A 125,278-nucleotide genomic window follows, 5' to 3' on the forward strand; every position below is an offset into this window, starting at 1 on the left:
TTATTAAAATTATTCATTAAAAAAAACCCCATAAACCACTAAACTGAAGTTCTGAGAATACCAGGGAGCGAGTAAGAAATGATAAAGCTATTCCCAGATGGTAATTTTTATTATTGGTGAAATCCACAATTATTACATTTTAAAGGATGTCTTCTCTCGCTGGTATCTCTTGAGGACATTCAGTCTTCCCTAGGAGACCCCTGGGGTGAAATACTAGTAGCTTATGATCACTGACTGCTTCTTTATTTGCCAGCATTGCTTTACATACTTTTATCCTCATAAAAAGTTTATGTGGTTGGTGCTAGTTTTATTCCCATTTTATAGGAAACTGAGGCACAAGGAAGTTAAGTGATTTGTTCAAAGCCACACAGTTACCATGCAAAACATTGCAATAGGAACCTAGGACATTTGGCTTCGGAGCCTATTCCTTTACCACAATAGGTTCAGTTAACATCCACCTTCTCATATAGATAAAATAAAAAGAAAAGGAAAAAAGAAAAACATCATTTTTGTGATGAGAACTCAGGATTTACGCTCTTAATAACTTTCCTACATATCATACATCAGTGTTAGTTACGTCATCATGTTGTACATCACATCCTAGTATGTATTTTTTGTATAACTGGAAGTCTATGCCTTTTGAGCACCTTCTTCCTTCAAGTCTGATCTCTTGTTCTATGAGCTTGGCTTTTTTCTTCCTTTTAGATTCCATATATAAGTAAGATCAGTATTTGTCTTTCTCTGACTCATTTCACTTAGCATCATGCTTCAAAGTCATCCCTCCATATTGTCACAAATGGTGGAATTTCCTCTTACCACCACACCATGCTCCCTTTCACCATGCTTTTCTGCACAGCGAGTGAACAGAGAGAGCTGTTCTCCACTTCTAGAGAATAAATATTAAATAAATAAAATAAATAAATCACCACCTCTGGAGACAGAGCATTTGCATTGTTTTCTTTTCATCACTGATGGTGAGGTTTCAAATCTCCAGAACATTTGCAAGATAAGAACAATGAGCAACTATATATATTTTTATCTAGACTAGCTCATTTTTTATCTTTTACTTCTCCATTTCTCTCTTCCTGAACCATCTGCAAATATCATTATCTATCAACCCTTAGGAGGTACAAATAGCTTGTACATTAAACTATTCTCTTATATATGACCCATTATCAAATTTCTGTAATTATCTTAATAGTATCCTTTATAGCTTTATTTTTTTAAATCCAAAAAAGAATGACTCACTGCATTTAGCTGTTGTACTTCTTCAGTCCACAACTAGAACAGTTTCCTATTTCTTTTTTAAGACTGAATAATATTCCATTGTATCTATATCTTTATTTATTTGTCCATCAATAGACCCTTAGATTGTTCCCATATCTTGGCTATTGGTAAATAATACTGCTATGAACATGGGGTGCAGGTATCTTTTTGAGTTGATATTTTTGCCTACTTTGGATATATTCTCAGATTTGGAATTGCAGATCACATGGTAGTTCTATTCTTAATTTTTTGAGGTACCTCCATATTGTTTTCCATAGTGGCCGTAACTATGTGTTCCCACCAACAGAGCATAAGGGATCCCTTTTCTCTATTCATGCCAGCATTTGTTGTTTCTTGTCTTTTTGATGATGGCCAGTGTCAAAGGCATGAAGTTTCTCATTATGTTTTAACTTGCACTTCCTTAAAGACTAGTGATGTTGAGCATCTTCTCATGTACCCATTTGCCTTTCATATATCTTCTTTGGAGAAATGTCTATGTGGGCCCTTTGCCCATTTTTAAATTGGGTTATTTATTTATTTTTTGCTATTGAGTTGTATAAATTCTTCATATATGTTGGATTTAAACCCCTTACCAGGTTTATGGTTTGCAAATATTTTTTCCCCATATTATAGGTTGTTTTTTTACATTTTTGATGGGAGAAAAAGAAGGGGAAGGAGAAGAAGAGGGAGAAAAAGAAGAAGGAGAAAGAGAAGGAGAAGGAAAGAAAAAACAATCCCCCAACTCTAAAGGAACCACAGATCTCTTAGTTGTAAAATAACATATATATAATAGTTCATCAATAATTATTAGTTAAATGAATAATTCATAATTTCCATTTTAATTTTCTTAGTCTTATCTGAATGCTGTTTTTCTCAAGTTTTGATAATCATTTACTCGTAATTCAAATGAATGTGTGTTGAAGCTAGGTTGTATGCTCTGTGTGTTTCCACAGTTTCCTGTACTTTCCTTCATGTAAGGGATATCTACCAGCCCAGTTCATTGAACTCCTCCTGAAAGATGAAGCTTGCACACGTGTTAGCACAAACACTGGACTTTAGGAATATGTAGAAAGACATTCATTGAAAGGAACAATCCACAAAGCTAGGGCATTGGGAGTTAGAGTTCCCTCCTCCCCATCCTAAAGCCTCAGGATGCCTGCTGGGAACTTTTCATTTTAGTGCATATTCAGTCTGGGTGTGGGGCTCACATGGTTCTTGTCAGACTCAAAGACTAGGAGCTGACATCTGAACTCACTCAGCTTTCCATGAATTTATATTCAATCTCTTATGGAATGCGACTGAACAAACCACACTTCAGGTATTCACACCCTTGAGGTATTCATAATGCAGGCATGCCATGGAAATGAACTCTCCCTGAACACCTCGACTCCTATTCCAGGATGCATGGCATTTTGTTGTTACTGCTTGTTCAATCATATCTCTTATCCATTCTGGATTTTAAGCAGTAGCCAAAGAGTACTGTGCTAATTTTGTTGTTCATTTTCTGTCTGGTAGCTTACACAATGCCTGACACAGCGTATGAGTTATTATTAACTATTCCAGACACTGTGGGGGCAAGGAGGAGTCAAAAGTGTGAAAGAACTGGTTGTTTCCCCCCAAGAACTTGTAACTTTGGTGAGGAAGATTGATGGGGAAATAACTAACAGCAGTGTAAGTCATTAACGTAAATGCTAGGAAGGGATTAAAATTATCAGCCGTGTAGTCTCCAACACAGGGAAGTTAATTGCTAATTTATGGGATCAAGGAAGGTTTTACAAAGGAGTGATTTTCAACTGCATCTGCAAATAATGTAGTCTAATATATGGTAGATTCCTTCTGTAGAGTGAATTCCCCTTTTCCTGACTTCCAGTCTTTTTCCTGAAAGGAGAAATTTTTAGAAAGTCTTCCTGTTGCTAAGGGTCTGCTTCCTGCGGAAAGTCCTGAATAGCATTCAGTGATTTAAAAACAAGAACCTCTGTGTGATAATAATGAATCCAGCTCTGGATGCTTCAGTCTGGAAGGACTATATTAACCAAATTTTCAACCCAAATGCAATTCCAGAGCCTTTGGCTGTCTGTCTCTCTGCTTTGGTTTAAGCAATTGGTTTTGTCTCACAAATGGTTTCAGATAATAGCAGCATTTCTAATTATATCTTAGTCCCACTTACTATCATTCATTCAAGGGTGTGAGAATTTATTTTTCTTAACTGGATTCATAGTGTTTCTGAATGCTTTGATGACCAAGAGAAAATATATAGACTTTGGTAATTGGATTTTCCAACTGAAGGGCTATTACTTCTTCAAAAAAGAGAGAATATATAACAAAGCCATTTGAACTGTGGTATTTTCTTAAAAGAACTACATATTTTCATAAAATATTTTGCTAAAATACTACAAGTTTTGGCAGGCTATTTTCCTGATTTTCATCAGAAACCTGGTTGAAAAGGTGAAAAAGATACAAATCCTAGTATTTTTCTTTAAATGATTTCTTCAGCACAGAAAATTTAAGAGACTTGCTCTTTATTACACAGCAAACCAAGAGCAAAATCATTAACTGTATCAAAAATTATGTGTTTGCTTTGTGGCTATAAAAGAGATTAAAGAAATTTTTTTTCCTAATAATAAAGTTTTCAGTAACCACTTAGAAAATGACAGTGACAGGTGGAAGATGAAGGAATTAATATGAATGTCCTGAAAAAGACAAGAGGAGGTGGGGAAGATGAAGGCTGGCTGAAGGAAGCAGGATTTCTTGAGGCAATCTCTAAAGCTACACCATTGGCCCATGCCATCCAAATGGTGGGCTCTATAACATCAGAAGAGGCTGATACCCTGGGTGACGGGTGACCAAAACAGAGCTGTGGCACAGCTGACTACATGAGGGTCAGTTAAATGAACTGAACATTTCCAGCCCTTTTCTCCTTTCACCTGAAATAGTTTATGGGCCTTTCTCTTCAACACAGTTTGTTGGGCTCAAAGCATTTGGTGTCTGTATCTCAAAATTAGCTCTCATCTCTTCCTTGCAGTGCTATTCCCACTGGTTTCTCCTCAAATGGATTGTAGTCACTTTAGGGACAAGATCATGGGGATATACTTTGCATCCCCACAGGATCTGGTACAATTTCTTCTACAAGTTAGGAAGTTAATAAATATCTTTTGATGATATTTTGTTTAATTTAGATGTAAGGGATGTTCATTGTGCTTATTGCTGGTTTAAGACAATCCCCCACTATTTTTAGGGTGGATGCTCTCCCCTTTCCTACCTGTGAACCACCAGATAAGGCACCAGAAGGTGCTCCCTGAAAGGCAAGTGAACCAATAAGATTCTTAGACATCTGTAGTTTGATCTAAGGAAAAAAAAAACATTTGAGTTTCTTGCCAATGAAAACCCATTTATAGAAAAAAAGGAAGGTCCACAAACCCCCTGGTTTCCATATGTGTTACACACTCTGGCTGGCTACCTAGAGGCATAGCTTCTAATCTTATCCATTATCAAACACTACGATTTCCCTCCAGTGTTAGTTGAAGATTCCTTGATCTCATAGAAAGTGGGCCCAACTTCCAATCTAGGGATGGTCATAAACCTATAACCAAGTTCAGTCTAATAATAACATAATAGGAAGTCTGCTAAGTGTCTTCTGAGAAATGCTTATTGTTCCTTGGGAAAAAGAGAAAGAATAGTAAGTTCCTTTCTGTTTTAGCCCCCATCCTTACCCACTGCTTCCTGTCTTTGAATGGAGTGCCTGGTGTCAAGGTAGACATCTTGTGACCATGAGACAACCAAGCCCCCAAATGGCTAGTGTACTGAGGCTGGTGAAATAAAAGGACGGAAAGAGTCTAGCTCTTTGATAACAGTGTCAAGTGGCAGAACTAGCCCTGGAATGTGTGGAATATTATTTTGCCAGATAATTAAATCTCTTTATTTCTAAAGCCACTCTTAAATTTTTAGTTGCTAGCAATAAAATGTGTCCTAAAGGATAAGACCTTCCTTATATTTTATTAGATTCATTAGTATACTGCCTACAAATTCTTTTTCCCATTTGGGTAACTAAAGTAAATTTATATTTGGTGCAGCCAAAGAAATATTAACTTATTATATAGGCTTATTAACTATATAAGCTTTTCACAAAATATTTGAGGGGTTTTTTTTTTACATTATAGGAGAAAGTCAGTAAAAGATTTATCAAAACACAAAGAACAAATGATACTTCCTCATCTCCTTTGAATGTTTTCCTCTGCAATTTGATTTTAATCTGAATGAAAGCAACACAAGGTCATAAACAGTTGTTGCTGCACTTTAAGAATCACAAATGAGGGCCCCTGGGTGGTTCAGTCCATTGAACCTCTGACTTCGGCTTAGGATGAGATCTCATGGTTTGTGGGGTTGAGCCCCATGTTGGGCTCTGTGCTGACAGCTCAGAGCCTGGAGCCTGCTTCAGATTCTGTGTCTCCTTCTCTCTTTGCCCCTTTCCTTCTTGCACTCTGCCTCTCTCTCAAAAATAAATAATAAAAACATTTAACAAAAGAATCGCAAATGAGTAAGGAGGTAATTTGAGCATAGCTTAATCAAAGGTAGGTGTTCTTGCTAGTAACCAAAGAAATGCAATTGAGAGTTATCATTTTATGTCACCTGGTTGAAAGTAAAGTAGAGCTACAAATATGTAGCAATGAGCATTGCAAATGGATATATCTCCTTCTGACAGGTATAAGGTAACCCTGAGTAAAACCTACAAAGACATTTATGTCCTTTGACCAAGTAATCCTACACTAGGAAATTTTTCCTAAGGAAATATTTTGACAGATGCAGGACAGATGTTTTTATCTGTAATAGAAAAAAGAAAAAGAAAAACATTGAATATTCAACAATAAGAAAATAATGTAGTTAATTTCAGATTATAAACAAGAGGGACCCCAGTACCACCATTAAATATAATAATGATGATGTAAGCAAGTAAGAATAGACTATGATGTATTTTTTTAAAGTACAACATATAATGACATGTAAACTATGATTGCAATTATAGATAGGATCTGGAAATCACATGAAAAAATAAAAAAGTTTTGGAGTGAGGTGGAATTGAGGATGTCTTTTTCATTTGTTCAGTCTTATTTCAAAGTGCTTTATTTAAAGTTCATTGTCATATCAAGATCACCACATATGCATAGAAATAAATGTTTTCCCTCTCTCCAAATGTCATTGGACTTAAGAATTTACTTTTTCTATGTTCTCATGCTGAATAATCTGAAAAATGGAAAATTTTTGATGAGGACAGACTGAGAACTGATAGGACCACCATCACAAGGGACAGAAATGTTCAACACAGAGCTCTTCAAGGCCTCAGCATGATTGACGAGACAGTGTCTGGGTTGTGTCAGAGTAGTCTACTTTCTTCCCAATCCATTACTTCTTGTTTTCCACCAGGCAGCTGTTTGTCTCTTATTCTTTGAAAGGTTCCTGAGCCTAAAAAGTCCTCTCCTAGGCCTGCTGAAGTTCACTCATGTGGCTGAGGTTGTGTTCAACGACACACCAAATATGCCATTGAGAATGTATCTCCGTGAAAAAAAGTAGTTCCTCCTACTAGAACTGAGAGGACTTTTCTTGAAAAGAATGTAATTGGTGCAACAGCAATATCTAGGAAACACTTTCATTTGTCTTTTTGGATGAGGAAGTGGTAAAAAAGTGATGAATATGCACAGAGCTGGGCTGAGACAACTTGAGAAGGAACTCCTAGGTGAAGAAAATACATTCGCTTCTACTTCCACACTGGTTTGTCTTTATATAAGATAGGAAAACACTAAACAACCTGATCGTGTGTAATGGTCAACATGGGCCCATGTTCTGCAGGAACCATGCCTTTAGCAGAAATACAGCATTGAAGAGAATTCACTGCATTTTGAGTAAGAAATCTTGTGTCCCAGCCACAAGAAGTATAAATTGCCTTTTGGGGTTGTGAGAGATCGTAGTTGTCTGTACATAAGCATGCATTAGAGGTATAGTGGTTCGCAACCACATGAGTACGACCTCCTGGTAGGCATTTGGAAATATGGGGGAGAATGTGTGATGTCAGAATGACTAGGAGGTGTTACTCAGTGTAGTAAGCAAGGACTGGAAATAGTAATGTTGTCCTACAATGTCATAGACTGTCCTGAATAGCGAGGAATCATCCCCCATAGAATTCCAGTAATGACCCTATAAGAAAACACAAGAAGATCAAAACTGGGAATGATCATGAAATTATCATAAAAAATGGAAGGAGGAGGGAAACTACAGAAGAAAAACATACTTCTCTGAATATTGAGTTTTGTTTTGATGGTAATGATTCAACAGGGCAGGAATGTACCTTGTATGTTAGGAAGGTATTAAATACCCTTATGCAACATTGTCCAAGGAGAAACGAGCTTCCGTGGAATTCTCCAATTAGATTCTGAAAGTGGTGACACTGAGAGATTTATTTTAGAGAGAAGCTTCCAAAAACTCAGATTTCAAAAATATACCTGTTGGAATTTTTACGAGCCTTTATAATTTTTCTAGGCTTTATAACTTTATCTAGACTTCTGGGATGGCAAGTTTGAATACAGAGAATACCAATCAAACAGATAAAGAGTACTTTTCATTTACATTTTCCATTTTGAGCCTGATTCTTACTCAAAACAATCCAGTAGATAAAGAATACCCAATGCATAAAAATGTGGTATATATACAATGGAAGATTACACAACCATAAAAAAGAATAAAATCTTGCCATTTTTGATAACATGGATGGACCCAGAAGGTATTATGCTAAGTAAAATAAGTCATACAGAGAAAGACAAATATTCTAAGATTTTACTTACATGTGGAACATTTAAAAAAATCAAATAAATAAATAAATATACCAACAAAACAACCCCAAACAGAAACAGACTAATACAGAGACCAATCTGGTGTTTCATTGAGGGGCAGACCATCTTGGGATGGATGAAATAAGGGAAGAGAATTAAAAGGTACATATTTGCAGTTATAGAATAAATAAGTCACAGGGATGTAATGAAAAAGCACAGGGAATATAGTTAATAATATTTTTACAACTTTGGTAACAGATGGAAGCTAAATTTATCTTGGTGATCATTTCCTAATGTATATAAATGTTTAATCACTATGTTGTACATCTGAAATTAGCATAATATTGTATGTTGATTATATTTCAAAAAAAGTCCAATAGTCTTTTGGCTATATATATGTATGTGTATATATATATAAATTGGACCCAAAAATATATATAATATATATATACACAAATTGGACTGAAAAAAAATATAATATGTAATAAATATTTTATATATAATGTATTTTTATCGATTAGTATTTATTATATGTTTTGATATATAATAAATATATAAAATATTATATATAATATATATTTAATAGTTATTAATATATATTATATATGTAATATATATACACATACACATATATAACATATTTTTTGGGTCCAATTTGAGGAAAGTTGTTTGTACTAATGTGTTTAGCCATGCAGCATCATAGGCTTTTATTTATTTATTTATTTATTTATTTAAAAATTTTTTTAATTTTTAAAAATGTTTTTTATTTTATTTTTGAGAAACAGAGACAGCATGAGCAGGGAGGGTCAGAGAGAGAGAGAGAGATGCAGAACTTGAAGCAGGCTCAAGGCTCTGAGCTAACTGTCAGCACAGAGCCCGACACAGGGCTTGAACTCACAAACCTTGAGATCATGACCTGAGCCGAAGCTGGACTCTTAACTGACTGAGCCACCCAGGCATCCCCATAGACTTTTTTAACTTTTTTTTTTAATATTTTATTTATTTTTAATACAGAGAGAGACAGAGCATGAGAGGGGGAGGGGCAGAGAGAGAAGGAGACACAGAACTGGAAGCAGGCTTCAGGCTCTGAGCCAGCTGTCAGCATAGAGCCTGACGCGGGGCTCGAACCCACGAACGTGAGATCTGACCTGAGCCGAAGCCAGAGGCTTAACCGACTGAGCCACCCAGGCGCCCCTAGCCTTTTAATTAAAACTATTGCATAGGGGCTCCTGGGTGACTCAGTCGGTTAAGCATCTGACTTCAGCTCAGATCATGATCTCACAGCTTGTGGGTTCAACCCCTTGCGTCAGGCTCTGTGCTGACAGCTCAGAGCCTGGAGCCTGCTTTGGATTCTGTGTGTCTCTCTCTCTGCCCCTCCCCTGCTCATGCTCTGTCTCTCTCTCTCAAAAATGAATAAACGTTAAAAAAAAAACTATTGCATAATGAACTGACTGAACATAAGGACATCTCTGTAATGCATATTCTTCATCTATTAGCTTCATGCAAAGGTATTTGGGCAATCACACAACTGCAGCTATGTGCTAAACCTGTAGTTTTAGGATTTGACTAAGCCTTTTAGTTTTAATCTCCTTTTCCCTATGACTGATTATTCATTATTACAGAAGATTATTATAAGGGCAGGATTAGTCTTGTGATGACCCTTTCTTAATTGCATTGTATACTATATAATGAGGAAAATCACAAATTGAAGCACACGACCCACTGAGCTAAGAACAAGTAAACAACTGAAAAGAGATATTTATTTACTTATTTTCAGTCTTTTCTATATGCTACTCATGTATTTGAAAGTGTTTGCTGCCCTAAATCTAGACTTCCTCACATAAGAGACTTTAGTTTCCCCTAAAGAAAAAATTAAAATCTTTACTCTCTCCTTCATTCACTCATCAATCTCTCTCCCTCCCTTCCTTTTTTCTCCTCTTTTTATGAAGAGGATTCTAGTGCTTTGGCTTCTTCTCAATGTGCTTTTACTCTCCAAGTGCTTCATTTTTATCCATCTCGAGTAATGGAACTCAGTGAAAAAGAAATAACTTTAAAATCTTGACACACCTTCTCCCCCCTTCACTTCTCCTGGCACAGCTCCTGCCATGTTGCTTTTGGCTGAGTCCTCCGGTACGTTACTGCTGGGTCTTGAGGGGTGTGGGTCTTGAGCTGGCCCTGGGTCAGCTTCCTAGGTGGCTTTTTGGAGCCTGAACTCACACTGCACTTATGGGAGAAAAATTCTCTAGGATCTGGAGAGAAAAAGATAAAAGAGTGTTTTTCATAGTTTATAGATCAGAATGAGAACCTGATACTTGAGCTTTGTTTTCAGGGCTCCCTAACCCCAGGAAACTGGTCAGAAGAGGGAGGGCAGGGAGTTTCTCACCACTTAGGAGGCCATACTCCAGTTCCCAGAGGCCTTCCCTCCGGAGCAGAACATTGCTCACAGCCTGGGTGGCCCTGAAGTTCCCTCCTAGAGAGATGAACTGGGAGTAAGGGAGTGGTCAGAGCAAGGGTTAGGTGAGTGGTTTGAGCTTACTCTTCCCTGCACTGCCCAGAGGGCCTCTGCTGGGAGCTCGTGTTGGGAGGGCTGATGGAAACAATTTCTTTTCTATGTTGTTTTAAATGAGAGAAATATGATTGTTTTATTCCATTCTTTATCTTCTCTTCAGCCCTACCCCCTTGCCTTCCCCTTCCCCCCAACAGATATCACTAACTTAAAAAGAGTTTGTAATGAAGTTTTCTTGAGCAGATATGAGACAGTATTCAGGAGACACATTTTCCTCCTTCAGTTAAATTCTAGAAGAGGCTTATCGTGTGCTGTTTCTGTTGCTTTCAGTGTCCACTGCTTTCTAGTTCATTCACAGGACTGCTACTAAATTTTCAGGACTCCTCTGCAAAACCTTCTCTGAGAGCATTGCCTTTCTATCTTGTTATGACCTCCCAGTGACTTATCCTGGTGGAAATAAAGCTTTATTGAAACAGCATTCTCTGACAACCTCTAGGCAAGCTGCTTAACAGATTTGTCCCTTCTGGGACAAGGGGGAACAAGCTGGACCCACCTAGCCCAATAGCTTTCTGTGATGGTATCTAGAGGGGTTCTTAAATTGAGATTAAAAAAAAAATTTTTTTAATGTTTTATTTATTTTTGAGAGAGAGAGACAGAGACAGAGACATTGTGAGCAGGGAGGGTCAGAGAGAGAGGGAGACACAGAATCTGAAGACAGGCTCCAGGCTCTGAGCTAGTTGTCAGTACAGAGTCCGACAGGGGCCTTGAACCCATGAACTGTGAGCTCATGACCTGAGCTGAAGCCAGATGGTCAACTGACTGAGCCAACCAGGCGCCTAAACTTGAGATTTTTAGAAAAACAATAAAAGCAACAAAACTACGAAAGGAAGATAACTGTATCCACATGATGAATGAAAACCATTTATATTTAGTTATATTCTTCTTTTTTTGTTGTTTCGGTTTTGATTTTGGTTTTGGCTTTTTGGTTTTGGGTGTTTTTTTTTTTTCCTGTTTCTGTTTCGTTTCATTTTGTTTTGGCTATAGTCTTTAGTCTTTGTGTTGGATTTTCTGTTGGGATCTAAGCAACATCAACTCCTCTCCATTTCCCCCTGCATTGTAGGGTTTGGAACACTGGAAACTATCTTTTTTTAACTGCTTTGTCATCAGGCTTCTAGTATAAAATCCAGAAATGAGAAGGCACTCCTTAAGATTTAGAATACAACAGAAGGAAAAAAGAGAAGTGGAAGCCATCATTGACTCAGCTGCTGTGGACAAGCATGTAAGCTCCAGTAACAGGCAGACCTGAGGCTTTGCCAGAAGTTTCTAAGTATTCTTCTGGAAATCAGCCACTTTGGTGCTGTGGAAAGCTGAGATCATTGGCAGAGATTTCTTCTGATCCTGTATTTCCTGATGTCTGAATGCTGTGAGGAGCTTCCCTGACCTCTATTCTCCTCACCCTTTAAGTGGTTTTGTGTAAGAGCTCTGACTGTATTAAATCCCTTACTGCTTGAAACACCTAGAGTGATTTCTGTTTTCTTGACCAAATTCTGACTGGTACAATCTATATAACCAAGCAGAAGAAACATTAAAGGTAAAAGGGTGGACTTTTGATATGTGATTTTAGTTACTACTCATCAAGGCTCAGATGATGAAAACAGAAGTCATTCTTTTTCTAATGCTGTCTACTCTGCTCATCCTCCTGTGTGTTCCATTCCTGTTTTGTCTTATACCTGTATTGTGATTTGCTCTTCATATAAGAGCTCTTACTTTTATATATTACAATGGTCTGCATATAGTAGGTCCACAATGACTTTTTACTTGTTGAAATAAAAAGATAAACTATGCTAATGCTCTTGCTTTAAATTCATTTCAGATGAATGCTTGCTAGCTGAAGAGAAGTGAAGGAGGTTACTATACTTGTAAGACATTTTGCAAAATGTCTGACGGTTGCACACACCCAGAAACAGTTTATCTGTCAGTGCAAATAATGTTGAATCATTGCTTATTCATTTTTTGCATATATCATTCAGTCAGTAAATATTTACTGATCACACACTAGGTGTCAGGAATCATTATAGGTACTTGAAACGTATCAGGGACCAAACCAGGCAGAGATCCCTACCCTCTTCATCTCACTGCTCTGAGGTGATTTTTGAAACCTGAGACAGGATGCTGTTTCCTTTGCTTCTCTGTGTTCAGTGCCTCATTGTGACTTAAGGCAATTATTGCTGGTAGGATAACAAGGGTCCTGATTGCAGATCCAAATGGAAAACAGATACTCTATATTAAGAAGTGTGGAGTCCAAAGCCCTGTCAGTGGAACTCATCTTCCTGGGATGCTTAATAAAGGGATGGCACTTTCTGTCTTCCTTGCTACTCAATGTCACATACATATCTGGACAATTTTTTTTTCCTGTGTGAAGATCCAAACCTCTTCTTCTTAATTAGTAGAGTAAGGCATAGTTTCTCCCTAAGTCTTGGCAAGCTGCTCTCCTGAGATGGATAATACACAGTAGCACTTACTCGAGTTCTTACTTGTCTATGGTTTATAATATTGTTCTTATTGTTTATATTTAGACATAAAGTAGTCTGGAGTGGTTTCTTATTCTGTATCTTATTTCTGGCATGTCTCCATGAAAAAGTCCTCATTATCTTTGCTCATATGCCACTTCTGAGTGATTTCTTGGGTGAGATTGACTCACTGCTTATGACTGTGTTTGGTAGATTTTCTTTGGAAAGGATTACAGTTAATCCTAATACACAACAATTCTGAAATATTAAGTCATTTATTATGGGGAAATGATGGAAATGTATTGACTTCATGCATGTATGTTGTCCTTCTCAGTAAATTGAATACATGAGGAGGAAAATTCACCCAAACATCATTTAGGTTAATTTTACTTCTTTTCATGAATAAAGGAGGCTGATGTGGTCACTGTACTTCTGGTGGTCTCAAAGAGTGGCCAGAAGGAAACCAGGAACCGTTAGTGTTTCTGGATGTTAAAGAGTCCTGGGTCCTTAAGATAACGCCTTTACCTTTATTTCCTTATTGAGTCTCTAGTTCCCACCTGCACCGAAGGCGTGATACTCTAACCAGGGCTGAGAAGGGCAGGGCTGGGAGGGGGCAAGGTCCTATGTGCGGATCTGAGCCCGAAGGACCATGGGGATCCAGGCAATAGTATTGCCTATTACCACGCTAAAAGATGTTTGGTTTGGGCAGCTGGGATTTGGCTCTATTCAAAAGAACCTGTGATTAAAGTCATAACATAGGCCAACTGAACTTGGATTTTTGAAATTTAAACCAATTGGTCCAACATGGATTTTCAAAAGGTGGGAAACCTATGCTTCCCAATTTTATTCTGTGTACAAACATAAAGGTAGAAAACAGCAAGTCAGGACAACTCTCTTTTATAGTGTGCATATCATATTGTCTGCATATATAAACAGACTGAACTAGATAGCAGAAAGACCAAAATATTGAGAAAGGAGTAGGCAGAAGGAAAAAAAAAAGAGCAAGGTATTGGGAAGACTTATAAATCAGTTATAAAAAAAATGCAAGGAAAGGAAATTCTAAAGGCTTACTTTCAACAATGCCTCTGAATGGTCTTTAATCAACAAAAGAATCCAAGCAAAAAAACCCTAAAAAACAAAACAAAACCTGAAAAAACTTTGTAGGATGGTTTACTGGAAAAGAAATTAATTTTACTCTATGTCATATAAATAAAATCACAATAAACAATTTTTTAAAACTCAGAAAAAAAAAAGTGTTCCAAGCCTGAGTCAGAGTTGGAAGAAGCAGAAGGATGAGGCTTAATGATTGCTCTCTCTTTTGTAGTATGTTTCCACTTTAATCCAATGTATTAACATTCTGCATGTTATTTATTCAAATACAGGAAGGTGTGTAAATACACTAAATATAGGAGGCATAGGTGAAGATATTCCAGCTTTGAAACGTGGTAGGTAAAATGGCAGTAGATCCCTCCTGGCGGGCACATTCCAGTGCCCTTGGCTAACCAAAGGGCGGTACCACAAAGAAATCCTAAGCAAATATTTTTTCAGTTAATGGGAACAATTACTGAAATTTCACACAACACTTCCATCTTGCTCTGCAGTTCAATTTCCCTTCCATACTTGATGTCCAACCTTTAAAAATAAACATTTACAAAGCTAAGTTTACTTTAGCAAGTTTTGAAAAGTCATACAAAATGGGTGGAAACATGCTTAGGCTTGTTTTAGGCTGTGAATTTCTTCTCTTTCCCATCTCTTCTTTTTCCAAATTTTTCTGTCCTGGTTTAGGGAATGTGTTGAGGCAGTGAAGCAGGTGGGGTCTAGAGGCAAGATTAGGAAAGGTATGTTCCTAGGGTGCCTGGCTGGCTCAGTTGGTTGAGTTTTGACTTTGGCTCAGGTCATGATCTAGAAGCTTCTGAGTTTGAGCCCTGATATTGGGCTCAGAGCCTGGAGCCTGCTTCAGATTCTATGTCTCCCTCTCTTGCTGCCCCTCCTTTGCTCATACTCTGTCTCTCTCTCCTTCAAAAATAAACATTAAAAAATGTTTTTTAAAGATCAGGAAAGGGAGATTCCTATATACTATCTGGGGTATCTTTTCTTAGGATGAAAACTTCTCAGGCAGCATCTACAACTTTTTAGATACCAAGCCACATATCTTTAATATCTTTTTTATTTCTACCAAGGTTATTTCTACTAAGAAAGATATGAGGGGCGCCTGGGTGGCTCAGTCGGTTAAGCCTCCGGCTTCGGCTCAGGTCAGATCTCACGTTTGTGGGTTCGAGCCCCGCGTCAGGCTCTGTGCTGACAGCTAGCTCAGAGCCTGGAGTCTGTGTTTCCTTCTGTGTCTCCTTCTCTCTCTGCCCCTCCCCCTCACATGCTCTGTCTCTCTGTATCAAAAATAAATAAAACAATAAAAAAAAAGATATGAGAGAATTAAAATTAAAACCATCTACAATTTATGGAATAATAAGACTAGAAAGTAAATTTAAAGGCCATCTGGTACAGGAAATGAAAATATAATGGACTATTGCTTATATTTAGATCTTTAACCAAAACAAGAAAAGAAATATATGCATGTATTTAGGGAGTGAGATTTTGCAATGTGCCCAGGTCTGTATATGAACACAGAAAAGCACACATAATGACGCATAAAATGTCCAATTATATCATCTTCACTCTGGAGAAGATTTGGTGATAATCAGTTTTATTTTGATGATAGTTAACTGTGATCATCAAAATATACATTAAGCAATAGTCATGCTGAGAGAGTTAGAGACCATTTGTAAACATGTCTAGGGACATGAAAAGGTGCTGTTAGCATATGTAATTGAAGAGTCTGGCTCCAGACCCAAATTCTATGTGTGATCTTTCAAGCCCAGTCATAGGCAATTAGAAAGGCATTATCTGGTAGGCTTCTTGGGAGAAAGCTCTCTTTGCCATATTTGGTGCACAGTTTGGAGGGGGTTTCAGGCACTTGGTTTCCTGCCCCAGGCCAGTGGTCCAAAGGCCTCCATTCAGAGGCCTCCTTTTCAAGGGGACCTTAAAATGCTTTCCTACACCCTGACTTAGTGTTTAGAGCTTCCCCAGCAGTAAGACAATCCCCTAATCTGTGCTGATACATTTGACCCTCACCTGGAGCTGACCATAGAACACTGTGGGGGCCAGTGATTTTTATTATTTTGCCTCTTTGTTATGCTATTGTGACAAGTAAATATAGGCTTAATTGTTACTCTCGATTTGGCTTGTTGTCTTCTTAGTTGACCATCTCAGCATCTGTCAGCTCAGTTTTTTCCAGTTTAGGTCTTGACAGTAATTAGACCTCAAACTTTGGAATAGAGATACAATTTATAGTTCTAACTCTGGGTTAAATGTATGTTTATCCATAACAATTGGGCATCTTCCCTGAATTCCAGAGTCCTTCGGCTAATTGAGAGCAATTGAAAAGCATCATGGTTCCATGGACAAGAAACAGAACAAAATGTCAGAAGTCTTGGGTTTATATACCTTGCTCTGTAACTTGGGCATAAAACATCATCCAAATTTTCTGGGTTTTGTTTTTCTCAATTATAAAATGAAGACTTTGGACAAGTGGATATCTAAGTGCCTGTTATTCTTGATTTTTTTGAAGAGAGTGATTGGCTAGGTCATCACCTCTTCATTCCTGGATGTAGGTCATAGTATCTATCACCAAACTTTATTAGGATGTGGGACCCGAGAAAGGATGTTGGGGCAGAGGGAATAGTCCTCAGTGTCTGGTCCTAGATCATTCAATGGGGAACTCTAGAATTTAGGTAAGAATTTGGGTTTATCTGAGGATTAGGCTAATTTGGCCTGGGAATTTTACAGCTTTATACATATTTTCCAGAGCAGACAAACCCATGATTTAGTTTTAGGGTATCGTCAAGTTAGTTTCTAAACATTTGGTAAATAATACTTTATTTATGGGCATAGGGGATTCATATTCTAGTATTTGTGAACTATGTAGAATTTGAATACACATGGCTGTTATGGACTGCATTGTATCCTTCCAAAATTCATACCTTGAAACTCTAATGAGCAATGTAACTGTTTAGAAATGGAGACTTTAGGAAGGTAATGAAGGTTAAATGAGGTCATAAAGGTGGGGCTCTAGTTCTACAGGGTTGGTATCCTTATAAAAGAGAAAGATCTCCAGTGATAAGGTCATGTGAGTACACAGCAAGAAAGTGGTCATCTCCAAGCCAGAAAGAGAGATCTCATCAGAAACAAACCCTGTTAACACCTTAATCTTGGACTTCCACCTTCCAGAACCATGAGAAAATAAATACCTGTTGCTTAAGCCACCCGGCCTGTGGTGTTTTATTATGGAAGCCTGAGCTGACTAACACAATAGGAGAAAACAGTCATCTGTATAAAATTCAACGTCTAAGTATGAAGCAAACAAAAAATGTGGCATGATAGTTAGTGATTGATGGAATATAAGAATATTCATTTGATCTCAACATTGGAAGAGGTTTCTTCATGTAGCATAGGTTTTTTGACATAAGCTTAGGTTTCACTTTTTCATTTGTTCTGCTGAGAATAGCATTTCCTATCACATTTTAAATATTTACCATTGTTTTCTCGTTGTCATAATTTGGCCTTCAGACAAAGTTTAGAACATTGAATTTTAATAATTGCATGTGCATGTATGTAAATCTATATAAAATAAAAATACTCTAAACTTCAATAATGTAAAATTAAACATAGAGCTGATAAGCTGGAAGATAGTGTAGAAGGAGAGTTAGAGCAAAACTGTAGAGGAACTAATTCTTTATTTTATATATTGGAGAGTTGAGAAATACTATCTGAGCGGGTAGGTTGAGAAAGAGAAGATACTGTTTTTTTTTTTTTAACATTATGAAGATTACAAGCAGTAGCATTATAAATAAGTGGTTTTGGAGCTTTCTGAAGAGAACTAATCAATCAGGCTCTTACTCATCCAGTTTCTGAACAAATTGGGGAATAAGGCAAGGAATAAGGTTGATGGGAGATTCCAGTGTTCCTTTATTATTCTTAAAGGCTAAACTAGAGTACATGGTGGCTGGCAGAACTAAAAGGCTTGTTTAATGCAAGTCAGGAGGAGGAACTTGACCCATGTGGTCATAAAAGTGCTGGACCAGGGCAGAGCCCACATCTGGACAAGCAGCAGAGCATGCCTTCACCCTGAAGCTCCAGTCTCTAGTTCCTCTTTCTCAAATTTGCCACTCAGATTAAGCCATTTTTAAAATAAATTCCAGGGTGAACTGGTGGACTGACACATCCCCATGTGGAAGGAAAAATCTGGAATGGGGAATTTTTCCCTTAGCAGTTGTTTCTGGGGAGTTGAACGTGTGTAGGGTGTAGGGTGTGGGTTGGAGGCAGGAGAAGAATTTTACTTTTCACTATACACCCCCTTTTCTCTCTTTCTCTCCCTCCAACTATCTATTTATCTACCTGTCTAGATACAGATATTAGGGAGCAATTGTTAATTATATATATGTATATTTTTGGAGTGGTTTATGTGTGTCTGTGTATACGTATATATATATACATATATATTCATATGAAAAGTGACTCATAATAAAAATAACTTGGGAAGACTAGCAATAGAGAATAAAAAGTGAGTGAGGGCTTGCCTGTGCCTTACCTTGACTGTGGCCTATTTTTGTTCTTATTTTGCCCATCTTAATCCCCCTGGATTTAGGCTGAACCAACTGAGAGGAGGAGATGATGAAAGATTAAAGAAGAGGGGAACAAACGCCAGCTCAGTACTATAAGTCATCCTCCTGAGTATTTATCTCCAGTCCACATCACCTCTAATGTAGAAGCCACACCTCAGTCTCCTTCGGTAGACTTACCTTTATTTTGTTCATTAAGACACGGGCATTACGTGACATCTCAGCCACCCTGTTCTGAGGAGGACCCTCAGGCCCTTTGAATCAGGGTTGATTTTAAAACTGGCCCCCAAATTTGCTTCCTTCATTCATCTTTCTTTTTTTTTTCTGCTGCCACCAGACTAATTCTGTCCTTTTGCCAATTTGTGCCTAGGCTATTATAGTCACTACCTTATTATTTTTTCTATAGCATAAGGCTAACAGAATAGAATCTCCTCTATAGCAAACATACTGAAGACCTCCCTAAACATAAATGATTAAAAAAGGTCTTAGCAAAAAAGTCATAGAATGGAGAGACACTACTGATTAAAAACATTTTACACCAATGATCAGAATTTACTTAGGCTTTTTGTCTGGTTAGGTAAATGGTGATTTTTAAAGAACACATTGAAAAAATGGAATTACATACACATGACATAAAATTCAAAAAGTATAAAAAAATGTACTGTAATAAACAAGTCTCCCTTTTATCTCTAGTCTCCCAGTTCTCTCTCTGGAAGCATTAATACTAACAGATTAGGGGCACGTGGGTGGCTCTGTTAGGTAATCATCCTACTCTTAATCTTGGCTCAGGTCATAATCTCACGGTTTCTGGGTTTGAGTCCTGTGTTGGGATCTGCGCTGGCAGATCCTATCTCTCAAAATAAAATAATGAACATTTTAAAAAAAAAGAATATTTATAAAAATACTTAGTTTATTGTGTATTTCTTGAGATATTATAAATATATTTGCAGACAATATAATTATATATTACAAATGGTAGAAAATGAAATATAATTAATGTATAGTCTTTAACTTTTCCCAATCTGTGATTTTCTTAGGGCTTATTATTATTTCTGGATTATCATTTACACAGCCAGCTCAGAAAAACAATTCTGAAAAAATGTTTGCCTCACATTTGTATTTTTCTTTGGTTTTGAAAAACCCACTAAATGTCAGGTTCTGTTGTAGATACTGGGATGCAAAGATGAAGGGATTCCTTCAGAGGGAATTCAATCTAGTTCAGTCATATTTTCAAATAAACATAGTTAACGGCTGACTGTCTTCATGTACTCAATACTTTAATGGGGATGGTGTTAAATATATAGTGGCAAAAAATCACATTAATCAATTTACTTGAAATATGAAAATTGAAAACAAATTCCCACCTAAAAATGAAGTACCAGAGAATGTTTATGAATAGCGCAATACATTAATGATTAATGTTTAAAGTTATTGGACAACCATAAAAACACCCTCACTTGTTAACAAATTTTCCTAGTGATGAAGAAAACCAACTCACTCTTCTAAGTGCTTGGTTATTGGATCTATAGATGATTCAGACCCTTAATTTTTCCATTTTTCTGTTGCCTATTTTTAGAGTACTTTATTTCTTAATTACAATCACTCTTTAAGACGCCTAGAAGGAAACAAGAAATGAAGGTTAGAGCAAAGCTCCAGTTAGGTTAGTCATGTAACTCCTTGCTAGCATCCCTCTCCAAATTCCTATGGAGAAAGTCTGGTAAGTCACCAACTACTGTAAGCCTTTGGGGTTATCACTGAAGTCTTGTCAATTGTGATCATGTGTTTTTTATGGAGATCCTCTTTATAAAAAACACTATTAACTCTCTCATTGTTCTTCCTCAAAACCAAGCCTCCCATATACTAGGTGTTGTTAACTGAGGATAGGTTGCCTAGAAAATGGAGATATTAATGGTTTAAGGCACTTATTCTGAGTCAACAATAGACCTGAGAAAATAATTTATTTGCCAAATGGCAGCCAATCTATTATTTTGTGTCTAGTATTTAATACAAACTTAGCCTATACATACTTTATATACTTAAAAGTGTCTAACCATGATGTTCCAACAAGGGATAGTGAGTATTCTGTAAGTGTTTCAATCGCTGACTTGTTTATATTGGCAGCCAGCATCCTTGCTGAAGATGAAATAGACAAAATGGTAATCATTTCCCAAAGCAAGATTCTTAGTTTAGCTAGGAATGTTTTCTTTATTACTATTTTGGCAGGATTTAGGGGAGGCCAGTAGAGACTGAGAGGCAAGTTTTGTATTATCATTATTATTATTTCACATTTAGTTTTGTACTCAGCTATGGGTGAGGAAAGTAATAAACTTGTCTCTGATCATTGGCTAATTTGATTATGCTGTTGCTTCTGTTATTACTGAAAACCAAGAGGGCGGACATTATCCAAGGCAAAAGATAATTCAACAGAGATGTACAAAGGTGTACCATCAATTACCATAGCAAATTACTTTTCCATGTTTTGAACCTTGATTTCAATATTTTCCTCATTAACTCTGGACACTGAAAGCAAACTGCTCCAGCCAGAACCAAATGAAGGTCAAGCCTGTCTTTCACACCTGAAAATGAAGGTCTCTGGAAATATAAGTCATCAAAAATATAGCATGAGTAGTATTTATAATCAATCATGTGCTATGGGCTTGATCAAGTATAGATCACCCTAGAGAAGTTGAATGGCGGCAGTGTTCTCTAGTGTCATGCTATGATTTTGATATCACAAAGCAGACATCCTGAAAATATTCACTTCTGTTATTGTCTGCTTAAAGAAACTAGGATCAGTGCTAGCAAGTGGAGGAGAGAATGTAATCCCAAACCCAAAGGAAAAAAAAATAAACTTAAAAAGAGGACAAGATGTTCTAATAGGGCAAGCAAGCATTATGAGCTATTTCCTTTCTTATAGCCAAGGGCAGAATGGTTGGTTAATAAGTTGTCAACAGAAGCAACATTAAAATAAGTTTATTGCTTTGTAGCATTACTACTTGAGATGTGATTACTATTGTTAGAAGTTTTTCTTTTAGAAGTCATATATGGCCCATTCGCTAAGTAGGATTGAGCCTGAAATTTCCAGGAAGATGGGTGCCCAGAGTTATTTTCTTCAGTATTTTGATTTATTTCATAATTAGAAAATAGTTATGTATCTCATTTTTTAAAAGGGTACCTAGATAATGAGTATCCAGGTTGGGAATGAGGCATAAAATTACAAACTGTGGTTTACCACCCTAAGTCACGTCCATTATGGTAGTTATGGCCACCATTGATCACTTAAAACATGGCTAATGCACCTGAGACACTGACATTTTAATTTAAATTTTAAAATACTCAATTTAAATATCTGTAAGCAATTCATTTTCATCCTTTCCAATTTTCTGCAACTCTCCTCTTAGTTTGAGCCCATCATTCATCACTGGGGCTCTTGCAATAGTTTCTTAACTGCTTTCTGGCCTCTAGTCTTTTTTTTTTAATGTGTATTTATTTTTGAGAGAGAGAGATAGAATGTGTGAGAGTGAGGGGAAGAGGGAGAGAGGCAGAGAAAGAGGAAGACAGAGAATCCAAAGAAGGTTCTGTGCCAACAGCAGCGAGCCCCATGTGGGGCTCAACCTCATGAACCCCTGAGATCATGACCTGGGCAGAAGTCAGCATTTAACCAACTGAGCCACCCAGGGTCCCTTAGCCTCTAGTCTTACACTCTACTCTGCTAGGCCAGTCTCAAAAGAGCTTACAATTATAATTAAATTTTCAAACTTTTCTTGAGGTATAAAAAGGCATACAGAAAAGTACAAAATTATAAGTATACAGTTTGATATATTGTATCATAAAATGAACATGACTGATAAATGAACAACTAGATAAAAACATACTGCCGAAGTTCCCTTTTATGATCCTTTCTATCACTTCCCTCTTCCTTTTCTCCAAAGTAACATTTTTACTTACATCCACAAATGACCTGTTGTATATAAATGGAATTGTAAGATTATGCATTCCATTGTGTCTGGTTTGTTTTCCTCAATATTATACTTGTGGAATTCACCCACATTATGATGTGTTTCTGGACTCATTTTTAATGCTGTGCAGGAATTTAATATATGAATACACCCTGAGTTACCTATTCTACTCATCACACAGCCTTTGGATAGTTCAAGTTTTAGGCATTATTACTTAGAACTATTATTACACTATTACTTAGAACATTTAAATTTTTGTTTTGTGCACATTTAAAACAATTTAATGTTTTTAATGTTTATTTTTTGAGAGAGAGAGAGAGAAAGAGAGAGAGAGAGAGAGGCAGGCTGAGCAGGGAAGTGGCAGAGAGAGAGGGAGACACAGAATCGAAGCAGGCTCCAGGCTCTGAGCTGTCAGCACAGAACCCTACTTAGGGCTCGAACTCGTGAACCAGAAGGTCATGACCTGAGCTGAAGTTGGACACTCAACTAGCCACCCAGGCACCCCTTGTGCACACATTTCTGTACAATCTATTCCTAGAAGTGAGTTACTGGCTAGTTGAGTATGCATATGACCATTATCTAATGCCAAACAGTTTTCCAAAGTAGTTTTTATCAGTTCACATTCCTATAAGTAGTATATGAGAGCTTACATTCTACATTATCAATGTTTGATTTGCCAGTCTTTTTTTTTTTTATATGATTATTTTTTAGAGAGACCAAGAGCAGAGAAGGGGCAGAGAGGGAGGGGGACAGAGGATCTGAAGCAGGCTCTGTGCCAACAGCAGAGAGTCTGGTGCAGGGCTCCAACCCATGAATAGTGAGATCATGACCTTCGCTGAAGTTAGATGCTTAACCGACTGGGTTGGTTTAAAAATTTTTTAATTTAATTTTTAATTTAAATTTTACTTAGTTAACATAAAATGTGATATTGGTTTCAGGAGCAGAATTCAGTGATTCATCAGTTACATGTAACACCCAGTGCTCACCCCAGCAAGTGCCCTCCTGATTATCACCCATCACCATCTCCCACACATCTCCCTCCACCAGCCCAGAGTTTCTTCTCTATCGTTAAGAATCTCTTGTGGTTTGTTTCCTTCTCTTCTCTTCCCTCACCACCTGTAGTTCCCATATGTTTATCTGTTTCGTTTTTTAATGTTTATTTTTTTTGAGAGAGAGAGAGAGAGCGAGAGATACAGAGTGAGAGTGGAGGAGGGGCAGAGACAGGGGGAGACACAGAATCTGAGGCAGGCTCCAGGCTCTGAGCTGTCAGCACAGAGCCCGATGTGGGGCTTGAACTCACAAACTATGAGATCATGACCTGAGCTGAAGTCAGACACTTAACCAACTGAGCCACCGAGGCGCCCCTCTCAGTTTTGTTTTTTAAATTCCACATATAATAGTGAAATCATATGGTATTTGTTTTTCTCTGATTTATTTCTCTTAGTGTAAAATATTCAGCTCTATCCATGTCATAGCAAATGGCAAGACTTCACTTTTTTTCTGGCTGAGTAATATTCCGTTATATGTACACACACACACACACACACACACACACACACATCTTTATCTATTCATCAGTTGATGGGAATTTGGGCTCTCTCCATAGTTTGGCTATTGTTGCTAATTCTGCCATAAGCATTGGGGTGCATGTATCCCTTCAAATCTGTATTTTTGTATCCTTTGAGTATATAATAATGCAATTGCTAGTTCATAGGTTAGCTCTACTTTCAGTTTCTTGAGGACTCTCCATTGTGTTCTCCAGAGTAGCTGCACCAGTTTGCATCCCCACCAACAGTGCAAGAGGGTCCCCTTTCTCTGCATCCTTGCCAGCACCTGCTGCTTCTTGTGCTGTTAATTATAATCATTCTGGATTTGTCAACCTTTTAAAGTATATTCGTTCTGTGAACATTTAAGGATTACCATTGTGCTTTTACTTACATTTCTTGATGATTAACAAAGTTCAGCAATTTTTATACTAGAAATTTGCCTTTTGAACTACTTAAGTCTTTTTCTCATTTTTCTATGAATTGCCTATTTTTTTATTGCTTTTCAGCAATTATTTATATATTTTTTATGAGTTTCAAATATCTTCCATTTCATGGCTTTCTTTTCCACTTTTTTTTTTATTAAAGTTTATTTATTTTGAGAGAGAGAAAGTGTGAGCACGGGGAGAGAGAGAATCCCAAGCAGGATCTACACTGTCAGGGCAGGGCCTGACTCAGGGTTCAATCTCATGAACTGTGAGATCATGATCTGAGCCAAAATCAAGAGATGGAGGATGAACTGAGCCACCCAGGCTTGTCTTTTTCATTCTTAATGGTGTCTTTGATGAACCTATGTTTTTATTTTGTTATCCAATTAATCGTTTTCCTTTACAACACAGGTTTTTTGGGTCCTATTTAAGAAATCTTTCTGTATTCCTAGGTTTTGGAGATATTCTAAGTAATCTTTTAGAAGTGTTATCTTTCTGCCTTTTAGTTTAGATTTACTATCCACCTGAAGTATGTTTTTGTATATAGTGTGCGGTGAGGGCTAAGTTTCTTTCATTTTATCTGAGTATGCAATAGCCCCACTATTATTTATTGAAAAGATCATCTTTTCCCTAGCACTCTAAAGCACCACTGTTGTCTAGGGTGACCAAGTCAATGCAATTGTTCTAATTTTCCTAATTTTAGCTCTGTAAGTTCTGTGACCTGGGGACAGCTTCAGTCTCAGGTAAACTGGGATGTATAGTCATCTTACTTTTGTCATAAATCATATGTGCATAGAAATGTGGGTCTATTTCTCAATTCTTTCTTCTGCACAGGATAGTAAGTCCACTCTGTCTTTATTTTAGCTTTATAATGAGCCTGTAAAGAAAGTCATCCTAACTTGTTCTTCATTTTCAAGAATCTTGGCTAATTTTTTATAAATTTTCCATTTCTATTTCATTTCTATTTTAGAATCAGCTTCTCAATTAATACAAAAGAAAAAAGAAAAATAAAAAAGAATCCTAAGATTGGAAATCTATTGATTCTATAGGTCAGTTTGAGAAAAATTAGATTTTTATGATATTGAGCTTCTTATGCCATAATTTATTTGGGTATTCTTTAATTTCCTAAATGTTTTATACTATTTTGTATGGAGGTCTTATACATCTATTGTTAGGTTTAAAAATTTTTTTGGTATTATTGTATATATCATTATTAAATTGTATATACTAATCCTTGTTCCTGTTGTATAGATATACACTTGAATTTAATATATTGGTTTTATATTCAGGGAACTTGTTACATTAATTTTAAAAGTTTCTATGAAAGCTATATGTAACATTCTTATATTATTTTGGATTTTCAAATAAGTGGCTGGCTCTCACAGGGTATAGTTTGCCAAACCCTTAGTCCATGTGATCCTTCCCCCCCCACCCCCCACCCCCGAAGGGGGCTCTCTTGTCTCTGTGGTGTGTGCTAGATGCATGGTGAATGCAGGAGACCTGAAGTGCTGCTCCTGGGCAGCGTGAGTCTTGAGCTTTTCCAAAGCTGTTCCTCCTTTCCTTGATAGTCTGTAAACTGAGTCAAAGGTGCCAAATCTATTCCCAGTACTCTTCACTCATTTATGTAGAACCAAGTTTCCAACTGGTATTCTTAATCCTGAAGACTTTTTTAAACATATCATGGGGTGCAAATATTCAAGGAAAAAGTCTTGGTGTTGTCTATAAATATCGATTTCACCCTCATTTTGAATGACATTTTCATTGATACAGTGACTATTCACAGGTTCACAATTTTTTTTCCTTCTGCACTTTTTAGATTTAAGTCATTCCATTGCCTTATAGCTTGTGTATTTTCTTATAAGATTTTTCTTCTGTTTTTGTCAGAGTCACTATTTTGTTTAATATAATGTGTTCTAGTAAATATTTTTCACCGGCTGGCCATAATAGTCTTTGTCACAGCTACTCAACTCTGCCTTTTGTAGTGTGAAAACAGCCAATAGGTAAATAAGTAGGTGTAGCAGTGTTCCAATAAAACTTTATTTATGCAAAAAATGGAGGCAGGACAGATTTGGCCTGAGGGTTGTATACAGTTTGCTGACCTCTGTTTTATATGTAATGTGTTCTTTTTCTTTGGCTGCTTTTAAGAATTTATCACTGTTTTTAAGTAATTTGGTTATGATGTCATTGTGTGATTTCATTTATATTATTCTGCTAGGGTCAAGCTTCTTGAATTTTCCACTTTCTTCATTCTGTTCACATTTTTCTTTACACTTTTTTTTTTTTTAAGTTCATTTACTTATTTTGAGAGAGAGAGTGCATATAGAGCATCAGTGTGGAGACTGATGTGGGGCTCAATCCCACGTACTGTGAGATCATGATCTGAGCCGAAACCAAGAGTTGGACGTTTAACCGGGGTGCCCCTATATTCTTTTAAGCTCCTAGTTTGTCAATTCCCTTTCATAATCGCTGACACTGTTTTTTTTTTCTCCTTTGGGTATATTTTCCTCCTTTGAATGCTTGGTAAGTTTTTATCAGATGCTAGAATTGTACTTCCTTATTAAAAAATTATTTTTAGAGAGAGAGAGCAAGCATGAGCAAGCAGGGGAGAAGGGCAGAGAGAGAGAGAGAGAGAGAGAGAGAGAGAGAGAGAGAAACGCCAAGATTTCTGCATGGAGAGGCTCCATGCTGATGCAGGGCTCGATCCCATTATCCTGGGATCATGGCCTGAGCTGAAATTAAGAGTCAGACCCTCAACCAACTGAGCCACCCAGGCGCCCTTGGAATTTTACTTTCTTAAATGTGAGATTTATTGTAAAGTGCTGGAGTTTGTTTTTGTACTGCAATTAAATTACTCACAGATGAGCTTGATCCTTTCAAGTCCTGCTTTTAATCTTTGTTGGGTGTCCATGATCAGCTTTTTCTCTAGGACTAACTTCATTCCACAACTAAGCCGTGGCCTTTTCAAGCAGAAGCATAAGACAACCCAGGATAAAATGGGAGACTAATCAGTTTGGCAGCTTAGAATGAGAAGACTTGAGCATAGTCAAAGGTGAGCAGAAATGAGTCAACGGAAAGCAGGGAGGGGAAAGTAGAGCAAGGGGAAAGGTATGCTCTACAGACATCTGCATATACAAAAGCCTAGAGATGGCAAGTACAAGACGTTTGAATAGAGCTATGCAAGATCCAATAGGATTGAGGAAGGACGGAAGGGGAAAAATGGAAGAGGTGAAGCTAGTAAAGGAAGCAGAATTTAACTGGTCTAGGAAATCAACCACTTAGATCATTACCTGTAAGTTTTAACAAAACAGATCTCATTTTTTCTTTCTTCTGAATCATATTTGAAGGGTACATGGAGAAGTGAAACAAAGTTTGTTTCATAAAACCTCTAGGAAGCCCACTTGTTACTCCCTCTCCATTAGAGTCCTGACTTTGGAGTTCTTAAGCCTTGGGTTAAGATCTCAATTCTGATTTTTTAAAATCTCAATTAAAATTTTTTTAGCTGCATGGTTTTGAGCAAATTCCTTAATAAGACTTTATTTATTCAACTGTAAAGAGGTTAGAGAGAGTGAAGTTATGAGCAAAAACACACAGAAATGTCAACCGGTCCCCAGCACATGGTAGACACTCAACACATTAGTCCTTTTGGATAAAACCCCAGGAAAAAAACTCCTTTTCTAGCCCAGAAATTCTCAACCAAGGATGCACATCAAAATCACATGAATAACTTCAAAAAATATTGATGCTCAATCCCTATATAATTTAATTGGCGTGAGGTGAGGACTGAAACGCTATTATTTTTTATAAACTCTCCAAGTGATTTTAACATGAATGCAAAGTTGAAAACTGATCTAGCTATGGACAGCTTTTTTATCTCTCTCAAATCAAGGGGAGACAGTTTTTTCATCTCTCTGAAATCAAGGGGTGTGTGTGTGTGTGTGTGTGTGTGTGTGTGTCTAGCACACAAAGCAAAATGTGAAAACATGAGATCCATTACGAGAAAAACAACTGCAGGCCATAACTGACACTGAGGAGTGCTGGCAACACACTTGGCTGACTTCTTAGATTCTGTTTTCAATGTCAAATCCACACTAGTTACATAACATTGGGGCTAAAGGTTTTGCGTAACAAATCCCTTTGAATTTGTAAAACCCAGATTGTTGATTTTATAGAAATCTTTATTTCTTTAAAAGTTACTATGGTAATTTCTTTATAATTTTTTTTATAAAGCACTGTTTACTTTATAACCCATTTACTTTAAATTCCCCCATCAATTTTGAGATTCATTCACTTCTAAAAAGAACTCTATAAAAAAATTAACTAAGTAAAATGACATAAGGCTAACACTATAATGGAAAGTGACAGTTTGGTAAATGCTTAAGAATGTATATATGGAGCAACTTCTATTTTTGATTTACTTCTTAAGCTTCATTGAGAAAATTTAAACTAGCTGTTTTACTTTAACCTCTTAGATTACATTACCCCGGTTTAACCTCACTTCTGATGATGTTACTGAGTTAACAGAAGTCAGCTAAGACTTCCTAATAAGGTTTTTAAAAATGTGAATAACTTACGCTTCTTTACTTTGGTAATAGTTTTAGAAAGTTAAACTCATTAGAAAAAAGCAGAGGATGAAAGGGTATAGAAAGTATAGCATTCATATGAGAAGAGATACCATACATAAATGTGCAGTATTATTTCTTCTGAACCAGTTGTCACCTCTCTTTGAATACAGTATATTACGTGCAGTGCACAATCACAGGAAAAAGCACACTGAGACTTAAGAACTATAACAAAGTACATGACATCAAAATGGCAATCTCCACTAAGATCCGTATACTAGAGACAGGGCCAATTTTGTTTTTCTTCAACTGTCCCGCATATTCAAGAAGCATTCAGCCCCCTCTTATGAAAGGGTAGTAAAAAGCTTTTAAAGAAGTAGTTTATAAGACAACTATTTTTGTAAGAAATATTATCATAAAAAGAACAAAACTAATTGAGAAAGATTAGATAAGCTTACAACTTTGTTTTTACATATTTTTTTCTTTTTAGATAGGAGTTATTAATAGGCTTTTTGAGCCTGTTACAAGGACCCCCAATACTTCTAGACATCATGAGGGATCTTTATTTCTACATCCAATAGATTATTCTGGAATCTTAAGGTATGCAGACAAGTCAGAGGTCTCTAGCCCAATGTTGCTTTGTTTCTGATAAATTCAGCTGGAAGAGAGGTAGTGGGCAAAAGCTTGAATGAAGAATGAATTAGATTCCTTTCTCCAATTTAAGTTATGTAATTGTCATGACTCGGAGTTGCATAGGCACCTACCTGTTTATGGTGAATGGAATACAAGGGCTTGCATGACTGACCACATTGTTTATTTTCTTCTTTGCGTATCGCTCTGAAAAAATTTTAATTTTTCTCAATGTGTCAAGGATGTTTGAAAGAAACAGACCTAGATTTCCAGCTTTTCATTTTTGTTGGTGGTGAGGCCTAATGTGCCCTTTTTAGCAGCACTGAACAGCTTTATTTGAATTGATGACCTTGGAATGAACTAAGAGAAGTAGCAATAGTACTCTAGCAGAGTCAGACCTCATAGAATTTGCAAGAGGAAGAGGAAAGCACAGCGGTTAGGATTATGGGAAATGGAGGTTCTGGTTATTCTGGTTTCAATTTCAGCAAATGATTAATGTTATTATGGTTTTTAATCTTAAAAGTCTTTAATTTCAAGCCCTTAATATTGGTATAAAATTACCATCTGAATAGTCTCAGTATTATTATATAACTAAAATTTTATCTTTTTATCATTTTGAAAATTCAATATATATTTCCTTGACACATAAAATCCTTGAATTATTTGGTATTCATAGATGAAATCATGTGTAGGTCTGTTTTGAAGAAAGTTCCTAGACGCAGCTGAGCCCAATATTAATACAGCAAGTATTAAATGACCTCACCAATTTTAATAAATGCTAACACTGGTATAATCTGATAATAAATCATGAAGCCAGTGGATAACTGAACACATAGGGTAGCTTAGGAATTCACTATTAAGATAAGAAGAAGCCCACAGGAAAGACAGTGTGATAGACATTTGTCTGTTTCATTCATTTATAGAAAAGACAAATTTCAACAAATTCTGCAAAGAATTTCCAGGTTTAATCCAATCAGTTTTCCTAATCTTCCTGGTGACTGGAAACAAGTTAGGACTGGGACATAGTGGAAAGAAGATGAGGAGTTCTGCTTTTAACTACACCATTAAAAGCTCGGAGGAAAAAGATAAACTCCAAATCACCAAAGAACACTCTTTCCTTAAAATGTTTTCAAAATAAATATGAGACCAATTTCAGAACAATGACTGTACAATTGTGGATAAGATAGAACCTTTAGGAAAGGGGACAACTGGGATAACTCTTGGATACGGACAGTCAACACCAGGAGAACTGACTTGTGTCCTACCCCCGGAAAAAGAAACGGTGGGATGGCAGGGGCTGACGTCTCACCATTCTCTCTGAGACTATGAAACAGACAACTGTGCCAAGCACAAGATGCAAGTGGAAAACACCCCCCAAATGTACAACTCTAGAAATATGCAACTGATGCTTAATAATCTGAAGGTTAAGAAAATCAAAGATTTTTTACTTGACAAGGTTCCTTTCCTCTGAATTCTTTTAAGATTTAAAAATAATCTATCACACTCATTGATTTAGAACCATCAGATTTTACTTCAGGAAAATCTAATACCTTTCAAAAAGTTATAATTTTAAAGTTAACAGAAAAAATTACTTCCTAACATTTCATTTTTAAAAAACTTTTCCGCAGCCAAAGATTCCTATTTTTGAATTACAGTACTGCAAGGCACATACAGAACTCACCTCCTTCAAAACACACAGAAGATATATTCCCTGAAATAGAATTTTAAAATCCTTGAAACAATTAGAAATCCTACAAAGTTAGCAATTTTTAGGTAAAAATGTTCCTACAGGATCATGCACCTTTCTTAAAATCAATTCAGCATATATGTATAAATAATCCTTTTTTAAAACATTTGTACTTGAAATGCAGATACAGTGATGCTAAAGACAGCACTAAACAAAAACCTGAAAAGTACGATAGTCAATAAAATTTTATGTTATTGCCTTCATTAGAGACTGTATTATCTTTAGCATTTTAAAAGATTTGAATTTAATAATGGGGTATTATACAGGAAACAAAGAATTTTTTCTTTCCTTTTAAACAATATTTCCATCATTTCTAGCATCGATTCTTTTATAAAAGAGGCTAAATGAATTATATTTTTTGTTTAGTAAAACGAAGAACGAGACCATTTATATGCCTCTGCTAAATTTAATGCAGCTTAATTAGGGACCAGGTACATATTTTCCTATGAAAATTTTTGGTCAAGCATATCTAACCATAAAAGTAAATGGAATTTTAAGAGGTAGATTTTTTCCCATGATGCATCTGTTAATTAATGTATTGTCATGAAAATAAAAACAAGCACTGTTTTCTTAAAGTATAAGGGTCTAATAAAAAGAAAAATAAAAGATAGATATGATATTTGTTACAGTCTGACATTTTAACAGTCATAGTAATAGATGTTTTGTGACCAGTGCATTTTGGATTCTCTCAGGATTAAAATACGAGTCTGCCAACTGTGTTAAATCCTCCTCCACCTCCTCCACCAGTTGGTCCACAGCTTCCTGGCGGGTCATTGTCATCAAATCCATTGGGCCGAAATGAACATGAGGCAGACGCAGCTTGTAGGGCCCGGGCACGAGCGTTCAACTCTTGTTCCTAAATTTAAAAAGAATTTTTATAAAATTAAAACCCTAAACACAGTGGATGAGTATATCATCTACATTAATTTAACAACTGATTTAGTCCTTAATAAGCATCCCTTAAGTTTCAGTGGTTTAAAAAATATTGACTATACTAATCCCTATCAAATCTTACGTAAGTACATAATCACAGATGGAACAAAGAAGAGAGCAAAATCCTGGTGTAACTCTACAGAATGACAGACCCTAAAGGCCTCTCTGTTCAATATCTCAGTTTGCAGAAGAGAAAACTGAAGCCTCACATCTTAAAATTCCTCTATGGAAATATTAGTGTTCTTGCAAATACTCACCAACACATGTGGGCATAGATTTCCTTTCATATACAGAATGTAGAATTTAAAGGTTATGACAATGGATTATCTACTCTTTAGGCCATTTTGTAAGTGGGTGATAATAGGTATAAATAATGAAAAAAGGCTGAATGCCTTTAGAATGCTTCTCAGTAAGTAAAAGTAAGACTGCAATAACACTGCTCAAGAAAATGAAGCCTATCTCCTTATAGTATTACACTTTTCCCGACCAGTACCAGAACTTTTATCAGGAACCACTCATATTCATTGATGTGCCAGACACATATGAGATGCTCAGTAAATACTAATGATCACAGATTAGAACACTATTAGCTACTTAGCATCAAAAGAAGCAAATGTAAATAAATAATGACAAATTCATTTGGCAAGGTGTCAAACCGCATTATAAACTGGTACAAACTCCTTGGAAGAAAATGCAAAATATTCTGGCATATGCCCATTTTCCTGAAAACAGTCAATAACTTTCAAATGAAGTCAGTGTCGATAAGGTCTAAAAGCCACTCTTGGCATGTCAGGCATAATCATCCTGAGGAATATAAAAATACATTTAACAGTAATCATGAAAACTATACTATTTCCAATTTTCAACTAAGCCCAGTTACTTTGCTCCAACTGGCAAGGTAGTGTTATAATTTTTAGCTAATTTTTTTAGTTAACTGTTCTCTCCTCTTCACAACATGTCCAATTATTTTTATTATGGAGTAAAACCTAGGCTTACTTGGACATCTATTTCTCACGTTATGAACACCTAATGTCTCAGTAGCATATAGCAACCGCTGTGCAATTCTCAATACAAAACATGATCAAGAATCACATACTTTTATAGTTGAATGTGACCTTAGACAAAAAATCCTTCTAACAGAATGGTCTAATTAACCAGTCCTGGCAGGGCTTAGAGGGGTTTTTAAAATTTAATTTGCCAAGATACTTCTCAAAAACTTTTTTTTCCCTCATTTACTGTGCTGGTTTCTCTGTATGTTTTTCAAAAGAGAGTTTATTTTTTAATCTGTAAAAATAAGAAATTCAAATAAAAAACAAAATTTTTAGTTTAACAGATAGAAAATAAAAGCTGTAGATATGTATGTAAGAAACAGACACAAAATAAGAAACAAAATCCTCACTGCTCTGTCTCTATGACCTACTAAACTATCCAAACAAGCAATGAAAACACGACTGGGTCTAAGATATGGCTCCAGATATGGATCCTGTTCCTTAATTAAATGAATACAACTGAATATACAAGGTAGAGTTCAAGAAGTTCTGTTCCCAAAAGATAAAGCAAATTTTGTTAAAAAGGAATCCCAGTCCCCCCAAAGCAGTGTTAAAGGACACACATAATACAAAATTAACTCCACTGCTTCTGAGATACATGAAAACTGTATTAGATTTCAAAACAGAGCTTCCCAAGGAAGGAGTATTCCTTTTTCGCTTTCTTATCTCCTTATATAAATACATGGCTGACAGAGAAAAATGTAAGATATTCTGTTTTCAGAAGATAAGCTTAATGGATAGATGCAGGGAAAACTGCTTTTCATTTTCTTTTAATACAGATGAGAGCATTGTGTATAATGTCACATATCATGATTCTCACAGCACCTGTAATTTATATCCCAATTTTACATCAGGCATTAAAAGCAGTTCTTATTTCAGTAGTGGATTATAGGCTTGGAGTCACTGGTGCTTTGGAACAAATAACTCAGAATATTTAGATTTCTCATTCAAGTAAGTATGTTAACATTAGAATAATCCATCTTTTATTTTTCTTTAAGCTATACATATATGTTACATATATTCTTCTGTATGTACAACAAAGAAAAATGCTAAGATATTAAGCTACCATGACCTCCAAGGAAACAAAGGAAAGAAAGCAAGCAGCAAAGGACAGAAGCTCTGTCTGCAGTTGACGCGGGACCTGTGGGGGTAGCTGAGGATCTTCACGGTGCCAGGCTGGCCCTGCTTCCACAATCCTTCTCTCACTGGATCCTAGACAAAAGCATAAATAGCTTTTGTAGCCTAGATACCAAAATAATAGAGATGCTTCTTATGGAAGTTGGACTGAGGGAAAGACATAAATGAAGGAAAAACCCCTTCCCAAAATTTACTTTGAGATCTACAGTCTCCACTGCTATCCTAGGTGTCAGGCTATGACACACACAGAAAATGGTTTGGTCATACTGGATTTTTTGCCAAGGCTTTTCAGAACCGCTAATGTCACCACGTTTCTTTCTAACACATGTCAATCTAGATGTGATTTTAGTAAAATTAAAAAATGGAATACCAAAAAGAGCTTGTTATAATTATACAAGATGAATTTCTAATGTGATGTGAAGAACCAGAAAAGTAGCTACCCTGATATGTACTACAATGGTAAATTAACTTGCAGTTCTACTTAAGAGCAAAGGAACTCAAAATATTCACTCTACATCCTTACTTTTACTTAGACTGCATTAAGTTTTTATACTTGTTTTACAAATGGGTATACAGCTGTATCTTTCACATATTCATGACACAGTAATCTACTTTAAAGCATTATTGCTATGAAATGAGCACAGACGTCGAACTTTACCTTAAAAATGTAAAAACAAAAATGAAAACAAAAACATATATATACACTCTCCATGTGTTCAAAACAACATAGTTGCTTAACACACACTTAAAATACTAGAATGACTCAGTTATATAGTATGAGAAACATCACAGTTCAAACCAGCACAAATTAATTACATTACTGTATTTAAAAGCAAATAAGACAAAGTATAAATGTTTACATTTCTAAATAAGAGTTGAGTATTTATTATTATAACTTGCTTTAAAAAGGTACTCTGGTAATAAGCATTGACTTAATAGCCTGTCTTAATACAAGAACATAAAAATCTTAATGTAAAACTTGGCAATACCATTTTTACACTAAACAACTTGCCAATCTGAGACTTAAGATGGAATTTAGAACAAATGCAAACACTGGAAAACTGAATTAACAAAGTATATAATGTTTTACATTAGAGTGACATAAAGGCCTTAAAATAATGAAAAGAATGCCTCATAACACTCAGACTGTAAATATAATGGGGTAAATAGTAAGAATAAGAAAATCATTTAGAGGTAGGCTGTAACTGTAGTTGTTATGTAATATGCAATTGTTATGGTTATGAGTTTTTGGCAATCCAATCACAGAAATCACAGAAATAGAGCAGTTCCTCGGCTTTTTAAAACCCATGTCTCTCCTGTGATAAATATCTTAACTAATCATTGATATATAATCTGCCTACTTCTATAAATCAAGATTGCACTGGGCCTTATTCTCTACATTTTAAATTACAGAAAATTCCTATTTCAACCTAACCCTCTTGCCCTTATTCCCATTCTCTAATCCTCAAGAATCATGATTAGGGGCGCCTGAGTAGCTCAGTCGGTTGAGCCTCCCGACTTCGGCTCAGGTCAGATCTCACATTTGTGGGTTCGAGCCCCACATCAGGCTCTGTGCTGACAGCTAGCTCAGAGCCTGGGGCCTGCTTCTGGTTCTGTGTCTCCTTCTCTCTCTGCCCCTCCCCCTCTCATACTCTCTCTCTGTATCAAAAATAAACATTAAAAAAAAAGTTAAAAAAAATAAAAAAAGAATCATGATTAATATCTAATACTTATTTGAAGTCTAGTAAGAAGGATATAATTGACTACATTCTATTATCTTGATCATAAGCTTTCTGACTGGATGTTAAGAATCTGTGGTGGTAAATTAGGTATAATAAATATTCTGAGTTTCTAATTCTTTTTCTGTGAAATGTATTGTTTTTGTGTTATTCTAGAACATTGCCATACTCCTTTAAAAATGTATCACATATCATTATTTGAATATTTTATAATATGGCCAATTTGAGAAAACCTTCCTCTCAAAATCAATACTATAGTGACCCCATTTAATTCTTCTCTTAGTCCATCTGTATCTTTTAGCTTTCTGAATTTCAAACACAAGATTTTTAGAACTTAGTTAATGTAAACTCCTAAAGTTACCTGAAAAAAGTATATTTGTAAGTAAATTCAGCTCATATGAAACCTTTGTTTCATGCTCTTTATATACTAATTATTTTTTTAAGCATATTCTACCTTTCAGGGTCTTTTATCCACCCGAATGTTAATAAATGCCTTTAAAATACTTATACAATAGTCGAGAAGGAATAAATACCAAATTCAGTAGTTGTTTCCCCTGGTCGGTGGGAAGGAAGGGGAGAGGGAACTATAATGATCGCATCTTTTGTAAATTAAACACAAGTGAGGTCCCTCACACTGCATCTAACTGCAACTTTTCATAATTAATTCACTCCATTAGACAGCAAGACAATTTATATAGGCTGAACCCATTTCATATAAACTCAGACTCAAATTTCAGAATTACCACTCTGTAAATTTCTTGAAAATGTAGAAGTTGGGTTTTAAAATTAGGGCACTCACTTCACCACTGTCAATTGTTTAAATATTTTCCACAAATGATGAAGCGTATGTTTCCAACTTACCTGTAAATATAGTTTATTGTCTTTTGTTATAGCATCCATAAGTTCTTTTTGTAGAGGTGGGTCTCCATTTACCCAGAGTCCACTGGTTGAACTGTTACCACTTAAACTATTAGTGCTATTCTGTTTTTTATACAAAAGCACATAAGCTGTGTCCTTTGGAAATCTGCTCGTAATTTTCTGCACTGACTGAAATGAAGTAAATGTCACTCTGCTGTCATTAAATAAAAACCATTCTTTTGACATTTCCTTATTTTCTAAATCCTGTTCAATAACTGCACTGGGACCACTTCTTCCTAGTAAATGACTCTGGGAAGACGCCAATGTCAGAGTTTCAGACTGGTGGCACATCTGGTATGAGGACTCTGTGCCTGTGATGTTTCTGGCATAAGAATAGTAATGCCCACTTTCAGAGGATATACCAGAGTGAACTACAACAGAACTTAACAGATACGGCACCAATCTGGAGCAGCGCGCCTCTTCACTTCCAGAAGACTTTAATTTTTTAGCTAGGTTCTCACTAATATCAGTGAAGTCAACATCTATAGACCAACTTTCTGACAATGAAGAGAAAGAAGTAGTTCTTTTAACTGGCAGCTCCAAAACCAGTGGCAGGGCCACGTTGTCTAAGATTTTTCTTCTCACATGATACTTCTGATCATATGAAAATCTCAGGAGAGTAAGAATAAGGTATTCAGGCTCCTCTGTGATTTGCATAGTTTTCTCGGCATTCTGCAGAGAGGCACAGTTTTCACAATAATACTGGTTGTCGCCAGTGAGAATCTCTGGAGCCAGAAAATAATTTAGCAGGTCGGTTACTGAAGGTGTGCCGCCACCTCCTGGTTTCTGAGGTACGTCCTTATTAACAAGAATCTTGCTAGACTCATGGGGGACAGAAGTGTTATCAGTACAGCAGATCTCATCAGGAGGACTGCCCGACATTGTTTCACTCACAGCTGAGTCACAAACAAAGGCAGCTGGTGCCGGGCTATAAACTCCTGGTTCTTCTGACAGTACGCTGGCTTGCATTAGATCGCCATCTTGTGTATTGGGTGATGATCCTGGGTCTTGAAAAGATAAGTTTTCCGCAGAAGAGGAAGGACAAAAGGCCAATGAAAGATCAGTAAAGGCTTCTACTTTTTGTGAGGTACTCCTGCAGTTCAAACAACATATGTGAGTTCGTAGTTTTCCACCAAACATTCTTTCTATTAAAGTCTTCTCACCCTCACTCGGACAAGGGCTCTCTGTTAGGACAGCTGCCTTATTGGCTACTCCCTGGAAAGAAGTTTCACTGCATCCCAGACTTGCAGAAGGCTTGTGTGAGGACTGAACTTGCAAGATTTTTTCTTCTTCATGTAGCCTGCAGGAGAGTATATCATTATATAGCTACTTCACTTATGTTTAAGTATCATTCTTATTTAAAAACATTGGTGGCTTATATAAACAGCCAAATTATTTTTATCAAATATAATGCTTAATGTAAAAAATCAAGTTTCTCCTCTTTCAGTCAAGAGGATAACTGAATAGTTTAAGAATGCAGATTACATTCTTAGTTAGGGGTATCACTACCCTATGTTCTCATACTTTCTTCATACTGCTACTTTTTGGCACTTATTACATTGTAGTAAGTTATTTATGTCCACTAATTATCTTCTATATCTTTGTCTTCCTGACATCTGATAGAAAGCCGAGAATAAAGAAACCACTCAACATGTCCTTAGCTGAATCAATGGAAGATTGCACATGTTGGCTTCATCTAACTTTACTAGTCATTTACTTAACAGAAAGGAGGCAATCACAAACAGAAGGAAGAAGATAGAGGTTTTATTAACTAAGTGGTAAGGAGATCATCAAATATACCAAACACATCTACTTATGAACTGGACTAAAGGAGCAAATATTACATTTTTTGGTCTCAGGACCCCTTTATACTCTTAAAGGTAATTGAGGAACCCAAGAGCTTTCATTCATGTGGTTATATCCACCAATATTTACTGTTCTCAAAAACTGAGAATAAAATATTATAGATAATAAAGCCATTACAAGTCAATAATAATACTCATTATGAAAAATAGTTATATTTCCTAAAACCAAAAAATTTAGTGATAAGAATGGCATTGTTTTATATTTTGCAAATATTTCAAGTATCTGGGTTAACAGAAGACAGCTGTATCCTCACATCATTCAGTCTACTGTGACATGTGGTTCTGGAGGAAGCATATGAAGAGAGTCTGGCCTCAGTTACAGGCAGATCCACAGATTCAGACTTAGAAAAGGGCAGAGCCCTGGAAATGTTCGAGGAACCCACAGGAGGTTCTTTTTACTACACTCTGAGGACAGCTGTTCCAAAGTAAGAAAATTAAAAAAAGAAACCAAATTAAAAACAAAAGAACACTTAGGTATATACAACGAATGCCAGGTATTTTAAATATTAACATTGGAAATATATTTTTACAGGCAAAATCAATATGCCATAGAAATAATCTGTTATGAAAGAAAACAATTCGAAACATAACTTTAAAAGTGCTTTTTACCTGTCTAGCAGAAACCTGAGGTATTCAGAACAGTCTTGCTGTGATCTGGGGGTAAACCATGGAGGTCTGGAAGCCTCAAAGAATACCCGAGGTGCATATGCTTCTCTCTTTTAAAATCAGTAGAGAAAATACAAGGAAATAATTCTCACACCATGAATCAAATAACTGAAATCTTAATTATGTTATTACTTAAAATTACATTGTACTTAACTCTACTACAAAGTGCCACAACCAAGTTTAGGTAATCTCCAGTCATAACTTGTCATTTTGCAGATAGGAATTATCATCTAGCGGGGGTACCTGGGGGGCTCAGTCGGTTAAGTATCCAACTTCGGCTCCTCACGTCAGGATCTCAGGTTTGTGGGTTCGAGCCTGCTTCGGATTCTGTGTCTCCCTCTCTCTCTGCCCCTCCCCAACTCATGCTCTGTCTCTCTCAAAAATAAATAAACATTAAAAAAAATTATCCTCTATAGAAACATGTGACTTGCCCAAGGTCATACAACTAAATTAGTGCCAGAGGGAGTCACTTAGAACCCAGGTCTCTCCAACACTTAGTATATTGTTACTGGCATTATCCCTCCTGTGACAGTCATGTGCTTGAGTCCATAAGGTTTTGAAGAACCATATTTGAAAAAGACATGTTAATGAATACATATTTTGGATAAAGATATGCCATGCATATCTACTTTGGGTGAAAACTTCTTTGACCAGGTACATATTTCATAAATGTACAGAATGTAAGCACACTGTTTAGGGTCTTTGCAGATTTTATTTTTTTAGTATGGAGGCCGTTTAGTGAAGGGGTTGCTCATGGACTTTATAGCAATCGTGGTTCAACTCTTAGATTCTGTAACAACAAAAAGGAATTGAAGAGGCATCCGAAAAGATGTGATTACCTTGAAAATCTAGAATTATGACATTTTGAATGTATGTGGTGTATAGCAGGGTCCTCATTTAAGAAAAATTTAATCAAAATAGGGACATTGATAGCATTTTGAAGGAAGGAACTTTAGCATACTGACTGAGCATGAGTTCTAGAGTCCTGTGGTTCACACCCCCACTTGTCACTTGTTTGCATGACCCTGAAAAGAATGTAATGTAAACCCAGTTCCTTCATCTATAGAATAAGGTTACTATCTTATTACCTTACAGATTGTTTTTGAGGATTAAGAGATAATACATGTAAACTACTCAGCACAGAAGCTAGGCAAATTTAAATGCTCACTAAATGTTACCTTAATCAAACAAAACAAAACAAAACAAAACAAAAGCCTTTTCAATTATATAGGGCAATCTACCTACCTAAAACAATCCTTGTTGGCTTGCTATCAGACAGGGTCTCAACTGTGACAGAACTTTAATTCGGTTCTCTTCTTTTCTTGGGACCATAGAGCCCTCCTAAGGTGTTTTTCCAACATGGTGATTTAATAATGTACTATAGTATATAATATACTATACACATATTGTATTTGTATCTACATATACACATACAGATACTTGTTTATTATATATAGTATGCAGTAAATGTAGACTAGTGATAAAGCAAATACAGAAGTCAATTTACTTGGAAAAAAATGTTTGCTATTTGGAGGGTAGAGATTTCATCTCCCTTGGTCCCAAGATGTTAAATTTAATTTGTGAACATACTTCCCTCAGAAAGTGAATAATAAATTATGTCTTTGAGCATATTGCTACGTACATGCCATCACTCATATGTTAATTATTTCCACTTAAAAAGTTATACTTGAGATAGTTCATAGCTTGTATATAGGAAACAAGGCATTCTTATCAACTCAATCTCACCAATCCTGGAGCTATCTTTTCTGGCTCTACCTACCTACTCCTTAAGACTTCTGTGAAACTAAGACAATCAGAGTACAATCAGGAAATAATACATTATTTATAAATGATATATATATCATTTGTATGTATTGCTCAAATATTAAAGCTCCTTGAGCATAAAGATTTCTCTTTGAATACTTATCAGACTCCATATTGCGTCTCTCAATAAATGTCTCTTGAATGAATGTTTACTATATGTGACCTTCTTGCCAGTAGCATAAATTCATTTCCTTGGATTAATTTGTGGATGTAAAAGATCATAAAATTTTAGGCCTTAACATAACAGATGAAACTGTTTATCAAGTTCTAGAGCTTAAAATTTTGGTCGTAACGAGAAGGTACATATATTAGAAACAGGAGAAAAAAAAGCCAATGTACCATAAAATCTTTTTAATCATTCATTATTGTGAAAAATCTATCAATTTAGTATCTATAAACTATTAAAGAGGCATTTAAAAATTTCCTTATATAGAAAGAAATTTATTGGATAGAAAATCAGGTTTTATCTATAATAATTAGAACAAAGGGTCACTATAATATTTATCTATAAGAATGGAAAACAGGAGGAAGAAATAAAAGCTTAGAGCAGGATCTCTTTAGTATATCTAAGTGGATTTAATATATATTAAACGGTGAAATATATATTATTTAAGAAGATTCACCAAGTTTGGTATAATGTGCAAGGAAGTTAACATATACATAACTACACACACTTACAACTTACCTGTGTATGGGCCAAAAAGGCAAAAAGATGCTGTAACTTTTTCATTAATGAATTGCACCCATTTAGATTTAAAGATAATACTTGCCTCCTGAAACTGAAAGAGAATAAAACATAGTGATTTTTGTATACATGTGTAGACACACATGCATTTATTAAAAGCTAAAGGAAGTTAGTTCAAGAACTTATTATCCTGACTCATTTGATGGCCCTTCACTTATTAGCAAAGTTACTACTTACAATGAGGTGAAGAAGGAAGGGGAGAATGACAATAAATTAACAGTTACTGTGGGACATTGCAATGGCCCATTTGCTGTTGCAAGTTATTCCTATTTTCTGGATTCACAAATAGAAATGGAATAAGCTATCAATAACTTAAATAACAACTTTTAAATTCTTTCATACCAGCATGAAATAAAAAAAATGTGTTGTCAACAAAACATAGTGTAAAGTTAGAGTGACTAAAAGAGTGTGGTACAAGTACAGGGTGGGGAAAGGATAAATTATTTAAAAAAAGAGAACAGCTACAACTGGGTATCCATTTGGAAAAAAATGAATTAGATAAAATTTTACATTATTACAAATGATACAGAGGAGTGATGAACTAAATGTGAAATACAAAACTACAAAATACTTTAAAAAAAAAAGGGGGGGAATGGAGAAAGGGGGAAGACTTCCTATAATTCAGACACTACAAATGAGAAATAACAGATTTCGCTGTATAAAATAAATTATAAACAAAACACTCTACAAATTTGGTACGCATTGACAGGAAGAGAGCATGTAAAGAAGATTACAATCCAGAGTACATATAAATCAATATGAAAAAGAAAAAGACCCAATAGAAACATGCACAAAAGGAAAGCATAGGTTTTACAGAAAACAAACACAAATGAACAAAGAAAAATAGGGAGGGAAAACTCTGTAATGGTTAGGAATATTGCAAATTAAAGGAAAAAGAAATATTTCCCAATCAGAAAAAATTTCGAAGGCTGGTTATATCAAGTACTGCTAAAGGCATGGGGGTCACAGGTACAATTATATACTAGTATGTAAGTTCAAATGCTACAGTCTTTCTGGAGAGCAATTTGGCATACCCTATGCAAAGCACATACATCTGCACACAGGCAGAGAGATGTTAATTAGGAGTAAAGTAACCTAATATTTATCAATAAGAGTATGGTTAAATAAAATATATAGTACATCTATTTATTCGGAATGACAGTTCTGTCACTGCCCTATCATGGGAATATTTCCAACAGGAATCATTATGAAATAAAAGCAAGTGCCGGGAAAAAGCATATATATATGATTATAAATAATTTTTAAAAATATTCAAAAAATAGGATTATAAATATTAAAAAAAAATTTAAGCACTTGTTCTTGTTCTAGATAAAATCTTATAACTGTAAAAAAAATGGTCTGAAATGATAACGCACAAAACTGCTAACAAATTATCTTCGGGGATGGGAATTTTTTTCATGCCTGATTTTTATTTTATATACTTTTAAATTTACATTTTTAAACCACAAAGAATTTACATTATTACCAAAGGAATAAAATATACTATCTGCCTTTTCTTAGATAGTATCATGGGCCTATAATAAGATGGCTCTTTGATTGCTGTTCCTAGTTATAATTGCTTTGGGTCTCTCCTTTCACTATTGTCTATAAAATGAGACAGCTGGACTAGATGATGTCTGGTGGTGAGATATGGATTTGAATTTAGTTTCATGCTTAGTATTATTTGTGTCGAAGAGTATACATTTTTTTTTAATTAAAAATTTCAAATACAAATTAAAAAAAATAAAACACTAGGCCAAACCAAAAAACACCTTAGTGTTGATAGTAGATTCTGGGGCCAGAATATAAAACAAACCTAACTCTTCTTCATCTTTTCGTTTGTGATTCCTCTAGGTAGGCATAAAAACTTACAGAGGCTTGGAACTCAATTGGTAAAGATCTGTGGTCAAGTTTCATAAATACTCTGTGGATACTGAAGAGAAAAATTCCACCATGTTTTCACCTTTAGGAAAAGTTTATTTTTCTCTACGTTTACAGAGTGCCTTACAGACAGCACTCACATAGCTAACAACCTCTGATTTCCTATTTGCTTGGCTGAAAAAGAAAATGAATTTGAAAGTAAATCTATAAGAGGGCAAAGGAACATATATATTTATGTATTTGTTTAGTATTTATCAACTGGAGGTGAGAAATAGAGCTTAAACTTCTTTAACAGCAACAAATAAGTTATTAATCTGATAGACACCAAAATATCTGCAAGTAGAAAAAACTAAATATAACTCTCTTAAAAGACATATAGGTTAAAAAAAATATACTGTCTTACAGGATAACAATAAATTAGTACTTGAGGACACTTAAACTCTTTGGAATATGCTCACTTAATCCCTGTTAATACTATAAAATATCAAACCAGAATCATTCAGAATATTCTAAAGGCAATACATAATATAAATGTAAAGTAGAATTTATATAAGTTAACATTTAATAGTTCCTAAGCACTAGAACAGTGCTATTCATTTCTGAATAAGGCATTATATAAAAATATTAAAATTCTGCCATTTATAAGAAATAATGTGAAGACAATACCACTATCTTACATTTCATCAGTATGCATCAATTTCTAGAGTTAAACTTACTCCGTGGCCATAAATAATGCTTGTATAACACTGTTCATATAACATGTATTTCCTAGATTAATGAGACCAGTTTTCCCAGTTTCAGATTTTCCAGAAAGTCTAGACAAGCAAGATGCCAAAGAATTGGATTGAGAAGTCCAGGCACTTTGATTGAGAATTAATTTAATCTTCTCTTCACTGGGCTTAGGAAAATCCTGTAGATCATAAAGAGGAGAAATAGTCTAAAACATAAACCATTTTTGTTTATTAAATTAACACCATAAAGATTCTTCTGCTGACATTTAACCTTTCTTTCCTTCCACTTAGTTCTGAAATCACTTATAGTGCTTGACCAGTCATCAAAAAATTACATTATTTTACATGGAAAAAACAACTGTATCCTAAAATAAATATATACATCCTAAAGGTAGAGTTTATGAAGTTAAGAAATATTTAAGAACAAGGAATTCAAATCACATTTGAACAATATTTATGTTTCCAATCTGTCAGAAGAGTGTTTCAAAATAAAACTTTGAGACCAGGGTATACTGTAGTGCTACTCAAAGGCAACAGAACGAGGATTTAAATTAATACATAATAAATAATCTAAACAATTTACTTTCAAAATTTAGAGTGAAAATAAAACACATCTCTTTTTCATTCACTACTAATATTTATTCAATGTCAATCCTTAGAAATAAAAGCTCAAAGTAATCTGGGGATGAAGAATGAAAAGGTTCTAAACACAATGACCTCTGACTTCGAAAAATAAAAGTCAATCTCATGTTTAACAATAGAGAAAATTATTACAAGATACAGATTCTTTTATGTGCTCTATGACATATGAGAGACAATTTTAAAGCAAAGTGATTTCAAGCACGAATAGAACAATGGAGAATAATGAAAGTTGGTAACAGCATTAAACTTTTTTGGACTGCTTTACCATCTGGTACTTCGGCCTTAGAAAACGAACATTTTCCAAAGGAATTTTAATCTCTTAATTTTCTTGTTATTGGTGCCAGCTAACAGAAAAGTGCTTCGCTTGGGTTAAATGTGAGAACCTTGCTTCTTCTGAGCCTAGTTATCAGAATTCTCAACATGTAAATCACTGAAAAATGACAACCAACAGCAAGAGGTTTCATCTATGGACACAGGAAGACGTTGCAGAAAGAGATTAACATTATTATTCACTCTATGATTTAAGTCTCAAAGTGTCATACGAGTGGTATACATTAATTGTGCAACAATCTTGTGTTCTGGGTTCAACCAAAATCAGTTTGACTTTAACTACCCATATAGTAAAAAGAATAAGCTTTGGATTCATTTCAGCTACAGAAGTAATAAAGATAATGAGATTTATCTTGTATTTAAGATCTTTACAAAACATTATTAATATATAGTTGATTTCTATTAACTTCTGATTAGTTCTGGCTGAGGTAAGTTCATTTCTTTTGCTATACCCTGATCACGCAGTGAGTCTACTAAGAGTAACGGGTACACATTGTAAACCATTCTTTAGACAAACAGAATCAGTGCTTTTTATGTCTAATAACTAAACAAAGTTGAAAAGGAGGGTAAGTTGACAAATAACTCAAGTAAAGATTCTATGAAATATGGATAATCATGAATAGTCCAAAGAAAAATGGAATAAAAACAGGTAAGGAAACAAAGTCAAATATTTTTTAAACTGCTCTTCTGGAGTCTAAGATATTCTTACATATTTTAACACTTCTGATATTGGGATACATTGGTGATATATGTATTTACTTAATGTAGCATTTCTTTTTATACTTGATCTTAGCCAAAAGGCCAAGAAGTGATTGTGTAGCATTTCTTTTAAACAAATTTCCCCAACAGTTGTTAAAATTTTTTTTTAAGTTTATTTATTTATTTTGAGGAGAAAGAGCGAGAATGAGCGAGGGAGAGTAGAAAGAGAGAGAGAGAGAAAGAGAGAGAGAGAGAGAGAGAGAGAGAGAGAGAGAGAGACAGAGAGAGAATCCCAAGCAGGCTCTGCACTGTCAGCATAGAGCCCAATGCAGGGCTTGAACTCACAAACCTGTGAGATCATGACCTGTGCCCAAATCAAGAGCTGGATGCATAACCGACTGAGCCACTCAGGTACCCCAAAGGCTGTTATAAATTTAAAGATATGCCTCATAATTGATGGCATTGTACAACTAAAGAAATATGGTTATTAACTTAGACTAGTTATAGCAAATAGGAGATTACTTCCTAAATATTAATGAATCCTGATTCCAATTACATTTTTCAAATAAAATGCATTATTATCATGGAATAGTAAACTGAATAGCTAGTTATAGAAATATTTCAGTACATTCATCTGTCACATCATGTTCTGCAGCTGTACAAATACTGGTACAACTATCATCATACCTTTATTGCTTCCAGAATAGGTTCGTAGAGATCTGGAAATCCAGAATAATGATACATCATACAGTGTATCAGTTCTGTTAACTGCACTAAGAAGGCTGTACTGGAAGGCAGACCATCACTTTTGAAGGAGTGAACCAAACTAACTATATGAGGAACAATCTGAAGAGAAAAAAGACAAACATTCTTCAATTTATACAAATTGGCAAAAAATTCTCTAGCCTACAAATGGAATGTAAGTGTTACAAATATTTTCTGTATGTTCAGTCATAGCCTTTTTCTAAAAAAGCTATGAAGTTAAAAATTTCTAGAATATCAAGGTAAATCTAGTTTCAAAGTCACATATAATTTTAATTCCACGAGACCCGTCTTTCATCCTGATACTCCATCTAAAACGAACTAATGTATAAAATAGAAGGTTTAGTCACTCCTGCCATTCTTAAAAATGCCTTAAGTTGAAAAAGTTAAAAGACTTTTATATTTACCACACTGTTGACAATAGGGACAAACTTTTATTTGTTTTGATTGTTGACAATAGGAACAAAGATAAACCAAGAATTAGCTTAAGGGCTCCATCTAGTGTGAACTTTAGATTTTTCACTTGAAAGAATTAAGTGCTATATACACTTGGCACATTTAAGTCTACGTCAAGAAAGCAAGGTAACTAAAATTATAGCTCTACAAAGCAAAATTATGGGCTGTAGGATAAGGAAAGAGATGATGTCTTATGTTAGCATGGTTATCCTTATTAACAACTCCCATTCCCTACCTCCAAAACCAGGAGATAGTTCTAAAAATAAAGGGAATCAGAAATTTCTATTATTTTTACGAAACAGCTTAAAAATAAAAGGGAAATCTAAAATGCTCACTGCTCAAAGACACATAGAAAACAGTACTGAAAAGAAGCACAGGAGTATCCTTTCATTAAAATGAGGCTAAAGTTAATACACAGCCATTACATATTCAAGATGATATTAACAAAAGAAACCCTGTCTTGCTGAAATGGCTCATTCCATTAGCACCGTGGTATCCTTGTTCCAACTGATTATTAATTATAATCTATTACTATACATTTATACTTCAGATGTAAAAGGTGTCTAAGAATATTATGTTCTATTTCTAGAACATTTTTTTGGTGGCCTAGTTGTAATACAAGTGAAGTTAAAGCTCTATGGTCTTCAAATGGCAATAACAACAATTATAGTAGTATTACAATCGACTTTCTTTCCTTACTCCTAAAAAGAACAATCGTATTCTTAAATTAAGACTGCTATTCTCACGTTGCTCTCACCCTATGCTTGAGGTCTTAAAATGACAATTTGCCTTTTACACTACCTTCTTTAATCTTACCTCCATCAGAGGTATTAAAATTTGACCATGAAACCATCAGTTCCTAATGAGTTCACTCTCTTGCTATTATCTCTACATTTCTAGGCAAAGCTGAATTATAATTTTGCTCCATAAAGCCATTTCTACTAGACACTATCTTGCTAAAATAGTCAGAAATCCAAAATTATTTTGTTTCCTCACAGGTGAAAAGAGACAGAGAGAAGCTGAAGAGAAGAGAAAAAAAAATGATTATTTAATTTACTTCCAAATCTTCCAAAAGCTTTCCTAGTATATTTTGGTCTTTGCAATCAGGTAATACAGTTGTCTATTACCACATCCTATATGGTTAAAACTGTCACTAACATAGAAATGAGACTAAATTTTTCATGGGCATAGATATACATGCAAGCAGGCTATTACCTTCTAAATGCTTAAAAGTTGGTATTTTTTGAATGAGGGAATTTCAATATTTGTAGACATTACTGTAATACTCATTAAACTTAAGTTACTATTTGAGAATATGTATATAACTTATTAGAAGCTTTGATTTTTTTTGTATAAAATAAACTTCTTTCCACTTATAAAAAGCTTAAGAAAAGTGATTTGATCTATAGATACACACATTATAATACCAATATTGGTTTGCTCTAAAATAGTATAAACACGTAATGTAATGAAGAGTGATACTTAACAACTTCTAAACCTGCGTCCTTCACTGGATTAGTTACAGGTGATTTAACTATCACATGATCCACCACTAGAGCTCATGTTCAGCTGAGTAGCTGGTCAGGCTATACACAGTATATAAGCAATAATTAGATCTTAAGTTTTTAGAATTTACTAAGCCAGATGACAACTTTCAATTTCAGATCTAACAATTTCTTAAATAAATGATTTATATTTCAATAAGCTAAGTATTTCAAAGTCAACCATTTTTTAAACAGTATTTTTTTCAGAAAATAAAAGCAATATGGAGTATCTTCCATCTCTTAAAAAACTGTGAACAAGGAAATAGATTTAAAGTATGGCATAAATGAATAATCAGAGATTAAGAAATGTCCTCAGTGTGAGGGGCAATAAACATTAGAAAGGATGACTAAATTATGTTAGAGAATCTCCTTCCCAGAAATTCTGAAAAGAAACCTTTTCTCAAATGGCCTACACAGGATTGTGCCTGAAGACAGACACAAATAACTGATGTTCTTTATCTTGTTAAACTTTGCTAGTTATCCTGCTATATTAGTCCAAGTTTTCAGTTTTGTTTGTATAACTATCAGACACAAGGTTATTGCTGATTGTCAAAATCACCAATTAGACTATTAACTGTAGAAATTCTCATTGGACTCTGCTAGTCCACATGCTGTATCAGCTCAAGTTTTGAGTTTTGTCTGTACAACAAACAAATATAAGGTTATTGGTTGAGGTCAAGATCACTAATTAGGAAATTAACTATAGAAATTCTTGGAATAACACATCTTAAGTGACAATGCATAATGTAATTACTTGGTGGTAAGGTTTACCTTCTACAAAGCCTGCTGATTTTCCTTCAGTGGCAGTTAGGCACTGAGTAGCCTATGTATGTACATGGTTCTCTGAGGCTAGTTGTCCTTCTAGCTAACAATCAACAACTGGGATTCAGCACTTATTCATCAGTCTCCTTTGAATTTGCTTGTAGTGGGTCCGCACTGCTGAGTTTTACATTGTGGGGGGATTGATAATGAGGTTCTAGTCCAATAAAACTGAGGATCAGATCCTGGAGGAAGTAACCACATAAAGCACCGCCTTTCTGTGGTGTGCTAGATAGACAGGTGGACAGGTTCTCTAAATAACATTCTGTCATATCTACCAGTAATAACTGATAATCAAATAACTGAAATCAAATCAAATCAAAACCAGTGATGTAGCTCATTATAAGTGATAAAATTTCAGACATATTTTAAAGGTGGAGTCGACAGGATTTGTAGGTTATAAGCTGGGAGAGAACAAAGTCTTAGTTTTGGGCCTATAAAACAATTGATGTTTTCATGTTTCTGAAATTCTAAAGCAGTCAGTGGTTTTAGAACTGTTCTACACTGTTCACATGTGCAACAGACACCATGAGTGATGTGGACATGTGACATCTCTCACGCGGAGCAGTAACTTTCAGTTGCTGGTAGAGGTTGCAAGTGTAGCAGTTTTGGTGAGACTCAGACAGTCTGAAAATATATTCTTTAGAGGGAAATCCCATAACCTCAATTTTCCGAGAAATCATAAAGCTACAAGAAAACAGATTCAGGACTAACCTACAATCTTTTGACTATATATAAATGTGACTCAATATTAAACTAAAATTTTAAAACAAAGCTTTTCAATGTAGAAAGCTTGTGTCCCAACTTACCAAATGGAACGCCTCTGGAGAATGCTGAAAACTAAGCAGCATATGAGAAAGAACTGCAAGAGCACCAGGTCTCACAAGAGGAAACCAAAGTCGATTAAAAACCTTCAAAAAAGACAAGACATTCATCTTAGAGTTTGTAGGGAAATCATTAACCCAATCAGTGGTTATTTTCCTTGGACCAAAAATATGTATGTGATTACCTCGTCCTAGAAAGTTCTATCATAACATGTTATGGAAGAAAGAGAAGGTGAGACATAACAACATGGCAGAGATCACGGGAATGCAGTAGCCTAAACAACTCTTAAAACCCCGCGATCAAATAAAAATCTGTCAACCCTTATTTACAAAGTGATAGTTCCTTGGTCCACACTTCATTCAACAAATATTTACTGAATACTTACTACTGCTCGGCATTGTTCTAGGCACTGAGGATACAACGGTGGATTAAAAGAAAATTTCTGATCTGATAGGGCTGTCTACAGGGTGGGTAGACAATAAAAACTAACATGGAGACAAGTGCTATGTACACAGACAGGGCATGAAGAACAAGCACAGCTGAGTAGCAAAGAGGTCTGCTATTTTATTTGGGTATTCAAAAAATTCCTCATGTAAAACCTGACATCTGACTATAAAACACTGAAGGAAATGAGAATAAGCCTGGCAGATACCTGGAAGAAGAGCATAATAAGCAAGGCAAATGCCAAGCACTACAAAGACCCTGAGGCCTGCGGCTCGGTGTATTAGAGCTACAGCAAAGATGGCAGTAAGAGAGAAGCAGCAGTGGGCGAGATCACATAGGACTTATGTGACACCTGCCGGGGACCAAGGGCAGGAGCAGGGAGACTACTGCAATCAGTACGGCAAGTCATGGTAATGACTTTGGACCAATATGGTAGTGATGTAGCCAGTTAAAAGTGATAGGATTCTGCATATATTTTAAGTGTGGAGTCAACAGGATTTGTAGAATATGGGCTGACAGAATGAAAAGAGAAAAGAGAAGGATAGCTTCAACGTTTTGGCCTGAGCAAGTGGAAGGATAGATAACCATACAAGATGGGGAAGACTAGGGTGCCTGGGTGGCTCAGCTGATTAAGTGTCTGACTTTGGCTCAGGTCATGATTTCACAGTTTGTGGGTTCGAGCCCCATGTCGGGCTCTCTGCTGACAGCTCAGAGCCTGGAGCCTGTCTTCAGATTCTGTGTCTCCCTCTCTCTCTGACCCTCCCCTGCTCACACTGTCTTTCTCTCTCAAAAATAAAATAAAAACATTAAAAAAAAAGGGGGGAGGAAAGACCAGATCTGGGAGGGAAAAATCAGAGGTTAGGTCATGAAAAAGTTGAATTTGACATCCAAGTATAGACAGTTGTATACATAAATATGGATTTCATGGGAAAATAATAAACAAGAAATAGGAACTTGGCAGTCATTAACTTAGAATCATTATTTAAAGCCATGGAACATATATGCTGTGAGTATGGATTGAGAAGAAAATGGATCAAAGATGAAAGAAAACTCGAAAGCACTCTAAAGTTAGAAAGGCGAAAGATTTATGCAATCTGAAGAGAAACAGAATCATGCTAAGCGAAATAAGTCAGCAGAGAAGGACAGATACCATATGTTTGCACTCATAGGTCTAACAGGAGACCAGGAGAAACCTAATGGAGGACCAGGGGGAGGGGAAGAGGGAAAGAGAGTTGGGGAGAGAGAGGGATGCAAAACTTGAGAGACTACTGAATTCTGAAAAGGAACTGAGGGTTGAAGTGGGAGGAAAAGAGGTGGTGGTGATGGAGGAGGGCACTTGTGGGGAAGAGCACTGGGTGCTGTATGGAAACTAATTTGACAATAAATTACTTAAAAAAAAAAACACAGACACAGCATGAAGGTGTGAAAGCAAAAAAAAAAAAAAAAAAAAAAGTTAGAAAGATCCACTACAAGTGACTGAGATACTAGTGAACCAGGGCAAAAAAAGGCGAGAACTAGGACAGAGACTAAATGAGGAAAGTATTTCAAGAGGGAGTGATCAACTGTCAAATGCCGCTGATAGAATAAATGAGAGGAGGCCTGAGAAATAACTCCTCGTTTAGCAATAATGTAGCACTGGTGTCACAGACAGTTTTGGTAGAATAATGGTGGTACAAGCTAGATTAGTGGGGTGCAAAAAATAACGGAAGGGGCGCCTGGGTGGCTCAGTCAGTTATGTGTCCGACTCTTGATTTCGACTCAGGTCATGGCCTCAGTTTGTGAGTTTTAGCCCCACACTGGGTTCAGCACTGATAGTGTGGAGCCTGCTCGGTACTCTCTCTCCGTCTCTCTCTGGCCTTCTCCCATGTGCACACACACGCATGCACTTGCATGTGCGCTCTCTCTCAACTCACTCAAAATAATAAACATTTTTAAAAAAGGGAGATAATGGGAGGAATATGTTTTCATATTCAATACTAGAAAACAGCGAAATTATTTTAATTACCTATACTTAAAAACCATTTTCAATTTCTTTCTTTTTTTTTTTTTTTTTTTACCATTTTCAATTTCTAAAGGCTGTTTCAAAATTATTATTCCAAACAAAACAAAAAATAAGAACATATTCAACATTAGATACTTTACAGGGGACAACCCAAAGATAAAAGCATTGATTAGGAGACCATTCATTTTAAGAGATTTAAATACTCCCACTTACCAGTTCTATTTTCAGTAAAGTAACATCTATCAAAATAGTAAACTTCTGGACAGCTGCCAGTCCTTTCAGGAGTGCAGTCACCCATGTGTCCACATGCTGAGCCAATGGCCAGGACAGCCAGTCAATCATTCTGAAAATTGAAAAACAAAACTATTAATCTTGATAATATTTTCAACATCTTTTGGTTGGGAATAACAAGGGTTAGAGTAGATAATCCCTCCCTTTGTGACTCAATATTTACTGAGCTTGCTTGTAAAAAGCATTGTTTAAGATGCAGATATAAGGGGTGCCCGCGTGGCTCAGTTGGTTAAACGTCTTGCTCTTGATTTCAGCGGTCATGATCTCATGGTTTGTGAGAGCCCCACGCTGGGCTCTGCACTGACAGTACCGGTCTGCCTGGGATTCTCTCTCTCCCTCTCTCTGCCCCTCCCCTGCTTGTGTACTCTCCCTCTCTCAAAATAAATAAATAAACATAAAAAATGAAATTACAGGAGGTAGAAATGAGCATAATGGGTGCTTGTACTCAAGAAATTTCCAATCTTGTAAGCTGACAGTTTCTCACATAAGATATTTCAATAGAAAGAATTTCCATTAAGGGTCATTTCATGTAAATGCAAAGTTTTAAGCTGATGTTACATAGTGGAATCTAGGATTTATTAGGCAAACTTACTCTAAGAGCAGTTCAAATGTAGTTCTCTAAGATACATGGAAGCAAAATTTCTCCTTTCTGGAAACTGCAGTCTAAATATGAAATGCACTCTTAAAAAAGACTATTTTGAGTTGTGAAACAGGTCTCTTCACCCTTTCAATATCCTGCTATACCAAGAAAAAAAGGAAGCTTCAAATAGATAAAAGGGTACTGAAAGTGTAAATATACTATATATTGAATTAGTGAGTGTTTTTCTTCTTGAAAGTCAACCCAGTTTAATGGAAATAACGGTAAAGTCATATGGAATTTGACAGATGTTAGATACCAATCACAATGAAGAGCGGTATAATTCTTTTGGAAAGCATTTGGGCCAAATGTTCGTATTATTTGATTCAATGGTCCAATATTGAGGATTACATAATAAGAAAATAGTAGTGAAAAAAGAAAGTTTCTAAAGTCAGAATGATCTGGTTTCAAAATCTCAACTTACCATTTATTAGGTGGGAGGGGGGGCCCTGATACCTGATTAAGTTATTTAGCCTCTGTGTCTGTTTTCTCATCTGTAGATTACAGATAAACATGCTTACTTTACAGAGCTGTTGTGAAGACTACATAAGTTAATATATGACACTGGAAATACTCAATGTGCATGCTTCTTTTCTACCAAATATTAACATATGTGGCAATAAAGAAATAAGTAAATAATTGAACAAAATGTCAAACATAAATACTAAGTATACTAACATATGATCAAAAGAGCAACTAACATGTTTAAAAAATGGACTTCTAAATTGACTTGGTCATTTTCACAACACATGTGTTGTAACTATCTATATTAACACTGGAGTGTTATCTTTTTTAAGGTTTTTGCCCTTAAGATTTAAAATGTCCCATCAGACATCAAGAGTGGTCCAAAGTCCAAATGCATGTTAACTATACATTATCTGTATATTCCCTATGTTTCCTACACATATTTTACTTCCTCTCTTGTTTTTCGAGACATCTGCTTCTAACAGTGATGGTTATAAATCATTTAAGTAGTCCCTGAGAGCTGTTCTACAATTTCCAACCATTGTTAAGCTGATTTTCATAAAAGTTTAGTCACTCTACATACATGGAGACACTTGCATTTGTGTACAAAGAATAAATTCACTGTAGCACTGTATTTAGGATATGAAAAAAAATGCAAACAATCTAAATGTCTATCAATAAGGGAATAGCTAAACATACTATGGAACATTACGTAGTTTTAAAGAATGAGATGGATCTATATGAATCTATCCATGGGGATCAAACGTGGAAAGATCTGAAATACTGCTCAATTAAAACAGAAAAAAAGTGCCAGTAGGTGTTTTAAAAAATGTTCTTACTTAAAAGAAAATCATGTGAGTACATATTGTGTGTTTTTTGAGTGCAAATACGCACACAAAAAAAGATGTGGTTTAGAGAAGGAGTGTATGTGAGCACATCTCCTGGCTCTGTGGACCCTGCCCTGCGGGGAATGGCACTGCCAGAATAGGAACTGGGCTCCCTGTAACACAGGGCCCCGGCCCAGAACTCCCCTTAGCCAAGTCTCAGGGGCAGAGTGGAAAACTCCACTTGGCGCGGTTCTTCAGTGTACCTAATCACCCACTCAGCTTCTTCCTCTCCTCCCCATTTTAGCTTCCCATCTCAGAACCCTCTACTCTTTACCTTTCCCATATGTACCCAAACTCCTGACATCCTAAAGATACTTCAAGTCAGAAGTAACATGAATTAGAAGCCATTCACTCTACAAATATTTGAGCGCCTATTATAAAACAGGTATTCTGTTAAGTCCTGAAAATTTAATAGTATTTACAATTTCTCCTTTCAAATTGGTAAAAAAGAAGGTTAGGAAATTTGTCGATAGTTACACAATTAATAAACAGCAGTACTGCTGTTTGAACTAAAGTCTGCTGGTGAATAATGAAACGCTTTTAGCTACGTTTTTTTTTAATCATTTAAACATTGTATTCTTTTTTTTTTTACAGTGATCCAATTATTATACAATATTATTGACAGCAGGTTTATCTAGTTCTGCTTCAATTTGACTGGACTAGCATATGCCCAAATCTTTTCAGGCATAGGTATTGTAAGAGGAGTTATTTTTATGGTTAACGACAATAATCTTGTCCACCATGCATTGGTTCCTGAATGAATTTTAAGGACACTTAAACCTTATAATCAAGTTAGTTTCTTACTATTTAAAGGACATTTAATTATAGTTGTAATTTATGTACTCTGAAGTCTTCCTTTCTCCATTAGACCATGAGCTTAAGAGCAGTGATCTTATGACTGGGTTTTTGTTTGTTTTTCGATCTTTACTTTTTGAACTCCCAGTATTTAGCACTGTGCTTGGCACTGAGAAGGAGCTCAAATTTGTGGAATAAATAAAACATTTCTTTCTAGAGCTAAAAAATATGCAACTTGAAAATTTTAACATTAAAATTTGCAAAATTATATAGGACATAAAATAGATTTGTTTGGGTGCATCTGGGTGGCTCAGCCAGTTAAGTGGACAACTTCAGCTCAGGCCATGATCTCAGTTCATGGGTTCGAGCCCCGTGTCGGGCTCTGTGCTGACAGCTCAGAGCCTGGAGCCTGCTTCGGATTCTGTGTCTCCCTCTCTCTCTGACCATCCCTAGCTCACACTCTGTCTCTCTCTCTCTCTCAAAAATAAATAAACGTTAAAAAACTATAGATTTGTTTGTAATTTGTGGAGAATAAAACCAATTTTCACTTTTAGAAGGTAGCTTCATAGATAGGTCCAGCCTCAGTTGGGTATTTGTTACATTGTTTTAAAAATAGGGAAATTTCACATAAAAAAACTTTCAAGTTTATTGTGAAAAATCAGATCAGCAACACTGAACTCAAATTTCCTTGTGGCACAAGAAAACTGGAATTGAGGATCAGCTTCTTCTTTTAGAAGGTGCTTGTACACCCATTCCTTATTATTTTAGTTACATATGGACTCTTTCATACTTTAATGTTACTTATCTGATCTTGGTATGGTGTTTCCATTTCTCCGTATTATAGAAAATAACTGTTAAAGCATGGTAAGTGCTCTGTGTGGAGAAATACAGAGCATAGGGAATTATAAGGTGGGAGTATGGTAAAACTAAACATAGCTATCCTTTTCACTTACATTTGCAACATAAGAGTAATTACTCCAGATAGAACGTAGGTTAAATAGAAACATGTACAATAAATCAGAAATGTAATACAAAAACTGGATCACACCTTCCCATATAAACAAATAGGCAAAAACTAATTATCAAATAAATATATTTTATTTTTTAAAAACTAATTAATTTATTTTAAGCAATCTCTACACCCAACGTGGGGCTCAGACTCACAACTCCAAGATGAAGAGTTGCATGCTCTTCCTACTGAGCCAGTCAGGTGCTCCAGAAATATATTTTAAAAACAAAAGAAATTCATAAGTTGGATACTATGACTGTTTGAAAAGATTGAAAAATTAAGACTAAGAGTGCTGACTTGCCAAGAATTGGAATTTGCACTTAATTACGCAAGTGATGGAAGTCATTGTAATTTGTTGATCAGAAGGGAAAAATGAGTAGGTCAGGATGATTTAGAGAAGAGAGATAAATCACTGCTGGCAAAAAGACCAACTAGAAGATTCTGTTTTAATGACTTAGGGCATATAATGAAAAATGTTGGATATTATTCTCTATGCAATCAAGGTGATAAACTCATTGATTTCTAATTTCACTTCCAGCTCTGAAATCTGTAATTCTCTGAATCTTCCCATTTTAATTAGAGGACAACATAATTTATGATATACTCATCACAAAGAGAAAGAAATTTTAGCGCAGTTGTAGTCACACTGACAAAGGAATATTACTGCTAAGCAGGACACAGAAGGAATTTCACTCTGGAGAGATGGATGAGATGACTGTTTCTTGAAAATAAATGAACAATGAGAACTTTACATAAAGGCTTTGAAATCAACTATACATAGAAGAGAACTGATACAATAAGAATTAATGGAAGAGTAAAAACAGAAAGAAAAGACAATATGAAGAAAATCCTAATAGTCTGGTGTCACGGCATTTCTAGAATTTTAAAAACTATGAATATAAAGATACTAAGAAAATGAACACAAAAATATAGACCACCAAATATGGCAAGTAGATCAGCATAAATGGAAAGTAGTTGGGAGAGGGGCACCTGGGTGGCTCAATGAGGCACCTGACTTGATTTTGGCTCAGGTTCATGGTTCATAGGATTGAGCCCCATGTTAGGCTCTGCTTAGAATTCTCTCCCTCCCTCTCTCAAAATAAATAAATAAACTTAGAAAAAAAAGTAGTGGGGATAGAGGCCATACAGCAAGAACAATATTTATATAGATTTTTCTTCAATATACAAAGTATGTTCACATATCTATGGAAATTTAGGAGAGAATGAGCAATGAGAATCTGAACGTAATAGTTATAGACAAATTGATTCAGTTAAATTTAAGAGAACAAGGAAGAAAGAAGGAAAGAAGAGAAAGTCCTTTTTAAACACTAGAGAAAAAGGAGGAAAAGGTAGAAAATATCAAAGTCCCCAAGTTTGTGTTACAGACAGCAAGAGATGCATATATGTACCTTTCTGAGAAGCCAACATAAATACTTAAGTTTATGTCATGACTGTAATTTTATAGCAGGTACACAAAAACCATTTTGTTCCAAATCCCTGTATTTTATTTGGATGGGCCATACACATAGATACATAGACACACACACACACACACACACACACACTCGACAAGAAACCCCAGGCAGATATGAAACAAAATGGGTAGAGAAGAAAAGCTCAATCAGAAAAATAGAGCCATTGAAATAAAGAAACACAATAGTTGGAATATGCTTTATAAATGGCAACCTTTGAAGAAAAAATTATAGCGAATTATAAGACAGCTCTGTAAGCTCTCCACAGGGTTTGCTCCCTCATTTCATTTATGTCTTTACTTCATTGTCACCTTCTCATTGAGGCTTTCCTAATCCATCCTATTTAAAATTCCAAACCATGTCCTCATATTTTATGTCTTTCCTATTTACCTTTTTCCCAAAGCACTCATCACTATTCAACATACTAAATTATAATTTTATCATATTTAATAAAATCTAAAACAAAATCAACTTTAGGATGTATAATTAGTTTATGCATCACTAAGGCAGGAAAAGTCATGTCAATATCAAATGACTGTATTTCCACATTTTAACATCTGTGAAATCAGGATGCATCTTGGAATCAATAAAATATGTTATTACTTTACTGTCTGTCTTTCCATCTAGAAAGGAAGCCCATGAAGACAGATAATTTTATCCATTTCTTCAAGGAAGTTTTGAAAAACTTCCTGGCACTTTTAGTAAATGTCCAATAAATATGATTTGAATAAATAAATAAATGATTGAATTAATAAAAGCATGAAAATGTTGAGAAGGATAAATTATATTAAATTTACACCTAGAACTATATGAATAAACTGCAAAACATCAAGGAGCAGAAGAAAAACAAACATTAGTAAAAAAGCCTAACTACTCACAAAGGAATTACAATTGGATTGACAGCAGACTCCGTATCAGCAACAATAGTTGCCGGAAGACAATGCAGTATTATTTTCAAAATGTTAAGAGAAAACGACCATCAATTAGAATTCTGTATCTTACGAAGTCCTCTGTTGAAGAATAAGGAGGAAAAACATATTGCAAGGAAAGGTCGAGTGTATTACCCAGAAATTCTGGTTGAAAGAGAAAGTAAAAGTATATTCTCATCTTCAAACAAACAAACAAGCAAAACCCCACAACAACAACCTAGAGAAATAGGTTTCAGGAAAAATAATGAGTAAAGAAATTAGAAAAATATATTGATAATCTAATACACAGTAAGTATATAATTTGGAATTAAAAAAGCTTAGTTAAAATGGACTCTGAATTACTGGGATGCCTGTCAAACCTACAGTCGGGTAAATAATTCATTCTAAATTAATTTGGAGAATCTTTATGTATTTGATTCCATGATTTCAGTTTTACACATCTAAGTTTCTCATTACCCACACAATACAGCGAAATATCTCCTCCTCCCCAATCTACAACACCATCAATAGTGTCATGAAGAAGTACCTGCAAAGAGCTTGGGTCATACTTGCATCTTTTACATTTGGATCCGTAGTTAGGCTCCTGATGAGAACTGTAATCATCTGAAGAGGAATATGCTGCACGAGGCTTGCCAACGCTACAGAAGGTTCAAATGATGCATCTATTTTTTAATTAAAAAGAAAAAGGAATATGGCAAGAAGGTTCAAGTAAAGTATTTAGAGAGAAACAACAATTTACAAAAAATTGTCATCGCAGCAAAGGTGTTAATCAGGAAGCAGTTGTTAAGGCTCTACCTCATGGGTAGATGTTAAATTACAGAAATGAAAGATAAAGAAGGGTGAAGAGCAATGATTGTTCATTACATAGAGAACTACAATATAAAAACTATGGTTCACTATTGCCATATTTAGTCCGAAAGTTACTTTGTTTTCCTGTATTATTTAATATTAAGTTACTGTTGTGCTAAAATATTCATTGTAAGTCAGTAGTCAGAAAGGAAATGCAAGGTATCACTTAAATTCCCACTTTAGACCCTCCAAAGTAACTTATAACTATTAATTATAGTAGTCATTACATTGCTCTAAGGAAGATTTAAAAAACATCTCAACGAAGTAAAAATTGAAGTCAATCTTGAGGGAATTTGCTTAAACTCTATAATAATTGAGCAAATTCAAGGTAGCACCTTTCCTGCTACAGCTGAAAAAGTTCTGGCAACACAGGTAATACAAGAAAAATTACAATTAAAAAAATAAAACAACTAAGATACTGCAAACATATACTTGCTAATTCTTTCCTAAACTTATTTAATTCAACAGAATGCATGAAGGTTGTTAAAACTCTACTCTAATTTCTGGTTCTTAAGATAAAAGGAAGACACCTCCTTCAGAAGTTGATGCAAACAACAGCCAGGGAGAATGGCTGTACCACGCAGAAGAGAAGAAGTAAACACAGTTTTGGATCTACTGTTTCACAACTTACCGAGCTGAAAGCTCCAAGTCCAAAAAGAAATGTAGATACAACGTAAAATCCCTAGTGAGAAAGCATTTTCTTGCCAATTGTCATTTGGCTCCTTTCCACTTTCTAAGGATGTAGTTTGCGGGCTATACCCTGAGCACAAAATCACCTATATAAGGCCTCATACTCTTTCCTTTCCCTCATTCCACCTGTACCCTCTCGTTCCTACATTAGAGCAGACAGAAAATGTCAATATTTAAAAACTACATAATTAACTGGGATAATCCAGGAATTAAACAAACTGCAAAGCCCATGAATAAAAAAGTGGGAAAATTAAAAAGCAAGGGAAAAACTCGTAACGACAAGATGACAGAGTTAAGGTACAATAATAATTTGATAAACATTATCATGCTACCATTAGTCACTAATGAAAGAAGCTTTATATAGTAGCTGTCAGCCTCAAAGCATTCCAAAACTTCAGCAGAGGCTGGGCAATTAAGCAACTTATTTATTGCCAAAGATCTCAGACCTCAATGTTCTCAACATTTAAAATAGGAACACGGTCTTATTTTAAGGCACAAAGGGACAGCCTAAAAAGGGTAGTGGATAGGAATAAAATTTTGGATGACAGTATTCATATTTGTTTTCTTCTGAAAATATTTTAAGGGCAGAGAGGTAAACATGGGGTGTGTGTGTGTGTGTGTGTGTGTGTGTGTAAGAGACACACTAAATTTCCAAAAGATATTTTTCTTGGAATATAGTGACACTTACCTGTGGAAGAAATGCTTGCAAAAACTTCTTGCAAGGAAGGCAGGAGTGTGGAGGGCTCGGCCTTCCAGATGTTCTGCAACAAGTTACTCACTTTTGTCACCTGAGACACATATTCCCGCAGCTCCTTCTCCTGAGTGGACACGCACTGGAAATGGCCTATCGTTCGAACAAGCTGTTGACAGAAGGTGACCGACAATTTTCCCTTGGGGATGCACTGCACGAAGTCGCTCAGCAGGTCGCTCAGTCGGGCGCACAGCTGCGGCTCCGGCCTCTCACACACCATTCGAAGCACCTCCACCTGCAGCAGGCTGAAGAGGTCCAGCACCGACGGGCAGCTCATGATCAGCTTCAGGCCGTTGTGAATGTAGTCCAGAATAGCTACGTCCTTCCTGTCCAGCGAGTGGTAGCCCTGCTGAAGGAGGCCCAACACGAACGTCTTGTTGAAGAAGGACTCGAACTCTGGCCGGTGGTACCGTGCATAGGCCTCCAGCACTTGGTGCCCCACCTGCCGTTGAAAGGGGTCTTGGCCCTCCAGGATGAGCCGGGTGGTCAGGTCAAACATGGCTTCGCACTGCGCCTCGTCCAGCCAATGCTCTGCCGATTCCACCACCTTCCGCACAATCACCCGCTTCAGCGGCAGTGGGTGCGAAGAACTCACCAGGCCCTCCAGGATCTTGTCCATTGTCGCCAAACAGCAAGGCTAGGGCCACGGGCTTAGGAGCTGGGGCCAACAGTCCCGACGTGGGGCACGAGAGTCCCGCGGCAAAGGGGAACTTGGAGCTCAGCAGCAGCAGCGGGTCCGACCACCGCCACCAACGTCTCAGCAGCCACATTTATCGGGCAGGGGGGTCCATCCAAGACCGGGCGGGGGGTGGCAAGCCTGGGGAGCGTAAGAGCCGGAACCGCCCGTCGCGGGCCTAAGGAGCCAGAGGCCCGCACTCCGCCGCCGCCCCGGGTCCGCGTTCCCTCTGAGCATCAGCGCGGAGGGGATGGCGGAGACCCTCGGCAGAGGCGGGCACACAGGGCCCGGGGCTGCCAGCCAGTAGGTGGAGGAAGCCCGCCTTAACTTCCTGTAGCAGGTGTGGGCGTCCAGGCTCTAGCAGGTCATAAGACGAAACCGGTCTTGGGTTGAGTCAGAAGCCGCTGTCACTGAAGGCGCCGGGTCATCCCGGAGAAGCGGAGGAGGTGAACACCCTTGACCCGGATTCAGAAGGTCTCACAAACAGGAAGTGAAGGACTAGGACCCTCCGGAAAGGCCCGCCCCCTCCGCCCCCTCCGCCCCCTCCGCCCCCTCCGCCCCCTCCGCCCCCTAGCCCTTCTCTCCCTCTCCCCCTCTTCTGCCCCAACTAGCAGACTCCCTCCCTGCTGCGCACAGAACCCCTCCCCACCCTGCCGCTGTCGCGCAGGCGCGCCCGCTGCCAGTCGAGTCGCGCGGCGACGCCAGCGTCAGTGGGCATCATGAGTTGAGTCACAGGAGGCCTTCTGGGAGGCGGGGCTGCGAGCGGAGGCTGTGGAGGTGGTCACGATATTTAGGATCCTTATCTCCCGAAGACTGTAGGTTCTGTCCGGGTCAGGTTACTCGTAAAAGCCCGAGGAAGTGCCAGTTATGTAAAATTTTGTGAATGAGAAAGTTTTGGAAACGCGAGAAGAGCGTTTGGGGAGGGGAAAGTAAGGAAGGGAACTCAAAACTGGGATTGAGTAGAGAATGTTTAAGGTCTTGGGTCGTTCATCGTGAAGTGAATTAGGCATCTAAACGCGTGTGCTTTTCTCCTATGTTGTGGTTACTAAAGTAAGGACTATACCGGCAGCTGCATACACATTTTATGAAGGTCAGTATTGGTAGCGTCTAAGTAACTATCTTTTTAGTGAGCTTTTGGAACATATCGAAAAACTAAAAGCCACCCCCAAATAGGTAGAAGAGTAAGGAAAATGGCAGGTGAGAAGCAGTGAAGGGCATATATTTGCCTATGTTGTACTGAAGAGTATTTTCAAGATAGAAAACCAGGTGAAAATTTCACAATGTTTTAGTACCCTTTTTTGTTGCACTTCACTTAAAAGTGCTTCGCAGATACTGAGTTTTGTTTTGTTTTGTTTTGTTTTGTTTTATAAATTGAAGGTTGTTGCAACCCTGGGTCAAGGAAGTCCTTTGGCACTGGTTTTCCAAAATTGTTTTCTAACTTCATGGCTTGTCACACTTTGGTAATTGTAACATTTCAAGCTTTTTGATCATTACTTGTTAGGATAATCTGAGAGCTATTATTATTCACTGGAAGCGCAGATGATGGTGGCATCTTTTAGCAGTATAGTATTTTTAAATTAAGGTATGTTTGTTTTTAGACATAAAGTTATTACACACTTAATAAACTGTAGTGTAGTGTAAAATTAGCTTTTATATGCCCTAGAAAACCCCAGAATTCATTTGACTCCATTGTGATAATTACAGTGGTCTGGAACTGAACCAACAGTATCTCTGAGGGATGTCCGTATGTGTTTGCTGACATTGAAGATGGTTTACAGTAAACAGATGCAGTCATCATGCTTGTAGTCTTTCAAGTTACATACCAAAGATTCACAATAAGAATTTAGGTTTTAATCAGAGAACTTTAAATTGGAAAAAATTGCCTAAGTATAGCCCCGTTCAGGTTTGGCTAATATAGTTGTGAGATTTGGGATAAATAGCCTATAATAGTGACAAAATAAAAAAATGATTTAAGATGTCTGATAGAAAAATGAACAAAATTGTATGTTGTTTACTTTGCTAAATATTGTTTTGCTTTTACCAATCTACAAAATGATTACACTAATATATTTAACATGCCAATTAGGGTAATCTTAAGAATAATTTAGATGAGGGGCGCCTGGGTGGCTCTCTCCTTCTCTCTCTGCCCTTCCCCTGTTCACTCTCTCTCTCTCAAAATAAATAAACTTAAAAAAATAAAAATAATAATTTAGATGAGAAAAGAGCTTAGAGGAAATTTGAGACAGTTTGTAGGAAGGAACTGAAGATAAAAGAGAAATAAAGCAATTAATTAATTGCTCATAGTAGAGCACAGGAATAGCTTTGGAAATCTTCCTTTTCAAATAGAGGGTAAAACTACAGAGAACAGTTTGACTTTTCTGGGAATGGTGTCACATTGGAAGACAAAAATAATGTAGAAAGTAAAACATTAAGAGGAATGAATGGTAGAGTGATGAATTTGAGGTGTAGCAGATATCTGGAATTAGCTTAGTAGAGGATTTGCTAGGGAGCCAATTGAGGATAACTGAAGATTTCTGAACAACAGGAGTGAGGTAAATCCTCCAAAATAGGCAGGAAAAAAATATTAAAAACTCGACAAATAACTTTAAATCATTAATGACATTTCCTCTTTTCTGTTAAATTATGTCTTGAGAAATTGAATGCTGTAAAATAAGACGTGTGATGGAACATAGTGCAAGTTGTTCTCAGGTTGCATAATACAGATAGCACAGTTTTATACTATAAGGCTTCCAAAAGCACTATGACTCAGTATTTTAAAAGTACTTCCTAAGTGATTGGTGCATGACAAAAAATATTAGTAGGCTTTTATGCTAAATAATTCAAAGCATGTTTCCCTGTTTTGCCATTGGGTAAAAAAAATATACACAATATGCTCTTCTTGTTATAAGATTTCATTTGAAAGTGGTCAACTTTATATCATCTGTTTTATACCACAACTAAAAGTTATATAATAGTACTGTGCTCTTGTTCAACATCTTAAAATATTTTCAGAAGTCTGTGGAAGGGTTTTGTTGAAGTGTGTTGTGCCACTAATCATTGAATTAATAGGTGCTATTGCTACAGCTTTAAAATTTTTGTATAAAGATTTACTCTAAGGCCCCAGTTGCAAATTAAATGGTTTTATATATATCTTAGATCTGGGAGTGGGAGCTAAGTGATGGGGGTAAAAGACAAAAATCTCAGAATAAAGAATTATCATTTATTAGGCACCTCTATTTGCCTGGGACGCAATATAGTATACATTATCCTTGGTTCTCACAGACTTTGGAAGTAGATATTAGGGGGTACATTTTATAGATAAGATAATGAAATGGTGAAGGGTTAAATAAGTAGCTATTAGGTGCAAAGTGTGTGTTTTTGTATGTTTGTGATAGGCAAAAAGGAAAGGCATTTCCAAAGGCAGTGGTTAGTTGGCCAACTGCAATTCTATGCGGTTATTTTTCCCGAGGATGTTTATATCCTATAGAATCAAAAGCAAATTCATTGTGTAGATTAGAAAGAGCTGTGATTAATAAATTATCTTGTGAATAATTACTAATAATCACTTTATGCAGTTTATGTTCATGTACATTTTTTTAATTGCAAGAAAAAAAGGTGAAAGAAATATATCAATGACTTTGATATGGTGGGATAATATTTTTTTATCATTTGCATAATGCCCACCAAACGTACCTAACTAGCCAGTTTTAAAACCTTCGGTGCTTCCCATATTATTTAGAATAAAATTCAGGTGCTTCCATTAACTGTAAGACTCTTGAGTCTTTTCCTACCACTTTCCTTCTTACTATGTGAGCCACACTGGCCTTCTTATATTCTTACGGTGAAACTCTTTTTAGGTCTTTGGGCTTTTGCACTTACTGAAACATTCTGCTCTGGCTACTATAATGTAAGTCTCTGCTCAGAAGTCATCTCCTCATAGAGTCACTTCTAGATTATCTACCACTCTATTATGTTGCTGTTTATTTCTTTCTAGTACTTAACACCATGTGAAATTAACTTAATTGTTATTTAATTGCCTGCGGTTCTTTTCACATTTCCTGTAGAATCTAATCTAAGCTCCATGAGGTCAAGAAATCCTAATTTTCTTAGTAACCTCTGTATCTAGTAGTTAAAACAATACTTGGCACTACATAAACAACCTACCAATTTATCGAACAAATGAACTTTTTATTTTTTTAAACAAAATGAAGCACATATTTTTAAAAATTCCATGAAATCTACAAAATAATTCTAGAATTAATGAGTTCAGCAAGGTCTCTGGATACAAGATAAGAGATCAAATTGTACTTTTATATCCTAGCAGCAAACATGTTGAAACCCAAACAAAAAAAATAGCATTTACAGTTACTCCCAAACAAAACAATTCAGGTATAAATATTACAATACATGGGCATTAAACTGAAATCAGCAAAACACTGATGAAAGAAATCAAAGAAAATATAAATATATGAAGATACATATTGTGTCCATGGATTGGAAAACTCATGGTAAAGATGTTAATTATCCCCAAACTGATATACAGGTTTAACATAATTCCTATTATAATCCCAGCAAGATTTTTTTTGTAGATACAAAATTATTCTAAAATTTATATGGAGAGGTAAAGAAACTGGAATAGCAACAACAATTTCAGAAAAGAATGAAGTGGGAGTAATCACGCTGCCCATATTTAATACTTATTATATACTACAATAACCAACACAGTATGGTACTAGCAGAGGGACAGATACCTAGATCAATGGAACAAGTTGGACTATCCAGAAATAGATGCATGCTGGGAGACATTTCCGAAGTAAGGCAGGTTTGCATGGCCTCCCACTGTCAGATGGCGATGGGAGTCTACACCCACTCAACCCCCACTCAATTTCTGCTTGAACACCGACCCCCAAGGTGCCTGACTGACTGATATCAGGAGTGACTTGCCTTCTTATGCTAAAAATATGTAAATTGTACCTTGTGAAAAAACTTGTGATTGTAGGAGCAAATGTTACATATTCTGAGAAAACCTGCTTTTCTTCCCCTCAAGAAAACAGGCTATTGACCTCTGCTCACAAAAGAACTAACTCTTGCCTTTGCTATGCTAAAAACATTGCCTTGTATTTGAATGTTAAAGATCCCTTCTTTCTCCATATGATAAATATCTAGTCACTTATTTCAGTCTCTATTGGTAAAGATTATGCATGAGTCTTCTACCAATCTATGTTCTGGGAAATTTTTACATACCAAAGAATTTGTTATCAGAAATTATTGTCTAAGGCAATTGCCACTTCTGTTTTGTACCCCATACATTTTTTCAATAAATAAGGCTGACTCTCCGGTCAGTGCAGAGATGCCAGACTGAAGTGCAGTGATGTTGGCCAGTTGTGCAGAGATGCCTGACTAGAGAGAAGAGATGCCTGCCTGCTGATCAGAAAGAACCTCATGGCTCTCTCATTCCCTTCCCCCTTTGCCAATTCCCATCTCTTTCGTGCCGACACCATCCATCCTTCAGGGGAACCCTGGACCTGCTGGAACTGGACTCGGACAGATGCATGTAAATATGCTCAATGAGTTTTGGCAAAGATGCATAGCCATTCATTCAATGGAGAAAGGATAACTTTTTCAACAAATGGTGTTGGAGCAATTGGATATCTATAAGCAAAGAAAAAAAAAACTGGACCTAAACCTCACACTTTATATAAAAATTAACACCAAATGGATCATAGATTTAAATGTAAAACATAAAATCATAACACTATTAGAAAAACACATAGGGAAAAAATAGTTGAGACCCAGGGTTTGATAAGAGTACTTTGGTGTGATACTAAAAGCAAGTCAATAAATTGTACTTCATCAAAATTAAAAACTTTTCTTTAGTGAAAGACCCTGTTAAAAGAATGAAAAAAAAAAAGCAAGCTGTAGACTGGGAGAAAATATTTCTAAACCAGGTATCTGACAAAAGACTTGTATCTAGGATAAAGAACTCTCAATTCAACCAGGAAAGAATTTTGTGTATCAAATGACAGTATCAAGAGAGTGAAAAGACTAAACAGGATGGGAGAAAATATTTCCAAAGCCTACATGTAATAGTTGATTAATATCCAGAATATATAAAGAACTATAACTCAACAATGACAAAGCAACCCAATTCAAAAATGGACAAAAGACATGAATAGATATATCTGTTAAGAAGATGTACAGATCTACAAATGACCAATAAGCACATGAGAAGATGCTTAACATCACTAGTCAGTGGGGAGATGCAAACCAAAACCATAATGAAGTGCCACTTTATACCTATTAGGATGGCTATTTAAAAGTGGACAGTGGGGGGAGGGTGGTAGATAACAAGTGAGAATGTGCAGAAGTTGTTCATTGCTGGTGAGAATGTAAAAAGGTGTAGCTGCTGTGGGAAGTAATTTGATGATTTGCTCAAGTTAAAAGAATTACCATGTGATCCAGTCAAGGAATTTCACTTTTAGGAATTCCATAAAGAATTGAAAGCAGGGATTCAAACAGATACTTGAATACCAGTGTTTATAGCAGCATTATTCACAATATCCAATAGATAGAAAGAACCTAAGTATTCATTAACAGATGAGTGGATAAACAAAACACAAAACTACAGTCCTCAATTCTGTAACAGGTCATATGGATATAACTGGTATTTATAAGAACCTTTTCTCACTATCTTTATTCACTTTATTCCCTTTGTTTTCAGAAAGCACTTCATCTGGTTGTGGCTCTTTGGCTGTTGGAGTGACTCAAACCTTTATTCCTGAGGAGTTTGGACCAGTAGTAGTCCTGCTTGGATTCTATTCTTATAGATTTTACTGACTTTAATCACTTAGGGCGTATACTAAGAGATTCCCTAAGGTATCTCTTGTATTTTGGACTAAGTATATTCTTTATCTCTAGTGTTAACAGGCAGTCTGATTTCCCCTTCATGGCCGGATCAATCTCTCTTTGCATGTTGATTCATAGGTGTAAGGAATCCAATGTGGCCTTAATTCTTAGTTTAGTGGAATCATTGTGTCCTGATGGAAGCATTCCTCCATTTGAAACTAAGACTTCTAAGCCAGCATAACATGAGGTCACAGAGATATAAAAATTTTTGCTAGTAGGTTACCAAGGGTAATAGTGAGTGGTGTCACTCTTACTTCTACCCCTTGATTTCTGGACCTGTGAATCTTGGCTGTGAGAAAAATAGCTCCATGTATCAGATGTTGAACTGGGGAACTTTGCTTCTGCCCTATAAGTTATTGTCACCTAACTGGCACTGTAAATGAGTCTTCAAAAGGCTGTTCCACTGATCTGTCAAGCCAGCTATTTCAGGATGTGGGGGTGGGGGAGGGCAGGAACAAGATAAGACCAGTGAGTTCCATGAGCATGAGTCCATTGCTACATTTTGTTTGCTGTGAAATGAGGTCCTTGGTCAGAAGTAAGACTATATAGAATACTATGATGGTAGGTAAGGTATTCTGTACATTCATGGGTTGTTATTTGGGCAGAAGCATTGTATGCAGAGGAGGAAAACTCATATGTCTATTCCAGTGAGAACAAAACACTGCTTCTTCCATGATGGAAGCAGTCTAATGTAGTCAGTCTGCCACCTGGTAGCTGGCTACCACCTCAGGGAATGGTGCTGTGTCAGGAATTAATGTCTTTGCTGTTGCCAAATTGGACACTCAGCAGTGGCCATAGCCAGGTCAATCTTGGTAAGTGGAAATCTATGTTGCCAAGCCTATGATAACCTCCATTCCTGTTACCATGACCACTTTTTTCATGAGACACTTGGATGATGACAGGGTGGCTGGGGAAAAAGCAATTGGCCACAGTCTGAATCAGTGGGTAATCATACGTCTGGCCACTTCTCCTTCCAAGCAAAGTGACCAACCAGGTTCACTGTTCAAAGTTCTGCCCACTGGGAGGGTTTCCCTTCACCATTGTCCTTCGGGGATGTCCCAGAAAGAGGGACTGTAGTGCTTCAACTGTCCATTTTTGGGTGGTGTCTGCATATTGTCCAAAACCATCTGTAAACCAGGCCATAATCTTCCTCTGTCAACTAGTTGTAGGGAGCTTCCCATGAGGCCATAGGTGCAGACTAGGAAAGAGAAGACAGCGTGACAGGAGTGAGGACCATGGGCATTTGGGCCCCTTTACAGGTAACTTGTGCCTTCAGGGCCTGCTTAAGTCTAATCATATATATGCCATTTTCACTTGATAATGGAGTGCCACTGTGCATGCCACATTTGTGGCCTAGTGGGTCAGATAACACCCAGTTCATTAGAAGCAGCTCAGGTCACATGCTATCCTGGGGGCCCATGGTTATACGTTCGGTCTCTACTAAGGCCCAGTTGTAGGCCAGGAGCTGGTGTTCAGAAGGAGAGTCAGTATCTGCAGAAGATGGCAGAATTTAACTCTCAATCCTTGGGGCTTGTGTTGTGGTTCACCTCTAGAGACTTGCCGAAAGCTCCAAATACCATCTCTATCTGCCACTGACACTTCAAGCTCGTTGGATATGGCAGATCATATGGCACAAGTATCAGAGCTGCCTGCACAGCCACTGGGACCTTTGGCAGAGCCTTCTGTTCTAGACCCCAGTCAAAACTAGCAGCTTTTCAGGTCACTCAGTAAATGGAATGGATTAAAAAACCCAAATGAAGAATATGTATTCTCCCAAATACAAAGAGGCTTATCAGCAGTTCTGCCTCTTTTTTGGTTGCACAAGGGGGCAGACATAACAACTCCTTCACCTTAGAAGGGAAATCTAAACATGCCCCACATCAGTGGATTTCTAGAACTCTCTGAGGTAGAAGTGAATATTTGGCACATTTATTTCTCACTTTATGACATACAGATGTCTTACCAATAAGTCCTTTTTGCTCACCAGGTCCAATCAGCATAATGTCATTAATGTAGTAGGCCAGTGTGATGTCTTGTGGAACGGAAACGTGATCAAGATTCTTGTGAACTACATTATGACCTCTATGTTAGGGCCGGAGAGTTATTAGGTAATAGTCTCCTGAGAGAGGAGAATGAAGATATATTGCTGGCTTGCTATCTGGAAGCAAACTACTTTTGGTGGTCTTTACTAACAGCTATTGAGAAAGCATTTGCCAGATCAAAAGCTGCATACAGATACCAGGGGATATGCTGATTTGTTTCAGCAATGGAATCATATCTAGTAGAGCAACAGCAATTGGAGCCTCCACCTGGTTAAGCTTGTGATAAATCCACTGTCATTCTCCAAGATCATCTGTCTTCTGCATAGGTTAAATAAGTGAGTTGAATGCAAATGTGGTGGGAATCACATTCTTGTAACTTTCACAATCGTGGTTGTGGCACTATTCTTTGTAGTCTTTCCAGGAGTATATTGCTTTTGGTTTACTATTGTCCTAGGTAAAGAGTTCTAATGGATCCCAGTTGGCCTTTTCCACCTTAATAACCCTTACTTCACAGGTCAGGGAACCAAAATGGGGATTCTGCTAGTTGTTGAGTACATCTGTGAATTCTGAAACTGAAACTGGGGAAATAACCACAGAATGGGCTAGGGGACCCACTGGGCCCACTGTGAGACAGACCTGAACTAAAATTGTGTTATTCTGTTCCTTCATAAGCTCCTACTGTGATTGGTAGATCACAGTGATGTTTTGGATATCCTAGAATTAGTATCAGTTGGAGTCAGTGTCAGTAGTCTCTGAAGACTCTGATTATTTGTTTTTCCTTCCAGTTAACCCTGGCAGGAGCCTGTATGTCACTTTGAGGAAGGCTGGGAGAAAGATTAACAATATGAATTTTTGGCAATGTACTAGGGTTCTTCCTCAAGGGTACCCAGACTTTCCTTCATTTAAGGGGTTCTGGATCTGTAAACAGGCTCACATCTGAGGACTAATTGAGGGGCCATGACTTTTTATGCTTCAGGCTGGACTTTTATTTACCTCACCTAGAACCTTCCTGTATATACACATCAAGTAAGAATTTAGTAGACTTCCTATCTTTATTTCACTTCTAAGAATACCATGATCAACTAGCCAATGTCATACATCTATTCTGATTGCTACTTTGACTGTGCTGTCCATTATGGTAACCATATCTTGACTTTGTCAGTTGGGGGCTGCCACTTCATTCCTGCTACTTTGGGATCCAATTACTCTCATTTAGATTTTCTAATTTGGTGACTGCAGTCTATGTCTAAGGTCTGGCCTATAGAGATCAGTGATCACTGAGCATTTCAGAGATGCTGGGGCTCTCCTCTCAAATTTGTTTCTCATAGTAGTGGAGAAAAGTTTTTTTGTGGACCCTCCTGGTGTGGATAAGTAGATATTAAATGACAAGTCTACTTTAACATTCCAACTCCCTAAGACTTTGAGTCTCTTCTTCTGCATTAAAACAAGGTAGCTTTGGCATTTCTAATTTGCTCACTGTGGCATGACTGAGAATGCTAATTAAATTAGTATAGGTTGAAGAAAAGAAATCTCTCTAAGCTGGACACTCCAACTTAAGATATTTGGAAGACTAGAAGGAAACAAAAAAGAGACTATGAAGAAGCTATAGTGTGATAGGGAAAAAGCCAAGAGAAGGTGGTATTCTGGAAACCATGTGAAGAAAATAATTATCTGCATCACATATTCTAAATGGTCTAATATGATGAGGATTGAGAGCTGACTACTAGATTTAATAACATGAAAATGAATGGTTGGTTGGAGTGGTGAATGTTAAAGCTTAATAGTATTTTCAAGAGAAAATGGCAAAGAAATTGGTGACAACAAGTACAATAAACTTTTTCAAGGAGATTTGCGAAAGTGAAGGGAAAAGAATGGTACAGGACCAGGTAAAAGTGTTATTTTAAGAAAATAGAAAAAGAATCCTTGTTAGCAAGTGAAAAAAAAACCTAGGAAAGAGGGAACATTATTGATATTGGGGAGAGAAGGAAGAATTGCTGAGACCATGCCTTGGACTATATAGGAAAAGACCTAGTATACAGATGGAGGGCTTTCTCTTTGCTGGGAGCATGAACAAATTCATTCAGTTAGTAAGAGAAACAGTAGTGGTAGGTAGGTGAATATATTGTGGGAGTTTGAAGAAATTCTTGTCTGAATGCTTCTGTTTTATTGGTAAAACAGAAAGCAAGGTCATCAGTTGAAAGTAAGACTGAAAGAAGTGTTGGACGTTTTAGGAGAGACATCTATAAAGCTATGTAACAGTTGTTTAGTAGAATGGAATAGTATGACTCCTAGGCAGCATTAAGGGCCCATTTGAAATTAGAGATCATGAATGTAAAAAAGACCAGCGAATTTATTTGTTTCCTCCAGCTATGTTTACATGCACAGGTATGAGTGTGGAATAGGCAGAGAATGGGACATAAACAGGGTTGTGGTTTATCCAAATACAAGGAGATAAGAGAAGGGCAGGGGAGTTAAGGGGATGTGCAAGTAAGAGATTATGACTAACCATGCAACATAAGGTGGAAAAGGATAGAAGTTAAGGTATGAGGGGGTGAGAGACAATGACTTGTAGAAAAGATATTAGAACCAATGAATTGTATATTCTGGTAGGGCCAGAAACTTGTGGGAATTCTTCAGATTTCAACTAGAGGTAGTTAAACTTAAAAGATAGGAGATGGTGGCCAGAAAGTGGGATGACTCAAATTGAGATGACTGAGAAGCTCTAGTTACGAGGGATGACAAAGATGGTGGTATGGTCATATGAGTAAATAGCTGGAGTAAGGTGGAGGATAAAATCATCAGAGGAGAGGAAGTCAAGGCACTGACAATGTACCAGGTGGATCATCTATGTGAACACTGAAGTCAACTGAAAATTATGACAGGAATAGAGTGTGATGTGGTGTTGGGGAGTTAGAAACTAAAATCCTGAAGGAGTAAGATGGAGGAGAACAAGATTGTTTGAGCACTGCAGCAAGGAAAAGGGAATTAATGCTGTAGTTTTATGTCATGAAATTTAAATAGAATGAGTTTATGGAGGAAGGAAGAAGAATGGTATGGAGCAACAAGAAACAAGAATGTTGCCTTCTCTATCTCTAGGCCTACTAGTAGTGGAAATAGGACTTCGAGCTGTAGAGGAAAGGGCTGCAGGCTTGATCAAATTTTAAAGCAAGAAGTGAAGAAAATGTTCAAAGAAGGCCATTTTGCTAATGACTGAGTTTCAAAAGGCAAGTGGAAAGATTTCAGGTGTTGGACAAGGATAAGAAATGGGGTCAAAAACAGGGTGTCAAAAAAGGGGATATTCAGAGCCTTATGGGAATTAGAGTCCTGAAGATGAAGAGTTTGCTTTGGCTTCTTGCGAAAACTAAAATCAATAGGCATAAAGAGCATTCTGAAATTAATCTTGATGAAAATCTTTGATAGAAGTCTTAAGTTCAGAATTGAAGCTATAATGAAACAGATGTGAAATCTTGGTGCCTATTCAAGGACAAATTTGGGCTTAGTTTACTCATCAGTGAAATACCTTTTGGCAAAATGTCTGCCTCTACTAAAGGGTACAGGGTAGTATATGAAGTTGTGAAGGAATCTGAAGACCTTCAAGGTAATCAAGGTTTATTATTCGTTGCCTTCAGTTTATGGCAATTATTGCTGCTATCTCAAAGACTTTCATTATCATAAGGAGATTTTTCTCAAAAGCTGAGCAATAATTTTTTCCCTCTTAGGTAAGAAGAGTTTGTATAACAGTAGCTTTTGATTTATAGACATTTTACCTATAGTTAAATTCAAACAAAATTAAAACATTAAGAAAAATTTTTAAATGTTTGTTTATTTTTTGAGAGACACACAGAGTGTGAGCGGGGGAGGGTCAGAGAGAGAGGGAGACACAAAATCTGAAGCAGGTTCTAGACTCTGAGCTAGCTGTCAGCAAAGAGCCTGATGCAGGGCTCGAACCCACAAACTGTGAGATCATGACCTGAGCTGAAGTCAGCTGCTTAACCGACTGAGCCACCCAGGCGCCCCTAAAACATTTTTTAAATGTTTATTTTGAGAGAGAGAGTGTGTGAGCAGGGAAGGAAGGGGGAGAGAGAGGGAGACTCCAAAGCAGGCTCCAGGCTCTGAACTGTCAACACAAAGCCCAATAAGGGGCTTGAACCCACACCATGACCTGAGCCAAAGTTGGATGTTCAACCAACTGAGCCACCTAGGCACTCCTCAAGCAAAATTTTAAACTTGAAATTGATTTTTAAAAAATCTCAGAAGATTAAAGTAGTTATAACTTTAAACTAAACATAAATTCAAAATAAATAAATCCTAGGGGACTCCAAAAATGGCCCTATAAATTAGAAATATTTATAGCTATATAAAAAAAACTATAACATTCCCCCCATGCTGCCTAGAATCATCCACAAAAAATACAAGAAAAAACAGTGGGGGGGATGAGTATTAAGTTTTGTGTATTTCTTGTTTTGGTTCACCCACTTACCCTCCCTAAGACTAGAACTGTGTGTCTCCTTTTCACATATTTTTAACAGGAACTCAGAAGTACCATTGCTACTGTTGAATGTTGAGAGGGGAGCAATATTCTGGTTCCAAGGTATTGCCTTGCTTAGAAGGAGGCATGTAACCACAGGATGGTACAAGTAGGAATGAGGCAGATAGCGAGAAAGTGGGAAGCTAAGGCATAGTTATAGTTTTAGTTTGTGATTGGGGTCTTTGCATAGTCTGAAAATTTCTGTTAAGATGGGGAGAAGACTGGATTGGATAATTGGGCAGTGTTTGTGTACAGGTTTTGAAGATTTAGATGAAGAGCAGGACTGAGAATTTTTTCACTTACTGTTTAGGTTTTTTTTAAGTTTCTGCCTTGAAAATTAGTGTGCAAGACACACTTTAGCATGGCAAATTTTAGAAAGAATAAAATAAGGGTCTGTTAATAGGTATCTCATAGTTTTATAAAAGTAAATTAAATAAAACATGCAAGGTACATAGCCTGATGCTTGGCTTAGATGGATCTTTCTTTCTTAAAAATTTCTTTAAAAATTATCCAGTTCATTTTTGAATGTGTTATAGAAATAAAATAATGACTTCTGGTTGCAACAAACTTCTCTATTATTTAGATAGGATCTTTAATGTTGTACTACTAAATAGAGCATCCTGTATCTCTCTCTAGCACTCAACACAATTATAATTATTTTTTCTGTAATTCTTAAATATCTTTCTTCAACACTGGGAGTTAAGTCCCATGAGGGCAGGGGTCATATTTATCTTGGTTCCTGCTCCTTAACCAGCACCCAGCACAATATGTCCCAGGACTCAGCACTCAATTATTAAATAATGAATCTTGGTTTTAGTCAAGATCCATTTGGTGATATGGTCATTTGACAAAAATAAGTACTTTTAAAGAGATTTGACAGGAAATAAGTTCTTCAGTGGTATTAGGAATCTTTAGGAATTATGTATCTTAACTTCTTTTGCTGTAACTGGAATATATATATATGTATATATATATACACACACACACACACACACACATAATATTACATAATATTCACATCCATGTGTATAATACACATATGTATATATAAGTATATATAGGTATATATGTATATACAGGTACATATATGTATATATGAGTTCTTAAGGTAGTGTGGACATTGTCAGTCTGTAGGTTATTAAATATTTAAAATAATGTTTCATTGTCTTATTTCTGAGGCTTTGTACATGCAGTTTCTGAAAGATGTATCACCAGCTAGCTTTATTTCTTAGTTAAAACAAGATGTGATAGTCTGTTACAGGCTCCAATATAGAAGAAAATATTTGTATTTTAGGAAAATGTTACTTGAGTCAGGTTTAGCTATAATGCACTTTCATGTGAAGAGCAATCCAGAGTGTTTATCTGAAGTATCCCTTCTAGCTCTAAGTGGCGGCAAACAAAGCACCAAGGAATTAGGAACAAGATAGGGCCCATTATCTTTCTGTTTTTTAATATGTTATCTACTTTTCCACTTTCAGTTGCAGATTAGTAAAGAAAAACTATTACTGTTTTTCAAAACAGACCAAAGTAGATTGACTCTACCCTCTCTTTTATGGTGTGGCCTTGGGTAAGTTACATACTTGGACCTCAGCTTCCTATCTGCAAAATGAGGATATTACAACTTTATTCCTAGGAATGTTCTATGAATTAAATAATCCAGTGTTCATAAAGTGTTTGACACATAATAGCACATGAAAAATATTTCTTTCCTATCTTTTTTTAGTTGGTGGTTTGGCTGAGCAAAAACAGTGATGTAGGATTTTACTGAGCCATATCCTTTGACACATAGACCAGGTCTTCTCCATCCCTCCTGCTCCCTCTATTCCCCTCCTCTTCCTCCCTTTCTTCTCTCCTTTTCACCCTCTTTTTATCATAAAAGTAAAGGTGTTGGTTTGAGTTGTCATTTTTTTTTTTGAGGAAAGTCAATTATCCACATCTGGATCTTGGATTGGTTTAGAAAGCTCAGAAAACTGGGGGGTTGTGGTAAGTTTATTGGGAAGAAAATGTTTAATAAAAGCATTGAGGAAAATAGTTAATAAATTGTTAAATATATTTATTATTCATGACTGTAATAGAGGAGCCAGTGCTAATTACAGAGTTTCTATATTACAAAGGGACCTATTTTCTAGTGAGCAGACTGGAAATCATTTTTTTGTTTGTTTTTTTTATTGTTTGTATTAAGATAAAAAGGATAGCGATGCACTGTTTTCTAACCTTGTAATAAGAACTCTGAATGTAGTCTATTAGTATATTCTTCCAAAGCCAAAGCCTGTCCCCTTTTAATGTCATTTATAAGGTAAAGTCAGTATGACTGTATATATCTAACAAAAAAATTTTCTGTCTAATGTTATCTCATAATTCCATATTTTGGTTCTGGTCAAATCATCTGGAAGTGAAGAATCACAAGGATATATTAACCAATCTACTCAATTTAGCTTATAGCCCATTGAAATTCCAGTTATTCAAATGATTCATTTGTTCTACTCCCAAAGTTTTTTGATTCTTGCCAGTGATATGTACCATAGTAACTTTGACTCCCCATGAACTACTATATGACTACTAAAAGATCGTCATTAGAGAAAGGGAAGAACTTCAACTAATCAGCAGACAGGCCCCCAGGAATTATATAATTCAGTTACATTTTTATTAACTTGATTCGAATGCTGGATCCACCCTCTAATTCAATTCTCTTACTCCCTGATCACTGAAATATTATTAAGAAATTGAACTAATTGATTACACTTCTAGTTCATGTTATTCACCCATGAAATAGGTGTGTTCATTGTTAAACAAGTTTTATGTTTTACTTGAAATATTTCATATCTCTCCAGCACTCAAGCACCCTACCCATGCTTTTCTTTGATAACATCCTTCTTTCATCATTGGAAAGATTGAGGACTATCACATCAGTTCTATTTTTTTCTTCATTGGAAAAAAGTTTTTGAATTTTTGCATACTTTCCATTTTCCTTCTAATCTCAGAAAAGAACATGTCCTCTTTTTGTTAATTTTGTTGTTTGTAACTCCCATTTCTTCTCACCTTTTGGTGATATTTTGCTTCATCAATTATAATTTTGTATCATTAGTCTCTTTCCTTTCTCTCCACTTCCCTTCAACAGACATGTTTCTTTTGCTAGTCTTGTTATTATCTTATCTATTTAACCTTTTAGAGCTCATGGTATTTTAACAACACTTTATAAAGTAACATATGCCTTACATTGTCTAAACTATATGAAAAAGAATGTGCACTTGACTCTTGTAGCTCAGGAGCCTCACTGAGAATTACTAGTAAAACTAACCTTAACCATGCGATTCTTTTTGGCACATGTACTTTTAAATTATTGAAAATAGGTTTATATTAATTATTTATGTGATTAGTAGTATATTCTCATTTTAGTAATTTAACAACAAATTATTTTCCTTTATTCATATTTTACTCAGGAGTGACCTATTAGACAAAGATTGATACAATTTACCAGGAAAAAAAATGGGTATCATTATTTTTGCAGGAAGAACCCCCTCTTGGGTACTTTCGTATCTCTCTGGGCTTATGATTTTCTACCCTGAAAATCAGACTGATTAGTTCATTGACTATTTTGTAGTATATCTACAAAATACACTACTGAGATAATTTACTGTCTCAGAAGTTAATCAAGGCCAGCCCTATCCTACCAAACCTAGAAATAACAGCAATATAACCTTTTGAAAGCCAGTTAAAAACCCTTCATATTGCTTATATCACTTAAATACCACATCATAATCAGATAGCCAAACAACTACATTTTCATCACATAGCAAATATATGTCTCATGAGATTATGATAACTGTTATGATAGAAATAAATCACTAACACAATGAAAGCATTATTACCTATGGCCATTTGTTGATACATGGGAACTTTGAATGTAATCTATAAGTATGTTCTTCCAAAGCCAAAGCCTGTTCCCATTTAATGTCATTAAATGTAATTCCTATGGTAACCACAAAGAAAGTAGCTACAGAATATACCCAAAAGGAAATGAGAAAGGAATTTAAACACATCACTACAAAAAATCAATTAAATACAAAAGAAGAGAATAGTGATGCAGGAATAAGTTTACAAGGCAAAAACACTATAAGGTATACAAAAAAACAAATAGCAAAACGACAGAAGTACAACCTTCTGAATCATGAAGAAAAAAAATTGAACAGACCAATAACAAGTAAGGAGATTAAATAAGTAATCAAAAACCTCCCCCAAAAAGAAAAGCCCAGGACCAGATGTTTTCACAGGTGCATTTTATCAAACATTTAAAGAATGAATGCTAGTACTTCTTAAATTCTTCCAAAAAAAAAAAAAATTGAAGAGGAGGCAACACTCTCAAACTCATTTTATGAGGCCAGTATTACCCTGATCCTTTAAGAAAAGTAAGGGCCAGTATCTCTGATGAATATGGATGCAAAAATTCTCAAAAAAAAATACTAGCAAACTGAATTCAACCACACATCAAATGAATCATACACCATCATCAAGTGGACTTTATCTCTCTGATGCAAGGAAGGCACAACACACAAATTAATAAATGTGAGAGAGCACATTAAAAGTATGAAAGACAAAAATCATATAATATCTTAACAGATGTAGAAAGAGCATTTAACAAAATTCAGTATCCTTTAATGATAAAAAAAAAAACTCTCAACAAATTAAGTATAGATGTAACATGCTAGAACATAGCAAAGGCTGTATATAACTGGCCCACACCTAACATAATTCTCAAAATATTCAAAGCTTTCCCTCTAAGATTAGGAACAAGACAAGAATGCCCCCTATTCCTACTCCTATTCAGCATAGTACTGGAAATCCAAGCCAGAGCAATTAGGCAAGAAAAAGAAATAAAAAGCCAAATTGGAAAGAAAGAAATGAAACTGCCTCTGTTTGTTGGTGACAAAACGCTGTTAGAACTAATAAACAAATTCAGTAAAGTTTCAAGATACAAAATCAACATAAAAATTAGTTGCATTTTCATACACTAACTATAAACGATCTGAAAAGGAAATAAAAACAACTTCATTTACAATAGATACTTAGAAACAATAGAAACAATAAAATACTTAGGAATTTAATCAAGGAAGTAAAATATCGGAACACCAAAAACTATAGCATTGATGGAAGAAATTGAGGAAGACACAGATAAATGGAAAGATAGGTTGTGTTCATGGATCAGAAGAGTTAATATTATTAAAATGTCCCTACTCCTCAAGACCATCTATAGATTCAATGCAGTCTCTATTGAAATTCCAAAGACATATTCTACAGAAATAAAAATAACTATCCTAGAATTTTATTGGAATCACAAAAGACCCCAAATACCCAAGCAGAATTGAGAAAACTAGAGATCTTACACTTCTTGATTTCAGTTTATGTTACAAAGCTAACAATAAATGGGGCACCTGAGTGGCTTAGTCAGTTGAACATCAGACTCTTGATTTCTGCACAGTTCATGATCCCAAGGTTGTGGGATTGAGCCCTACTTCGGGATCTGTGCTGAACGTGGAGCCTTTTTGGGATTTATTCTCACTCTCTCTCCTTCTCTCTCAAACAAAACAAAATAAAACAAAACCACAATACTTAGGAAAAAAAGCTAATAATAAAAACAATATGGTACAGCATAAAACAGACACACATAGACCAAATGGAACAGAATTGAGAGCCCAGCCACCCTCCTACACTGTTGGTGGGAATGTAAACTGGTGCAGCCGCTCTGGAAAACAGTGTGGAGGTTCCTTAAAAAACTATCAATAGAACTCCCCTATGAGCCAGCAATAGCACTGCTAGGGATTTACCCAAGGGATACAGAAGTGCTGATGCATAGGAGCACATGTACCCCAATGTTCATAGCAGCACTGTTAACAATAGCCAAATCTTGGAAAGAGCCTAAGTGGGGGGGGGGGGAGAAGAGCCTAAGTGTCCATCATCTGATGAATAGATGAAGAAGATGTGGTGTGTGTGTGTGTGTGTACACACACACACACCCACACACCCCCACACGCACACACACACACACACACAATGGAGTATTACATGGCAATGAGAAAGAATGAAATATCACCATTTGTAGCAAAGTGGATGGACCTCGAGGGTGTTATGCTAAGCGAAATAAGTCATGCAGAGGACAGACACCATATGTCTGCACTCATAGGTCTAACAGGAGAACAGGAGAAACCTAATGGAGGACCATGGGGAAGGGAAGAGGGAAAGAGAGTTGGGGAGAGAGAGAGGGACACAAAACCTTAGAGACTATTGAATACTGAAGGGTTGAAGAGGGAGGGGGAGAGGGGGAAGAGGTGGTGGTGATGGAGGAGGGCACTTGTGGGGAAGAGCACTAGGTGTTATATGGAAACCAATTTGACAATAAACTATTTAAAAAAATGAGAGCCCAGAGAATAAACCCAAGTATATATGATCAACTGATCTTTGTCAAGAGGGTCAAGAATACTCAACAAGGAAAGGATCATTTCTTCAATAAATGATGCTGGAAAAACTGGATATTCATGTGCAAAAGTGAATATTTTTCACTGTCTTATACCATTTACAAAAATGAACTCAAAATGGATGAAGGATTTCAATGTAAGACCAGCAATTGTAAAACTCCTAGAAGAAAATATAGGGAAAGAGCTCCTTGACATTGGTCTTGGTAATGATTTTTTTTTTTGGAATATGATACTAAAAACACAGGCAATAAATCAAAAACAACATGTGAGACTACATCAAACTGAAAAGCTTCTAAACAGTAAGAGAAACAGTCAACCAAATAAAACGACAACCTATGGAATAGGAGAAAATATTTGTAAACTGTATATGTGATAAGGGATTGATATAAAATATATATAAGGAACTCATACAACTGTAGAAGAGAACAAAAAAATCTAATTAAAATTGGGCAGAAGACTTTAATAGACAATTTTCCAAAGAAGACATACAAATGGACAACAATAACAAGAAAGGTGCTCAACATCCCAAATCAACAAGGAAATGCAAATCAAGAGCACAGTGAGATATCACCTCACATCTGTTAGGATGACTATTCTCAAAAAGACAAAAGGTAACAGATGCTGGCAAGGATGTGGAGAAAAGGAAACATTGGTGCTCCGTTGGTGGTAATGTAAATTGGTACCTCCACTGAACAAAAAGTATGGAGGTTCCTCAAATTAAATATACAACTACCATATGATCCAACAATCCCACTTACAGGTGTATATCCAAAAAAAAAAAAAAATGAAATCGCTGACCTGCATTCACCTGTTCACTGTAGGATTTTTCACAATAACCAAGACAGGGAAACAATCTAAGAGTTCATCTTGGTTGAATGATGTGTTAGGATGAATGGATAAAGAAATTGAGGTATACAATTGACCCTTGGACAACATGGGGGTTAGGGTTGCTAACTCTCCCTTTCCCCTGGGCAGTTGAAAATCCATGTGTAACTTTTGACTCCCACACAAACGTAACTACTAATAGCCTACTGTTGACTGGAAGTCTAACATGCAGTTGATTGACACATATTTTGTATGTTATATGTTCTGTATTCTTACCATAATTCCTAATTAAATTTTTTCAGTATATATAGGTTACATGTTTATGAGTTTTTTCAAATTGTCTCAAATCTCTTTAAAAAAATTTCCAACATACTTTTTAAAACAAAATCCATGTATATGAACTCATGCCATTTAAATTCGTGTTGTTCAAGCATCAACTATGTATATATGGAATGGAAATACAATAATCCATGAAAGGAAAGGAAATCCTGCCATTTGTAACAATAGGGATGGATGTTGAGGGCATTTTGCTAAGTGAAATAAACCAGACAAAGACAAATACTTTATGACCTCACTCATATGTGGAATCTAAAAACATCAAATTCCTAGAAACAAAGTAGAATCATGTTTCCTGGGGGCTAAGGGTTGGGGAAATAGAGAGATGTTGGTCACATGGCATAAACTTTCAGTTAGAAGATAAATAATTTCTGGAGATCTAAGGTATAGCATGATGACTATAGTTAACAATACTGTATTTTATACTAGAAAGTGGCTATGAGAGTAGAGCTTTGCCCTGATGTTTATAGCAATACTATCAATGATAACCAAACTATGGAAAGAGCCTAAAACCCGTTGACTGATGAATGGATAAAGCAGATGTGGTATGTATATGCATAGGTATATGTATATGTATACAAATACTGTGTATATATACATATATATATATATACACACACACACGTCTATACACACACATCCATAATGGACTATTTCTCGATCATAAAGAAGAACAAAATCTTGCCATTGGCAATGATGTGGATAGAGCTAGAGAGTGTTATGCCAAGAGAGATAAGTAAGTCAGAGAAAGACAAATACCATATGATTTCATTCATATGTGGAATTTAAGAAACAAAACTGATGAACACAGTGGAGAAAAAAAAAAGAGAGGCAAACCAGGAAACAGACTCTTAACTATAGAGAAAAAACTAAGGGATCCTGGAGGGGTGGTGGGCAGGGGTATGGGTTAAATAGATGGTTATTAAGGAGGGCACTAGTTGTGATGAGCACTGAGTGTTGTATGTAAGTGATGAATTACCAAATTTTACACCTGAAACTAATATTACACTGTATGTTAGCTAAGTGTAGTTTAAATAAAAATTAAAAAGAAACATCATATTATGAAGTTAAAAAAAATTAGAGCTTTAATGTTGTCACCATAACAGCAACAGCAAGACGTTAATTATGTGAGGTGAAGAATGTGTTGACTAATCTTATTGTGTTAAATATTTCACAATTTATAGATGTATCAAACCATCACATTGTACACCTTAAACTTACAATGTTATATGTTAATTATATCTTAATAAAGCTGAGAAAAATGACAGAATTAAGCCCCTCCTTACTTGTAATTATTTTACATGTAAATGATAACCAGAAAATGGAGATGGACAGAAATGATAAAAACACATGATTCAACTATATGCTGTCTACCAGAATCACTTTAGATTCAGAGACAAAAATAGATTAAAAGTGAAAGAATTGAAAAGCATACTTCATGAAAATAGTAACCAGAAGAAAACAGAAGTAGTTTATACTAGTATCAGACAAAATAGACATTAAACCAAAAAAGCTTACAAGAGACAAAAAAGGAGATTACAGGTTTGTAAAAGGTTCAGTACAGCAAGAAGATATAACTATTATAAACATTTACACACCAACTGATTAGCAAAAACTGACAGAATTAAAGGGAGAAATACATAATGCTAAGTGGAATTTCAGGTAGAGAAAGACAAATACTGTATGATTTAACTTGTATGTATTTTTTTAATCTAAAACCCCCACAATACTCAGGAATAGTTAACAAATTGGTAGTTGCCAAAGGCAAGGGGAAGGGTGGGGGAATGGGTGAAAGTGATTAAAAGGTACAAACTTTCAGTTAGAAGACAAAGAAATTTTGGAAATGTAATGTACAGCATGATAACTACAGTTAACATTACTGTGTTGTATATTTGAAAGTTGCTAAGACTAAATCTTAGTTTTTGTCACACCAAAAAAATGCAAACAGAAGAAAAGCTTCCAAACTCATTCTATGAAGCCATGTTACCTTGATTCCAAAACCAGATAAAGACCCCACTAAAAAGGAGAATTACAAGCCATTATCCCTGATAAACCATGGATGTAAAAATTCTCAACAAGATACTAGCAAATCGAATTCAACAGTACATTAAAAGAATTATTCACCATGATCAAGTGGGATGTATTTCTGGGCTGTAGAACTGGTTCAATATTTGCAAATCAATCAATGTCATGCTCTACATTAATAAAAGAAAGTATAAGAACCATACGATCCTTTCAAAAGATGTAGAAAAAGCATTTGACAAAATACAGCATTCTTTCTTGATAAAAAACCTTCAAGAAAGTAGGGATAGAAGGAACATATCTAAACATCATAAAAGCCTTGTATGAGAGGCCCACAGATACTATCATCCTCAATGGGGGAAAGCTGCGAGTTTCCTCCTAAGGTCAGAAATACGACAGGGATGTCCACTCTCACCGCTGTTGTTTAAAGTAGTACTGAAAGTCTTAGCCTCACCAACCAGACAACAAAAAGAAATAAAAGGATAAAAATTGGCAAAGAAGAAGTCAAACTTTCATTCTTTTCAGATGACAGGATACTCCACCAAAAAACTGCAAGAACTGATACATGAATTCAGCGAAGTCGCAGGATATAAAATCAATGTACAGAAATTGGTTGCATTTCTATATACCACTAATGAAGCAGCAGAAAGAGAAATCAGGGAATTGATCACATTTACAGTTGCACAAAAAACCATGAGATATCTAGGAATAAATGTAACCAAAGAGGTAAAAAATCTGTACACTGAGAACTATAGAAAGCTTATCAAAGAAATTAAAGAAGACACAAAGAAATGGAAAAATATTCCATTCTTATGGATTGGAACTACAAATATTGTTAAAATGTGTGTACTACCCAAAGCAATCTACACATTCAGTGCAACTCCTATCAAAATAGCAGCAGCATTCTTCACAGAGCTAGAACAAACAAATCCTAAAATTTGTATGGAATGAGAAAAGACCCCAAATAGCCAAAGTAATGTTGAAAAGGAAAACCAAATCTAGAGGCATCACAATTCTGGACTTTAAGCTGTATTACAAACCTATAATCATCAAGACAGTATGGTACTGGCACAAAAATGTACACATAGATTCAAGGAACAGAATAGAAAATCTAGAAATGAACCCACAAGTGTATGGGTAACTAAACAAAGCATGAAAAAGTAGCCAATGGGGAAAAAGACCATCTCTTCTACAAATGGTGCTGGTAAAACTGTACAGCAACATGCAGAAGAATGAAACTGGACCACTTTATTATATCATACACAAAAATAAGTTCAAAATGGAAGAAAAACCTAAATTTGAGATAGGATAACCATCAAAATCCTAGAGTAGAAAACAGGCAGCAATCTATTTTACCTCAGCCACAGCAACTTCTTACTAAACATATCTCTGGAGGCAAGGAAAATAAAAGCAAAAATAACTGTTGGGACCTCATCAAAATAACAAGCTACTGCACAACAAAGGAAACAAAACAAGCAACAAAACTAAAAGGCAACTGATGGAGTGGGAGAAGATATTTGCAAATGACATCTTGGATAAAGGGCTAGTATCTACAATTTATAAAGAATTTATGAAACTCAATACTTAAAAATATAATCCAGTGAGGAAATAGGCAGAAGGCATGAATAGACACTTTTCCAAAGAAGACATCCAGATGGCTAACAGACACATGAAAAGATGCTCAATATTATAATCATCAGAGAAAAACAAATCAAAACCACAATGAGATACCACCTCACACCTGTCAGAATGGCCAAAATTAACAACCCAGGAAACAGCAGATGTTGGCAAGAATGCAGAGAAACAGGAATACTTTTGCACTGCTGGTGGGAATGCAAACTGGTACAGCCACTCTGAAAGACAATATGGAGGTTCCTCAAAAAATTAAAAGAAATATCCTATGACCCAGCAATTGCAATACTAGGCATTTATCCAAAAGATTAAAACAAACAAACAAACAAACAAACAAACAAACCCATCTCTAAAGGCTAACTAAGGTCAGAAAAGGCCTAGCTATAGAGCTGGCAGAAAAGGCACAAGGGGACGTCTAAGAGCTGAACAAGTGCACAGAGGGCACAACTTGCCCTTATGTTAGTAACTCTTTGGATGGAAGTCACATTTATTTAGAAATAGCATTAACATTAAAAACATTTTTTAAATCTTATTTTTGAGGAGAGAGAGAGCACAAGTGAGGGAGAGGCAAACAGAGAGGGAGACAGAATTCGAAGCAGGCTCCAGGCTCTGAGCTGTCAGCACAGAGCCCAATGCGGGGTTCGAACCCACAAACCATGAGGTCATAACCTGAGCTGAAGGCAGACGCCTAACCAACTGAGCCACTCAGGCACCCCCACACAAGATAGCTTTTTCATTAATGACACATTTCCATTTTATACTTAGGTAATTATTGATACCTGACCCCTAAATCCTCAGATTCTAGATTTGTATACTATAAGCAATCAAAACAGATCAGATACAGATACATTCTGCTAAAGGCTTTCCACAGATAAGGACTGTCTTAGTTTGCTAAAACTGTCATAACAAAATACCACAAACTGGGTGGCCTAACCAAGAGAATGTTGTTTTCTCAGTGTTAGAGGCTAAAAGTCCAAGATCAAGGGGCTGTTAAGGATTGTTTCTGATGAGGTCTCTCTTTTCCCAGTGCTAGGTAGTAGACTTCTCACTGTGTCCTCACATGGTCTTTCCTTTGTGTAATATGGAGAGGTATACAGGTCTTTTGTGTCTCCTCTGTTTTTTGGTTTTTTTTTTTTTTAGGTTTATTTATTTTGAGAGAGAGACAGTGCAAGTCATGGAGGAACAGACAGAAGGGAGAGAGAGAGAGATGATCCCAATCAGGCTCCATGCTATCAGCATAGAGCCCAATTTGGGGCTTGGATCCATGAACCGTAAGATCATGATCTGAACTGAGTCAGACACTTTATGGATTGAGCCACCTAGGTGCCTCTCCTGTTCTTATAATGACAGCAGTACTATTGGATTAAGGCCCACCCTTAATGACCTGATTTAATCTGTATTCCTTTTTTATAGGTCTTGTCTCCAAATACAGTCATATTAGAGGCTTAACCTAAATGAATTTGGGTGTGGGAGAGGGACACAATCCAGTCTATAACAAGGACTATCTCACTAGCATCATTTGGTAAAATGATGATTTGGCATAATTAATGTGTTTGCCAGTTTTATCAGTAGCATGTTTAAGGAGATTTAACTTGATCAACTTCCTGTTTTTCTAGAGGCCTTCCTATAGTAAAGGAGAGAATGGTGCTAGCTAGTTTCTTCCCAGGCAGGAACTAGTATTATTCATATTTGAAGGCTGAAGAATTGGTGCATAGTGAGTTTAAATTAGGCATAAAGACAACTAGCTAGTAAATGAAGGAGCTTGGATCATAAAGATTGTGGTTTATTAAATACCTACATACATGAAGCTCTAAATTGCATATAAATCCTCAATCAAATTCACATTTAATTTCTCAATAACTTAAAATTTGAAAGAAGATATTCTTATAGATATATAAATATACACATGTATAGCAAAACATTGAGAGAGAAGGCTACACAAACCCAGTCTAGTTTTTTCTTTCTCGGGAATGGCAACACCATCTGCTTTTGCAAATCAGAAATCTAGGGATTGCCCATGGTACTTTTGTCTTCTTCATCCCAATATCCAATATTCTGTTGTTTCTACATTGAAAAAACTTTGGAAAGTGATTTCCTTTACTCCACTTTTCCTATACCCTCTCGTCTAAGTACTATCTTCACTCTCCTGAACTACTGCAATTATAAATTTCCAGGTAAGAAAATAGCCGATGCCAGCACACTCTTAAAATATAGTCTCCACACCACTTGCAAAATGATCTTTCAAAATGAAAATCTTCTCATGTCATTCTCTACTTAAGATATATTAACAATTCTCAATCTTAACATACTAACAGAAGTCTTTATTATGGTCTGTGAGGCACAACCTGGTCTAGTTCCCAACTATATTTCCAACTCACACTATGTCCCTCCTTGTTCTCTGTATTCCAGCCACTCTGGCCGTTTTGCAAACTGTTATAATTTTGGTGTTTTCTCCTTCCAAATGGCTTTTGTATATGCTATTCTCTTTGTTCCTCTCCCTGTTGTCTGGGTTTTTTTTTTTTAAGTTATCCTTCTGATATCAGTTATTTTTTGCTCAATGAAGCCTTTTTCCACCTGTCTGACTAGGTCAAATTCCTCAATTTATAGCCTCTCAAGTGATGCAATTTAGGTAATTTCATTGAGAAACAGTTGAGGGAGACTTAATTCTGTGAATGAACAATTGCTAAGAACAAATTTGGCAAAAGCCAATTTGCAGATGACTAGTTTATCATCCTGGTCTAGGATGGTTCTCTGCAGCTGTCTTTCTGGGAAAGGTAGAGACAGGCAGAAGCTTAAGTGTGAAGGCAGTAAACTGCATTTAAAGAGAAGCCCACCATTTGCTTACAGTAGGTCATTGGGCATTAGAGAAAGGGTTGGCATCTGAAATTTGAAAACATGAAATTGATATTCAGCCCAGATAGCCTGTCAAATTTGGGACTGAAGAACTGTCATAAAAGGATTGCACTAAAACTTCTGTGAAATGAAGACTTCAAAAAAATCCTCAATAATTCAGCAAATTGGTCATTTGGTGAAATGATGATTTGGTAGACTACTTTTAATCAAATTGATTTTCTAGAAATTGGCTTTTGGCGAACTCTCTTTCAGTGAATTGTCTGTTAGGGAATTCAGTGAATCAGTCATTTGGAAAATTGACTTTTGGCAAATTGACTTTCTGCAAATTGATTTTTGGCAAATTGGCTGCCTTACAGCATCATGTTCCTCACCTTGTACCGTTTTTCACAGTTAATGTTTTCTATTGGTTTATGATTATTGGAACAGTGGTGTTCTCCTCCACTGTACGAAAGCAAGACAAGGGGCAATAATATGTTTTCATTCACTGTTATATTCTCAGCTTCCCACACAGTGTGTGGCACATAGTACTCAATAAATATGTGTAGAATAAATGAAAAAAAATAACAAATCAAAAAATGGAAAAAGAATGGATTTGGGGCACTGCTCAGTAGGACTTAATTACTAAATATCTGAAGGACCTGATTATGTGGCAGTTGCTTATAGGTTAAGTGCCTATATGAATGAATACTGCACATATATAAGGTGGTACCATTTTAACTTAGATAAAAGTTAATAATAGCTAACCTTTATGTGTTCATTAACTTCCAAAATTAGGAAGGGGTGAGGTGCCTGGGTGGCTCAGTTGGTTAAGCATTCAACACTTGATTTTGGGTTCAGGTGATGACCTCACAGGGTTTGAGAGATTGAGCCCTGTGTTGGGCTCTGCACTGTCAGTGCAAAGCTTAGGATTCCCTTCCTCTCTCTTTCTCTGCCCGATCCCTGCTTGCACTCTCTCTCTCAAAATAAATATACATTTTTAAAAGATTATGTGATAGGAAATGAATAGTTTGTACCTTTGAATATCTCTTAGGATAGGCATGGACATGGAAGAGGAAATAGGTTATGAGAAAAGAAGTATTCTGTATATAGATATAAATATGATCTAAGAATGCAGTTTTGAAAAGTACTAAATGATGGCACGGTACAGTGAGTGGAAGGGGATTTCTAGATCTTCTGTATCTACACCAACACCCTGAAAAACTACCCCTAAAACATATAACATATATGAAAACAGGGTCCTTGTTTGTAAGCAAAACAATGTAAAAATTCCTCTACTTACACTGGACCTAAAATAATGTCCTTGCTGTACAAATTGAACTTTAAGACAATTTTCCTGAGGTCTCCTTCTTACCAGATTATTCCACGTCCCTTCTATATCGAAATTCTAGAGCTGACTCCAAGAGAGGAGCTGGAAGCAAGAGAGGTGGAAAATGTATCAATGATAATATGAAGAGTGAAGAATGAGATTAAATAATTCATGGAGGCCTTCTTAGCATTATTAAATAGCAATAATAATAAAAACATTATCTTGCTGTGCAGAAATATGGAGATGAAAAAGAGAGAATGAGAACTTGTTGCTAATGTAAGTCTTTATATTTGGTGAGGAGAAGTACTTTCTATATGTACTACATTGATTTTTTACAATAAATTTGCAAATGAGTTATTATTCTTTCTATTTTATGGATGATGAAACAGACTCAAGGTCATTTTCTCAAGGGCCTATATTGAGTGGGTGATCTTGGGATTCTAACCAAGTTCTGTTTTATTTCAAAGTCATCTAATTTCTACTGTACCACACTACCCTTGTAGAATATTGTTAGGTAGGGATGATAATGATAGTATTAAAAATTGAATGTTTATTCTCAAGTACATATTGTATGGAATGTGAAGGAAACAAAGTTTAATTTAAGAAATGAATGTTGGTGACTGATACAAAAGAGCTAGATGATGTGGTGAGTAGAGCCTGTTTAACAGGAAGGATATGTTACCACAGCCATTTATCAAAACATAGCAACAACATATTGGCAACACAGCTATCTTTGGTTTGAAGATAGGATTGACTGAGAGGCTATTCTTGAGAACATGCCATTGAATTTATCTCTAGAGATCGAGTGTACATTTGAAATAGACCTGATACATCAAATGAAAAATGAGTTGTCTTGCAGTTTCTTTTCTAAAATAAGATGAAAATGTTGACCATTCCTAAAGACTTTAAGAATGTAATAGTGATAGACCAAAACTGAAATGTTCAGAATGGTTTATGAAGCTTTCAGAAAGCTTCAACAGCAGTTTTAGTTGGCCTTGTAGAGAATTGTTAATTTCATCAACTTTTATAGAGGAAACTGGAATGGATTCATGTATATTTCTTTCATCACATTATGTTTACTATTTTCCCTCTATTATCACCTATGGGAACTGCTGTTGTTAAGCCAGAAGTTAAATATGTTATTAGTCATGTTCACTGTTTAAATAAATTTGAGTTAAATACCAGTTTTTTTCATATGTACTAAAAGTAAACATAATATATATTTAGATTTGTGCATTTGTTTATTCTAGACAGAACTAAGGAAGGTATAAATTTGGGCTCCAAATATTTTAGAAATAATCCAATGCATTATTTACCAATAATTTTTTGAAATAATATTCTTGTATACTGGAGTAATCAAGATTTTGAAAAATGCTTTTCTCTTTGGAATCACTTCTACTCTTTAGCCACTAAAAAAAAAAAAAAAAAAAGTCTCTGAACAATTTCCCTTCCCAACTCTTCAAATGCATATATACCCAATGACATTAATTTGTGACCAAGATTTGTTGTGTGATGATATGGAAACTCTGCCTTTTAACGTTTCTTTCCTAATAGATTCATTGCTTCATTGATTTTGTGATTTCATCTGTGAAGGAACTAATCTTGTTCTTCCAATATCTACCTTTTATAACTTCTTAATGACATACTTCAAGATGGGATCATATGAGAGTTGAAATTATTCCTAAAGAAAGCAGTAATGAAGATATTACTTATTCTGTAAGGTTAGGTATGCTATAGAATATTTTCAAAGCAGAGCTGTTTCAACAATGAGAAATAAGTTGTTCTGAATTTTTTTTCTCTGACTCTTTTGAGTTGAGAATCAAGACCTAACATTGTCTTGCTTATTTAAAGAGTGAATAATATTAATTTTGTGTGTGTTTGACTAAATGTATGATTAAATAAGTAATAGAGAAAATGTCATTTTATGCAATTTTTCCCAAAACATGGTAAAAAGATTAATTAAATTTTCCTAGTTATCTGCATACTTTTAGGTTAATTCTTCTGCTTTGTTAAACCAAACCAAACCAAACCAAACCATTCTTAAGGAGAATTAGATATAGATGGGGTGAGTTTATTATATTCCAATCAAGACAAGATAAATGTTATTGATCATAGATAATAAGAGGTAGGCTAATATCTGATAGATCAGTATTAATGGACACAAATGATATTAGCCTGTTCCAGCCTATCAGGTTAAGAGGAATTCTCTCAACTTTTGCTGTAAGGTCTCTCCCACTTTTAGAAAATTCAGTGGTATAATTTTTCTCTTTAATAAGATTTCCATAATATATCAAATAATTAACTATTTTACCAATATGATTTAACATTGCCCAGACTTTTTATGGTTAAATTCTTATATAAAACTAATAAATTCTGAGTAAATCTTTTCATCTTGCATCTCTTTCAATCCCCAAAGTTCTTCAGGTTGTTGAAAATTAAGTTTTATTCATTTATTTATTTACAACAATTTTTTAAAAACAATTAAGAGTTTTAACACTGTTTCTCAAAAATTCTGGGACACCTGAGTGGCTCAGTTGGTTAAGCGTCCAACTTCAGCTCAGGTCATGATCTCATGGTTTGTGGGTTCGAGCCTTGCTCATCGGGCTCTGTGCTGACAGCTTGGAGCCTGGAGCCTGCTTCAGATTCTGTGTCTCCCTTTCTCTCTGCCCCTCCCCTGCTTGTGCTCTGCCTCCCTCTGTCTCTCAAAAATAAATAAATGTAAAAAAAAAAAAAAAATTCAGTACTACTCAGCTACTCTTATTGGTGGACTTCCTTTGGTATTAAAGGTAGTTATAAACATTAATTTCCTTTATGTTTTGAACAATCAACAAACAACCAAGAACTAGAGTCTTATATCAAATGAGCTAAAGTATGTGTTTTGGTTAGGGCAAGCTTAATGGATATAATAGTATTTGCTGTGGAAGAAACTTTGCTAATATTTTGGAAATGTGATTTCTGTCTGAAAGTTGATTATAATAAGTCTACCTGCTAATTTCCAGGAAGATCCAATTTAGGAGACTTGTTCTCCATACATCAAAATGAAGAGACTATAAACTGTTCACTTTAGAGTTCATGTATTTCTATTTTATGCTAATTTGTTTTAGATCAGATTTTGGGTAGCAATATGAAGAATGGGCTGGTGAAGGACAAGATAAGATACAAGGAGATCAGTTAGGATGTTATTGCAGACCAGTTATGGTGTTAGCCAAGAAAGGACCGAGTTTTGAACTAACAATGTTAATAGGGATGATGTTAATAAGATGATTTTTATTTATTGAATACTTTCTATGTGCTGGGTATAGTGCTATGTACTGTACATGGATTGTTCCATTTAACACTCTTCATATCTCTATGATGTAGGTTCCATCCCCATTTTATAGAGTAAAAGAATGAGACCTAGAGATATTAAGCAACTTATGTTTAACGTTGTGTAGTTAGGAAGTAGTATTCCTGAGTTCTGACTCTGGATCACAGGCATACAACCACCGTACAACAGACAAATATTTTAAGAGGTAGAATTTAGCAACTAATTAGAAGCAAGGAGGATAATGCCAGGGAGCTCAGGTGCGATCTTAGATTCTGGATTGGGCACCCTGATGAATGATCATGCTTGTCTCTGGGCCAGGGAATACAGAATGAGGAATATGTTTGGAGGATTAGGGAGTAATAGGTTTAGTTCTGGACATCTTGAATGTAAGGTGCCTTTGAAGCACATAGAGAGAAGTCAGATAGACAATGTGGATCAGGAGCTTTGGCAGGAATCTGGGGCAGAGTGCCTGGCATGATGATGCCTGATATGATGCCTGACATTATATAATTCTCAATGAATATTTGTTGGATTAAATGATAGAGAGAAGAAGGAGGAGGAGGAGGAGGAAGAGGAGGGAGAAGAGGAGGAGAGGAGAAAGTAGAGGAGGAGGATAAGAAAGAAAAGGAGAAGGAGAAAAGAGAAGAGAATTGGTAGTCATAAAAGTACAGTTGGTACTTGGGACTATGGGAGTGAATAAAATTACCCAAGGACGGACAAATGAAGAGAGAAGAGAACTCAGAATAACTCTGGGGGCACATTAGCGCTTAAGAGTCAGACAAAGGAAGAGGAATTTGAAAGATGACAGAGAAGGACAAGAATTTTAAGAGAATGATATCACAGGAGACTCGAAGATTGAGGATTTCAAAAAGGATATTTTTAATAATATTACATGTCATAAAAAGAGTTCCAATGAAATAATGATGATAAATAGCTAACACTTATATGTTTATAATACATTTACCATATGTTGGGCAGTGCTTTAATTATTTTATATGTTCTAGCTCTTCAAGATAAAACTGTGATACAGGGATTTGTATTAACCAGGCATTATGGATATGAAAGTAGAGAAATGAAATAATATGCCTTAGGTAATTGGCAGAGACAAGATTATGAACCCTGAGAATGACTAAAAAGTTGATGTTCTTAAACCACTATACTATTCTTGCTCACAAAAGCAGGGGCTAAATGTTCCTATAAGATATGGCAGTTATCAGGTCATCTATGACTTGGAGGGTATGGTTTGAGTGGGATTAGTGTAAGTTGAAGCAGAATGCAGTGGAACATTAGGAAGTCAAGGGTGCAGCAGGCTTCTCTTCCTGGAAGTGTGGCTATAAGAAAGACAATAAAGAGTTTGCCAAAGGGATACCAGGGCATAAGGAATTATGTTTAGGATGGGAGAGATTTTGACATGTTTATCTCTCCTAGGAGAGAGATTTTGGAAGATACTAGAGAAATGTGACAAAGGAAGACTGACAAATATGAGTTCTATGCACATTAGGAGATATTCAGCTTGGACAAGAAAGAAATGCCTATTTTACAAAAGAAGAGTTAATGACTGGGTAGAGGGGCGCCTGGGCGGCTCAGTCGGCTAAGCCTCCGACTTCGACTCAGGTCAGATCTCACGTTTGTGGGTTTGAGCCCCGCATCAGGCTCTGTGCTAACAGCTCAGAGCCTGGAGCCTGCTTCTGGTTCTGTATCTCCTTCTCTCTATGCCCCTCCCCCTCTCATGCTCTGTCTCTCTCTGTATCGAAAATAAATAAAACATTAAAAAAATTAATGATTGGGTAGAGACCCATATGGGTCTTTTTGACTGGGTAAGTATTATGTTGATAGAGTTCATGCTTAATCTCCCTGCTATTTCTATGACAAGTACTTGTTACTTTTTTTTTCCTGAGCAACCATCCATCTTTTGCGGAAACTATTCCCATCCCTTCATTCCCATGCACTCATGTGAATTTTGTGGGTTTCTTCAATCATTAGATTTTGTTCCCAGCCCTCCATGTGACCAAAGGTAGGCCAACCAGTTTTTTACTCTAACAAAGTTAAACCTGAATTAAGACTCATAGTGTTGCAGGATTTTTTTTACCTCAACACCCCAGGGTTCATTGTCTCCCTACTTCAAAGAATGAGGAGGTGAACACAAAATGAGCAACAGGCAAAAATTAATTAGAGTATAGGGTAAGAAAGGAAGAATAATATTGATGGGGTTTTGTAAGGATGGTGGGGTTCAGGGCCATCAGCCAAGAAAGAATTCTTGAAGATGTCTTTGGTGCAAAAAAGTGATTTTATGAAAGCACAGGGACAGGACCTGTGGACAGAAAGAGCTGCCCTGGGGTTGTGAGGAGTGACTGCTTATATACAGAGGAGTTGGGAGGTAAAGTCAAGAGGAAGTTCCTTAAAGGGATTTCTATATGCTAAAGAGGATTGACAGATTACTGGAGGCCTACCTATTGTCAAGCTAAGGTTGTTTTTCCCTCTAGCAAAACATTATCATTAAGATAGTAGGGAATTCATAGAGCATAGATTATTGATAAGATTACCTTTTTCATGTAATATTACTAAGATATTTTTAAAGGATGGAGGCTCTATTAGTTTAACCATTTGTTTTCCATCCTTTCCTTTGTTTTCGAGCAGCCTGGTGTGCCTGAGGAATGTCACACAAATCCCACCTGGGTGTGGGGGTGTTTTTGGTACATCAGCTTGCCTTATGTTCCCTCATCAGTGTGAAAGCTCTCTTTACAGAGAGGGGGCACTAGAAAGTGAATGCCACAACAGTAGGCAAGAGTCTGTTTTATAAGGTTCTGGTCAGCCCTCTCTTCCCTTCCCCCATGTTCTTTCTCAGGTCCTACACTTATTGGCTTGGTAACTCTAGGTTTTGGATTGTCCATTTCTGATTGGCTCGATTCCATTGTATTGAGGGGTGGTCTGTGGCCATATCATTACTTATGGGTCATACGTTTTATGGTCCACTACTTATTTTTAGTTATGTCTTTTGTCAAATTCCTGGAGTAAACCTGTGGGGGAGTAGGTGGTGTTGTAAGGACACAGGTCTGAATCAGACTGACCCCATGACAGGCTTCAAGTTTCCCCTCTGACTTTGGAGGCCTAGGTGTCGGTTTCTCAGAATCATTAGACAATAAAAGGACACACACTGCCCAAGGCAGGAGGGACCATCCTTGTAACACCCAATCAGGAAAGGCCAGCTAACACCCTTAACATTCCTAAGGGCAGGCCTAGAGTTAGAAGCTATAGATAATCACTTATTGCTTAAGGCTAGTTACACCCTATGTGAGGGTCCTGGGTCCTGGGTCCACTCTGTAATTGGTTAACACTCTAAATGTTGTGACTGGGTCCCGCCAAAAGTTAACAATGTGAATGGTTAAAGTTACTGCCAATAATGATAGGCGATAGTGATTGGGTCACTACCTGTGTCACAATTTCCTGTAACTCCCCCTTCTCAAACCCCATAAAAAGTCCTGCCCACCTTTGTTTGGGGCTCTCAGCATGGGTCCACTGCACTGGTGAAGTCTGTGAGCCCGAGCTTATAAGCCCGTAATAATAAATGCCCTTTGCTTTTGCATGCAGGACTTGGTCTCCCTGGTGGTCTCTGGTTTTTTGGGGATGATATTGAAACTTGGGCATAACAGTGTCTGTTACATTCTTAAGAGGAATCTTATACCTGAGGGGGTTTTCCGTGGTCAGACACTCCTGGCATTGTTCCAAAATATGTTTATTCCCCACCCGGGAACCTCAGTTCCTAATCTTCCCCTCTCTGCCTACTGAATCCCATCTTTTCCTATCATAACAAGGGCAAGCGGTGATTGAAGCTGAGGCATTTGATGGCAATGATATTTTGAGCTGGCTATATTCTTGACCTTTCTGAGATGTTTTCTGTTCACATCTTCCTTCAGTTCCATGATCATTAATAAAACCTCTTTTTTCCCCCCTAATAATATGTCTTTTTCTTAAATTACTTGCAGTTTATATTCTGCCTGATACAATCTATTGAGAGAACTTGAGTGTGGCAAGGAATAACTTGGAATTTTCTGTTAGCATTCATGAGAAAAACAAGAGGATCCAAGTACAGGAGTACTTCTTCCTCCCCCCACCAATCTGTGTTTCACTTTCTGTGGTTTCAGTTACCCAGGATCAGCTGAGGTCTGGAAGCAGATGATCCTCCTGCTGTAGCTTCCTCATGAGGTCATTAGTACCTAGTGATTTGCCACAATGTCTACTGCATTCACCTCATCTATCTTATCATGCAGGCATTTTATCAGCTCACATCATCACAAGAAGGTGAGTACAGTACAGTAAGGCGTTTTGAGAGAAAGACCACATCCACATAACTTTTATTACAAAATGTTGTTATAATTGTTCTATTTTGTTGTTATTGTTGTTGATCTCTTACTGTGCCTAATTTATAAATTAAACTCTCTTATAAGTATGTGTGTATAGGGAAAAAGAGTATATACAGGGTTTGGTACTATCCATGGTTTCAGGTATCCACTGGGGGTCTTGGAACAAATCTGTGGCTAAGGAGGGGTTACTATAGAGATAGATTAAAAAAATTGCCTGGAAACACTGAGGTCCTACCAGGAAACCATTCCTTTCAATTGCCTTTTGTTTGTTTCCATCACTCCATACTACAGTAGAAAATGGAATATAGAGAGTAAGGAGATAATTCATTTGGAATAATTATATTCACTGTTTAGAGTCACTGTTGTTTAGTAGGTAACCTAATAGGAATAGTTTTTGTGGCAAATTTTATTTATAAAAAATAAGCACCTTTACAGAATTTTTACATTAAAGATCAAAAGGCAAAAATAGTGTTGGATTTACCTGGAGTTATTTAAATGCTGAATGAAGTCTTCATCCTCTGCCAAATTCTTCATCGTAGGTTATTCACACTATTAAGAACACTTTTTTAGTTAAATTTGTGGGTCCTAATGTACTATAGGCATTCTCCATAACTTTACACTTAAATGACTAGTTTATCAAAATAGAATTTGACTCCAAGACATATGCTATTCACACAGATTACCATTATGCATTTATCAGTATGCAATTATAATTTGTTGTCTGTCATTCCCCATAAATAACTTTTCATGATTTTGTGGAGCTTTATATTTTCTTTTGCTGCTGATAACTTTTCACATATTGTGAATTTATAGTAAATTTTATTATTGACAATAAATAATAAAAGTAGGTTAGTGGAATGAATAGCAAAGCAGAAATATGGTGAACAGCTTTTCCAATTTCACCTTGAACATGATTAAATTTCAGGAGAAGAAATTTATATTAGAAACTTGAAAAAATGCTTTGACTCCTAGCATTGTGGTTTTGATATTCAAGGGAAAGCAAAAGTCTTTTTGACACAATTAGAGCTGTACACACACCTTCTTTGTACTAGCAGTGTTCTTTTGAGTTATTTAAACTGGTTTTCCATTTGTCATATGGGATAATGATACCTTGTAATGGTGTCATAACTATAATCCAAGTAACTCAAATAAAATATTTACGTATAAGCTCACTTAGGGTTTTGTTATCTATTGTGCCAGTGCCAGCACGTTGTCCAGTATTCTCAGAGATTCCCGAGGGATATCTAAATAGTTTTAAAACACTTATTATGGAAGTGTGCAGAGGTACTTCAAGGGCTCTGCCAACATTGAATATGAATATCACTTTTATGTTTTTTTATTTATCACACACAAATACACAAAACTACGACAAAAGGAGCAGTTCTTTTGTGCCCCTGCTTCCCCCCATCACCTGCTATTTAGCTTGTTTCTTCTGTTCTTTCTACCATATTTCTATTCTTCTACTCTTTCTTGATTTTTAAATTTCACTATTTTTAAAATTCCGAAATAATTATTATAAAGTATTAAAAAGCAAAAAAGGAAATTAGACAATGATGAGATAATAATTTTTAAACTTTAGACTTTGTTTCAGGTGACTTCCTACTACAGAAGATGAAGATATAGCTCTTGTATTTCCCTCTGTGCTACCCACTGCACAACCAGCCACAGACCAGCACATTCCTTCACTCTCTTTCCTCTCCATGTAGCTACTGTAATTATTAAACTTGACTTTCAAGTGGACTTTTCTGGATCCTGCTCTCCTCCTCTCTCACTGTGTTTGCCTAATTAACTTCTCATTCTTAAAGTTATCAGCTCCAGTTTCAGTTCCCTAGTAAAACCATTCTAACTAGACAGAGCCTCACCTTCTAAATGTTTTTATCTACCTCTTATGTTGTAAACTTATGGGACTTAGTAATTTTCCTTCATATCACAGTTGGTAATGATGTTGTTTTTGTATTTGTTTCAGATCTGTTTTCCCTATTAAAGTCCATGTTCCATGTCTGTTTTGCTGATGTTTATACCTATAGCAAATATTTGGAACATAGGTATTATATAAATATTGAGCACAGACAAATCTAAATATATGTCTTTTTCCTTACTACAATAATATATTTTAGTTGAAAGTTAGTAAATAACAAACAGCAAATACAACTATTTTTTCTGTGTTTCTTATGCACAGAAACTGTTGTTCCTTTACGTCTGCCTCAGGGAAGGTGTAGTTTGCAGGTCATTAATAGGTTAATAAATGGGTTGCAGAGTCAGTTTAGTGGGTTGTAACTAGTTTTTAGTAAATGATGTATAAGAGAAGGGAAAATATCAGAGTATATCACATATAATAAGGGGTAAATATTATCTCATGAAACATTTCTTCCAAATTTTATCTATATATCTGTATTTGTAATACACATATATTATTTTGTGAAGTTAATCACATTATAATAAATAATATTTTTAATGTGGGTATGATTAAAAAAAGTCTTGCCAAGTCAACTGCTCTAGAGCAGAGATTGATAAACTTTTGGTGAAGGGCTAATAAATATTTTTAGTTTTGCGGCTCATATGGCCTTTGTCACAACTACTCAAATCTGTCATTGTAGCATGAAAGCAGCCATGAAAAATAAGTTAATGACCAGACATAGCTGTTTCCAGTATACAACTTTACAAAAATAAAAATCTAGATGAATTTGGCCTAGAGGTCATAGTTTGCTCCCCCTGCTCTAGGCAAAGAGGTCGGTGTGGAGGGTTCTATCCCTCTCTCCACCTGGTTAGTTGAAGGAGATAGGAAAATAGGCTGCAACGGGAGCTAAGTGCACTCAGGCTCCTGTTTATTATTGTTACTTTCCTTGCATTTCTGACTATGTGATAGAATTGAAAGAGAGTAGGCAGTGTTTTCTTCTGAGCTTGTCACTCTCTTTACAAGGCGTTTGCCTACACTTTGCATGTTATGTACTGCATTATGGTGTATGTGGCTGGAGCCCCCTGGCGTTGTGCCATCTAGCAGACGGCTGCCTGGCTTTAGAGCGTACTCTGTGAATCTGCTGCTCTCCAGGAGCGGGTCTTAAGTGCCAGACTCGGTGTTAGTAGGATGCCCACTTAGGTCTCACAGCCAATCCATGTTCTCAAATCCAGCTGTTAAGAGACCTGAATTTTAAAGTGATTGTGCATTTGTCTTGATTGATTAAAGTATATTCTATTTTTACAAGAGTACTTTACAATTTAGAACCCAGGGAGGTGAGTTGAAGTTCTCTGAACTTCCAACATTAAAAATAAAGTATTCAAACTATATTTCAAAAGAAGTTCAATTTTCCACTCTCTTCAGAATAATACATGCCTTTCAACTTTTCTCACTCCAACCAATGTGAGAAATACGACACTCTAGAGTGATTCTGATTTGAAGTGAGAAGGAATTGTGGAGGGATGGAATCTATTGAGAATAACTGCTTTGAGAGAGTGCAGCCGATGTAACAGATTGGCTACACCAAATTCTTTTGTAATCTTTTCCTCCTTTCTTCTTCTTCTTCTAGGATGGTGAAAAATCTTAAAGATTCATGTTCTTTAGACTCCCTTGAAGCTAAGGTGGGCCATGTGATGTAGCTTGGGTAAATGAAATAGAAGTTTTTTTTTCCCTTTTCCTTTCAGGATGAGATGGTTCCTGGCAGGTGCCTGCAAGTGCAGCTACCATCTTGCATCACAGACAGGAAAACTCCTGCCCTGCCGAGGATGCTGGCACAGGAGATGGAAGGAGTCAGTTTGCCTGATAACACGGTTGAGTCTTTAGATCCCCTACTCCCAGACTTCCTGTTGCATTAGCTAAATAGGTTCCTGTGGTTTAAACAACTGTCAGTCAAGCTTTTAGTTTAAGAGTGAACACAATCCTAAATAATATCAAAAGAAGCTCAGCATGTTAGATGGAAATTTTTATTATAAAATAATGTTAGGAGGACATAACCTAGATAATGACAGGGAAAAAAGCATTTGTTTGCAATATAAGTCTTTGAATGAATAATAAGTTGTAAGTTATTTATAATGCTAAATCTTTATTTCTTGAAAACAAGAAGTTATAGGGGGATTCTTAGAACCTTATGATTGTAGCAGTCTCCAAACTATGGAAAGTTCAAGGTCTTTTCATCCACAATGCCTGCCCAATACCTGGTGTATATTAGGTATGCCCTTTGAATGCATGTTGAATGTATAATCAAAAATATCATTGAAGGAATAAATGAATGTGAAAGATATTTCCTAGAGAAGTATCATACATGATCTCACCAAGAATATTTAAAAACACAAGTCAAGAAAGGTATAGGGGCACCTGGGTGGCTCAGTTGGTTAAGTGTTGGAGTCCCTTTTATTTAAAATATTTTTATTATAATTTTTAAACGTTTATTTTTGAGAGAGAGAGAGAAAGAGACAGAGCACAAGCAGGGGAGGGACAGAGAGAGAGAGGGAGACACAGAATCTGAAGCAGGCTCCAGGCTCCTAGCTGTCAGCACAGAGCTTGACATGGATGGGATTGGCACTCGCAAACTGTGAGGTCATGACCTGAGCCCCTGAAGTCAGCCGCTTAACTGACTGAGCCACCCAGATGACCTAAGCATCGGACTCTTGATCTTAGCTCAGTCATGATCTCACAGTTCATGGGATTGAGCCCCAAGTAGGGCTCTCCACTGACACCATGGAACCTGCTTGGAATTCTTTCTCTCCCTTTTTCTCTGCCTTTTCCCTGCTCAAGTGCTCTCTCTCTCTCAAAATAAATAAATAAACTTTTAAAATAAAAAGAAAGATATAGAAGTTCTTATACTCATTTCCATTGGTGTCAATAAGTTTAAAAGATAAAACATAGAACCTCATATAAAAAATTTTTTGTGTTCCAAAAAGATATGATCATGCCTAATTTGAAAGTGGGAAGGACAATTTATTTAACCTGGGAGTATGTAAGCAGACAAATGGAAACATGACCTTTTGATTTTATTTTTCAAGTTGAAATTAATTTCTAAAATGTCCATTCTTTTGCCAAACTTTTCTGGAACTGAAAGGGATATAATTTACAGTAGGAAGCACAATGACATTTTAGAATATAAAATGATAAGTGTTTCTGACTGAACTTTACAAGTTTGGGAGGAGTCTGAGTCGTATACTTTATTATAAAACTATAACAGTAAGTATAGTGCTTTCCTGAGTTCTGTACTAGTGAATTATCGAACCAGAGGGTTGTGGGAGCCCTTGGGGTTGTATCCAGTTGGTCAGAAATGTGTGTGTCTTTGGGACTCCCTGAACTTGCATCTGGCATTGGAAGTGAGGGCAGTCTTGCAGAGGACTGAGCCCTTCACTTATGGGTTCTATGTTAACTCCAGGTGCTTAGTGCCAAAATTGAATTGAAGTACACCCAGTTTGGAATGGAATCAAATATTTTCCAGAAGAAATAACTGGTGTTGCAGCTCAGTGGCTGCAAACTGTCTTGTCTGCCATTAGATTGACTTTATTAGGAAACATGCGCCTTGAAGGAGATTAGTATGCGGGAGGTTTACTGGCGAGTATTCTTGGGATGAACACTTGCTGAAGGAAAGCGAAGGGAGTAAGACTGAGCAGGGGTGAATTAGAGCAGTAACGCAGTCTCAGTAGAAGCCTCCACTGTCCCTCCAGTGTATTCCAAAGGTGGAATGACTTTTCAGAGCTGTACCAAGTTGGGGTTAGGGGACTGGGACTTTAAACCATTGTATTGATCAGTCATTATATGTAGGCTACCCTGAAAGTGGGTATAACTTTGGATGAGGTGGTTTTCTTTAGCTGAATTGAAGAAGGAAGTTGATGACTCATAATTGTCTACTGGTAGCACTCCCAGAGGCTGGAATAATGAATTCTTTATTCTTGAAGGAGAGTCTGAGTGGTGCATCACAGAATCCACCACAGTCTACTCCTTATACAGCTCAGATCAATTTCTTCTCAAAAGTTTTGAAAATAGTTTCACCAGGATTCTGGTAGCTGAAACTTAGAAGAGAAAAATTACTGGAATGACCTGTAACCTCCACTATTGCTGGTCTTGCAGTTAATTCTCATTCTCTATTCCCTTTCTTATCTATCTTGTATTACCCTCACTTTCAACTAGACCTTGTGGTCTCAGTGCCATACTTGGTAGCATGGTCCAGACTCTCATCCCTGAGGGGTTTGAGACCTTGATCTACAGAGTCAATGCATGTATCTCTTTACCATTAAAATTGGGCAAAGAGTACCATGACATACCTGGTACATAGCAGGATCACCTGGTATCCATCATGTGATTCCTTGCCCCTATTGTATAACAGCAGTCCTACTTCCTCCTGACAATTATCCCTGAAAGATAATGACTTCCTTTTTGCTGCTCTTTAAAAGATATTGCCTGAAATAGACAGCCATATTTTATAGTTCAATGGGACTCTTGCTGTAAACCCTTCTGCAAGCATTCTGCTATTGGGAAACAGGAACTCTGAATCCTAGAACCTAGAACTGATGGTATGGGAAGTTTACATTCCCTGGTGCGACAGTGGGAGTTATGAGAAGCAGGAACCCCTTGGGCCCCAGGCAAAAGTATTATTCCTTTATTATTCCTTTTGGGGATCTGGCATCATTTCATATTTGTTGATTTGAAATATACACTGCATTCTGGAGGGTAGAGCCCTATATTAAGAATTTATCACATTGAAATATGTTTCTGCTGTGCCTTCAACAGGCTGTCCCCTTGCTTTATGAGACAGTAACTTCAGGATGTGGTATAGTAGGTGATATGACCATTGGTTCTCATGGCCCTTAGCCAAGTATAGGTAAGTGTGTACCTATACTTATACCTACTAAAATAGTTCCTTTAGTCTGATCAGATGCTGTATCTCATCATGGTAGTGCTAGATCTCACTCCCATATGTTGGTGGATCATTCAGTCAACCCTCTGAGAGAGGGGAAGTCTAAGGCATTGAGGCAGCAAAGGCAAACCAATACCCAGAAGTCATCTTTATTCTTATAAAGATTAATGGCTGCCCTTTTGTGAGTAAAAGTATTCCAATGCAGTCAATTTGCCATTAGGTGGCTTGTTGGTCTTTTCAAGGGATGGTGCTTGTTTTATGGAAGACTCAGCATTGATCTTTACTGTTGTTGGCAGATTGGACATTCAGTTGTGTAGTAGCATAATGAGTTTTGGTAATTGGGAGCTTATGCTTCTACACTCATGCATGACCCCTATCCCTGACACCAGAGGTACTCTGTTCATGTGTCCATCACACCAGCACTGGGATGGCCAATGACAGAGAATGTGGACATTACCTGATTCAGTCATTTTGTTTACCTGGCTATTTTTTTTTTTTTTGAAATAGTTTATTATCAAGTTGGTTTCCATGTAACACCCAGTGCTCTTCTCCAAAAGTGCCCCCCTCTGCGACCATCACTCCTCTTCCCCCTCCCTCCTCAGCCCTCAGTTTGTTCTCAGCATTCAAAAGTCTCTAGCATTTGCCTCAGTCTCTCTCCTCAACTCTTTCCCCCCCCCTTTCCCCTTCCCATGGTCCCCTATTAGGTTTCTCCTGCTAGACCTATGAGTGAAAACATGGTATCTGTCCTTCTCTGCCTGACTTCTTTCACTTAGCATGACTTCCCTGCCTGACTTCTTTCACTTAGCATTTTGCTACAAATGGCCATATTTCATTCTTTCTCATTGCCATGTAGTATTCCATTTTGTGTGTGTGTGTGTGTGTGTGTGTGTACCACATCTTCTTGATCCATTCATCAGTTCATGGACATTTAGGCTCTTTCCATGATTTTGCTATTGTTGAAAGTGCTGCTATGAACACTGGGGTACACGTGCCCCTATGCATCAGCATTCCTGTATCCCATGGGTAGATACCCAGCAGTGCTATTGCTAGGTCATAGGGGAGTTCCATTGATAGTTTTTTGAGGCGCCTCCAGACTGTTTTTCAGAGGAGCTGTACTAGTTTACATCCCCACCAGCAGCGTAGGAGGGTGCCCATTTCTTTATATCTTCTCCAGCATCTATCGTTTCTTGATTTGTTCATTTTAGCCACTCTGACTGGTGTGAGGTGATGATGAGTGAGGTTGAGCATCGTTTCATGTGCCTGTAGGCCATCTGGATGTCCTCTTTGGAGAAGTGTCTATTCAGGTCTTCTGCCCATTTCTTCACTGGATTACTCGTTTTTCGGGTGTGGAGTTTAGTGAGTTCCTTGTAGATTTTGGATACTAGTCCTTTATCTGATATGCCATTTGTCACTATCTTTTCCCATTCTGTCGGTTGCCTATTAGTTTTTTTGATTGTTTCCTTTGCAGTGCAGAAACTTTTTATCTTGATGAGGTCCCAGTAGTTCATTTTTGTTCTTGATTCCCTTGCCTTTGGGGATGTGTTGAGGAGGAAATTGCTGTGATTAAGGTCAAGGAGGTTATTTCCTGCTTTTTCCTCTAGGGTTTTGATGATTTCCTGTCTCACATTCAGGTCCTTTATCCATTTTGAGTTTATTTTTGTGAATGGTGTAAGAAAGTGGTCTAGTTTCATTCTTCTACACATTGCTGTCCAGCTCTCCCAACACCACCTGTTGAAGAGGCTTTTTTCCATTGGATACTCTTTCCTGTTTTGTCAAAGATTAATTGGCCATATACTTGTGGGTCCACTCTGGGCTCTCTATTCTATTCCATTGGTCCATGTGTCTGTTTCTGTGCCAGCACCATACTGTCTTGATGATGACAGCTTTGTAGTATAGACTAAAACCTGGGATTGTGATGCCTCCTGTTTTGGTTTTCAATATTACTTTGGCTATTCAGGGTTTTTTGTAGTTCCATATGAATATTAAGATAGTTTGTTCTAGCTTTGAGAAGAATACTGGTGCAACTTTGATGGGGATTGCATTGAATGTGTAGATTGCTTTGGGTAATAATGACATTTTCACAATGTTTATTCTTCCAATCCATGAGCACAGAATGTTTTTCCATTTCTTTGTGTCTTCTTCAATTTCCTTATAAGTCTTCTATAGTTTTCAGCATACAGGTCTTTTACATCTTTGGTTAGGTTTATTCCCAGGTATTTTATGATTTTTCATGCAGTTGTGAATGGGATCCGTTTCTTGATTTCTCTTTCCGCTGCTTCATTCTTGATGTATAGGAATGCAACCGATTTCTGTACATTGATTTTGTAGACGGCGACTTTACTGAATTCATGGATCAGTTCTAGAAGGCTTCTGGTAGAGTTGATTGGGTTTTCCATGTAGAGTATCATGTCATCTGCAAAAAGTGAAAGTTTGACTTCTTCTTTGCCAATTCTGATGCCTTTTATTTCCTTTTGTTGTCTGATTGCTGATGCTAGGACTTCCAGCACTATGTTAAACAACAGTGGTGAGAGTGGACATCCCTGTCGTGTCCCTGATTTCAGGGGGAAAGCTCTCAGTGTTTCCCCATTGAGGATGATATTAGCTGTGGGCTTTCCATAAATGGCTTTTATGTTTAAGTAAGTTCCTTCTATCCCGACTTTCTCAAGGGTTTTTATTAAGAAGGGATGTTGTATTTTGTCAAATGCTTTTTCTGTATCTATCGACAGGATCATATGGTTTTTTTCCTTTTCTTTTGTTAATGTGATGTATCACATTGATGGATTTGCGAATATTGAACCAGCCCTGTAACCCAAGAATGAATCCCACTTGATCATAATGGATAATTCTTTTTATATGTTGTTGAATTCAATTTGCTAGTATCTTTTTGCGTATTTTTGCATCCATATTCATTAAGGATATTGGCCTGTAGTTCTCTTTTTTGGTTGTGTCTCTGTCTGGCTTAGGAATCAAAGTGATATGTGCTTCATAGAATGAGTCCGGAAGTCTTCCTTCCATTTCTATTTTTTGGAATATCTTGAGAAGGATCTGTGTTAACTCTGCTTTAAATGTCTGGTAGAATTCCCCTGGGAATCCATGCAGCCCTGGGCTTTTATTCATTGGGAGATTTTTGATATCTGATTTGATTTCTTCACTGGTTATGGGTCTGTTCAGATTTTCTATCTCTTTCCATTAGAATTTTGGTAGGGTATGTGTGTTTAGGAATTTTTGCATTTCTTCTAGATTGTCCAGTTTGTTGGCATATAATTTTTCATAGTAATCTCTGATGATTGCTTGTATCTGAGGAATCAGTTGTAATAGATCCATTTTCATTCATGATGTTGTTTATTTGGATGTTTTCTGTTTTCTTTCCGAGGAGCCTAGCTGGAGATTTATTAATTTTGTTTATTTTTTCGAAAAACCAACTTTTGGTTTCATTGATCAGTTCAATTGCTTTTGTGGATTCTATATTTTTAATTTCTGCCCTGATCTTTATTATTTCTCTTCTTCTGCTGGGTTTGGGGTGCTCTTGCTGCTTCCTTTCTAGTTTTCTTAGGTGCTCTGTTAGATTTTGAATTTGTGCTTTTTCTAGTTTGTTGAAATAGACCTTAATTGCAATAAACTTTCCCCTTAGGATTACATTTGCTGCATCCTAGAGAGTTTGGATTGTGGTATTTTCATTTTAATTTGTTTCCATATATTTTTTAATTTCCTCTCTAATTGCCTGGTTCACCCAATGATTCTTCAGTAGGGTAGTTTTTAACCTCCACATTTTTGGAGGTTTTCCAGACTTCTTCCTGTGGTTGATTTCAAGTTTCGTAGCATTGTGATCTGAAAGTGTGCATGGTATGATCTCAATTCTTTTGTATTTAAAGAGGGCTGTTTTATGACCCAGTATGTGATCAATCTTGGATAATGTGCCATGTGTACTTGAGAAGAAAGTGAATTCTCTCACTTCAGGATGCAGAGTTCTAAATATATTTATTAATACCATCTGTTCCAGTGTGCCATTCAAATCCATTGTTTCTTTAGTGATTTTTTTGTCTGGTTGAACTATCCGTTGTTTTAAATGGGGTATTAAAGTCCCCTGCAATTATCACATCCTTATTAATAAGATTGCTTTTGTTTGTGATTAGTTGTTTTCTGTATTTGGGTGCTCCTGAATTTGGTGCATAATTGTTAGCTCTTCCTGATGTAGAGACTCTGTAATTATTAAATAATGTCCTTCTTCATCTTTTGTTACTGCCTTTACTTTAAAGTCAATTTTTCTGATATAAGTATAGCTACTCCAGCTTTCTTTTGGTGTCCAGTCGCATGGTAGATATTTCTCCATTCCCTTATTTTCAATCTGGAGGTGTCTTCAGGTCTAAGGTAAGTCTCTTGTAGATAGCAAATAGATGGGTTTTGTTTGTTTATCCATTCTGCTACCCTGTATCATTTGACTGGAGCATTCAGTCCATTTACATTCAGTGTTATTATTGAAAAATGTGGGTTTAGATTCATTGTGTTCTCTGTAGGGTTCATGTTTGTACTGATGTCTCTGGTGTCTTATATTCCTTGCTACCTTTCTCTATAGGGTCTCTCTTAGGATTTCTTGTAAGGCTGGTTTGGTGGTGATGAATTCTCAGTCCCTGGCGATTATCTGGCTATTTAATGACTCTTCTGTGGTGGTTGCTTTCTTGTGGGTATTAATATGTAAAATGAGAATTTTCACACTTTGTGCCCACTCTTATATATCCATTCACATACCTCTACTTTCTCTACTCTTAGTACCAAATTTTGCAGGTTGGCTTCTCCAGGAAGTAGATGGAATTAGTGTGTGAGGGATTCATTAGGAATGCTCGTGGGATCAGTGCTTGTGGATGGATGAGGAATGAAGACAGCAAGATGGGGCAGAATGAAATGCTGTGCTGCTGTAATGATGTCTGAATGGGGGCCTCAGCTGACCATATGGGGGATTATAAAGATCAAATGCACTGGGGAGAAATGGCTGGGCCTTTATACACATAATTTGTCAGTTACTAGATACAGGACTATTAGAACAGAAACATGACTTTGACCAAGCTGGCTTTCTTTAGGTATGACAATTCTTAGAGGATGTTGTGGTTTAGAGCTGTCTGCCAGAGTAAGTAAAAATTGGATAATAAATCCTTTATTTCTGAAAGGGAAACTGGATGACACAATAAAATATCCACTGCTATTGAAAGTTGGAGGCCTCTTTTCAATTTGCACAATCTCAGTCCTTTTTAATCCAAGCCACATTCATAATTTGAGACAGACCTCTTTCTGGATGAAGAACCTTCATAAGCTCCAGGAAAATACACTTGAGATTCTTAGTAGCCAATTGTTTAGTTAAGAGTCTATTGGGCACAGTCTCAAATATTCTAAGGTCTTAACAGAGGTCTTACAACCACATCCTTCCATTGACCTTTACTCTGAGGCCATTTATTACTTTAAGAATTTTTTTGCTGGAGTGACTCTTTGACAACTTGCAGTCCAGCAAGTCCAGGGTCCTCTATATATCTTATATACTGTTTGCAAGCTGATTAATTTTTTCTTTGGAATGTCCCTCTTCTGATACTTTATCATACACAGCTCAAGGAAGGTAAATGACATCAACATTTTGACTAACTCAGCAGCTATATCCACAAATTTAGTAGGTATATTCTATAGCCTTCAGTAGGTATATATTATAGTACTTCAGCTAACAGTATTGTCAATTATTACTCTGTTACATACCATGAGTTTCCATTTTTTCAGACTCCAGTAACAATCATCACCACCTATGAGTAGTACCAACAGTTTGTTTACCATTCTCCTAGCCATCCTTGCTGTGTTTCCATCCTCTGCTTACCACATGATCCCAAGTACAATGATGCATCTCTATGTTTTTTGTAAAGTCAGCACCCTACTTCCAGCTACCAATTTCTGTATCAATTATTTATTACTGTGTTTACAAAGCACCCCAAATCTTAGTGGCTTAATACAGCAACCTATTTATTTACTCTTGATTTTGCAGTTTGGCCAGTTTCAGCTGGGTGGTTCTGCTAGTCTTTCTTGGGGTCACAGCAGCTGCAGTATTCTGGCTGCTCCACTGGGGTATGTGTAGCTTTTAAATGGTGCTGTTGGCCGAGGGCTTTTTTTAAGTTTTAGGTCTTCTCTAGTAGGATAACCTTACTTTTTCAATATAAACATTTCAAATATTCAAGAGGGTGAGAAAATAATGCTAAAGGTTGTATCCAATGCCTAGCCATCACATAGCATTACTTTGCCACATTCTACTGGTTAAAGAAACTCAAAGGCCAACCAGATCCAGGGAATTAGGAAATAGACTGCACTTCTTGATGAGAGAAATTTGGTTGAATTTAGTATTTGCGTTTTAAAATAGTCTTGGTTCTCTCTCAAAATTTTGATACCTTCTCCAGGCAATGTCTCTAATATTCATCCATTTTTTTTCCATTCACATCTTTATTCACTTATTCTTTATACTTATACCTCATGTTATATTCTTTATATTATTCCTTATTAATCTATACTTATTAAATGTAATTTTAACAAGTATTTGTGGGATACCAAATAAGTATTAGGCATTGTTATGAGCACTGGAGGTGCAAAGATCTATACTTTGGAAACTGATAAAATTATGAAGTTCTTTTAAAAATGCAAAATTCTGAGAACTTTATTATGACTTTTGCTTCCTTGAATTTTAAATGTATTATCAGGGGCGCCTGGGTGGCTCAGTCAGTTAAGCATCCGACTTCGGCTCTGGTCATAATCTCACAGTACGTGAATTCGAGTCCCATGTCGGGCTCTGTGCTGACAGCTCGGAGCCTGGAGCCCATTTCAGATTCTGTGTCTCCCTCTCTCTCTGCCCCTTCCCTGCTCACTCTCTCTCTCTCAAAATAAAAAATATAAGACATACAAAAAATTTTAATGTATTGTCAATGTGAAAACTTATGAATTATGATTCAGATGAGCCACTCAGTTGCAAACAAACGTTATAAAAGATGAATAAAATGTCAAGATGAACAATGCCTTTCTATGAATGAATTTTTCTAACTTCATTTTCAGAATAGCTTCATTCCAGACTACATAAATTAATAAAGAATGAGCAAAGATTTATTTTTCTCAAAAACAAAACAGGACAAAATATAAGGCTTGTTGTTTGCTTTGTTTTCAGTGGTGAGGTCTTTTATTTACTTTTTGTTTTTGTTTGTTTTTAACAATTCAGAGAGACCCTCATGGATATCCAGGCATCTATAATCACTGTATCATCACATCTCATGAGCCGTAAATGGAAATTATATCTCTGGGTAGGGAATTCTTATCAAGAGACTGCAGGTTCATCTTAAGCACTTTCTTCAAGGACTTCCTGACCTGCTTCCCTACTTCCCCAAAAGTTACTTGCTTTCTCTTGGGTGAAACTGGTATAGTCCCTGAAATAGTGTGTATGGAATATTTTGAATTATTTGTTTGACATATGTAACTTCAATTATAATTCAAATACAAGCAATGATTTATCTGCATTCTCTGGATCGAGCCTGTACTTCATATATGGTAGACTCCTAATATCTTTGTTAAATGCATGAATACATCCTATGATAGTTTGTCATACATGAATTATGATGAAGTTAGAAATTACTCCAATTGCTTTGTAAACTTCTGGAGTGCCAGAAGAAATACCTATTAAATTAAAAAAAATGTTTTATTTATTTTGGGAAAGCATGGGTAGGGGAGGGGCAGAAAGTGAGGGAGACAGTAGATCCAAAGTGGGTTCCATGCTGACAATAACAAACCCTATGTGGGGCTCAAACTCATGAACCATGAGATCATGACTTGAGCTGAAGTTAGATGCTCAACCAACTGAGTCACAAGGTGCCCACAGAAATGCCTGTTAAAGTCATAAAAATTCAGTTAGAAAAGACCTTTGAGTCAATCAGATCAATACTTTTTTATCCAGCTGAGTGAAAAGACTCAGAGTTAAGGGACTGCCTAAGGTAACACAGGTAGTTAATTATAGAATGAGCACATACCAGAGTATTTACTCACCAGTTCACTATACCAATGTGTTCTCTTATCCCAGGATCTCTGAATTTTAGTCTCACTTTTATTTGGGTAGGATATTCTCCGGTGCTACCTAGAGTAACTATAGCTGACCTGCTTAGAAAAACATATTCTTATCTGAATGGACTTTCCCTAATTGATTAGCTAGCTCCCCAAATCACTGGTTTTATTTGAGAAAATCTGTTGTTTTCAGGGGAAGAAGCATGGTATTTCTGAGTTATAGTACTTCCCTTATTCTGATAATCCATGTGATAATCCATTTGAAAATGATGAGAAATAAGATTAGGATGTAGGATATGGAGTCAGTTTATGAAAAGAATTGAATGAAGGGAAGGTTATTGGAATACTGGACTCTGTGTCTATTGTAAATGGCTATAGACTGTCATTTTTCTTGTTGGGTTAAAGAAAATTATACATTTTTCACTGGTGAATTGGTATGAGTAAAGCAGTATATTGCTATTGCTAAGATTGATTTGGCAATATGTATAGAGAAAGAGACTATATAGAGAAGGAGAGTCAGATATTAACACATAGATTCATATACACATAGGATCTCATTCTAATAATCCAGGAGTGAGATCATGAAAATATGGTCTAAAATAGTAGTAGGAATGCAGAATAAGGCACAAATCTCCTATCTTTAGGTTAATTTAACTAGTATTTTATTTCCCAGTTCACTGTTTCTCAGAGTCATGTGTATTTTCTTTTTTTCTTTTTATAAGTTTTTATTTATTATTTTTGAGAGGGGGGAAGGAGCACAAGTTGAGAGGAGGAGGAGGAGGAGGAGGAGAGAGAGAGACAGAGAGAGAGAGAGAGAGAGAGAATGTGAAGCAGGCTTCAGGCTCTGAACTGTCAGCACAGGGCTTGAACCCACAAACCATGAGATGATGACCTGAGCTGAAGTTGGATGCTCAACTGATTGAATCACTCAGACACCCCTGTTTTCTTGCTTTTCTTACTCAATATTCACTTTGAAATATTAGTCACTTATGAGTTACTAATGAATCTATTGAGAAAACCGTTATCTATTTTAAAGTAGTACAGGAGAAACAGGCACTGTAAGGTTTCATATAGGCGAAGTTCATTTTGATTTGTCTTCATTATTACTGAATTTTATCCATCTTTTCTCTCATACTGGTCATACTGGGAGATTTTCTTAGTTTTTTTCACAGGACTGTCCACATCAGAAAAGATGAGAAAAGGAAAGAGTGTGTATATATTTATGGGTTTTGAAGAATAAGAGATGAGGGGTGGGGTTACAGAAGCTAATGGAGGAGAACCAAAAATTATAGCTGTAGATTAGATATTTTTTCTTATTCACTTTTTCTCCCCCATCTCCATTATGGTTTGAGGGTCCTAGAGAGGGGAAGGGACTTTATTGGATTCTGAGCATTCCTGTTTCCCGACCTTCTTGATTCAGCACTCCAGTAAGTAGGATGTGTTGTTTGTGATCACATTTCTATAGGTTTTTAATCCTGAATAAGCCATATCTTGAAGCAAACCTACTCTGCTCTTAAATCTTCCATCTTTTCCCTCTGCTCTCTATTACAAGCCTGGAATTTCTGCACAACTTCCCTGTGATTTGGGCTGCCCGTATTGCTCTCCCAAGTACATCCTTCATGAAAGTCAAATGATATATTTAAGATTTTTCATTTATTTAAAAAAGATCAATTGGTTTTTAAGCAGCTTCTTCACTAGATAGAGGAATTAACCATTACATTACTGTCAGCATAGAGTCTCATAGTGCAATTAAAGGATGATATTAAAACTTCTATTTATACTCTTAAAAAGTCTTCCAACATGACAGAAGGATAAAGGTTGGCAACTGATTCTCTCAGTGGGATGTCAGCAGGTGGCAGCATCTCTACAGATCAGTGCATTCAGTTTTCCTCATTCAAAACCTGATTTTGATTTATTTACCTACATGTGATAAGCCTCATGCTCAACTAGCTTACAAGATATTGATTTTTCCACCATTTCATTGAAACTGCTCTTATTTAGGTCAACTACTAGCCCCTTCTTGTCAAATCTGATGGCAAATTTCCTCCTCTTATGATACTCACATTCTCAGCAATATTTGACTCAGTTGACTGCTTTCTTCTTGAAACTTACTGTATCTGGCATCTAAGAAACCATCCTGGTTTCTTCAGACACCACTGTTTTTTTTTTTAAGTCTCCTTGGCTCAAGTGGCATCCTCTGTTTGACTTACACATGGTAGAGTATTTGGGGGTTAGTCCTTAACCCACTGTCTGCTGTATGTTTGCTCTATATGCACAATCTAATCTAGACTCATTGCTTTAAACACTATCTATTTGTGATGACTCCCAAATTTCTATTTATGTTCCTGTACTCTCCATGAGCTACAGACTTACATATCCAACTGCCTGCTTGTTTCCTCAAATAGTATATCAAATGAGCATCCCAAATTTAACAAGTCCAAATCTGAGCACTTAATTTCCAACATCCACCACAACTGCCACCTGGCTCTTCCTCTTATCTTCCTCTTCTCAATGAATTCTTGATTCTTTTTTCCCCTTCATTCCCCAAGTCTGGTCCATTACACTTCCTCTCAGCTCTACCTTCAAAATATATTCCAAATTCAAATGATTCTGCTGTATTCTCATCAATTTGGCTACCACTTAATTCTGAGGATGTCATATTAGGTACATTTACATTTATAATAATATGTCTTTTTCCATTGTTCTTTCTGCCTATATATTATTGTCTTTTTTCTCATTACATATATAGCATGCAAATATATAACAAATATATACCTCTGTGTATTTACATATACATGTAACTATCTATTGTTAAACAACAAAAATTCAACTGAGTAAATTTAAAGACCAAATCGGTTTCATTCTTTAAAAAAGAAAGAAAACAAAGTTTTCTGACTCTATCCTCAGTAAGAAATACATTTTATATTGTGATCAATACACAAAGGCATAAATAAAACAAAAACATAACTTCGACATTTCAAAAATCAATACTATTTCCCTTACTTAAGGACAATATTAATGCTTTTTCTTCTCTTTAATTTCATTTTTAATAAAAATCATGACTTCTGTTATGTAGTGCACTTCAGCTTTCAGCTCTCAATTTGAGTTTTGGCTGTCGAAGATTGGTTTTTGACTGTGGGAAGCATTATATATTTTTTAAATATTGTAAAAATATTCTAAATATTTCTAAAACTTTTCTTGTGTAACTTATAATTTACTTCTTAAAATTTCTAAATTAAATTTATGTAAAATAAAACAAATATCTTTTGGAAGACTTTCGATTTATGGTTACTTAATCCAGTTGAAAAGATTAAACTTGCTTGAGCAATAAATCTCATTTACAAGTTTAATTACATATTATGAAACATTTGAATTGCATTTAATAAATTTAATATGTTTGGATTTTCCTTTTAAGTGCTTCAAATGCCTGACTAGGCAAGTGATGATTTTATTAAGTAACACTCTTTTAAAGTACTTAACTCTTTTAAATGTAATTAATTAAACTTAGAAATGAAGCAAAGCTCAGGTTCTTTAAACATGTTGAGGATGTGAAAAAGGTCACTCCCAAACTTAGTCTGGAGCAAGGTGGTCTACTAACCTTTCTGGAAAGTAATTTACATTTCTGATTAAATGTTTAAGCAATTTTACTAATAGATTTGAGAGCCTCTTCTGAGAAACCCTCTTTGATTGTCAATCATGGAAGGACCCTAACAACTTTTAACCAGTGTTACAAAGAGTTTACAATTTTTAATTAGTCTACTATATCTAGTTTCACAATTACTATCTAATCACCCTTTTTTAAAATCCTGTGAAATATCACTAACAGAACACAAATCTTTGAATTTGTTCTTTTAATTTTATTAATGTTTACTTTTGTGTGTGAGAGAGAGATAGAGAGAGACAAAGAGACAGAGCATGAGTGGGGGAGGGGAGAGACACAGAATCCGAAGCAGGCTTCAGGCTCCTAGTTGTCAGCGCACAGCCTGACAAGGAGCTGGAACACACAAACTGTGAGATCATGACCTGAGCCGAAGTTAGACACTTAACCAACGGAACCACCCAGGCGCCCCTAAATTGGTTCTTTTAGAAAGGCCTTCCTCATAGCAAGTTTGGAATAAAATTTAAAATAAAATAATTTATAGCATGCTTATGTTGAAGGATAAGTTTTTAAAAGAGGCAGCATCTTGGATCTTGTACAAATATAAAATAAACATGTCTGAAGCATTTTATTTAATAAGAAAATGAGCGCTATGTAAGACAGAAATCAGTGGCAATCAGGAATTGTGAATGAACTTGCCAATAGATACAAATAGGTTCTTCTTTGGAATGGAGGTGACGGTGGTGAAATCAATTATACTTCTATGGAACAAAATTCTTTTGAATTTCTATGGATAATAATCATTTACATGCTATCATTTAAAAAAAATAATTTGCAGAGTTATGCAATAGTTTAGTTAGAGATAATGAAAGGGGCAGACTCCCAAATAACTTGGAGGCATACACTAGACAGAGCTTAGCATTCCCTTGAGAGGATACTTGGTAAATCTCCCTTTTTGCCCATTTCAGTGTCTTTCACAATTTTTACCACAATTTCCCCACCTGATGATCATGATAATATTAAAGATTATTCTTATACACACAGACACACACACACACACACACACACACACACACACACACAGGGGTCTTATTGAGTTTAGCTTAATGTTTTACATAGTACAACAGAGTACCTATGTACTCTTGAATTGGCTTTATAAATCTAGAGTCATACTCCATATATCCAGAAAAGGGAACCTTATATAAGACAATATTCCAAATAATTGCACTAATATTTCCTACATTAATTTATTCAGTTCTATGTATTCTTGTTCCACTGGATCTTAGATTAGAAATCTGGTTTCATGAAGCCTTCTGTTTCATGGGAAAAAATCCTGAAAATCAGTATACTGGTAGTTGTTTAAACAGTATCAACTCAGAAACTAATCCTCCAAAGTCAATTATTTGAAGTGTCAATGGTTTAAAGTACCTGTTAGAATCTTTTGGGGGTGCCTGGGTGGCTCAGTCGGTTAAGCATCTGACTTCAGCTCAGGTTATGATCTCATGGTTCATGAATTTGAGCCCCATGTCCAGTTCTGTTTCTGACAGCTTGGAGCCTGGAACCTGCTTTGGATTCTGTGTCTCCCTCTCTCTGTACCACTTTCTCACTCACACTCTGTCTCTACCTCTCTTTCAAAACAAAAAATAATCTTTTTCCATGAGTCTCTGGGAATCTCCTCTGTTGAAGAAGGCCTATGGCTTTGTTCTTTGGGTTTTTCACCTTAATTAATTAGAAGTGTAATAAAGCCAGCACAAAGCACAGAGAATTGTTTTAATAAAAGAGAGAAGTCTAACATGTTCAAAGTATTAAAAATTCAACTTCCATATTTTTTCGGAATTTTAGAAATATTTGATTTATATAAGTGCTCATTTATCTCTATAAGCTAATCAGAATAGGTATTTTTTAAGAGACCTTGTAACTAATTTATTAATATGCTCCACAGATAGGAAAATATTTTACACTCTATCAATGAAGAAATATTTTACACTGTCTCAATGAAGAGTAAAATCCTTTGAACTTAAGTTAAACTCTCGTAACTTTCAATTTAAAAATCAGAAATCTGAAATCAATTACACATTTTCTGTTAGAATCACAAAACTAATCTGTTACATTCTCCACTGCCAATTCTCTTAAACATTAGCAAGAACTTTAAGATAAAAAAGTATTCATTAACTCAAAAGTTTTAATACGGTGGTTTTATTTGCTTCTTCATTTCTTTACTCTAAAATTATTCTGGGTATTAAAAGATACTTGCCACTCAAGGAACAATTTTGTCATCTCATATGAATTAAGGTTATATCAACAGTTCACTTCCATGCTATTGTGAGCAGGTCAGGCATTGAGGCATTGAGATCTTGGGATCTGCTTTTGCAGATGTATGGGTGTTTCTTCCCTAGCAGCAGATAATGTTATAATTTCTGTGAACACAGAGTCCTTCAAGTCCATGCACCTTAGATGGCTTTGGTTTTTTAAACTGTTATTTTTAGAAAAAAATTATATCCTTGTTAAATTCTTTTGATTTGATAAGGGAAATGTCTGTAATCCTACCAAGCCTGTAGTAAACTTATTTATATCTTGATGACATTATGCATTTCTTCAACTATTCTATAATATTCTAATGTATTTATATTACCTTATAAGATGCCTTATTGACATTCCATTGGAGCTTCATTAGTTCTCATACCTATTACTAAGATAATTCTCAAGTGATCAATATTTCAACCTTCCATGCCCTGGGCATCTTTGCTCTTATTAGCTAAACAAAATCAATTTCCAAAGCAAACTTAACCCAACCAACAGAAAATAGCAACAAAAACTGATGACAAGTATATATTGTTAAGTGAGTATGTCTTTTGAAGGCTTCATCTTTTTCTCCAATCTGCTTTTCAGAATACCTGCAGAAGAGGACTTGCTAAACTAGCTATGAAGAGGATAACATTTTCTGAGTATCATTACACAAAGAAGAATTATAGTTTTTCTATATGTCAGTAAAATTACCAACAGATTCTGCTGAATATGACCTCTATTCCGAACAGGATAGAGCTTTTAAATGAGAAAATTCTGTACAAAAGCATGTTAAAGTATACATGTTATGTACACTTTATCTGACATTCTTATTTTTCACTCCTTCTACTCAGAGAATACCCTCTGCTCTACATAGGCCTGAATGTTCCTTTATGCTCCTGAAACATGTTAAGTTTATTCCAGCTCCATTCCTACCTCCACCCATTTTCTTAGAATGTTCTCCTTACCCAGAATGCCTTAGAAAACTCCTTAGCTTTTCTAAGTTCTACCATTTTTTCAGGGTCACTTTGGGCCCTCCCACCCCATATGAGGCTTTTAGGGGATTATCCTGATCCTCAGTGACTTCTCTTTCTCTGACATTTTAGGGCATGAATAATCTGTTTCAATCAAGATAGCGCTGGAATTAAGAATGTTAATTTCCTTTTCCCTGAGCAAATTTCTTTAGGCAAAAAACCTGGCATATCATTAGGATTAATTACCAACAGGGCTTAACACGTGCTGAGGCCAAAAAAGGTGTTAAAGAAGATAAATTAGAGTCAAAATTCCTCAAGGGCTTTATCATTTTATTCTCAGCACCTAACACTGGCCTCAACACTCATTAAGTGTTAATTGAATGAAACATGATTTTTGGAAATACTTTCTAATCTAAAGATTGTTCTAGTCAGTGTCTAAGTAATGATATAAAGTGATGTTGAAACCATTAGCTTTTCATATTGTGGATGGATAGAACTAGAAGACCGTTTTCTTAATAAGTGGTGATAGCCAGAAATTAATGTTACTGTGAGCTGTTCAACAAATATGAAATTACTGTGCATTTGTCAGCTTGTATCTTTACTCTAACACATTCCTAGCCTATAGAAATACATCTGGATTGCTACGGCAGCACAATATTTTGTATTCTTTTTCACCTACACCCAGTAATTTTATTCTGCCCATGATCTGATGCATGTGATTTATTCAAACTTGAAGTATTGTCTTCAGTGAAGCTTAACTTGAACTAGATTGTAGTATCCTTACTTCCTAGGTCACCATTCCCTAAGGATCTATCTTGTGGTTTTTAATTCATATATGTAATTTTCCCTCTTTTGCCTGATTCGTTCCATTGTAGTAACTAGGCACAATATCATTATCCTCTTGGGCAAGGCTTTTAATGTGAAACATAGAAGGCTTTTTCATAGATGTTGAATATGCAAGTTGTATAGAGATAGGCAATCATAGGTTCATAGTATATGTTTAAGTAATAAATATAACTAAAGGGTGAATCCTAGGAATAATTCATGAATAAATCTCAAAACAGCTTCTGAAAAAAAATCACCAGTAATATCTGGGTACTAATATACATTAAGTTAAATGTAGGAATACATGTCTGTATTAGTAATCTATTGCTGTGTGACAAATTACCACAAACTTCATAGTTTTACTTATTAGCTCAAAATTTCCTGGGTCAGGAATTTGGGTGTGAGTTAGCTTAATTCTCTCAGGCTTTCAGAACATTGTAATCTAGATGTCAACATGTCTGCATTCTGTAGGGACCCAGAATGGATTTACTTTGCTATATTGATTATTTTAATTTAAAGTTACTTAAGAGATAGCCAGAGCAAGAAGAGCCCCTTGAGCCCCCTTTGTCTCTAGAAAGTAGCAAATAAATCTCCCATGTGAAAGATACCCTCTTTGCACCAGGAGGTAGATAGACATCCTTATAGTCAATGATAGGGAATTCATGGCCAATGTTGCCCATATAAACAAATCTTGTTACTTTTATTATTTTACAGTGCCAGCCTAAATTCTGTTTACAATTCTTTAATAACTGAAGCTCTGGAGGATAAATTTTCTTTGTCCTGTCAATTTCTTGCTGATTTATGCTTCTTTGTCCAAAATGTATAAAAGCTACCTTCTTGGTCATTTCTTTTGGTCTCAATTTTATTATTGTTCCTCCATGCCCATTTAGTTAAATTTTGTTATTTTCTCATGTCACTCTATCATATGTCAATTTAGTACTTAGACCAGCTAGAAGAATCTTGAAATATAGAGAAAAAATTTTCCTCCTCAACTATTCCTCTCTGGAGCTTAGGACCATCTTAAAAGTTTATGTGGCTGTTGGTAGCCTTAAGTTCTTTGCAGTCATAGGACTGAGGTCTTTGATGGTTATTGGTCAAGGGCCTTCTCAGTTCCCAGAGGCCTTTATAGTTCCTTGCCACATGCCCTGTCACAGACTCTCTAACAATATAGCAGATTACTCCTTCAAAACCAGTAGGGGAAAGTCTCTGTCTTGAGGAAGGGGCCAGTCCCTCTTCTAAAGGCTTTCACCTGATTGACTTAAGGTCTCTCCTTTACTTTTCTCATCTAAAGTAACATAATCACAGGAATGAAATCCCGTCACATTCACATATTCCATCCACAGTCAAGAGGAGGCTGTTACACAAGGCTGCATTTCTACAGTAGGGGATGGAGATTTTAGGAGCCATCTTAGAATTCTGCCTACTAGAGTCTTCAAATCTTATTTCCCCCTTTGTAGTCAGTTGTTCTAGGGAAAATGGCAGAGGTCTAGGAGTAGGAAGCCAGGATCAGTTCCTGGCTCTGCCACTGACCCACTGATAAATTTAGATAAGTCAGTTAACTCTTTTAGGAGGAACTGGATTTTTTCTGCATTATTTTTTTAGGTGCTGATAGTCCATAATTCCACAATTCTATCTTTAAGTTTCTTGGTAGGCAGAGGAGACACAATATCAGACACAGGGTTACAGTTAAATTAATGTTAGTTTGGTGAGCCAAAAAATTCACTTTATGTTCTAATGTGTATACAGAAAAGTTATAATTTGCCTTTTCCATAGATCCTTTATCAACTAATTTAAAGGGAGAAAAACCCAACTTAATATCCAATGTAAAGCTTATCTGGTTCAATAATTTAAAACCATTTGATCAGTGTTTAATACCTCTTGGATAAAAATACTCAGCCTTTCATACAACTTTCTCTTCTTCTCTGCCTTCTTTCTAAGGCAGTGTCAGCATCTATGTGGGTAGGGATGATGATGAGAAGGAGGATGCATCAACTGAAAACATCCTTGTCAAAGTATAGAAGTGCTGGCATTTTCAAGTGTCATCCTTTGCCTCCTCTGGTCTTCAGGTGATATGCCAGAACACCTGAGTGCAGTATTTCCTGCTGAGTCTGGGGCTGGTATAATTTATATTTTTTTGCTGGCTTGGTCAGGGCCCAGCAGCACTTCCTGATTTAGTTGGTCTCACTTGGGCTCATGCAGGTCCCCTTTCCTTGACATTCTCCTCACCTTATCTGGTATTGCTTCTTTGATTGAAACTGAGGAAAGGAAAACAGAGAGGTTCATGTCTGCCTATTGTACTTCCTTTGTTCCTAAGATTCTTTGGGACAGAAGAGTGAGTAAGTCGTTTTTTTTTTATGTCTATAAAAACTTTTTCCTACTACTATCTCAGAACTATCCCAATGGTCTTAACCTGACGAGCTATCTTGGAGGATGCTAAAAGCAAAGCAAAGCAAAGCCTTCCCTGATTGACTTTTCATATATTAAAAGGCAGATAAAGGATTTTGAACATTTTTTCCCAAGCCAATAGTCTTGCTTTTATTTTTATTTATTTTTATTTTATTTTATTTTTTTTTTTGTTTGTAACAAGACATTTATTATTCTCAGCAGCAGGAAATCACCAAACAATCCCTTCATCTTCAAAAGCTTTTTCTCATTAACCTTGCAAGGGACAAGTGGCAGGATGCGAGAGTGTAGCACAACATAACTGGGGTGGTGTGGCCTGACTTGGCCACCCCGCCATCCGCCCACTTCCCTTGCACATTCTAGATCCTCGTGAACAGCAGAGAATGGTGCCAAGCCAATCTGCTCACCCTCATCCACTCCTTCCAGGAAACGAGACAGCAATGCCTAGAATGGCAAGTGTGTCATTTCTTGGATTATGTCCCTGCTCCCCCTCCCCCATTCCTGGCAGAAGAAAACTCAAAATTTCTTTTGATTTGGATATTTGCCCATTTTGGAAAGCCACACCATCACCACATAAACTCTGAAAATAAATTAAATCAAAACATTTGTGTT

The 125,278-nt window shown here is 36.3% G+C and overlaps 1 protein-coding gene and 1 long non-coding RNA gene across 4 annotated transcripts; one reads left to right on the top strand and one right to left on the bottom strand.

The window, feature by feature from the left end:
- Positions 1–31,402: 31,402 nt before the first annotated feature.
- On the bottom strand, positions 31,403–63,614 carry USP38 (ubiquitin specific peptidase 38). 3 transcript variants are annotated; one of them, XM_029940648.1, is made up of 11 exons: positions 62,366–63,614; positions 60,665–60,800; positions 53,867–53,996; positions 51,192–51,293; positions 47,489–47,647; positions 45,116–45,309; positions 42,459–42,552; positions 39,893–39,999; positions 37,362–38,718; positions 34,766–34,836; positions 32,391–32,498 (listed from the first exon to the last, which is right to left on the bottom strand). In XM_029940648.1, the coding sequence occupies exons 1-11, from the start codon at positions 63,045–63,047 to the stop codon at positions 32,486–32,488; spliced, it is 3,045 nt and encodes a 1,014-aa protein (XP_029796508.1). In that variant the 5' UTR covers positions 63,048–63,614; the 3' UTR covers positions 32,391–32,485. The 3 variants fall into 3 exon arrangements, with proteins under 3 accessions (XP_029796497.1, XP_029796508.1, XP_029796502.1); XM_029940642.1 differs by having other exon boundaries at positions 34,697–34,836; XM_029940637.1 differs by lacking the exon at positions 34,766–34,836 and having other exon boundaries at positions 31,403–32,498.
- A 280-nt stretch (positions 63,615–63,894) lies between these two features.
- Positions 63,895–121,282, top strand: LOC115306502. Its single transcript, XR_003915355.1, has 5 exons — positions 63,895–64,194; positions 78,059–78,147; positions 99,474–99,630; positions 103,332–103,457; positions 121,071–121,282. It is a non-coding gene; the product is annotated as an uncharacterized LOC115306502 (long non-coding RNA).
- Positions 121,283–125,278: the final 3,996 nt, after the last annotated feature.

This window comes from Suricata suricatta, chromosome 1 (genome assembly GCF_006229205.1).
Source record: "Suricata suricatta isolate VVHF042 chromosome 1, meerkat_22Aug2017_6uvM2_HiC, whole genome shotgun sequence".
NCBI classification, from domain to species: domain Eukaryota; kingdom Metazoa; phylum Chordata; class Mammalia; order Carnivora; family Herpestidae; genus Suricata; species Suricata suricatta.

Bases quoted from the DNA above. Each gene is read 5' to 3' on its own strand.
- USP38 (XM_029940637.1), bottom strand. From the start codon at position 63,047: ATGGACAAGATCCTGGAGGGCCTGGTGAGTTCTTCGCACCCACTGCCG. The intron at 51,294-53,866 runs GTAAGTGGGAGT...TCTTTTTTGAAG, and splicing joins CTTTACTGAAAATAGAACTG to GTTTTTAATCGACTTTGGTT. The intron at 32,499-37,361 runs GTAAGTTGGAAA...TTTTAAATTTAG, and splicing joins ACAATAAACTATATTTACAG to GAACAAGAGTTGAACGCTCG.